This window comes from Acinonyx jubatus, chromosome B4 (assembly GCF_027475565.1).
Source record: "Acinonyx jubatus isolate Ajub_Pintada_27869175 chromosome B4, VMU_Ajub_asm_v1.0, whole genome shotgun sequence".
Lineage (NCBI taxonomy): Eukaryota > Metazoa > Chordata > Mammalia > Carnivora > Felidae > Acinonyx > Acinonyx jubatus.
In genome coordinates, this window is record NC_069387.1 from 48,728,530 (window position 1) to 48,872,708 (window position 144,179).

Sequence of the window (144,179 nt, forward strand, 5' to 3'; positions counted from 1 at the left end):
GGACACTTGTTCTCTCTCTTTCTCTCTCTCTCTCACATTCTCTTCTCTCTTTCAGAGCTAACATCAGTATCCTGAAAAGGTAAGGAAGAAGCAAGAGTCAGTGTACCTCCCACACCTTTTGGAGTGTTGCAGACTTGGAGAAATCTGGGACCCTCTACCCCAGGCATCCCATGAAACCATTTAGCTCCACTGCTGTCTTGCTTTAGTGGTGTGGGGAGGAAAAAGCCATATAAAGATGTGCCTGCCCCAAAACAAGGATCCCTATGAAACCACTGACTGAATGAATGCAGATGTTGTTTCCCAGAGTTCCAGAAGGGAAGTAGGGAATATGTTTTCTCTTCTTTTGGATTCCCCAAACTAAACACAGGTTCTATTCTTTTCTGCAATCTCTTTGTAACTATTTCTGAAATGGGAATAGAGGGAAGAGGATGAGGGCCCTTCTAAGAAACCTGGAAAGAATAATTCTAGATCTCCAAGGACTCTCTGGATCAATGTAGTCATTTGAGGAGGCTGCCAAGAGTCCCATCTTGTTTGCTTAAATGATACTTACCTTTTAAGGTCTAGATGAGGCCTATCCCTTAGTTCCCCTCTAGACTGTATGTTCCATGAGACTTTTCTGTTCTTATCACCTTTGTATTACCAGGTACTGTACTTGGCATATGAGCAGCCAATACATATCTTTGAAATAATTAAAATTTTTTCAACGTTTATTTATTTTTGGGACAGAGAGAGACAGAGCATGAACGGGGAAGGGGCAGAGAGAGAGAGGGAGACACAGAATCGGAAACAGGCTCCAGGCTCTGAGCCATCAGCCCAGAGCCTGACGCGGGGCTCGAACTCACGGACCGCGAGATCGTGACCTGGCTGAAGTCGGACGCTTAACCGACTGCGCCACCCAGGCGCCCCGAAAATAATTAATGTAAATATGAATAACTGAACTATTTGAACCAGTATATTTGGGCATTTCAGAGGTTGGTGGTATTTTCTAGATTTGGTAGTTCAGTTATATAAGAAGACTGGAATTATTGTCTTAGTCCTGGCTACATTTTGCAAATCTGGAGATAGTGGATTAAGAGGGAAATGTTACTATTCCCAAGTTAATACCCCTTATTGAGCTCAAAACTCAGGGACATGATCCGGTTTTAAGATGCCATTTATTTAACTTTTCAGGTAGTTAGTTAACAAATTTATTTTTACATACATTTAAGGTCTTATTAGAGTGCTCTGGGACAACTTGAGATCTGATAAAGTCAGTAATCATATGTAAATTTTTGGTTATATAACCAACAATCCATTTCTTACAGTCCAGATTCCTCAGTGACAATAAATGACTTTGAAAGGAAGAGTAATCCTCACCAACTAGTACAGGGAAATCTCCAATGGACACTTTGCACAGTGAAGATTAGGAATGGCTGGTAAATCTTTAATGGGCAATTGGCTGCACTCTTCATGGGTTTATGAAGAACAGCTGCACCACGCTTACTAAATTGAAATGTTCTGCATTTTGCTAAGAAGGGTCAACTTTTGTCTGTCTTCCTTCCTCGGTTTCTTCTTTTCTTTCTCCCTCCCTCCTTTCCTCCCTCTAGTTTTTCTTTCATTTGTTCCTTTCTTCTTTATTTTTATTTTCCCTATCATACTTGTAGCCACTGTGTCTTTAGCCTAGTTAACAAGATTTGCACAGAAGTAATTCTACGTGATTGGCATATGATGGGGAGAGAATAGTGCTTATTTCACTTGTTTAAACCACATCCATATTCAACTCAGCTATACATGGGAGCTAAATTTTTTTAAGGATAAAGATTATATTTCAAGGAAGATACCTGTTGTCTGGGAATTTCTTCCTTTTATCAGTTACCAAAGTCAGAGAGTTACTATGTATCCTCAGAGTAAAGACAAAAATTTATCATTGGCATGCAATATTCCATCTTGATTAATTTGGGTCAATCACAATGACACAGCACGGTCAACATGAAGGATGGGAATTAGATGTCAGTCCTTTATCTTAGATTTGGGAAAGATTATTGAACTATAGTTTTGAAATCTGGAGCTTCTTTCACTGGGGCAGACATGCATTCAATTTTTTTTTTTCTTATTTCTTTTCCCTTAGTTTTGACAGAGGATCTACCAAGGAGATGAAAAAAAAAACCTGGATTATCAAGAAGCACCTTTTAGGCTACTAATTGTACATGTCGCTGACATACTGATAGTATTTATAGCACACTTTAAACAAAAGTTTTAGTTTGGAATATTTTAAACATACACAAAAATAGCGAGGATGGTATAATGAACTCTTATGCACATAATCTCAGCTCCAATATATATCAACTGATAACCAAATTTGATCGATCTAAATTCTCACCATTTCCCCTCACCTTAAGTTATTTTGAAGCAAATACTAGACAATATGGCATTTCATCCATCTGTATTTCTATGTGGATATTTAAAAAGATAAGAATTATTTTTTAAAAATCACATCATGTCAATGTTATACCTAAAAATTAACAATATTTCTTATATTATCAAATATTGTCAGTGTTCAGTTTACCTCATTTCTTTATATTTGTGTATTGAATCGGGATCTAAGTAAGTGCAAACACTGGAATTGATTGATATGATTTTTAACTTTCTTTTTAAAACTTTTATTTTGTTGTAGTAAGAACACTAACATGGGACCTATCCTCTTAACAAATTAAGTGTACAATACATTATTGTTGATAATTGGTGCAGTGTTTGACAGCAGATCTCTAGAGAATATTCATCCGTTCAACTGAAATTTTATGCTGATTAATAACTCCCGGCTTCCACTTCCCTCCGTCCCTGGTAATTACCATTCCATTCTTTGTATTCTATGAGTTTGACTATTTTTAATACTCTATCCCATTCTGTAGGTTGCTTTTTCATTTTGTGTATAGTTTCCTTTGGTGTGTAGAAATTTAGTTTAATATGGTCCCATTTGTTTATTTTTGTTTTTGTTACCTGTGTTTTTGATGTAATTTCCATACAATTATTGCCAAAACAAATGTCATTAAACTGTTCCCATGTTTTTTCTTAGGATGTTTCACAGATAGAGGTCTTACATTTAAGTGTTTAATTCATTCTGAGTTGATTTTTGTGTTTACTGTAAGCTAAAAATCCAACTTCATTCTTTTGCATGTGGATACCCATTTGTTGAAGAGACTATCCTTTTCTCATTGTTTGCTATTGGCACCCTTGTCAAGGATCAGCTGACCCTAGATGTGTGGATTTATTTCTGGGCACTGTACTCAATTTCATGGGTGGGAATACTGTGGTTTTGTGACATATTTTGAAACCAGGAAGTGTGATGCCTCCAGGTTTGTTCTTTCTTTAGTTGGATTTGGCTATTGATGGTATTTTGTGTTCCAGTAAATTTTAGATTTTTTTTTTCTATTGCTGTAAAAATTGCTATTGGGATTTTGATAGGCATTACATTCAATAATATTAAGTTTTCCAATCCATGAATATGGTATTTCTTTCCATTTGTTTATTTTTTGTTTAATTTTTTCATCAATGTCTTGTTTTTAGTATACAAGTCTTTCCCTTCCTTAAGTTTATTACTAAAAGTATCTTATTCTTTTTTTGTTATTGTAAATGGGACTGTTTTTCAAATTTCCTTTTCAGATAGTTTGTTGTTAGCATATGGAAACAGAACTAATTTTTATTTGTTGATTTTGTATCCTGCAAATTTATTGAATTGGTTTATTCTAAAAGTTTTTTTGTGGAGTCTTTGGGATTTTCCATATATAAGAGCATTCCATCTGTAAACAAAAACAGTTTTACATCTTCTTTTTTGATTTAGATAATTTTATTACTCATTCTTTCCTATTTGGTCTGGCTACAATTTCTAATATTACATTGAATAGAAATGGTGAAAGTGAGCATCCTTGTCTCGTTCTTGATCTTAGAGGAAAAGCTTTCTGTGTTTCACCATGAATTGATGTTATCTGTGGACTTTTCATATATGGCTTTTATTTTGTTGAAGTAATTCCTTTCTATTCCTAGTTTGTTGAGAATTTTTATCATGAAAGGATGTTGAATTTTTTCAAATGCTTTTGCTGCTTCTTTTGAGACAATCATGTCATTTTCATCCTTTATTATGCTAATGTGATGTATCAAATTAATTCATTTTCATATGTTAAAGTATTCTTGTATCCCAGGGATAAATACCACTTTGTTATGGTGACCTTTTTAATGTTGCTCTTGGATTTGTCTTGCTAGTATTTTACTGAGGATTTTTGCATGTACATTTATTTGGAATATTGGCCTGTACATTTCTTTTTCTGTGCTCTTTGGTTTTGTTGACAGGGTAATTTGGCTCCATGAAATGAGTTTGACGTATTCTCTCCTCTGCAAGTATTTGAAAGTATAAGAAGCATTGGTGTTAATTCTTTAAATGTTTGGTGAAATTCACCAGTGAAACCATCTGGTCCTGAGCTTTTCTTTGTTGGGAAATTTTTGATTACTGATTCAACCTCCATACCAGTTATAGGTCTCTTCAGACTTTCTGTTTCTGTATGACTTAGTCTTGGTGGGTTGTATGTTTCTAGAAATGTATCCATTTCCTCTAGGTCATCCAGTTTGTCGGTGCATAATTATACATGATAATCTCTTATTTTGTCTTTATTTATGTGACCCCATTGGTAATGTGTCTTCATTATTTTCCCTGGCAGAGGCATCTGCCTTACTGTAGGCATTTGTTGCTATGAATTCCCCTTTGTGCTGCTTTTGTTGCATTCCCTAAGTTTGGGTATGTTGTGTTTTTACTTTCATTTGTCTCGATATAGTTTCTAATTAAAAATTTTTTTTCTTTGACCCAATGGTTGTTCAAGATTGTGTTGTTTGTATAACATGATGTATAAAATTGTCAAATCACTATGTTGCACACCTAAAATTAATGTAACATTGTGTGTCAACTATAGTTTAACAAAAAAAAGACCTTGTTTAATTTTTACATGTTTGTGAGTTTTCCAGTTTTCCTTTAGCTATTGATATCTAGTTTAATTCCTTGCAGTCAGAAAACGTATGGCAAAACTGTAATCATTTTTAAATTTGTTAAGACTTATTTTGTGACCTAAATGTGATCTATCCTGTAAAATCCACATATGCACTTGAGAAAAATGTGTATTTTGCTGCTTTTTGGTTCAATGTTCTGTATAGGTCCAGTTAGTCAATAGGGTTACTCAGCTACTTTGTTTCCTTATTGATCTTGTGTTTGGATATTCTATCCAGTATTGGAAGTAAGGTATTGAAGTATCCTACTATTATTTTATTGATGTCTGTTTTTCTTTTCAGTTCTGTCATTGTTTGTTTGATATATTTAAGTGCTTTGATGTTGGGTGCATATATATTTATAGTTGTTATATCTCTATGCTGAATTGACCCTTTTTTCACTATGAAATGTCATTCTTTGTTTCTTGCGACAGTTTTTGTCTTAAAATCTATTTTGACTGATATATGTATAGCCATCTCTGTTTTATTTTGCTTACCATTTGCATGTAATATCTTTTTCTAATAGACAGCATACAGTTGCATCTTGTTCTTTATCCATTCAGCTTCTCTATGTCTTCTGTTTGGGGAATTTAATCTATTTACATTTAAAGTAATTATTGAGTAGGAAGGATTTGTTACTGTCATTTTATTTTTTTTTTCTGTCAGTCTTTTAGTTCTTTGTCTCCTTGTTCTTCTCCTGCCATATTCTTTTGTGTCTTGTTGATTTTTTTATATTGATATCTGTCTTTTGCACAGGACAAATAAGATAGTTGAATGAGGATGGGTTGGTAATCACCACACTGTGTCTTTCAAGTTCTTGATTGTGGCTCTAATTTCTTCAGTTCCTCCAGGAATGTAGTATTGCTTTTGGTTTACTATTTTCCTCCATAGAGGCCATCCTAATGGTTTCCACTTGGCCTTTCTCACCATAATAACCTTTTCTCTCCAAATCATAGACCTAATGTGGGCCTTATGCCAGCTGGTAAGTATGTCTTTTCCAATTATGCATTCTGGTACTGGAGAAATACCACAGGATAGGCTTGGGGACTCACAGGACCCACTGTGAGATAGACCTGAATTAAAAGCTCCATTGATCATCTGGCATCTGTTAGTCCCTACTCTGTCTTGTGGGCCAAAGTGATATTTTGGGTCTCTTGGAGCAATCAATTCAAAGTCAGTATCCAGTAGTCCCCCTAGCGTGTGAGTATTTCCTTTTCCCCCATGTACAAGTACTCTGGTAAAAGGCAGTAGGTCCCTTTTTGGGAGAGCTGGAAGGGAGGAAAATTAACAGTGTTGCATTTCTGTAGTGTACTGTGGTTCTGTCTCAAGGGGACCTGGACTCCCCTTCATCCAAGTTCTTCTGAGTCCGTAAACTGGCTTAAGCCTGAAAACTGACTGAATGGCTGTGACTCTGTTTTACAATCCAGGTTAGATTTTTGTTCACTTGACCTAGAATTATAGAGGTTGAATATGTATTTGGTATTTAATGTATAAGAACATCATGAGATCAGTTACTCAGTGCCCCAATTGTTCAGGCTATTACGATTGTCACTTTGACTCTGATGTCCGTTATGGTAACTATGCCCCTCTTGTCTTTGGTGGCTGAGTGCTGCCAGTTGGCCCCTGACATGCTGAAACCCAATCACTCCTATCACATTTAGGTTTCCCAATGACAGTTCTCACTGTAGATTTTTACCTCCTGAGAAGAGTGATCACAGAGCCCTTCAAGGATATTGGAGCTCCCTCATAAACTTATTTCTCATAGTATTGGTGAAAAGTATGTATCCTGGATCCTTCCACTGTGTGTGAGTTGGTCTTAAATGACAAATCCACATTAATATTGCAGTCTCCCTAAGCCCTTGAATCCCTTCTTACACATTAAGCCAAAGCAGGCTGTACTTCTCCAGTTTGTTCACTATGGGCCATATTTGGTTTGTGTTTCAGCCAACTAACTGAAGAAACTGTTATAAAGCCTTTTCTAACTTTCTGAGATGCAACTTTCTGAGATGCAACTTTCTGAGATGCATGCAGAATCTTGGCTGAGTGAACCCACATCAATAAATTCTACCTAACCTGACTTTATATTCCTTCTATCATTGTCTCATATCCTTAGTGTCCATAGCCACAGATGTGTCCTGATTTTCTGTCTGTATAAATTAGAAAACTCATGTAGTCCTTCTGGAATGTAGTGCATCTCTTCATGGGATACATATTGTACCTCATCTTAAGGGGTCTACTGGTACTTGATATACTTATAGACTAGAAGTAGAGAGGGGCAGTAGGGCAGGTCTCGAGGATGCTCAGCATTAGCTTGCAAAGAAACTGCCTCAGGGGAGGCCATTGCAGTTTCTTCAGGCAATGCGGACTGAATGGGAAACGTCAATGCTCTTATGGCTGAAGAGGTTGATTCCACTGAGGGTGCGGAGAAGCCCTCTTCCACTGGCAAAGACTTCAGAATTTGTTTCAATGTCCCCAGTTTCATCAAAGTCTTCCCACATGTCCCCATTTCAATCTACAAGATCTCATTCTTTCCCAATAAATGCCCTCACATTAATAGTAGACACCCTGTGAGGCTCTGAGTTCCACTTGCTTTGTAACTCAATCATCAAAATCACAGGATGGTTCTGCATTTGATTTTCAGCAATTTCAGCTCTGCAGCTACAGAATATAGGGGACTCCTTTGGGGGACATAAAGAAGCTCTTAGGTCATTTATTGGATGCTTTAATTGGGAATTCGAACCTCTTAGCTCATCTTTTTCTTGTACTACTTTGTCCAGCAACATTAGGAGTAACCAAGCAACATCATTATATTCATTAGTTTTTCAAAAATACTAAAAAATATCATTACAGAGTTACCTCGCTTCTTGATTCTTATAAGTGGTTGATTAGGTGTATCCTGTGCAGATGTTTTGGGTAGGTCATGCTGTGGACTATCAGTGTTCTCTTTACTATTGGAAACAGAGTCATTTGCATCTTTAAATCTAGTCAGGTTAGAGAGCCAATTCCAGAAAACCTGGGATCAATTCAAGAAACTCATTCTTAAAATTCTGTTTCTCTAGAATCACTTTCAGTACTAAAATCTTTATTAGTCAGGGTTCTGTAGAGAAACAGAGCCAATAAGATATACATATGGAGATTTGTTATGAAGAACTGGCTCGCACAATTATGGAGGCTGAGAAATCCCACAACCTGTTGTCTATAAGTTGGAGACCCATGAAAGCCAGTGGTGTGATTCCAGTCCAAGTCCAAAGGCCCAAGAACCAGAGGTGCAATGGTGTATATCTCAGTCTGAAGGCAGGACCAATGTTCCAGCTCAGTAGGCAAGTAGGAAGGGAAGGAATCCTCCCCTTCTCCTTTTGTGTTTAATGTAGGCCCTCGATGAATTGAATGATGGCTATTCACATCAGGGAAGACAATCTACTTTACTAAGTCCACTGGTTTAAATGTTAATCTCATCTGAAAACATTCTCATAGACACGCCTAGAAATAATGTTCAATCTGGGCATTTTGTGACCCAGTCAAGTTGACACATAAAATTAACCATCACAGTTTCTTTCCATCTTATATACTGATTATCTGTATGACATTCCAACTTCATTTATAATTCAATTATGAGTACTGAGGAAGTGAAGACATGTTAATTGTGTATCTGGAGAAATTCCAAATTCCATGCAGTCTTGTTATGATGAATCAACAGGGCCTTTTTGTTCTGATAAATGAGATTTCTATTTCTCCATCTCTTCTAGCTCCCAAATTGGAAGAATTCAGGGTCTGGTATCAAGGTGATTGGTATTAATAATTTTATTTTCAATAAAATAAATAGGAAAGGTGGAATCCTTTTAATTTTCCTGAAATAATACTGAGGAATATCATATTAATTAATACATATCTGTGAATGGTTTGGGGAGTATAGGAGATGTCCAGTAAATAATTGCTGGTTAAAGAGGAGGAAAAAATAGTAGGTAACTAATTTTTATTGGTCATAGAAAGTATTGTGAAGTACTGTGAAGAATATGTTCTTACCCTATTATGCAGACGTAGAAACTAAGGCTCAGGGAGATTAAATGACTTGTCAAAGGCTGCCCAGCTACTTGCATATGGATACTTAGTTCAATTCCAGTCCTAATTTCAAAGTCTATGTATTTTTTACCCTACCAGCATTTCCAATGTATAGAAAAGATCAGTGCTGAGAAGAGTTCTCTGAGTAACAGATTGTGTGGCTACATGAATTTAGAAAACTCTGGGTAGAAAACTTGTTTCTTAGCAATTCCCAATGTGCATAATAACGCTTCTGAGAAGTCCTGAAGAAATCAAAGTAAATTGTTTGCTAAATCTAGCATTTGACAATGGACACTTTCGCTCTTTCATAATAATTCTTTGGGGATTCCATACTCACTGAGCTAGACTGAGAGAAGTCATGGAAGCTTTATATCTATATCTATATCTATATATCTATATCTATATCTATATCTATATCTATATCTATATCTATATCTATATCTATCTATATCTATATTCAATCTACATCATTTATATATATCTACATCTATATCTATCTATATGTACATATATCTAGATATAATCTAGATATTATATCTATATATATCATAATTATACCTAGATATAATGTCTATCATCTATCATTTATCTATCATCTATCTATCATCTGTCTATCTCTACAGAGAGAGAGAGAGAGAATGGGAGAGAAAGAGAGAGTGTTCCAGCTAGCAGTTGATGCTGGCTACTGGCTAGGAGCCTCTGTTCCTCTCTATGTGGACTGTTTCATGCTGTCTCTCTACATGGGCTACTTTGGGCTTCTTTGGAGCTTAGTAGCTGATATCCAAAGGCAAGTATCCTCCCGTCCCAAAAAACAAAGCCAAACATAAATCCTATTGCCTTTTATGACCTAGCCTCAGGGACTACACAGCATCACCTACACTGACTTTCTTTGTTGAGGATGTCAGAAAGTCCTGTCTATATTTAAAAAGAGAAGAAATAGGCTCCATCTCTTTATGAGAAGTAGCAAGATCCTAGAAATTCACCTGCAACCAAAAATGTTGTTGTGGACATTTTCGGTTTAAAGTTGAACAGATATGTTTTAGGCAAAGAGCGGTGGCAGGAGCATTTCTGGTAACATGAGAAAGTGGCACAAGAAAATTACTGAAATGTGAAACAGCACAGCTTATTCTGAAAACTACAAGTAGTTTGGACTTTTGACTGGCACAGTTGTTTGACTGGAGTGCAAGATGCAAGGGCAGAATAATATGACAGATTTGTGATTCAAAAAGAATACTCAGTCAGAAATATAGAGGATAAACTGGTGAGAACTAGACGAGTTAGCCCAGATTGGACTATCTATATGTATACCTATATCTATCTATATTTATCTATATCATCAATTATAGATATACAGAGATAAATGCATATATATAGAAAGAGAGAAAGAGAAATATGTATATGTATAGAGAAAGAGAGATATGCATATATATGTATATCATATATATGTCTGTCTGTATGTATGTATATATGTGGAGATAATATAGCTCCACAAAAATCTCTGCCTTCATGGACCATATATTCCCCATAGCCTTGTGGCCGTGTATAGGAAATAAGGATATTATAGTAAAAGAGATGTCCTCAATGAAGCAAGAAGAGAGGAAAGTATCCTTTCACATAGATTTACTCACTAATGTGAAAAATCATTTACAGTTTAGCATGAATTAGAAGAGAAAGCTGGAAGGAGAGAAGCCCTTGGATTTTTTCCACCTGCTCATCTAGCCAGTGAACTTCATGGACAGTTATGCATTCAAGCTTCTTTGTAATTTAAGCCTTCTCTCGTGTGCTGCATATGGCGATCTGGGCTAGCCGTATGGGATGTGACTCCTGCTTCAAGAGTAATGCTGAAGTTTGTAGCACTCACTGCCGTTGTGGGAAGCAGACTGTTGTTGAAGTGTTATTATTAATGAGGATTACTGCTGGACAGCTTGAACTAGAGGATAATTTATTCTCCGTGAACTTCTAATTGCAGTAAAATGGTTCATTCACTGCCACACTTGTCCATCTTGTTTGTTCCTGTCTTTCAGGCACGGTTGGCTGCAATGAAATAAGGCAGAGCTGCACAGGCTGCACAAGAAACAAAAGTCTGCATTTCTGGAGACACCGTGGAAACTGGTCAGAGAGGCTTAGCTCATTTAAGAGAGGCATGGGAAAATGATGAAAGGCATGCTGGCATTCTCAAGGGGGTGATAATCAATTCCTGTGAACCAAGGCACCTACTATGTGCAATACATTATGCTAAAATGGGAAATGAGTTTCCAGATGGCCTTCCTCTGATCTCACTGTTGAAGCTCACACTTTCCCTCTGGCATTTCCAATCGAGAGCTCTTTCTCTTATTTTAAAATTTAGCATACCCTTTCCGTTCTCTCATTTTCCTTCAAGAGATTGCTTTGGGAAAATGAAAACTGTCCATGATGATGACATGTGTACTTTCTTGGTAGTATCTTTGATGTTATGGTGACTTCCTCCTGATTTGTGCTGAATTTCTGCCTCTCACTGATTCCATTTTTTCTCCATCTTTTATCCCTGGTAGAACTATAGCCTTGCTCTTTGCATAAATGTTGTTAAATGTGCTCCTGGATTGCTGCTACCATGGTAATAGACACTTGTCGTAGACTCATTACTGTATTTATAAAAGATTTGGTCACTGGTGGTTTAGCATGCTTAAGAAACAACTGGATTCCCAGCCAGTAGAAGGAGTCAAACCTGTCTAAGACGGATGAAAGATTAGGGTTTGGGTGCTATTATTATTTTATAGTTAGCAAGCTCTCTGAGTGGACTAGTGACAGTGTATCACCTAGGGAAGTGATCTGGGCTGTCAAATAGCATCTATTCTACTGTAGGCAATATTACTGGGACACTCAGCTAGAAAGAGACAGAAAAAGACAGAGACAGAGATAGGTAGAGAAGGACAGAGAGATTGAGTCTTGCCATCACTATCCTTGATTATCTTTGACAATTTCACACTTACTGGATAACAAGCCTGGAGGAATCCTCAAAATCTATACAGATGCTAAGGAAGTAGAGAGTCTAGTTGACCTCAGGTTCCAATCTTGACCTAGCAAGGGATGTTTTATGTGAGGAACAGATGGCTCACATGTGATTTAAGGATCACTGGGAAAGTAGCCATACAATAGTTATTAGATAGATGTACCAATCCACTGCCACAGTGCATGAAGTTCTTTTTTTCTTTTTTCTTTTTAATGTTTATTTATTTTGAGAGAGAGAGAGAGAGAGAGAGAGAGAGCGAGCATGCGTGTGCGTGCACAAGCAGGGGAGGGGCAGAGAGAGAGAGAATCCCAAGCAGGCTCCACGCTGACAGCAGGGAGCCTGACTTGGGGCTCAACCTCACCAACCATGAGATCATGACCTGAGTCAAAATCGAGAGTCGAACACTTAACCGACTAAGCCACCCAGTCTCAGTCCCCTGAAATTCTGCCCATAGAATCATGCCTTTGGGTTTAAGCAGAAGGCAGTAATTATTCACAGAGGGGGAGGATGAGAGCACAACTTAGGGGTGTTAAAAATTTCTCCTTAAGAATCAATCTGGCAATTACCTATGGAAGAAGTCATATTCTTATGTGTTGGGACAGAAAAGACTGAGATCCATTAGGTTAAGGCATTGCCTTCCCTGGAATCCCCTTGAGATTATTTAAAAATCTACTACAGACAACAGCTATACTGAGAGGCAGTATACAGAGAAAGCTAGACCCTGGATTTTGTAGCCAGACTCTCCAGGTCCAAATTTTTACTCTGTCCACAGTATATGTATAACCTTTGCAAAGTCATCACCTTCTCTATGCTTCCTATTTCTTATCTGTAAAATGGAGTTAATAATTGTACTTACCTCATAGAGTTATTGTGATGATTAAATGAACTAATATACCCAAAACACCTAGAACAGTGCCTTACCCTTAGCAAGTACTACCGGAGTCTTCACAATTATTAATAATATTTTTGGAGGTAAATTTGTTTTCCTTGAATTGTTTTCTAAGGCAGTTTGGAATGGATTGTAGCACATCCAGAGCATTTTGATGAAAGAAGGAAAGGATGTTTTTGAGCCCAAACCCCTGCCCCCATGGTCACTCTGGGTCTTTTCAGTGGGGTGCTTCTGACACCCTAAGCTCCACATGAAGACAACACATTGCTCCACAGAAGCTGAGTGAGGGGGAAGAGATGTTAGAAAGATCCTTGTTTTTTGTTAACCATTTTGTCAGGGTCTCTAACCCCGCCATGGTCTTTCCTTTCATTCTTGTTTCCTTTTAGATGATGTAGAGAAGTGTTTCTCCTAAGCGGTTGGGGATGTGCCAGTGTTGGTGACATTATGAGTGCTGTTTGTAGAAGGAACTGGCACTTTAGAGACAGATAGACCCAGGTTCAAGTTCTGACTGTGACATCTACTATCTCTGTGAGTCTGGATAAATTACTTAATGTCTCAGAGCTGCAATTTCTCATTTATAAAACAGGCATGCCAAAATGTGCCCACCTCTCAAAGGGGTGGCGCTAAGCAAATGTGATGATGTGCGTGACACCAACCTATAAACTGTAAAGGGTGACATAGATGTGAGTTGTCATTAGTCGTCGTTCCTTTAATATCGCTGTTCTCTACAAGCAGACCTACATTTCACACCTGCATTTCAGGTGTGCTGTCATCGCTTGGCTGTTGCTTTTATTTGAGGCCTTCACTCAAATGAGTGAAGTGAGTCTGTGACTGGTAATTGTATGCGGCTTCTCTTGCAGTGGAGATGGTATATGCCCACTGCTGGACCGGTTCAGGGAACTAAGGCTGAAGTTCTGTTTCCATAAAACAATGAATCCTGACAGTGTTCAGAAGGGGTGCTTTTCTTTCCTCAATTTGTGAATCGCATGATATTAATAGGAAACTTTGGAATCATGAGCTGTTTTTTTTTTTTTTTGGTGGTACTGTTACTCTGATGGTCGATAAAACAAGTTCAGAAACCAAGAGAATCAGAGGTTGGCCGGGGTGGAATGAATGCTATAAATCAACATTACCTGAGGGGATATAAGAGATAAGGGATTAAGTGGAGTAAAGAGATAACAAGGGGGAAATATGCAAGGAGCTTGGAAAAATTTAACAACTTGCAAGAGCAGATTTTTGGGTATTATTAAAAAAAGTCATTTTGGTGGAAACACTTTCACTAGCAAATTCGTGAACTAAGGATATGGTTTTCTCAATGTTGAGTTCAGTGTAGTGGCTGCGTTGGACTCAAGTGCTACAAGAAAAAAATGGAAGAGGAAAGAGATGTCACTGTTGTGGACAGAATCAGATGGGGTCAGACCTGTGCTCTGTGGGCCACAGAAAACATTTTCAAATACCTTGCCTTTCAGGTCTCACTCATGGACAAAAATAGAGCACAGAAGGTGCTTTTTAGGGAAGACTTCATTTTCTCAATCTTTCACAACTGAAAAATGGAGCAAATGAGTGTCTGGGTACAGACCCTTGGCACCAAGTGACTGGGAGTAAATGGAACACTGCAGGGACCCAGAACTTTGCCCGCCACTGAGCATATTATGGGAGAAATACAGTACAGACCCAGCAGGCTTCTGCAAACAACACATCCCTTTAAGTTAATTGGTGTTATATAGAAGCTGAAATGCTCCGCTTATTTACAAAGCTACAGATTTATGTAAAGCAAAACCAATTACACTTAATGCCTAAACTATTCCAGGTGCTCAATGATAATGTTGCTAGGCTCTAGAGAAGAAACTGCCGTGTGAATGTATCCTGTTCCGAATGGAAGCATGTGTAGTTACTGCAATTTAGCTAATCGCAAGTGTCAACCCCAATGTGAGAATTCTAAGCTCTTTTGGTGTTTGCTTTGGGTCAACTTTATAAGTCTGTAGATCTCTTTTCATCTCTAAGGAGGAGTGAAAGCGTAATGAGCACTTTTTTCTATTACGTGTAGAAATTGGGGAAATGAAGGCAAATTTTTTTGGGGGGAAAAACACAACATAACAAAATAAAACAGACCTTTTTTTTCTAATAGTGGGAGAGACTGCCAGAGCTACTCACTTTGTACTAAGGTGAGGTGTTCAAAGGTTTCTTGATATTTTGGATGTTCATTAAACCCAGATTGCAAACGTGACATTTAACCTTTGCGGCAAAAAAAAAACCTGTAAGACGTATCCAGGGGTTGGCCTCACTATTTTTTCAGATCACACACACACACACACACACAAATAGAGAGAGAGAGAGAGAGAGGGATTTGGAAAAGTTACAAGGCAAGAATTTATGTCTGCAAGAGCTAGTCGTTTTATTTGTCCTCCAAACAAACAAGCAAACAAAAAATTGAGTATGAGAAACACCTGGTGCTTTACAGCTGTTTTTTTGCAATTAAAAATGCATATCATATCTAATCAAGATGAATAAATCTTTTATTCTACAGATCTCAAATATTTTAGGTATACACAAGGGAAGGTGCTTAATTGCAGAGTCGTTTGCAATCAGCTGATAAACCCAGCTATCCTATCTGCTGTGAACTGTCCTAGAAAGCAGTGGCACTTATACTTCAGGGAGAATGAGAATGATCGGGGTGTGTTTGTTAAACCCACTGATTCCTGGAAAAAGATTTGGGTTAAGGCAGTCTTTGGCAGGAGCCAGAAAGATTCTCCTAAAGCAGGTGATCCTCAAACAAACTTTGACAAGCATTGTTACAAAGGTAGGGGGCATTAGTTTTGTTTGATATTGGTTTATTATTTTTTATGAGTTTCCACATTTCTTTGTTTATTCAAAGGATAAATGTTATTTATGTCTTTTGGAAGACGATCTTCTGAATATATCTGAATTGGTAGCATTGAAGACCAAAATGTGTCATTTGAATTAGGGATCCTCTTTAAGCTTCTCTATTTGATTCATCAATTACTCTCTCAACACTCATTTAATCTTCCTCAATTTTCTTTTTTCCTTTAATCAGAATAATTCCATCACTTACCTTTATTTTATAATGTCTTCAGGATTGAATATTCTTTCTTTGTTAAGGGCCTCAGTTTTAGTTAACATTGCTTTTTAATTTCGAGAAAATTTCCTTCATATCTTGATAGGATAATATGAACATCAAATATAGTAAAATCATGTATAGATTTATTATTTAGTCAGATATAGACAGCATATGATCACAAGGTCTGGCATTGTAATAAGTGCTCAATAAATGTATAGAAAGGAGGAATGTTAACATACTATTATTTTGATTCTATTGGCACATTAAAACTAAAAATAGCATTTATATTGCTTTTAATGGCTGAACCACCATTGTAAAAAGTTGTAAAATATAGTAATGTTTAGGACCTAATCATTTTGTTGTCATGGAGGCAACACAGACTTTGAAATTACTTTATCAATTGTAATGTATAATGTGTTAATGCAAAAGCATAATAGTTCACCAGAAGAGTCATGATTAGTCTTTATAAATAAAGTACACCCATAATATTCCTAAAGTCACTGCCATGCATATTAATTCTTAAACTAAAATGCATAAGGTGTTCAGGTGAAGAAAACGTGAATATTTTGCTCATAGGATGGGTAGAGTCAAATGTAGTTTCATAGGGCTGTCTCCCAAAGACCAATACTTGAAGAAAATTCTTGTGTACTGCCATAAAATTTCTGAGACTTTTCATGGAGGAGAAGTGTTTCTTCAAGATTACTTCCACTGATGTTCTGGGCATTAAAATGATTTAGATTACAATACCTAAAAAAGAAAGAAAGAAAGCTTTTTTTAGGACCAGATGTAGATGACTTGATAAATCATTTGCTTTCTTCCTGTGCTGTCTACCTTTTATTACGGGTCCATAGATACTGGCACAACAGTGATGATTATTTAAGAGCACTGTGTACCAGAACAGTCTTTATAAAACGACAAAGGGAGTTTCAGGACATGTTAAGTTGTCTCATAAGGACCTTTAGATGGCGCTGTTTTACAACTTGCAATGACTGACAGAGCGAGATGGGGGAAAGTCTGAAACCCTATCAACTTTACAGTTTTCATGGAGACCAGGACTCATGAAATACTTCAGATGCACAGGAGATTTGTAAATTCAGTGTTGAACCCATGTAGAAAACACCGTTGTCAAACAATCCATGAATACATTTCTAGAATGCATACCCTATACTCCTGACCCAAGGAACATGTGGCTTTCCTGAGTGTCTGTCTTCTAAGTGCCAGGCACCATGCTAGGGCTCTATACCCACCCTCGCTTAGTGAATTCTCACTACAACCCTAGAAGGATGAAATCATCCCCATTTCACAGATAGGGAAACTAAAATTCTAAGAGGTTAAATGACTTCTTTGGGGTTCATATGAATAGTAGTTGGCAGACCCTAGACTGGGAACTCTCTTATTCAAAATTCTGGCCTTTTCTCCCTGTAGCACACTACTTTTAAAGACACATTATTCTCTTGGGGCACCTGGGTGGCTAAGTCAGTTAAGCGTACGACTCTTGATTTCGGCTCAGGTCACGCTCTCATGGTTTTTGAGTTCAAGCCCCACGTGAGGCTTTTTGCTGTCAGCACAGAGTCTGCTTTGGACCTTCTGTCCCCCCTCTGCTCCTCCCCTGCTCGTGCTCTCTCTCAAAAATAAATAAATAAACAAACATTAAGAAAAAAGACACAAACACTTCTGAGAAAGTTTTAGGAGGATAGGAATTTCAAACTGCTTTATTCACTGCTGTGTTCCTAGTGCCTGGTGGATAGCACATGCTCAAAAATATTTGTTGAATGAACAAGTGAATATGGGCTATAAGTTCAGTTTTATCAGATACATGTAGGCTTCTGAGGTCAAACATCTACTACTGATTTGTGAAAGTTTCCAAAGTGGATTTTACCTGCTTTTCCCTCTCAATATATTGCTAAAAGTAACTGTAAGAGAAGAATAATGCTTGAATAAGTGGTCTTTTGTCTCTGATTTATGTTGCTTTCAATAATTATGACAAGTTATGCACAGAAGACTACTGGTATTATTGACAAAGTTGGGGCAATGGTATTAACTTTAAGATGTGTTTTACAGAGGTGCCTTCGTGGCTCAGTTGGTTGAGTGTCTGACTTTGGCTCAGGTCATGATCTTGCAGTTTGTGAGTTCCAGCCCTGCATCAAGCTCTGTGCTAATAGCTCAGAGCCTGCACCCTGCTTTGGATTCTGTGTCTCCCTCTCTTTGCCCCTCTCCTGCTCGCTCTCTCTCTCTCTTTCTCTCTCTCTCTCAAAAATAAATAAACATTAAAATTTTTTTAAAAAGATATGTTTTACCATACTGGAAGGACAGTGGTGTTGAGATAAAAACAAACACCCTTTTACCCTCCCTCCCTAAAACATCTGTAATATCTTTTTATTTCAGCATCTAATGTGGGATATATATTTTTATCCAGCACTGTAGGGATGTTTATGTAATACTTTTCTGCTAGGGAAAGACATTTCATCTACCTACATCCTTCACTCCCAACCTGAAGAGCCTCAGGTATGACATGTTACCATTGCTACTTTTAGATTTGATTGAGGAGGACTCTAAGACAGACAGAGGCAGAGGGCTGTTTGTTTTGTTTTGTTTTGTTTTTGTACAAATGAAAAATAAATCTTGCCTGATATTCATATATAATTCCTAATGGTACTCAGGTGATATCTGAGAGACCCTGGCAAGATTCTTTTTGTTCTAGGACTTAAACTAGGATTGTATCACACTAATATAAAAATCATGGTGGGGGTACCCTCAGGTGCCAACAGAGACCTAAGGTCAGCTGTGTGTTGGTGAAGATGCTGTTTCATAATTAATATGCTGTTCTCAAAACTTTAAGAACAAGAATAACTTGGGACTGTCTTGTTCTTGATAGATTTGTCACTGTTATCTGGCTCTGAACACCATTGGGTTTGGTAAAAATTGAATTGTGATGAAATGTTTATTGCAATCAAACACTGACTCCTAAATAATATGTTTCAATAATACTGTCTCTAGAACACCTGTGTTTTCTCCTGTTTCTTCACATACTTACTGTTTGTTAGTGTTTGACAATCACACAATCAGTATAGAACTAAATCAAAATCATTCATTCCTTACTAGAGACACTGATCTCCTACCATAAGTTCCATATAGTTTCTTGCCTAACTTCTGGCTTGGACCGTCCCGCCCCAATGGGCAATAGATACCCAGGGTAATGTGTGACTTTGCACTAATGTAGTTGGTTTTAGCTGCTTGATCTCTGCTGGCAAATTTTCCACTCTCTTTTCTTCTGATATGTGACACCCATTCTTTCCCGGTGGAGTGGCTGATCGACAGGTGATGGTGGGTATGGTTACTTTAACTGAAGGGATGGGTTTCTTCCCTATCCATCAGAGTCAAGGGGTTGTTATAGAGTAGGTAGAGAGCTCTTCTGTGGCACTTAGAAACAGTATGCTGGTAGGAGAAAGTGTGTGAGCTTTATAAAGATACACACATGGGTTTGAATCCTAGGTGTGTGAACCTAGTCAATTTACTTACCTAGATTCTCACTTTAGTTTTCTTATTTATAAAAAGTGATAAGATTTATGTAACAGGGAGGTGGTAGAGATTACATGAGGTTATGTGTGTGTGTGTGTTGCATACTGCCCAAGATAGGAGTGCTTAACACTTGGAAAATTAATTTCCTCCCTTCTTGCTTTGTTTTATCCTGTCTCTATTTTTCCCCCTGTCCTCAAAAAGTAAACAGAAAAAAAGGAAAAGAAAATGTAGGGAAATAGAGGATTTGCTAAGAATCAGATTTATTTCTCAATAAATCTTCTATTATCACTTAGTCCCTTCCCACTTTTGGTTCCTCCAATATTTGGTGCTTTGTACCATTTTATTCTTGTCTCCTTCTCTGTACCCCACTCCACCATCTGTCACTTCTTTGTAGTAACTCACTTGTTCAACAATCACAGAGAAAGAATCACACTTAAATAATTGAATTTGAGTACTAAATAGTAGCTCATATAGACTGGTACTTTGCTGTCTTCAGTTTTTTGTTTTTTTTTTTTTTTCTAGTGCCTGGAACAATGCTTAGTATATTGAATGAATGAATGAATGAATGAATGAATGAGTAAATCCCCGAGCTAATAGAGTCTGGTTCCAGTGCTAGTTCTTCCATGAATTCAGCCCATAATCCTGGTCATTTTTGCCACACCTCTGCATGAGTCTAGAAGAAGAATTAAAAAGGAGGAAGAAGGAGGCATAAGGCAAAGCATGAGGTCATTATTATTACTATTGCTAACACTTTTGAGCATTTACTCATCCTCACAACAATTTTACGGCACAATTGCTATTCTTACTGTTTTCACTTTACAAATGAAAAAAATGGGCTTAACAAAGTTAAATAGCTTGCTGAAGTTTCTACAGCCAAGTAGTGGAAGTGGATTCAACTGGGCTGACTAAAAAAATTACCTTTCAAACTACTTTATGAAAAGACAAAGGTCAGATCTTACAGTGGGAGAAGATGTAAGAAGTGTAGGGTTTATGAGAACTGGAAGATGAGCACCACTTATGTGTTTGGAGGCAACGAATGGAGGGGAAAGAGGCTTTGCCTTCACCTTCGGTTTTCATCGATGACTCTATTTTGCTCCAAAACTGAGGATATTCCCCTTGGATCCTTCTGCAAGACTCTTTGATATTCTAATTTGGCTTTCAATCCAAGAATGAGATAGGTATTTATATTGTGGAGGATCAATTCAACAACTTATATACTTTGGAAGGTAAGAAATATAAAAATTCAGGGAGCCATTAAAACTTTTGATTTTGTCATTAATTCTGCCTTGCATGAAATTTAAGTGCCTCTCTTTTACACTGAACCATAAGCTCCGTGAGAGCAGGAACATAATGGCAGTAAACATTTATTGACTTACTGACTTTGTGTCCTTCTAGTTTACTATCGCATGTAGTACCTATCGCATGACTGGTGTTCCAACAGAGATTTATTCAATGAATGAAAGAATGATTTAGGCAAGGGAGAAGTGACAGTGATGAGATAAAATATGACTAAATAGATAAGTGAATAGAGGGAAGTGAGAAAAATAAAGATCTCTGTAGTTGACACAACATGACAGGTACTGTGCTCAGCCCTTTACCAAAATTCATATGCCTAAAGCCCACAAGATGTTGGTTTTCTTGATTTTATTTTACAAATATAAGAACAGAGGCTCAGAGAAGTTAGACAATTTGCTCAAAACTACACAGTCCTCCAAAAATACGTCAGTGAGAGAGAGAGGTGGGCTGGCAATGGATGGATGGTAGATGATACATAATAAGACACTGACTGGTCTCAGGTGACTGACTAAATGATTTTGCAGTTTGTTATTGACCTTGAAATGGTCACTGCTGATTGAAAGGCCTGAATGGAATCCAAATCTTAAGCATCATTAGATTTCTAGCTATTTGTTTAATGATATTTGCTTTTAATGATAATGACTCATTCATTCTTATTATCAATATGGTTATTTCTAATTCTAAAGTGGTGCTATATAGTGGAGAAAACATATCTTCTTTCAGAACATGTTTTAGAATCGAGTAAAGCACTATTTTATTATAAGGATCAATGGCAAAAGTGAAGTCTAAATTGAAATTTCTTGCTCTGAATAATCTGTTAAATTTCTCTAATATGCTAATTTGTCCAGTCATGGCATACAGGATTCCCGTTGGCTCAGTGATAGTTCCCAGATCAATATTTCATGGACTCAGAAATTGCTCATCTTACCACAAACTTACCTTTGTGAAACACTCCAGAATCCCAGGACGTTCAACAACGTTAATGATGCCAAAAAGAAGAAGAAGCTTTCTAAATTGCCTTTGTTTAATGTGTTTGGAAACCAATTGCCTGTTTGGAACAAAAGTAATTGTTATTCAACTGCAGAGTTGTAAGTTTCTGTGAATATTTTATCATTCCACTATTCATAGAGATTTATTCGCTTCAATAATATCTACAAAGCAAAAAAGCTCATCTGAAACTCATTGTCAAGACTCGTTTAATTCTGTAATTAATGGTAAAATAACAAGCAAAGTACCACAAATATTTTGAAGGTCAAAAAAACCTTAATTTGTATAACGCAATATAGGTTCAGAAGAACTGGGCTATAAAAGTAACCCTGATTATGCTAACTTAACTGGAACCGTGTACCTATCTTATTCATTCTTATATATCTAGTACCTAGAGTGCCTGACACATAGGAATTATTCAGTAAATATATATTGAATAAATGTAAAATATTTACCACAGCCAGTTCTAGCTGTAAGGTTAGTGACATAATAGACGTAGATGCCAGATGTTACATTATTTTGACATCTTAGATAAATCTAATATTACATTATTATAATATCACAGAACCTATTTATCAAACTACTTGAAATCTCTAGTTGACATGAAAGTACTTTTTGACCTGATAAGTAATTCCTTCAAATTAATACTTCTAAATCAGATATCCCCCTCTTTCTTAGGATGTCAAACTTCTATACACAAAACTATTACATCAGTACATATGAAACTATTTAGGATTCAAGGTAATTGCTCTTACTTTGCTCCTAAGTTTTAACTTTTGTTTTGGATCTTTGCTATAATTCTCTCTCTCTTTCTGTACCCAAATCCATATCTATATCTATATGCATTATCTCTATTTCTACACACACTCAATTTTCCTTCAGTGGGTTTTGATACATTATTATTTAATACATTATACGAAATAATGCATTATATATGCAGCACTTATTTGTTGCAGTACTTTTAAAACAACAATAGGATATTAGTATTAACAAATATGTTATAGATACATAGTATTACAGAATATTAAAAAGATTGCTCAAAAGGCATGGACAAAACTTAAATTCAGTGGGAGTTCTGAATGGGCAGAGTCTTCCCCCAAAAAGTCATACATTATGAGAACAGGAATTGATCTTCTTTGAGCAGTCAGATGCCAAGGTTTGGGCATTTTATTGCTTTTTTATAGAAGTTCCTACAGTGGGTTGTAAAGAGAGGTGTGGGACGAGAGCAATCAGTCCATGTGCCGATACACTCGATCTTCAGTAACATTTTTGGCACATGGGTTGTGAGTTGCTTCCTGAGCTAGAAAATGGTTCTTGGCCTCTCCCTTGACAGTGCATACTTTTAAATGAGATTTGAATTAAATGTTCTGTTCAGGGTTGATAGTCAGCAAGTACATAAGTATGACAGCTGTGATTAATTGTGCCACTTCCCATTTAAAGCTGTTTCTCTTCTGTCATTTAACAATGACTATTATTACGGACCAACCATGAAAATTAGCTTGTGTCTTGGACCTATAATTGAAATCTGGTATTGAGTTTAAAGCTGTTTGGCAAGTTCTACTTCCCCATTTTATTAATTTGTGTTCCATTACAATAGAAATGCATGGTGTTATTGCTATATTGACATAATGCCTTCATCTGATAGGAGTAGTTTCACATAACGTTTCCGTCTGTGTCTGTCTATTGGGTATTGTGTAGCCCTCTTGTGTGTGTGTGTGTGTGTGTGTGTGTGTGTGTGTGTGTGTGTAGAAACCAAGCATTTGATTGTACTTGAACGGGGGTAGTTCGGGTGGAAGTCAAGGTAAGGTGAGATAACATCACACATATTTTCAGGAAGAACTAAACCACCCTGCTAACCTTATTCAAACAGTCCTATTTCCTTATTTCTCCTGAATTAATATCCCAATCATATTTCTGTCCTTTTCATTTCACATCAGCACTTTGCATGTGATGCGTTTAGACCATTTTATCACTGTGTTTCTCTGGCTAGAATGAGAGGAGTTTGTACAGAGTATGCGAAGCCTCAGAATTAACATGACATTAATTCTGCTTGGAGCATGAATTTTGGTCCATAATAAGTAATTGAAAAGGCTATCTTTATATTATAACAAAGTAAGATGAGGGAGAAGAATATAAATTTTGTAAGATCTTTAAAGGTAAAACATAATATTTCTAAAAAATTATGCAATTACAGCAAATACCAGCCTATCAGGATAGGCTCCAGCCCATCAGGATAGCACCAGCTCCCCCTACATGTGCCATTGTATCTGTCACTGGGGATACTGTGGTGGGCACAAATGAGAAGCACCGTGACTGGGAATTATGGGCGTGTGGGGTGACAAGAGGATGTCATCCTAGAAAGGTTAGGGAAAGCTGCGGGAATTTATGAGTAACACAAAATATTTTGTGAGTGGAGTTATTTAAAAAAAATAAAATGGATGATTGCCATATCACCTATTCAAACTCCTGTTAACATTTCTATAGTCCTTCTTGAACATCATTTTTAGTGTTCAACTTCCTTCCTAATGCTGATCTTCATGCTAGCCCCATATTTTTGCCTTACTTAGCTATAATTTTACATTCCCTGTGTAGCTAATCTATATGGTGAGCTCCATGGTAAGGGGAACAATCACCTGAATTGATAGCATAGGACACACACTAGCATCAAGTTGGACAGAGGGATACTTCATGAAACCTAAAATTTGTTTTATTTATATAGAGATTATAAGTCTATGTAAAGAGATAGCTTTGGGTGTGAGTTTCACCCAAAGCTATCTCTTTACATAGACTGATAGAGAATGGGCTTGGAGGTGGAGAGATTTTGAAGTCAAATATTGTTTCTGTTATTTAATAGTTTTGTTTTTGGGCATTTGTCCAATTGAACCACTTCAGCCTCGGTTTCTCCTCTCTAAAATGACAGCAACACCTTTCTCACTGAGCTGTTATGAGAAGTAAGGATGTCAAGGGTTGGACACAGAGGAGGCGCTCCATAAACTTTAGATTATCACTCCCACCCACACACACTTTAGAAGTAGCTCATACAAAATCATGTAGCCTGAACTTGATCTCGGGCCCATTTCCTGTCAGATATTTCTTCATGTTCTGTGTGCCACTTTTTTTTTTTATCATTATCCCAGGACTGGTTGTAAAATGTTCCATTTAACATTGTCAGTTGACTCAGCTCTTAGGTACTATAACTTTATTTTAGTAGCTTATAAACTTTTATTGTCGTAATTCACATTTGTGCCATTTTTCACCTGACATTTCTAGTAGCTGATTGAAATCTGGGGCATCCTTGCCAAAGGAGACAAAGAGAAGACTTTAGGTCTAAAATGGAACAAACTAAACTTCTCCAGATCTTAGCTTGGGAAGGTAAGGAAGTTTAACAACATGAGAAAAGAATGTGCTACATAAACAGTGGTAAGTGCCATATGTTAATGCTCACAGTGAACCCAAGTTAAGTACTTTAGTAGAATAACCAGCTAGTTAGTAATGAAAGTTAGACCACTCGGTAATAGAACATTCACGAAATATTTAGCATTGCTCAGAAGTTCTCCACATATTTCTTGTTCAGTTAGATTTATTCATTCATTTGAAAATCATTTGTTAAGAAATTTTCATGTATCATAAAACGGGCATTTCAAGTTGCTTAAGAAAACGAGCTCATAGATTTGTAGAAGAGACATGCAAACAGGTAATTACTCTGGAGTATTAGACCTTATAGACACTAAGTAAAATGTTTCTATTTATCTTAAATTATCATGGCCATTTTAGAGACAAAAGGACTATAGAATTATCTAGACTAGTTCTTGTATTTTACAGATGAAAGAGTGAAGGTGCAGAGAGGTATGTTGAGGCATTGCTCAGTAGAATCCTCATCTTACAAACTGCACTACTAAAGCCCCAATGATGCTAATAGAATTATGTTACTATAAACAGTACAAAGTCACTAATATGAAAGAAGAAAATGCTTTATTCTTGTCCCATATTATGCCTTGTATTGTAAAGCCCCAAATTTCATATGCTGTCTTTATGTCTTTGAGCCTCACAGGGCCCCAAAGGCCTAACCACATAGTTCTTTGCCCTTTCAGACACACTCCTCACCCCAGGGGAAGGCCTCCCTCACCTGGTTAGTTCCCCTATTAGTCAGCCCAGCTGCCTGCTACTGGTATTCACCCTAAAGCTCTCACCTCCTTCTCAGACCTCAACATCAAGCAAACAGGAAGTCACATCCTCCTGTGGGATCCAGGAGTCACTCCCTGTTTTGTTACTACCAGGCTCGCCCTCCACAGACCTTTGTTGCTCTATTCTCAAGTTAGCCCCCATATGGCCCTGTGTGACTCGTTCTCCTCCCCTGACCTGTGAGTGTGTCTGACTAATAAGCTGCTGTCAGCCCATCTCTCCAGTGTCAGGTGTCATATTTTCAGCCACCTTATCCTATTTAGGTTAAGGACCCCTCCCACACTGACCAGGTGAAGAGGAGGTGATGAGAACATGCCCCTACACAGAAATCAAGGTCAGTTCTACACAGAATTCTAGTAGCTTCTGTGGCTCTGATGCATGATTACTGTTTTGGGGAGAAGAAGGAGCAGTTCCATATTCCATTCTAATCAGTACCCAGTACCAAGTAGCTCTGCTTCTAAACTACATCAGGCAATATGACTCCTTTAAAACAGAAGACAGGAAGTAGTGGGTGCATGGCAGTCAAGGCACATTGCTTTCAGGTAGTGTAGCTCCCAAAGAAAAGCATTAGAGGTGAATGTGGGCTCTAGGGAGCACTCAATAGTCATGTATGCTTGAGACCAGTTTACAATCACATTATTTGATCAGATTATTGGACAATAAGAAAATGGTGTCAAATTCTCACTCCAGCCCAGCAGTTTGCTTATCACGATTACTTGGGTTTTAATGGGGGCACTTTCACAGAAAACTTCATTAAAAATATGGAAAGGGACATAGGCTAAGGGAATCCATACACATTCTTAGTTGGTAAATACTGCCTGTCAGTAAATTTCTCCTACTGAGGATGACTAAATACAAAAAAGGTCAAAATGAAGAAGGAAAAGGGACTGTATACATATTACAACTTTTGCTTATGAAAAAACACCCCTAACACACAACGACAAAAGTTCAAATAACAATAATGATAATAATAATAATAATAATATAGGATATCATAAGGAAGAGACAAAAATTAAAAAATAAAAAATACTAATTTCAGGCAAAGTTGAATTCAGAGGAAAAATAGTGTCAAAGAGACACTGAGGATTTTTTTCTATTTATAAAAAGCACAGTCCAAATTGAAGACAGGTCAATGAACATCCTTTAAGTAATGAAAATATAACAAGTCTGTTGGAAACTTGGATAAAAACAGGTAGATCAATTTTTGTGAATGACTGTCACATTTTGGTCAAGTTTTGATAGAAAAAGCAACAAAGAAAATGATGTAGAGGATTAGAATAATGTGATTGATAAGAGTTTAATAAAGATTATACTATTGTTTAGTAAAAAAATACTCTCTTGGGGCGCCTGGGTGGCGCAGTCGGTTAAGCGTCTGACTTCAGCCAGGTCACAATCTCGCGGTCTGGGTCACGATCTCGGGGTCCGTGAGTTCGAGCCCCGCGTCAGGCTCTGGGCTGATGGCTCGGAGCCTGGAGCCTGTTTCCGATTCTGTGTCTCCCTCTCTCTCTGCCCCTCCCCCGTTCATGCTCTGTCTCTCTCTGTCCCAAAAATAAATAAAAAACGTTGAAAAAAAAATTTAAAAATACTCTCTTATAGAAGTTTAAATAACATCAATAGCAAACCAAATCTCCTAGAAATTAAGATACTGCCCCTACATAATCATTTGGTCAAAGAGAAAAATGAAACCCACAACCACAAAGTATTTGAAAATGAAGTGATGAGGAAATTGCATTTATAAATTTAGGGATACAGATTTAAATTCTATTCAGAGGTACATTTAAAGGCACATATTTTTTCAGTTTGAAGGAATGCAAATAAATGAACTAAACATTCAGCACAAAAGAACCCTAGAAAATAAATAAGAATTATAAGGAAAGTCAAAGAAAAAAATAAAGATGACAGTAGGAAATCAATATATTAAAGAATATTAGATTTAATAATTCTAAGGCCTGATTCATTGCAAGAAAAGGTAACAACAACAGAAACCCTGACAAATCCAAAGAGAATAGATAACAAAAGAGGGGCCATAACAATATTTATTTATAAGTGTGCTATATTAGTTTCAAAAATCTTATGGAAGAAGGAAGGTGTGGTGTATACATGTGTGTGTATCTCATTATGTATATGATGGAATATTACTCAGCCATAAAAAAAGAATGAGGAGCACTTGGGTGTCTCAGTGGGTTAAGCGTCCAACTTCGGCTCAGGTCATTATCTCACAGTTTGTGAATTTAATTAAGCCTCTGTGCTGACAGTGCGGAGCCTGGAGCCTGCTTTGAGTTCTGTGTCTCCCTTTCCCTCTGTTCCTCTCCCACTCACACTTGGTTTCTCTCTCTCTCTCTCTCTCTCTCTCTCTCTCTCTCAAAAATAAATAAACATTTTTTAAAAAATGAAATCTTGCCATCTGCCACAGCACAGGTCCATCTAGAGGGTCTAATGCTAAGTGAAATAAGTCAGCCAAAGAAAGACAAATAATATGATTTTACTCATATGTGGAATTTAAGAAACAAAACAAAGGAATAAGGAAAAAGAGAGACAAACTGAAAAACAGACTCCTAACTATAGAGAACAAATAGATGGTTCCCAGAAGGGAGGTCGGAGGGGGATTGGTGAAACAGGTGAAGGGGATTAAGACTACACTTGTCCTAATGAGCACTGAATAATGTATAGAATTGTTGAATCACTATATTGTATACCTAAAACTAATATAACACTGTATGTTAATATAATTGAATAAAAAAATAAAACTAAAAAAGTATATTATGGAAATGGGATGATTATCTAGGAAAACCTTAATTATCTAAATTGAACCAAGAAAAAAGAAAAAATCTTACTGGCAAGAAACAGTGGGGGAAAAGTTACCAGGAAGTATCTTCAAAAGAGATAATGCATCCTGAATGTACCTTTTAATTTTCATGGAAGAGATGACTCTTTCCCCTGGATCTTTCTAGAAAAGCAAAGAACCATCAAATATTGCTACTGCCAGCTGTTGTCTATCTCATGTATGTGAAGATGATTTAATATTGAAAAATCTATTAATTAAATATACTATAATATCAGGAATAGTAAGAAAATCAAGAGGTGATCTCAAGAGCTACTTAAGAAGCATTCAATAAAATTTACTCTGATTTGTTTAGATCTTAGAAAACAAGAAATAGAAATTTTCTTATGATAAAGAATATCCTTTAACATTATAGACCTACAAATATATTTAAAAAAATAGAGATTCAAATTAAGATTATGAACAGGGTAAAATGTGACTATCTTCTGGTATTAACACTGTTCTGGCGTTCTTTGTCCTGATAAAGGTATAAAGCATCAGAGTTAATATTGGAAATAAGGATTTTTAAAAATTATATTTAAGATTAGATAATTTTTCTGTAAACTGAAAAAGATAAATACTCTCATAAATTTACTAAGAAAGTTTAAGAAGTTGGATGTAAGATATAGACATATATATTAATACTCCCCCTATATGATACATAATTATTATCTCAGTGAATTTGGAAGGAGGGAAAGGAGTCAGTTCATAACAGCAAAATGAGAAAGAGCATAAAATGCCTACAATAAGTCCAACAGAAATGTTCAAGACATGGATGAAGAAAAGAAAATCTAACTGAACTGAATTTTTTAACATTGAATAAATAAAAAAGTTATGTTATCTACTTAGAGGGAACACTAAATATTATAAAAGCATTTATTTATGTATGTATGTATGTATTTATTTATTTATTTAATTTTTAAAAATCTTTTATTTCTTTTTGAGAGAGAGAGAGAGAGAGAGAGTGTGAGCAGGGGAGGAACAGAGAGAGAGGGAGACACAGAATCTGAAGCAGGCTCCAGGCTCTGAGCTGTTAGCACAGAGCCGGACACAGGGACCATGAGATCATGACCTGAGCCTAAATCAGAGGCTTAACCAACTGAGCCACTCAGGCACCCCGAAAAGCTTTATTGTTTTAATTAACTAACAAGTAGTACTTATTTCATTAACATAAACACGAGATTTGGGGAAAATTGATAAAATGATTCTAAAATTCACCTGGAAATGTACACTATAGGAAATAAGAGCTTTACAAATGAAGAGTAAACCATAAGGAGAAGTATGATTAGCAATAGTTGATATATATCATAAAGTCATAATAATTAAACAGAGGGTGATACTAAGCTAAAATCAAGAGGCAGCTGACAGGAACAAAATAGACAGCTCTAAAATAGCCCTACGATAGCCTAAGAACTAAGAATATATTAAAGTATATATTACTAACTGATTAGTTTCATTCCACTTATCCTATGGCTATGGGGTATTTATGGTTTAAGTAACTTTTCACAACAAATATCAAGTTATGCTGTGAAATTTGGTTATTTGAAGGAAATATGTATTTACCTAACATAAAAAAGTCCACATGGATAAAAATATGATTTTCAAAGTATTAAACTACTAAAATTTCCATAACCATAGATAAATGCAATGATATTGCATGTTCACAATGCATGAACATGTTATTCATGTTCACAATGAAAAAGGTTAATAGGTTTGATTACCTGTATCAGCAAAACTTGTGCAAACCAAACTCATCTATGAAACTAAAATGTTGAGTTAAAATAGGAAAATATTAGCAATATATTTGACTAAGTGATAATATCCTTAAAGTTTAAAAAACATATAAATCAATAGGAAAAAATGACAAATAGACCAAAAGAAAAATGGGCAAAGAATATGATCAAGCATGTCATGAATGAGTAAAGATAAAAGTGTTCATATATTAAAAATTTCAATTTTCCATTCTGAAAAATACAAATTAAAGTAATAATGGAATATAATTTTTGCCAATCATATTCACAAAGATCAAAATACTATTATGCTCAGGGTTGCAATTAACATCTTGAGACAAGTACTATTCTATCACAATGGTGGTATAATTGATGCAGCCTTTTAGAAAACAATAGTCTTTAAAATATTTATCCTTATTGAATGAGTAATTCCATTCCCAGGATTCTGGAAAAAAAAAGAGAGTCTTTTTGTTTGTTTGTTTTAGAAATTCAAATGACATGGAAAGATGCTCATGATATTTTCAAAGGAAAAAAAAGTGGGACTTGATATAATTTTTTATTGAGCATTCCTCAGGAGTTATTCAGACTACAATTTTGTTTAAAATATCTCTGTATATAATTTTTTTAAGTTTATTTCTTTTTGAGAGAGAAAGAGAGAGAGAGAGAGAGAGAGAGCAAGCAGAGGACGGGCAGCGAGAAGGGGACAGAGGATCTGAAGCGGGCTCTTGGTGGACAACAGTGAGCCTGATGTGGGGCTTAAACCCATGAACTGCAAGATCATGACCTGAGCTGAAGCAGGACGCTTGACAGATTGAGCCACCCAGGCGTCCCTCTCTATATAAATTTAATACCCTCTCCCCACATGCACACAAATAAAAAAAAATTGGAAAAAAATTTACCCCAATAATAATTGCCATCATCTTTTTGGCCTTTTCCCCTCCTTCTTTACAGTTTGGATTTATCTGGTCATACATTACCTTAGCAGCAAAAAATAATATCTTAAAATGATTTCCTCAAGCATACTTCGGGAAAACTCTGACTTCTAAAAATCATTTCTGGTTTATTATCAAACAACAGAAAAGGGTGGTTTTCTCTCACAACCTACTCTTCTTCAGCAATTGAAGTATTGAATAGCAGCCTGGATGTTGTAACTTGGAAGTTATGTGCTATTTATAAAACTGTCCTAAGATATCATTTTGGAAATCATAGTATCCCAAGTTACAATAACTAGTCTATTCTGAAACCTAAGATTCAGTCACTTCAGTGATATGTCACTATATTCCCTACTGAAATCCTAGATTTACCAACTATCTCAAATATACATGGCATTATTTTAAGGGCTACGGCATGTTGCTTTTGATGAGAGGCAGATTTCTGCTATGTCTTTTTGGAGAAAGATTCAATATTTCCCCTTTTTACTAACTACTGTTTTATTTTGAATGTAGTGGGCCTTTGAAAATATTAGATGGTGCCTTTTGGAATCTCTTCAAATTAGAGTTGAGCACAGTAAGCAATTATTTTCCCTGAGACTTTGGCAATATATTTTTAAAGTTATCTTTTGTAACACTGGTGATGTGGTAAACCTCCAAAATTGTTGAGACAAAACTGAAATGGCTTTTATACCTAACTTTATCTTAGGCACATCTATCACTTCACTATGTGCGAAGAAGTATGTAATTAAAGACATGTAACAGTCATTCTCCAGGGTGGATGTACTTCTGTGCCACGGGAAATAAACCCTGTGCAGCAAAAAGAGCTTGGGAATCAGGAATCCACCACTGTTGTAAGATTTGGACAACTTATATAACTTTCCGAGTTCATTTTCCTTTTACATGTGATGGGGCTACAAATATCCACCCCCAAAGAATTGTTGTGAAGATTTAATGAAATAATATCTTTGTGAAATACATATAGCAAGGTCTGCATATAACTGACACTTAATAAATGTTAATTTCTTTCCTTCCTCTATTCAGTAACCTGATTTAAATGCTTCATTTGAGATTCATAGCTCTCCTACCTGAGTTAATTTTTAAAACACATTAATTTTCATGATACCTGAAGGAAATAATATCTAACAACTATATTCTACTCTGGCTTTTCTACCACCTTTTCCTATTTGTCGAATAAGTACTCAAACTATTATTAGCCTCAATTTACAGACGAGGAAACAGAGGCATGGAGAGGCTAAAGTGTCTGCCTGAAGTCATGTAAAGGAGACAGAATAATTATTTGTTGATCGAATGGGTGAACTGAGGTTGGGCCCAAATCTGCACATACTCAGTTCCTGGCTCTCCTAACAAAGTCTGCATGGAGACTTTAATTTGCATTTGTTCTTCCTGGGAATTGTGAATAAAAATGAAGTTAGGTTGCTGTTTCCAGGAAGGGATGCCGTGTCTTTCAAAATTGTAGAGAAAGCGCTATGTGCATTGTTCACCTGATCTGCAAAAAGAATGAGCATGGGATGATATTTGGGAAAACACGCTTTCTTATAAGGGTGAGTTCATTCTCTTGAAGAGCACTGGGAGGTAAAAACCCATCAAGATAGTGTGTTCTCATGATGATTTCAATGAATTATCATGGAAATGAGTTTTAGAAGAGAGGTAATGCTTTGTGATAATAGCCCGATAATGCCATTAGCTATGAACTGTAATTGTAATAGCATTAGTCAAATGAATATATCTGATATTAATTTGAGTGTCAAATATTTCTATAAGATTCTTCTTGTTAATTAAACATCAGCCGTGGTATTATTAATTCACTATCTAGCCAGTGCTCGCACATAGTAGGAACCCAATACGTATTTGTGAACTGAATTTATAAGTCAACCTCGAAGTGGAACTGTTTAAAATAGTAAAATACTGAATTTAAATAATATCATGGATATAGCAGGAACTGATTTTTCCCAATATCTGCTTATTTGTACAGTCTGTTCTCTATTGTAACTTCAGTTAGCTAATGATGTAGACTTGTTTATTTCAGAATTTGAAAAGATATCCACCCCCCTCTTGCATATTTGGAGGGAAATCACATGTGAGGTTTACTTCAAATTGCTTTAATTCAAGAGTACGGTTTGTGCCTTTCTTCCTCTCTTGTGGTTTTCAGACCATTTTAAAATCTACCAGACAGCTTCATAACTGCATTGGATACCTGACTATCACTGGACAAAATCATGCTGTAGGTAGTTTGGTATTGCTCTTTGTAATGACCAGTATCAACTGGGCCTTCAACACTGATGGCAATCCTAATTCTCTTCTTCTAAATCATCTCGCTCCTGTGACAACACGTTCTTAGCTACCTGCTCTTCCTATTCCTCATTTTCATCCTAATCCCCCTTTGCTCTCATGATTGGCTTGCTGCATATGTCATAAAGAAAACTGAGAGCCTTGAACAGTAGGAGTCAGCATCTTTCCAATACCAGGACCACACCTCCCCATTCTCTCTTCTGTTTTAGTGGAGGAAAGAAGCATCCACCCTCCAGTAAGAAGTCAATCTCTCTTCTTTCTCTTGCATTTTTAGCTTCTCCATCTACACCAGATGTTCTTGTCGGTTAAATATGGCCAAGTATCTCTGGAAATAAAAAAGTATCTTGAACTCACACCTAATGTCCCAGATAAAATACAGGACCCATCATTAAATTTGAATCTCAGAACAACAACGAGTTATTTTCTAGGGTCAGCTCTGTCATAAATATCGTACAAATAATTTTTTGGTGTAAAGTATGCTCACAGTATTGCGTGAGACATGCTTATACTAAAAGCGAAGTATTCATTGTTTACCTGAAAGTTCAAAAGACTCTGTGCTTTTATTTATTAAATCTGGCAAATCTACCCACATGCCCATCTAGCCACCACTTTATCTTTTAAATCTTCTTTAGTGCCAAGTTCCTCAAAAAGGTTGTTAGAATGTGATACCTTTAATGTTTCACTTACTAGATATTCTTCACCCTATTCCAAACTTGTCTTCATTTCCTTCTTACCGCTGAAATGACTCTTATAAAGTTTTCAGTGATAATGATGTTGCCAAACCTGCAGATACTTTCCATTCTTCATTTTTATTTGATCTCACAGTAGGATTTTACCCAGTTTACCATTTCCTGTTTGAAACAATCCTCATATATATATATATATATATATATGCATATTTATTTATCTATGATTATGGAAATTTTAGTAGTTTAATATTTTGAAAATATTAGAAATATTGAAGATACAGAACTCAGGAAGGGAGTAAAGAATTTAGCTGTTTGATTCCCATCAAGATCATTTTAAGTTAAAAATGTGATCTTTTAAAATTCTCATTTAAATATCTGTGATTATTGAGACCACTGACAGCCGTGTTGCCATGAAACTCTGAGTCGCTCGTGAAACAGGAATTTGTAGTTGCAGTAAACTTGAAAGAAAATATTTATGCATCTGGAAACTATTTAACTGGATCCCATAAGTCCATGCCTATTTTCTTAAAGATATGTTTCTTCAAATTCATATCAGTGCCTCAGGTCCAGCTTCATCTGGGTTTTGAAATGAGATTTTTAGACCTAGGAAGGGAAAATGGCCTACCTCATAATTTATCTTTAGCCAGGCCATTCTCTACTTGTCTGTCAACTGGTCTAGTGCCAGCGCTCCCATAGCTTACTTGGTGGGCCCACAATTCTCACAGGCAAATCGTGCTCATGGTGTTCAGTCAGAATTAGATTCAGAATCCTCCTTGTACAATGGGGGTATGTATCTCAGATATAACTTGTTCTACATCCTCAACCTTTGGCTCCACAGAGACCTTTGAAGCTGCTCAGAGGCCTTAGAGTTCATAACAATATCAGGGCAGAGTTCAAAATATCTCTTAGACGATGGAAAGAACTATCCATTGTTATTGGTTCAAAAGAGATAGAAAGGGCAGATCTTTGAGTCAGACAAATCTGAAATTCAACTCAGTTCTTAATAAGCTGTGAGACCTTGAGCACAATACTTAACTTTTCTGAGTCTCAATTTCTCCTTCTCTAAAATGGTGTCACTAATAACTTAACTTCCAAGATTTCTATGAGAACTAGAGGAAATAAACGTAAAGCACCACATTGATAAAAGTGCCCAAAAGTAATGGTTTGTATTGTTATTGTACATCTACAATATACAATCAAACGGCTAAATCCTTACTCCCTTCCTGAATTCTAAGAGGAAGGACTAACAGGGACAAGAAGATGTATTCCTTGACTTCTTGATTCTGCCCAATTATCCTTTTTCCCTTAGACATTTTGCTTTGGATCTTTCAATCATCTTCACGTCCATAACTAAGATGTCACTTTTCACTGAATTCTATTTTGTTATTTTTTTTTCAAAAGGTAAGCTTAGACTCATGAGTATGAGAAAATTGATCTGACTGCTAATGGCATATGGTGGAAATAAGCAGTTTGACTGACTTCTTCACTCCCTTATATTAGCATTGCTACTTTTAGATAAACTATTCCTGAAATGATTAGTGTAGGAGGATGGGTTTAGTCTTGTATCTTCTCCTTTAAAGCACTCAGAGTTAGAGATCCCAGAAGGATCAGTTTTCTCACTTGTACTGAAAATGTCACTCTAACAGTTATCTGTCTGCACAGTCAAGTTTTGAGAAATCTTTTGAATTTACCACATTCACACCATTCTCCATCATGGTGCTAAAAATGACTAATGCAGCTTGGAGACTGGGAGACTGTGATAGCTGATCGTCTCTTCCAATCATACACCAACACTCACACACACTCACATGCACACATGCTCAGCTGACATGAATCCTTAAAGGTTTAAAATATCTTATATGCTAAATGGAACGTGGAGGCATGTGGGATGCTTAAACACATAGTTACACTGTTGGGGTCTTTATGGTCGGCTCTGTCATAAAAATTGGTCTGGCTGTTTGACTAAAAGACTAATCTTGTTTTAACCAAACAGGCCATGACAACGTACAACTTCCTTTATATTTAAAGTAAGCTCTGGCATTAAAATTATCATCATCTCTGAGAAAAGTGGAGTGCAGCATTCCCTTTTTTAAATAAAGGGAAAGTCTTAGAGAAGATAATGACCTACCCAATGTCATCCATATAGGATCATTCTTTTTTAGGGGCCTTAATTGGTCACATAAGCCAATTTAGGGTTACAAGACCTAATCCTCTAAATAAACTTCACTTCCTTTCTTGATGAATGCTATTCTGATGGCTAAAGGGAGTGTCACAAACACAGATATATCCTGCTCCCAGAAAAACATATGACAGTCTCCTGTGACATCATTCAGGGAATGATGAAATGCATGGGCTGAATGATAGTAATTAGATGAAGTGGGAGCTGATTACATCCAAAAGAGGAAGATTAGTTGATAACTTGCAGTGAGATCTTTAGGAACTTTCCATAAGGTTCTATTTTTGGTCCTGTCCAATTCAACAATTTTTTCAATTACCTGTAAGAAGTCTAGGAACTTGCTTACTAAATTTGCAGATGACACAAAGCTAGTAGAAGAGTAAAGATTAGTAACTCACTGGGTGACAGAATCAAGTTTTAAAAATGTCTGTTATTTAAGATGGTGAATTAACATTTATAAAGGATAAAGTCCTGAATTTAATTAGAAAAAAAAATTGTGATATGATGAGTGAAACTGAATTGAGAGCAACTGCTTAAAAAAACAAAACAAAACAAAACAAAACAAAAAACACCTCAGGTTTTAATTGACCGTAAGCACAATGCAGCTACTAAAAAAGTCAATGCAATCTCTGTTGGCATTCAAAAAGAGAGAGGGTGAGAGAGTCACCAGGTTGATAAAAGTAACAACTTGAGTATTGTGTTTAATCCTAGAAACCGTAATACTAGACTATAACCATCTTTACTGAGCACATATTGCGTGTATTACAAACTTAACCCTGATAACAACACAATGAGCTATGTATTGTTGTTATTGATATGGAAACTGAGGACACATACCTAGACTGCCTGGATTTGAACATTGTACAGCATTATTTCTCCAAATCTTTATCAGATGTTGGAAGAGTTGATATGTGGATAGAAAATCACCTTTATTCTGTGGAACATAGTTGTCAGCAGATGGGCAGACTCAGGTTACATCTCAAAGCAGAGAATTTTTCTGGGTGTTAGATGACGCTGGTCCATCTAGTCTGGGGTACAATGTTAGACTAGATGGGCTCTGACATAATATCCAATTGTAAAATTCTAATTTATTGGGATAAGACTTGATGCAAAACAATATTATTATGAACAACAACAACAAAAACCTTTAAAGAAAAAGTAAATTGAATTAGTGGTAATTTAAATGGTGTTCTTTTGACTATAAGTTAGAGAGCACCTCACTCACATTTATGTGGTGAAGACGTCCTCACCATTTGTCCTTGGTAAACCTCCTTTCATGGGCACCAAACTCTGATAAATTTATATCAACTTCTATTTATTCATCTTTTGCTATATCTAGAATATTATCAATGATATTCTACATGTAGACCTTATCCAAGGAGGTTGTATTGCAAAATAACAAATGTCTTTAAAAGGCTTTTACACTGGGTGACCCCTAATAGTTGTTTGGTGTATCAAAAGCAATGTTGATGTTGGTGTTAGAACTCTGAGACGGTCAGATCTCTGTCATACTAGTTATGACCACTGAACCATTTTGCTTTCGTTTTTCTGTTTCAATTATTACATTTCAAAAATAAGGATAATAATATTGCCTTTATAAAATTCTTGCATTAAATACAATAATATACCATTCTATTCATATTCTCAACAGAAATTTAGGTTTTCGGTGAAATAGATTGCAAGAATAATGGTGTGTAATAAAGAGTTTGCCTGGCCTTTGTCCTGGATTCCTGGTTGGTAAACACCAAACCCTTTGAGTTTTCTGAGTAACTGGAATGTCTTTGTTATTCATGGTGGTTCCCCAGGAGCCCCACCTGAGACCTTATGCTAATGAGCTGACACCTAAGGGCCCTGGCCAGCCAGGAAGACCCAGCACTGATTAGACGGTTGGGGCTTTGAGCCAAGTGAAGCCCAACCTCTGGAGGGAAGAGAGGCGGGAGACTGTGTTTAATCATATGGCCAAAGGCTCAATCAATCTTGCCTACATAAATAATAAAACTTCAATGAAAATTCTGCATACTGAAGTTTAAGTAAGCTTCCCTGGTTGGCTATATTCTGTATATTGTCACACTGGTGAGCCAGTTGGCCACTGCATCGCTGAGGATGAAGGTCCTTTCACTTTTGGAACCCTCTTAGACCCTGTCCTGATTTGTATTTTTTTTTTTCTATAATAAAGCTGTAATCATAAGTGTTGTGCTTTCCTGAGTTCTGTGAGTCTCTCTAGCAAACTGTCAAACTGGAGGGGATCTTGGGGACCTTGACATTTATTATAGCCAGCTTATCAGAAGGAATGGCAGTCCTGGGGACCTCTGAACTTGTGGCTGATGACTGAAGTTAGCACAGTCTTGTGAAGTTTGGCCTAACTGGGTACCTTCCTCAAACATGCATATGAAAAATGTAGATTTATGTAAAAGATAAACTGATAATAATATTTGACTTTGTAATTCTTCTAGAATATGTCAAATGTGGTTTGATTATAGACCTTTTTTTAAACGTTTATTTGTTTATTTTGAGAGAGAGAGAGAAAGAGCTCAAGGAGGGGAGGGGCAGAGGGAGAGGAAGAGAGAGAAAGAATCCCAAGCAGGCTCTGTGTTGTCAGCACAGAACCCATGGTGGGGCTTGAACTCACAAACTGAGATAATGACCTGAGAGCCAAAATCAAGAGCTGGACGCTCCACTGACTGCGCCACCCAGGTGCCCCTGATTATAGACATTTTTTAAGCAAATTTTCAGAGACATCTTCAATGAGTAATGCTGAAGAAAATAAATATATGCTGAACACATGTGTACGTAAAGATATAGGTAAGACTTTCTCAGGTTATCCTCTAAAACTCTAATACCAGTGCTTTGTTCTGTGTTTATATGTATAAAGAACCTAACCACCAGAGAGGTTAACAACTTGCTGCTGTGTACACGTGTTGTTATGACTGGCTGGATTTTTGTCCTTTGAGAAATGGAACCAAATCTTAAATAACTCCATATAGCACAGAGCCTAACACACAGTAAGCATTCAATACACACTTGTTGAACTTTCTCAGTTAACTAAGAAAAAGGCAGGGTTTGATCTTATTAAGAACCAATCAAGGGTTGTACATTTGCTCCCTAGAACTCTACTATACCTATCATCAAATTTATCACTCTTCATTTTATTGCCTCGCTATACCCGTGGAAACACTGAGAATGTGGAAGTGTGTATTTCTTTGCCATGGTGTCCCCAGTGTTCAATATGATGTCTAGAACAGAGTGGGTCACCTATAAATATTTTTGAATGAAAATAGTGTTAAAAGGAGTTTTTCACTCATAGAGATTAATTTTTCCCTAGTTTGAAAGCAAGTAAATTAAATTTGTTTGTTGCAAGAGAACACAAGCCAATGCTTTCTTTTAAGTGCACAACTATATTTTTCAAAGTAGAGAAGAATAAGCTTGTAAGATTTTCATAAAATAAGCAAAATTAATTTCAAAAAAAATGTGAAGCCGTATTAACATCTTAGAACAAATAAAGGAAAAAGTCTGTGGATTTAAAATACAGCCAAAGGTATTTCACCATGATATCTAGTTACTGTTGTCATCCTGTTGATTTTTCTACCAGCACATGTGAGTTGTACTTTTTTGTTGCACGTGAATTTTTCAGAGGGGTTGTTTTTCCTAATCAATTTGTATGGGAAAAATTTTCCAAGACCATTTGCTATTCAATTTACAATTTCTCTTTGGTTGCGTAGACATGATTTCTGGGCAATCACAAGGAAAAAAGATCATCCAGATACCCCCTCCTCCTACATTTACATAGGACTCACCTTTTCTGAGGATTATGTATGCCAGCTGTGAGACATTATTGAATATGCCCTCATTGAGAGATCTAATAAGAATATAATGACCGATTTGTTTTAAAATACGCTAAAGAGAGACAGCAGAAAGGGTCTCATGAGAAGTGACATTCTGTAATTACCTCCTCCTATCAAAAGAAAAACAATTCCCAGAAATTAATGAATACAGCAAGAGTCTATTTCCTATCTTAATTCTATCTTAATTGCAAAAGTGGATCAATTAAAAAAAAGACTACCCTGGCAAAGCCCTTCTCTTAAGGTTTTGTCTCCCAATTCTCTAGTCATCAAATCAATATATATATATATATATATATATATATATATATATATATAAGCATACCGTGAATCTATTTTTACCTTCTGAGATGAGATATACCAACTCCACCAGCAGTGCCCCCATGAAACAACCAAATCCATTGAACAGTGTCAAAAGATTCATACAGGTTCCTCTGATGGTACTTGGAACAAATCTGTGTATTACAGAGACTGAGAGGAAAAGAGGTCAAAATTTAGAACATTCACTATAAAATACTTTCATAGATATTATTCAAATTCGTGTTGATCATACCTCAGAAAAAGTTTACTGATAAAGACAAAATTTGAGTTAGACTTTGTTAAAGTTATTATAGTGAGGCATTGTGATGTTAGAATTTACGTATGTCTAAAAGGAATAAAATATAGCAAAATATACTCTTGTACAGGTACATGGAAAATTTGATTACTTGGTGGTTTCAGTGTCCCAATATATTCACCCAAATTTTACTCCTTTTTGAATATTTCTTACTAATTTTAGATTGAGGTGAGGATTATACTAGGTAATATGACAATGTAATAATGAGGTCTACCACTCTGTGAGTGTATATACATCATTAGTTTCCGTGTAGAAAACTTGAATTTATCATATAAAATTAGCACGGAGATTAAGAGGATGGGTTCTGGAGTTAAACAAGATTATGCTAAAATCCTAGGTCAACTATTTACTACTTCTGTGATTTTAAGTATGTTACTCAAACTTTCCAAGCCTCAGTGTTCTTCTCTATAAAATGGGAATAATATCATCACCCACTTGCAGAGGTCCTGTGGCTCTTACTTGCTGTACTGTATGTATAATACTATATTAGTAGGAATGGAATCAGATTGGCTATTTTTTAACAGTATTAATCTTACCAAGTCAAATGTCCCGTACTTCCACAAAGCCCCTTACATGCATTTAAATTATCCTATTTAAGGAGAGGTTACCTAAAGAGAGACAATAGCTTAAACTTTGGGTCTCCAAAATGGTTATCTTTTTTCCCCACGTCATTGTTGGGGTAATGGTGGCGAGAGGTTTGGAAACAATCATGGAGAATTTTTTTTATTTCAATTACAAATAATATATTTTAACAGACTCTAATTCTAGAGAACACACTGATGGTTACAGAGGGGAGGAGGTGGGAGGTGGGTGAAATAGGTGATGGGGATTAAGAAGGGCACTTGCCATCATGAGCACAGGGTGATGTATGGAAGTGCTGAATCACTATATTGTACACCTGAAACTAATATAACACTGTATGTTAACTAACTGGAATTAAAGTAAAAATTTAAAAAGCCCCCCAATTTTTTTCTGATATCAGAAAGAGATGAAAATGAGTATATCTGATTTTGTACATTAACTATCTTAAAATATGCATCGCAACCTTAGGGATACATGCTAAAATATTTACAACATTTATCATAATAGGGTATCTGGGATTTGCGTCAAAATTATACAAAGAGGAGGAAGAGAGTGTGCAAGTGAGAGTAGAGATGAGACAGGTTTGGCTAGGAGTTGAAAATTATTAAAGCTGGAATGTGAATACAGCAGGAGTTCATTACACTAATCTCTCTCTTTTGCATATGTGTGGCAAAAAATTGGAAGGGAATACATTAAATAACGTAAGCAATGTTAGCTCTGAGTGGTTGAATTATCAGATTTTTAATTTTCCTTCTTCTTACTTTTTCTGTACTTTGCAAATTTTTCTACAGTGAGAGATCATAAATAAACATTAAAAGGAAAGTGGTTATAGAAAACCTATATACTGTAAAGGCTAAACCTTTAGTTTCCTTTTCTATAAAAAGAGATCTTATCATCTCTTCCCTTCTCTCTCAGGAAAATTTCACCCCTGATTTACTTGTACTTTAGCCCAGAAAAACTGTGCATTTGTTCAGCACTTTAAAAAAAATACTTATTTTTGAGAGAGAGAGAGAGAGAGAGAAGGGGAGGGGCAGAGAGACAGGGACAGAGGACCCCAAGCAGACTTTGTGCAGACAGCAGACAGCCAGATGCGGGGCTCGAACACAGGAACCACAAGATCATGACCAGGTCCAAAGTTCAACTGAGCCACCAACTGAGGCTGAGCCACCCAGGCAGTCCTTCCTGTTCAGCACTTTGAAATAAACTTACTAATACATAATGTAAATGTATTCATGCTCCTTCCTGACATTCATTTAACATTTCTCTTTTGTTTTCTGCATGTTTTTATTTATCATCCAATAAACATTTAAACGAATCCCTATCTGTGGTCCAGGAAATGTGCTGAGTGTCGAAGGCATGAGTGGAAAAGGCGCCGGTGCATCTTTCCTAGATTTCCAACTCCAGGCAGGCAGAGAGCAGAGATGTGCACAACAGGAAGGGGAGTGCTAAACAGGCACTTAATACCAAAATACTTATTGGAGGTGAAGATAATGATGGTGATAAATAAAATACTGTGGAGAAGGGCTTCAAATGTTGGCTGCAAGGGGCCGTATAGGTACCCTAGCTCTCTTGTGTAGTGCAAATCACCAGCAGGAGCCTGAGGCCAACCTCACAAGTTTCTTTCAGGACGATCCAGAGGAGAGTGGGAGCGAAATGCTGAAGAGGCTTTGGGAAGAAATGATTCACAGTTATAAAAAGGATTTGGCTTATGAACTTTCCTTTCTATAAATATGAGGAGACAAACAATGGGCAGAAAGACTAAGTAGGCCGATTTCTTTCACTGAGAAAAAGCAGAACGTACAAGCCCATTATTACTCTGCTAGTTAATTATTAATCCTATGCTTTTCTCTTGCTAGAACTTCTGGTGCGGTATATAATTCATGAGCACACTTTGCCAGCTCTCTGCCTGCTGGTTAATCTCTCTTTGGTGTCATTTTAGTCGTTTTGAAAGCCTCCGGTTCCCTTTTAGAGGACTTAGCTTTTCAAGCCCTCGGATCTCCATTTTCAGGCATCTTACTTGCATGTTCCGATCTCTTTCGACTTTAGTGATAATCAACCTGATTTTTTAGACTCTGTGGTACTTGTTTTAGCACATAATAGTATAGATAGTAGCAACAAGTCTGCCTCTATTCCAAAATTCTCATTTTACTATGAAGACACAGTAAAAAATATTCAGTGTATGTGAAAGCTGGTCTTGCCAAGGAGAGCTGAAACGTGCCTCCAGGTGGAGGCTGGTTAGTGTTTGCAAAGATGCCCCATCACAGCATCTGCAGAATCTACAAACCGTAGCGTTGTAATCCCCTTCCCGAGGCACCTGGTATTGGGGACTCATTGCTGGAAATTTCTTTTACTCCAATTGTTCTTAAACTGTTAAAGGTGCTTGTTATGTCTGGGGAGAAGTTATTTTGTATATGTGCAGCGGAAGCTAGCACAGGGGAGAAGTTATTTTGAACATGTGTAAGAGAAGTACCGTAGTCCTAGAAAATGAACTTTATTCTATTACTGCTTTCAGATCATCATTCCTTCCACATACTGAAAAGCTTCAGCTTATTGTTTCTGATTATATCAAAGTTATCTGATTGTATCATCTAATACTTCTCTTTTGTGATGTCGTCTATCAATCTCTAGGACATTTTCCTCTGTTATTCAAAGTCATCAACTCCTCTCTCCTGGTCCTCTGTCCACTTCTATTCCTGCCTTAGTTCCTGGCAATTTTACCATATACATAGATCATCCTTCCAACCTCCCTTCTTCCCAAATCTTGGTTTTTCAGTTCCTTTCTAATATCTAATGTCTCCTAACTCTACATTAGCCACTCATACCCGTGGTCACACCCTGAACCTTGTCCCCCAGACCAGGAGTTGGTGAACTACCATTAGGTAAGGTTCAGCTTCCACCCATTTATAAATAAAGTTTTATTGGAACACAGCCACATCCATTCATTATATATACCTATGACTGCTCATACACCACAATGACAGAGTAGTTGTAAGAGAGACGGTATGAAAATCCTAACTATTTACTGTCTACCACTTTTTGGAAAAAGTTAACCCATACCTTAGACCAGTAATGGTAACCACTCCATAATCTCAACTTTGTGCATCCTCTGACTACCACCTTCTGTCTTCCCAGTTTACTGTGTGCTACTCAACCACAAAATGCTTATACTCCTTCAGGACCTCCACTCCATTGCTTTTTTCATTATTCTCACCTCTTTGATGCCCTTTATGTTCTTACTTCTCTTTTAGCCAAGTTCCATGGTCAATTGGTATGATCATATTCTTTTCTATACCCTCATCCCCTTGTCTTTCTCTTGCTTTTCTGGAAGTTCATTGGCCAAATAATTCACTCTCTGCCATCTCTGCTCTTAGATCCATGCAGCCTAGTGTTTCTGGAAGAAAACTGCAACCATGTGACCAACTCCTTTGAAATTCCTGACCACAAACCTCAAATGGTCTCCTAATACTCCCTGCCAATATTCTATATCTCCTTAGCTCATTCACTCTCTCATCGTTTAGATAACGATTTCATACCTCTCCCCTCTCCTCAAACCCCCAAATATCCTGCTTCACCCTCACTCAGAGTCATGGCCTGGAACCCTACTTTGCTGAAAAAAATCAATTACCAGAAGAGAATTTCCACAGAAATCTCCACATCATATATATGCACCTATGAATTTCTGTACCCACATACTCAGATCTCTAAACTGTTACCATTGATGAATTATTCTTGCCACATTCTCAACTTGTAAATTAGATCTCAACCTCACTCCCTCCAGTATTTCCCACTCCCAAATACCATCAATTTTCCCTCTTTCGAGTCATTCCCACCAACATGCTATATGATGCCATTATCTTTCCCTCCTTAAATATATATAAACAACTCTTTCTTAGCCCCAGTCTTTTGTCAGCTACCGTCGTTCCATTTGTTTTATCTCTTTTGCAGCAAAATTCTTCAAGTGAATTATCTACAGTTCTCTTCCTATTATCCTTTATTCATTTTTTTTAGTTTCTTTATTTAAATTCAAGTTAGTTAACATACAGCGTAGTATTGATTTTAGTAGAGCCCAGTGATTTTCACTTAGATATAGCACCCTGTGCTCATCCCAACAAGTGCCCTCCTTAATGCCCATCACCCATTTAGCCCATCCCCCCTGAACTTTCCTCCAGCAACCCTCAGTTTGTTCTCTGTATTTAAGAGTCTCTTATGGTTTGCCTCCCTCTCTGTTTTTATCTTACTTTTGCTTTCCTTCCCCTATGTTCCTTTGTTGTGTCTCCTAAATTCCATATATGAGTGAAATCATATCATATTTCTTTGACTGACTTATTTGGCTTAGCATAATACACTCTAGTTCCATCCACGTTGTTGCAAATGGCAAGATTTCATTCTTTTTGGTCACCTAGTAGCATTCCATTGCATGTATATACCACTCCTTTTTTTTTTTAATTTCATTTTTTTAAAATTTACATCCAAATTAGTTAGCATATAGTGCAACGATGATTTCAGTAGATTCCTTAATACCCCTTACCCATTTAGCCCATCCCCTCCAGTAACCCTCTGTTCTCCATATTTAAGAGCCTCTTATGTTTTGTCCCCCTCCCTGTTTTTATATTATTTTTGTTTCCTTTCCCTTCTGTTCATCTGTTTTCTCTCTTGAAGTCCTCATATGAGTGAAGTCATATGATATTTGTCTTTCTCTGACTAATTTCACTTAGCATAATACCCCTAGTTCCATCCATGTAGTTGCGAATGGCAAGATTTCAATCTTTTCGATTGCTGAGTAATACTCCATTGTATATGTATATACCCCATCTTCTTTATCCATTCATCCATCAATGGACATTTGGGCTCTTTCCATACTTTGGCTATTGTTGATAGTGCTGCTATACATATGGGGGTGCACGTGTCCCTTCAAAACAGCACACCTGTATCCCATGGATGAATGCCTAGTAGTGCAATTACTGGGTCGTAGGGTAGTTCTATTTTTAGTTTTTTGAGGAACCTCCATACTGTTTTCCAGAGTGGCTGCACCAGCTTGCATTCCCACCAGCAATGCAAAAGAGATGCTCTTTCTCCGCATCCTCGCCAACATCTGTTGTTGCCTGAGTCCTTAATGTTAGCCATTCTGACAGGTGTGAGGTGGCATCTCATTGTGATTTGATTTGTATTTCTTTGATGATAAGTGACATCGAGCATATTTTCATGTGTCAGTTGGCCATCTGGATGTCTTCTTTGGGGAAGTGTCTATTCATGTCTTTTGCCCATTTCTTCACTGGATTATTTGTGCAGGGGTGCCGAAGCGTCCAACTCTTGATCTCAGCTCAGGTCTTGATCTCAGGGTCATGAGTTCAAGCGCCACATTAGGCTCCATGCTGGGTGTGGAGCCTACTTAAAAAAAAAAAAAAGAAACTACACGGACAGAAATTTTCATCTTTTTTTTTTTTAATTGATGCATCTTAAGGTTCTAGAGTAGTGTCAGGCATATTGTAGGCATCCATGCAGTATTTTTTGAATAAATAAAACAAACACAGATTATGAGATAGCTGGCATATACATTGGTATAATCAAAATATAATTTGAAAAGTTTTCTATGTGTTTTTTCTTTCTTGTAGATCATCTCTAAGATATAACATGACTTAGTATGGGAAACAATGTCCACTGAAATTTGGAATGTAATCCACTGTGTTTCCTTGCTCAATGTCATCAATGTAAGACACTGACAGTAATTTGAATAATATGTTTTATTGTGCTCACATAGAAATAGCTATAGATTTTATTAATTCATTTGTTTATTCAAAATGTAATTACTAATCATCTGCTCTGTACATGCACTTTTAAGGAAGGAAGAACATTAGAACATAAGGATGGATAATGAGGATAAGAATCTTAACTTAAAGACTGCACATTCTTATGGTAAGAGGCAGGCAATAAAGATACACATATAAATAAGATACTTTAGATCCTGACAAGTGCTATTAGAAAAAATGGAACACAGTAATGGTATAAAAGTGATAGCATCACCAGAGAAGCCTCTCTGAAGAGATAATCTTTGAGAAAACTTGATGATGAAGTGAAGCCAGACACTTAAAAACAGAGGAAAGGGGATTCTAGGCAGAGAGAAGAGCAAATACAAAGGCCTTGGGACAAAAATAAGTTTGACACTTTAGAAACACAGAATGAAGGTCATCACATTTCTAGTGAAGTGGTCAAAGAGAAGAATGTTATAATATGTAGATGGAGCAGTACAAGAGGCCCAATCATGGGCAGTCTCATTCACCATTTAAGGAATTTGTCTTCAAAATCCTACTGTGAAATGGTAGAGGAATGGTAGGACTTCTTCTGGAAAGAGTATGATAGCTGTTTTGAAGAGAATGGACTCACGAGGCAAGAGAAGAAATAGCAAGACAAGTTAGAAAGCTCTGAAAGAAATGGCAGTAGAGACAATGGTGACAATGTAGACCAAGTGGGTAGCAAAGAAGATAATGAGACATGGCCAGATTTAGATTCTATTTCAGAGTAAAGACTAAATCTTGCTGTTGGATTAAAAGTGAGAAGTAAGGGCAAAAAAGGGATCTAGGATGATTCACGTGAGAAAGACACAATTTCATTCACACTACCAGATCCCTTGGTGTTCAAGTTGTGGTAGGTTTGGTAGAAAGAGATATGAGCAGGACATTGGTGCATGAGTCCTGTCTTGCCCTATTAATTCATGTGAAATATTAGAATAATAATAATAGCAGCACACATTATAGCTGCTAATTTTTGAGTGCTGTCTTATACCAGATACCTTGCTTTTTCCTCTACATAAAATATTTCACTTAGTCCTTACAACAACCTTTCCCCAGCTTATAGATGATGAGAAAGGCTCAGAAATGCAGACTAATTGAGAGTCACACATTTAGTCAATGGAAGAACTGGGGTTTAAACTCAGATTTGTTTGATTTTAAGGCCATAGATATTAACCCCTATGCTGTACTGCCTCCTAAAAGAGTAGTTTTTTTTTAAGTAATTATTGAATTTACAGTTCAAAATACCCTTTCACATGTTGCCATTTAATTCTCAAGGAGTAGTCCCCATTCCCATTGATTCTTACGCTGATGTTGTGATATAAAGAAGACTTATAATTATTTCCATTTTAAAGTTCAGGAAGGTGCTTCAAGTTTACTTGAATTATCAAGGTCACAAATATAAATGACAAAGCTGGAAATCAAAACGAAATCTTCTTGTCCCTACCTTATGATCTATGTAACAGATCAGACCATTGACTTATTGGTTGTCAGTTTCGTTATCAATAAATCAGGGAAGGGTAGATTGAGTGGTTTATATTACATGATCCACCTTTTTAATAGTCTGTTGTTTTAAGTAACTTTCTGGCTTTTACATAATGAACCACTATTGTTAAGTTGGCTGGGAATTTCCTGACTGCATTCACTCATCATCCACATTCATTAACTTTTTTCACTTCTAACCTACAACATTTTGGCTACCTCCAACAATTTTCTGCCAACAACATCAGGGAAGTCACAAACGTTTGTGTAGTGGCATTTTTCTTCATGGTTCTTTTGTGTTTCTTATAGTGTCAAACAGTGATATCCACATCTTAGACTCTCATAAAGTAATTTGTTTATATAAAATGTATTGAATGTAATGATTTAAAATTATAAGAAGAAGTGTAATACACATATATGATTATAATTCCACTAACTTACTTACTTTCTTTCTTCTTTCTTTCTTTCTTTCTTTCTTTCTTTCTTTCTTTCTTTCAGGCAGATTACCACATGCAGTGCCTCATTTGGGTGTGTCTGGGGTCTTGGAAGCTTGACTACCCTAAATTCTCCTACAAATGGACCCTGAGACCTTGTTTGGAGGTTCTAGCAGGGGAATGCAGCTACTCATATACCCTTGACCAAAGAATGTTCCTCCTCTATGGGGAAAGTCATCTTCCTTGACCGAGTGTGCAGCTCTGAGAGAGAAGTACATGGAGCAGTGAGGGAGGAAGGGGACATATGCCTAGCCAGCCAGATCAGCTGAATGAACCCTGATGATCAATGGGGTGACACATGTCACAGCCAGATTATTTTCACATCCTACACAAACTTTATTAATTGACTTTATTTTTATTACCTTTTTCAGTGAATTGCTTTGGTATCACATATATATGTGTATGTGTGCATACATATGTATATCTTTATTAAATATGTATATTTAATGAATTTTGAATAACTGAAGATAATAGAATAATTAAAGACTTTAGACAGTGAAATTATCAGAGATATCATTTAAGATGATTAACCTAAAGGTCATGTGTTGGTTGACTGAATGGGAGAGATAGCGGAGGTAGGAAAGTAGGAAGTTAAAAAAAATAATCTTTGTAAAGTATAATGGGTGTTTGAGTTATAATCATGGCTCCCACTGCAGGGAAATAAAAAGAAGGTAAAAAATAATTGCAATAGATTACACTGATAAATACATACACACACACACACACACACACACACACACACACACACACTGCTGTATTGCAAGAAGTTACTGAAATACCTTGATGAATTTTAAAGTGGCTAGTTTAATTAATATCAGCAATCTAGATAATCCAGAAAACCCTTGATATTTAATAAAGTTACTCTGAACTCATCTTATGAAACACTAGTGATCACACTTAATTTAGTGAAACTTAATTTAAAGACATTGAGTTATCTGGAAAATTGGCTCAAATTTTCATTTCATTTGCATGTTTATACACTCTCAAAGTACATTATAAGTGTCATTTTTGGAAGGAGTGTATATATGTGAGTTTTCTATGAGTGAAAAGGGAGGAGGTGGGAAGAAGAAGAGGAGAGTTTTCATCTGAATATATTGGACTTCTAGGTTTTAGCAGTTTTTTTTACTCTTGTTGTGTATCTGACCAAATAGTTACTGCCTTTAACAAATTCATAAATCTTTTATTCCATATACATTCAGGAAGAACTAATACTTGTTCTGTATCTGGCAGAGGAATGAAATGAAATTAAACACTTTTTAAAAACATGATAATAAAGGGTATGTGGTGGCTCAGTCAGTTAAATGTAGACTCTTGATTTTGACTCAGGTTACGATCTCCCAGGTCATGAGTTTGAGCCCCTTGTTGGGCTGTGCACTGACAGCCTGGAGCCTGCTTGGGATTCTCTCCTCTCTCTCTCTCTCTCTCTCTCTCTCTCTCTCTGTCCTTCCCCAGCTTGTGCTCTCTCTCTCTCTCTCTCAAAATAAATAAATTAACATTTAAAAAAAAAAGTTTGTTAAAAAAATGAGTGTAATTAATAGACTTGTCCTCAAGCATTATGGGAAATCTCCATGGAGTGAATAGGTTGCCAACCCCTTGAGGTGATGTGTTCTGTGTAAATACTCAGGGTATTCTTACATGAGGTGATGCAGTCTTTACTCACAGGCTGGGTTGACCAGTGTTTCAGCCACTCCAAGTAAAATGTACTGAAGAACCAGGTGGAAACAGGGCATGGAAGAAACGGTGAGAACTTTGCCTGAAAGAGGCTGCTCCATGGGAGGGAAGTGTTTTCTGTGTATTTCAAAGAAGCCAGCTACCATCACAGACAATGCAGCAGAAAGATTTCCAGTGACTGAAGGAAAATCAGGCAGGCAAAAAAAAAAAAAAAAAAAAAAAAGAACGAGTGAGCCCCCAAATCAGTGTATAGGCCATAGTATTTCTTACACATTGACACTAGGAGATGTTTCCTCAACATTTTTTGCCCTGGGAATATCCAGATGCCCACTAACTGTGTTGACTGTACTGTGACTATACTCCAGTCTGTCAAAAATAGCTGCTCTGACTCGCTATTTCCTGACTTACTGCTTAGATGGCCTCTGGAAAGTTATTTAACCTCATTATCACTTTCCTCAGCTCTAATATGGGGTTAGTGATGCTGACTTTGTAGGGTGACAATGAGATTTAAAGCAGAGACTATATTGGTATTATTATAACAGTTCCTGGTAGCAATAGGAACCAATTATTAAAAATAAAGCAATAGTTTTGAATTTTTGTCCTCAGATAAGATAGATTGGTTTTGATGATTTTTAAAATTTATATGAATCAAAAATAGTTTGGAGAAAATTTAAAATAAAATTATCTCTTCGTAAGGGTTGAATCATTTAAAAAATGGTTTTGAAATAATCTATAAGTATTTTCAGTCCTCAGTTTTCTGACATTTCTGTAATCTTTTCAGACAAAGTAAAGCAGCCATTAGAGAATTAAAATCTAGAAACTTTTGTTTAGAAAAAGAGATAGTAAAGGTGAATTAGCTAGTAAAGAGTGTAAATGGAAGCAATTATTCAAAAAGTAGCCTACCTCTTCTTTTCCTTTTACTCTTGAGGAATTAGCTACAGAAGTTTGGTTGAAAATGAGTAGGGATTCTGTTACAATTTTGTTACAGGTTATATCCACTGCAACCATTCCATTTCTCAATTTATCATTCATATTACTGGACTTAATCCCATCGTTAGAGCAGAGGCAGACTTTAGCTTGATGGAGTTTACTTGAAATTTAGAGATAGTCACATTTTGCTAACTTGCATAAAATTTCAGATAAGGCAAAGCTTTCAATTCAAAAAAATCAATCTAATGTTTAAATAGCTTAGTGTTTGTTTTGGTTGATAGAGAAACTGGTAGGTAAATTTTTTGATTATATCTCAGCATTTAAATGTATCCATAAAGTCTGCTCTTTACTGAGACCCTGAGAAATAGAAGGTGTAGAAGGGGGGGGGGGATCTGAATAACAAAGTATTTGAGGAATTTTTAATTCATTTTTATTTTAAATTAGTTCCATAAAGGCCCATTCATAGTGAAGTAGAGATTTTAAACAGCTCATATGAAAAGTTTGAATTTCAGATCTACTTTTATACTTTTCAGATTATCTACTTTTCAGATCACATTCACCACACAATTGCATTTATTTAGGTTACTTGGCACATTACAGACTCATCAGAAAAAGAGCTAATATGTCAATTCAATTTAATATTTACTCTCTTCTTGCTATATGCAAGGCAGTATATTAGGCACAGCTGAGGATACAGGATGAGAAAATATCTGTTCTTAGCCATTTCAGATTCAAATTCGATTGGGGAATGTAGGAAAAACTTATTTCTAGTTGGGAAGGTGAGAGAAATAATTTTATGCTTTGAAGAAAGAAAGGCATCCATATGAAGAGGTGATGGCAGCATCATTGGCATGAGCAAAAGCACAGAGTTGTGAAGAGTCAGATTTTCAGAATAGTGAGAAACAAGTTATTTGGGAATCAAGGGACAAGATAGATTGAGGTCAGATCGTAAGAGGCATTAAATATATTTTAAAGGAATTTCTAAATTACTCTGAAGATAATGGAATCATTGAAGATATGAGACACAAGTGAAATGATTATAACTGTCATTTGGGATGATTACTCTAAAGGCTACATGCTAGTTCATAGGATGGGAGACAGAGGGGAGGCAGAAGATAGTTAGGAAGTTTAAAAAATAATCTTGATAAAGTATAGTATGGGCTTGAGTTATAATCAGGGCTCCCAATTCCAGGAAACATTGTGAATAGAAACGTAAGAATCAGTAGATTCCACTGATAAAACCATAGCAAGAGCAAGAAAGAAGCAGATGTCAACGTTGAATACGAATCCAGTTGACTAGAAAGATGATAGTGCCAATAATATAAATAAGATCCATGATAGATAGGCATAACATGAATTTGATTTTGAGTTGAGTTGGAGATACAAAGAAATAATTTAAAGAGGAGTGCTCAGAAAACAATTGAAAATGTGAATCATAGGTCAGAAGCCTGGTTGAGTCAAAAGATAAAGATTAATGAATCATCTACATGGAATTGAAATTTAAGGTCAGGTGAAATTAAAAAATGACTGGGGAGAGAAGAGAACATCTAAGCAATGCCTTCAGACATATTTGTATTTGGGGGCAAGAAAAAGAGCTAAAACCACTGAAAGAAAGGTCAGAAAGATGGGTAATCTCTAAAGGAAGTTTTCAAAGAAGAGGTTACACAAAACAGAACTTTTGATCTTTCCTTACTTCTTCATTCTTCCCCATCTCTTCCAGTACCTTCATGCACTCAAGGCAGAAATTTGGGATCCTCTGTCTTTCCCAAATATATTATTAAGTTATCCAGATTCTATTTGAAAATATACTGTGAATGAACCTGCTTCTCTTCATAGCTACTGTCATCATTGTAGTCCAAGTCATTATTATTTTGAAACCAGACTATGTGCAATAGCATGATTAATGGTCTTCCTATTTTCACTCTTGCCCACCTGTAATCTATTAAGCACCTAACATTCAGGGTGATCTTATATAAATGCAAATTCAATGTTACTCTTCTGCTTCAATTCCTTCTCTAGGTTTCCATACAGTTAAGATGAAATCCCAAATCTTTCACATGGTCTTTATGATCTTTCTTGTACTTATCGCTTCACTCTCATTGCTTGCTACTTTCTCCTCTCGGACCATTTTTCAGTCAATTTTTTTGTTCTTGACTATCTTAAACTCTTTCCCATCTTAGAGATTTTGCTTTGCTCTTCACTCTATCTGAAACATTTTTTCCTACTGTTTACTTGCCCAGTCTCACCATTGATATTCAGTATATTACTGAAAATCCTAGCGAAAACAATTAGGCAAAAAGAAGAAATAAGAGCCATTCAAAGCAGGAAAAAAGTAAACAATTTGTTTGATTTCATACGTAGAAAACACTAAAGAATACATACACACAAATTGTTAGAATTAATCAACAAGTTCAGTAAAGTTTCATGATACAAAATCAACATAAAAAAATCACTTGTGTTTCTACACACTAACAATGAACTATTTGAAAAAGAAATTAAGTGGGGTGCTGGGTGGCTCAGTAGGTTGAACATCTAACTCTTGATTTGGGTTCAGATCATGAACCCAGGGTCGTGGAATTGAGCCTCATGTCAGGCTCTGTGCTGAGCATGGAACCTACTTGGGTCTCTCTCTCTCTCTCTCTCTCTCTCTCTCTCTCTCTCTCTCCCCCCTCTCCCTCTGCCCTTCTCCCCCACTCACACATTCTCTTCTCTAAAATAAAAAAAAAGAAAGAAAGAAAAGAAATTAAGAGAATGATCCCATTTACAATAACAACAAAAAGAATAAAATACTTTGGAATAAATTTAACCAAAGTGACAAAAGACTTATACACTGAAAGCTCTAAAACATGGATCAAAAAAATTAGAGTTGGTATAAATAAATAGAAAGACATCATATGTTCATGGATTGGAAGAATTAATATTGTTAAAATATCCATATTACCTAAAGTGATCTACAAATTCAATTCAATCTTCATTAAAATCCCAATGACATTTTTTTATAGACACCAAAGTCAACAATTCTAAAATTCATATGTAACCACAAAAGACCCCAAATAGCCAAAGTAATTTTAAGCAAGAACTACCCTGGTGCCCTCACACTTCCTGATTTTGAAATATATTACAAATGTACAAAAACCAAAGCAATATGGTAGTGGTATAAAAACAGACATATAGACCAATGGAACAGAATAGAGAACCCAGAAATAAACCCATGCGTATGTGGTTATCTGATCTTTGACAAAGGTGCCAGAAATATACAATGGGGATAAGATAGTCTCATGTGGTATTGGGAAAACAGAATATCCACCTGCAGAAAAAATGAAATTTGACCTTTATCTTATATCACACAAAAAATTAAATGAAAATGGATTAGACTTAAACATAAGACCTGCAACTGTAAAACTCCTAGAAGAAAATATAGAGGAAAAGCAATGGCCTTGGTGATTTCTTTGACATGATACCAAAAGCACAAGCCACAAAAAAAAAAAAAAAAAAAGCAAAATTGACAAATGGGACTACATCAAAGTAAAAAGCTTTTTCATAACAAAGGAAACAAAATGAAAAGGAAATCTATGAAAAGGGTGAAAGTATTTGCAAACCGCATATCTGATAAAGAGTTAAAACCCAAAATATGTAGAGAACTTCTACAACTCAATGTCAAAAAACTCAAATAATCTGATTTAAAAATGGGCAAAGGAACTGATCACACACTTCTCCAAAGACAGAAAAAGTCAACAGGTATATGAAAAGGTACTCAACATCACTAATCATCAGACAAATGCAAACCAAAACTACAATGAGATATCAGCTTACACCAGTCAAGACAGCTATTATGAAAAACAGAAGATAACAAGTGTTGGTAAGGGTGTGGAGAATAAACTGGTATAGCCACTACGGAAAACAATATGGAGATTCACAAAAATTAAAAAAGGAATACCGTATGATCTAGCAATCCCAACTCTGGGTATATATCCAAAGGAATTGAAATCAGAATCTTGAGATATCTCCATTTTCATGTTCACTGCAGCATTATTCACAATAGTCAAGACACAGATGCAAACTAAATGTCCATGAATGGGCAAATGGATAAAGAAAATGTGTCATAGACATGCAACAAAATATTATTCAATCTTAAAAAAGAGAGAAATCCCACCATTTGTGTAATGTGAATGAACCTGGAGATCATTACACTATGTGAAATAAACCAGACACAGAAACACAAATACTACATAATATCACATATATGTGCAATATAAAATAATCATGCTATGAGCTTAAAGAGGCAGAGAGTAGAATGAAGTTGCCATGGTCTGGAATGAGGAAGATATGGGAAAGTATTTGTCAAAGGGCACAAAGTTTCAGTTATTCTAGGTGAGGAAGCCCTGGAGATCTATCATACAGCATAGTGCCTATAGTTTATAATACTCTGTTGCATACTTAAAATTTACTAAGAAAACAGAGCTTGTGTTCTTATCACACACACAAAATTATAATTAGTATCTATATATTTTATTTTATAAATATAATTATATTTTATCACCTATAATAAATATTATACATAATAAATAATATATTTTAGAAGTCTAATATATGCTTTATATTATTATTACAAATTAATAAATAAAGAAGGCAGAAGGAAACTTTTAGAGATGATCTACATGTGTATGGCATAGATTATGTGATGGATTCATAGACGTATACTTATCTCCAAACTCATCAAACTGTAACCATTATATATGTACAGCTTCTGTGGGTCAATCGTACCTCAATAAAGTTTTTTTTTAAAAAGAGACTTATTGGATTATTTTAGGAGGATCCAACAATATTGTAATTAATAGGAGTTGAAAACAAAAATACAGAGAAAATGAAGGAGAGGAAATTCTATTTTAAAAATAAAAGAAAATTTCTCTGATTGAGAGAACAATGAGAATACCTGGTGAATAGTGTGATGGTTGAAAAGACCTTTACCAGGGCACAATAACATGGCAACTTAGAATATCACTTATAGAACACTCCACTTAGGAAAAGAGGTCATAAACACAGGAAAGAGCATCGGAAGGGCACGAGGCCTTTCAACAGTCCTTCAGGTGTGTGGATCACAATAGAGCAATAGCTTTAAAATTCTGAAGAAGGGTGCCTGGGTGGCTCAGTCGGTTGAGCAGTCGACTCTTGATTTCAGCTCAGGTCATGGTCTCATAGTTTGCAGGTTCCAACCCCACATCTGGCTCCGTGCTGAGAGTGTGGAGCCTGCTTGGATTCTCTCTCTGTTGCTCTCTCTCTCCTCTCCCTGCCTTTATTTCTCTCTCTGTCTCAAAATAAATAAGTAAACTTAAAAAAATTAAAAATAAATAAATAAAATTTTGAAGAAAAATTCTTTTCAACCTACAATTCTATGTATAGTGAATTAATCAAGGGTAAGGGTAAAAAGAAGGCTTTTCAAGCCATATAAATTCTTGGAAAACTTGCTTCCCATATACCTTTCATAGGAAGTTGCTCAAAGATAAATGGTAATGAAAAAGGAAGTAAGTCAAGAAAGAGGAAGAGGTAATTAGAAATCTAACAAGAAAGAGCACCATGCTGCTGTTCCTAAGGGCCACAGTCAAGACAGAATGAGGACATAGAAGTCTGTGAGAAGATTACCAGAGGAAAAAGAGCCTTTAGTATATTATATGTTTTAGCACTGGGACAAAGCTGGTGATGGGATGATGAAATTGGTAGAGAAGTTTGAGAATTAACAAAACAATTTTGGGGGCACCTGGGTGGCTTACTCGGTTATGTGTCTGACTTTAGCTCAGGTCATGATCTCGCGGTTTGTGAGTTTGAGCCCCATGTTGGGTTCTGTGCTGACAGCTAGGAGCCCAGAGCCTGTCCAGGCAGTTTAAAAAAAAAATAATTAAAAATTTTTTTTGATGTGTTTTATTTTATTTTTAAGAGAGAGAGAGAGAGAGGGAGAGAGAGCATGAGCGGGGAAAGGGCAGAGAGAGAGGGAGACACAGGATCTGAAGCAGGTGCTTGACTCTGAACTGTCAGCACAGAGCCCCATGCAGGGCTTGACTCACAAACTGTGAGATCATGACCTGAGCTGAAGTTGGACGCTTAACCAACTGAGCCACCCAGGTGCCCCTCATATACTTTTTAAATATAGAAAATAAATGTTTATATGAGACAATTTAATTCTTTGATTTTGCCATGAGTGTGTGTGTGTGTGTGTGTGTAAAACTGATTGCTGATTTAAATAAAAATATTCTATAATCATATTATTTAGCAATATTAACTTATACAAACAACACCTAAAGATCTGCCTCTGGGAACCTAAAGCCAGAGCTAGAGACCGGTACTTACTATCATAAGGCTTTCAGTATTATTTGTTTACTAACCTACACGTTTCCCTGAATCAAAGATAAATTCAATTATAAGAAGAAACACTTTTTTATGTATCATTGAGATAGGAAGAAATGCTTATGTAACACAATTTCAGAGATGACTTTATACATATATATGGTATTGCCGTGGACTGAATTATGTTCCTTCAAAATTCATTTATTGATGTCCTAACCTCCAATGTGACTATTTGAATACAGGTTTTTAGAGAGCTAATTAAGGTTAAAAGAAGTCAGAAGGGTGGGGCCCTAATCCAATAAAACTAGTGTCCTTAGAAGAAGAGGAAAAGACATGATGTCTGTGCATGAGTAGAGGAAAGGCCATATGAAGACATATCGAGAACAGGGCCATCTGCAAGCCAAGAATAGAGGCCTCAGGAAAAACCAAATCTTCCTACACCTTGATCTTGGACTTTTACCATCCAGAACTGTGAGAAAAAAATTTCTGTTATTTAAGCCACCTTAATAAGCCACCTGTGGTATTTTGTTATGGCAGCTATAGCAAACTAATGCAGGTATGTTCAGGCATTACATAAAAATTCAGTTGTTCAAATTGCACGAATTATATTGTCCATGATAATCATGTCAACTGTGAAGAAAGTGTTGAGGTAGGTAAGAATAAGTTTTCAAACTTTCTTGTTTTAGAATTTGAATTCTATGAGAATCTTCTATGATACCCTTCATCCTCACTAATTTAGGATCATCCAGAGAAAAAAACATCATGTCCGCCCCCTCACTACTCTTTTTTTGGTTATCTCCTTGTACTATGTAAAAAAGGTTATATTTTATTCAGAAAAGTTTATAACATTAGAGGCAATAGCTTAGACAAGATATTAGCAATTTTTTTTCTCTAAAGGCCCAGTAATAAACATTTTAGATTTTGTAAGGCAAAGGGCAAAATTTTGGAGATACGTCTGCAACAAGAGATAGAATATGTTTCTACAAATTTTCTATTGATGAAATTCAAAATAATAATTCTTTTGGGGAGGTGATGGAATTTCACTTAATTGGTGTTTAGTTATCATTTCTTAGGGCACCTGGTGGCTTAGTCAGTTAAGCGTCTGACTCTTGATTTCAGCTCAGGTCACGATTTCATGGTTTGTGAGTTTGAGCCCTGCTTTGGGCTCTGTGTTGACAGCGTGAAGCCTGCTTGGGATCCTCTCTCTCTCTCTCTCTCTCTCTCTCTCTCTCTCTCTCTTTCTGCCCCTCCCCTGCTCTCTGTCTCTCTCTCACACAAAATAAATAAATAAACATTACAATTTTTTTAAATGTTATTGTTTCTTATCATGAGATGAATAGCAAATGTTCATCTGTGAAAATAATTCTTAGTTTGCAGGCAGTGTAAAAACAAATGGTGGGCCAGATTTGGCCCTGGATTAGTCATCAGCTTTTATTGTCTACTCTGGCCTGACGAGAAATTGGGGCAGTTTTCCCTGGGCTCCTGCTCCCTGTACACAGGCATGAAGCACGACAGAGTGGTCTTTTGGTCTCTTTCTCTGTCCTTGATACTCAGAGTAGTCTCTGGCCAGCAGCACTTGGTATTACTTGGGAACTTGCTAGACACACAGAATCTCCAGCTCCACCCTAGAAAGACTGAATCATATCTGTGTTTAAATAAGAACCTCAGAGATGCCAGTACACATTAAATTTTGAGAAGTATGACTCTAGCATAAAGCACTATGAGACCTAATGTAGCAAAATCCAATGAAAGACGGTTCTCCAGACAATTTTGAGCAAAACACAAATATTTAACTCATTTACCCAGATATTTTAGGGCAAAGCATATTTTTACCTGAAGGATCTAGATAACTACATTTGCTTTTTATTTGCCACTGCTCTCTGATGCTAGTGAAAAATGACTTTCTTAAAATTCAAAACAAAGTTTGATTCTAACCTAAATTTAATCCATTCCATTTTATTCTTAACTTGTATGAGATCATAACTCGTCTGAAGCACAGTGCAGTTTATCAGAATGTACACATTTAAAACTTCTAGCAGATCTGTATTTACAAGATAAAGCACATGGTTCCAAAGGAGATATTATATTCAGATAAATAATATATGTTTTAATATTGGCTGTGTGGTTGTAGACAAGTCCATAAGAGTCTTGAAGCTCTTATAGTTTATTCTATTATCCTGCCATGTAATAATTTTCCAAATTAGACAACAATGAAATAAAGGAAAGTCAGAATTTATTCAAACATTGCTATTTCACACTGAAGCAAAATCTAATACTAAAAAACAGATATGTTAAGTTTCTTCAGTTATTGGTTAAATTTACTGACTGAGGAAACTATGGGTGTTTTTTTATGGGTAGTCTGATATATGAGTCTCTGATATTTAACACAACTGTGTGTATGACATTCTATTGAGACTTGATCCATGATTTTGGCAAATTTCCAGAATAAGAAATTTGCTCATGTGAGGACATACTGGTGTCCATAAACCACTCTCACAGAGACAACTATAATTTTATTGTCATATGTATCTTTTGCCTTTGCAGAAGATATTACTTACCCACTGTAAGAATGGCATGTTTTTTACATTTATTGTTCCTATTACTGGTATGTTCCTATATTTGAATTGAGCTACTCATATTGTGTCTTTTGTTGCTCTGTAGACCACTGGAACTCAATTCAGGAGATTCAGCTTCAGTTTGGGTTTTAATTTCTAAGTATGGAGCAGGTAACTCATTATATAGAGATCAGATATACACATGTATCTATTAAGATATCAATTATCACTTCAGATGGTGTATTAGATGGTCTATGTTACCTCAAATATAATCCATTGTTGATGTCCACTCTAAAGGTAAGAACGTGAGAACATTAATGTGTGTTATTTTTTTTTTTAGAGAGAGAAAGAGAACATGAGTGGGGAAGAGGGACAGAGAATCTTAAGCAGGCTCCATACCTGATGTGGAGCTTGATCCCATGACCCTGGGTTATTTTAAAAAAAATTTTTTTTCTAATGTTTATTCATTTTTTGAGAGAGAGAGAGAGAGACAGAGCATGAGTGGGGGAGGGTCAGAGAGAGAGGGAGACACAGAATCTGAAGCAGGCTCCAGGCTCTGAGCTGTCAGCAGAGAGCCCGATGTGGAGCTCAAACTCATGAACCCTGAGATCATGACCTGGCCAAAGTCGGATGCTCAACTGACTGAGCCACCCATTTATGAAACAAATGAACAATCGAATGAATGAATTATTCAGGCTAGATATTTATACATTACTTCTTTTAGTATTTACAGTTCCTCTCATTAGGTATTTTCAATGAGTATGTACTGTGATTGTTTTGAAAAACATGCATCAATTCTAAAACTACAACAACAAAAATGTGGTTTTGCTAAAATAATCCTACTTTCAATGAAGGTGATTGGACCCCTGACTCAATTTTTAATTTATCAAGCGCTTTGGCTCCAGTCAGAAAAGGAGTCTTTTATCACTGCTAATTATTAGAACAAGTAGAGTCACTGGTTATGTAAAAAGTGACCAAAACCTTGGCTGTCCCTACATCGTAAAGGACTTGGAGTTAATTTGAATTTTCAAGTTTTTATTTTAAGGAGGAAGGTCTGGGAGATATTTGAATATACTTCATCCACATTTCAAATGAAATGTTATTTAAAAGCCAAGATAATTGCTACCTACTGTGTTGCACACTTCTGCTTTATGTAAGACTTAATAACAATCTTAATTAGGCTAATTTTAGTCAGATTAATACTTGTGTATGTCAGCACTAACTACTAAATACCACATACTGCAGGATTTTAATTAATGCTAAGGAAAGGAAATACAGTGTAAACATTTTTGAACTGAAAAAGGCTAAAATGAAGTACGTCCAATTATGACGAGGATAAATCACAATATCCCTGATTTTAGATTTTAGGTAAATTAAGGTTGACTTTTAAACAGATACATCTGCTCACATGTCGTGTTAGGAAGATACAGGGGAAGATATTAGGAAGATAAAACTCAGAGCATATCAAGCCTTTGCCTTTCACAGTTCCGGAAGGGTTGGCAATTTTTTTTATTGTTAGTACTGTGATATACTTTTTGATGGCTGTAGGTGATAAACTCAAGACTGTCGTATCTTGAATCAGAAGCCCTTCTTTCGTTGCATTGTTTATGAGCTAGATAGAGAAAGTAAGTTTTTTTCCTTTATTAAATTTCTAGCTTGACCAACTGAGATTTCCCCATCCCTCACCCTTGTCCTGGGCTGTGATGATCCACCTCAAACATGAGGCATCTGCACTGTCTGTACCATCTGCCTCCTTCAGTAGGACAGTCCCTTTAAGGGGAATGACTGGATGTGGAAGAGAGTGGGGTGTCTAAGCAGTAACTGCCCGTTGTAGTGATGAAAGGATTTTTTTCATTCATATCACAGCCTTAATTAGAAATAGCAGTAAGGATTCCAAATTAACAATGGTAATGTAACTACTATAATCTAGCAGTCATTTATAGTTTGTAAGTAGAATAATAATAATAATAATAATAATAATGCAATGGCCTTAGAATTAGAAGACTTGAATTCAAATGGAACTTACTCTCTTTGAGACTCTTGATTTATTAAATGACGGTTTATCATGAGGCTAAATGGGATATGTATAGGAAGTGCCTAGGTTCAAATTAGGAATTCATACATATTTGTTCACAATGGATGTACTTATATATTTCACTCACATTTTCAAGGAACTTGGGTTTAAAGTGAAAGGAAACTTTAATATTAGACTAACTCAATTATGTACATTACCACAAAAAAATGTACCCAAGACTTGTGCTTGTATGTCCTGATAAAACTTGTTAATCTTCCATAATCATAAGCAGAAATATGGAGAACTTCAGCAAACATCTAGTTTTAAAAATGCATATCATCACACTTTTTTTATACTCCCATAGCAAAATATTATGCAAATAAATGAACAAGTATGTAAATGAACAAATGAATGGAGCCTGGCTTAGAAACAACTGAATTCAGTATGCTGTACTCAAAGGAACATATCTTAGTTGTTTTTTTTTTTTTTTAATGAGTCTAGTTTTTCCTTTTTTCCCATCCAACAAGTCTGCTACCAATCTTGAAGGGGAATATTTAGTTCATATACATGAGATATGTTAGATAACTCTGCTTAACTGTCCTCCATCCATAAAAAACATACCCCTTTTAAAGAATAGACATGATTAAATATGCAAGAGTGGAGAATTGTCCAAGAGAAATTTGCTCATATTTAAAATGAATTTAAGATATCTTATTTTCAGGAAGGACTTCTAACGTAGTTCTTTCAGCCATGTTGCATAGCATATTTTCCTAAAATGGCCCAATTTTTTTTAATTAGTAATTAAGCATAATTTGGGAGCCCAGACTGATTTTACGTTATACTAGACAAGACTGCCAAAGTTTTTGGCATTTTGCAATATAAATTTATCCCCATTTTGTCCTGTATTCATTCTGTTTTAATAGTGTACTTGCTGACAATCTCTTGTACAATCTCTTGTTTCTTGTTTTATCTTGAAATAGTGTTGGGCATTCACTAAATATTGGTTTTGGAATTTCTACATTGGCAAACCAAAAAGCACTTTTTAAGATTTAAGGATTGTCAAAACCTATTAAGATGTATAGTTTGCCTAAACCTATTACAATAAATAATGTTGGGGTTAGCCTCTTAAGAACTAAATCAAAAAAAGGTTATTTGCTAAAGGCCTCTATAACTGGAGATAACAAAATAAACCAAGGTAAATTACAAATCTACCTTGACATGTGATCTGAAGTGATCTTGTCGATGGCTTTGGTAAATAACAGGAAGCGTGCTCCCTAAAAGTAACTTCTACAAACAGAGAAACAGCCGAAAAATATAGTAACGGATTACTAAAAGGCTGCATGGTCTCCACCGATCTCTAAAGAGGAAGAATTATTAATAAAAATAGGTTAACCAAGAGAAGAGAATCTTCTAGATGCCTGACCCTGAATAGTTCAATGGAGTTATTTCTTAAGTAGACACTAAAACATTAGGTTACCATCATATGATATTTCTTAAGAGTTTAAAGTGCCTTTGCTTTCTGTTTATGCCCACCAATTAGGCCTGTCCCCTACACATGATGATTCAATACTAGTTAACATTTATAGAACTTTCACTATGTGTCAGGATATGCTTCAGGCACTGATGTCATTCAGAGTGATTCTGAAAGTCTTCCAGAACAAAGGGACCCCAAATTTATGGAGGATATGCCCCTCAGTGAACGAAAGAAGTAAACTAGAGGACAAGAAAGGTTAAGTGGATTTTCAAGGTCGCCCATGTCTAGCTTAGCCACAGAGCACAGGCTGAGACCCAGATCTCCTGTTCTGGGGTTCAGCCTGGTTTTGCTGTACCAATGCCTCTTCCTGTTTCATGGCTGTGCTTGAGGGACACGAGCAAGGCAGAGGAGAGTGTGATCCCAACGGTCTTCATCTCCTTCTCTCCCACTGCAGTCGGAAAAATTTTGTTTTATGGTTCTACTGATTGCGTTCTGGGTAAGATAACCTAATTTTTTTTCACTTTAAAAAATGAGAGTAGAACTTTAGTGTTCTCACCATAACAACAAGAAAGCAGCAGTAATGTGAGGTAAAGGATGAGTTAACTAACCTTATTGCGGTAAACGCTTTGCAATATATCGATGTATCAAATCATTACATTGCGCACCTCAAATTTACACAATCTTATATGTCAAGTGAGCTGGAAGATCAATAAAACTGGAAAAAATGTTTGAAAATTATTGCTATATGCCTTACTATTTGAATAAGTGTTATGAGAAGCTGTGAGTCACAGTACTAATCTTTAGGAAATTTTGCTACTGGTTCACAGGCTAATGCCTCCCAAGTTCAGCCAGACATTATTTTTGGGTTTCATTGCCTGTGTTAATTTTTTAAAGCTTGTTTGTTAATTAATTAAATAATTTTAACTATTTAGTTTTGAGAGAGAGATTGAGAGAGAGACAGCATGAAGGAGCATGAGGCGGGGAGGGGAATGAGAGAGGGAGACAGAAGACCCAAAGCAGGCTCTGTGCTGACAGCAGAGAGCCCAGTGCAGGGCTTGAACTCACAAACTGTGAGATCATGACGTGACCCAAAGTCAAGAGTTGCACACTTAACTGACTGAGCCACCCAGGCACCCCTTCCTGTGTTAAGTTTTAAAAACATAGTCAGCACTGATTTAGAAATAAAGACCGCCTCAATTGAGGAAAGATTGGCCATTCGGTGGTCTTGGAAGTTTCATCATGCCTTTATATCAGCTGTGTCCTCTGAGGAGGTATAAAAGGATGGGAAGAAAATGGGGCACTGATGTCCGCAGAGAGACTTGAGAAGCTGCATGTTATGACTCTTGCATTCACTTTCCTCCCAATTTGTCAAAATCAGTCTCTACTCCACAACATATAGCTAGCTTAGACCTTAGCAGAGTGTTGTTTATTTTACAAAGTTGCAAACAATTCACTGAGATGGTCAGTTGTACTTACTAATGCATGCCAACAGAAATGATCCATCTCTCTTAGACGGAAAGAGGTAGGTACTGAAATACTCCATAAAAGGAGCCAGAATTAGTAGTGGGAGAATGCTGACGACATTCATTGCTGCAATTGGCAGGAGAAATCCATCCAAATTCAGGTTAGAATTCATGGTCTGCACATAATATCCTGAAGGAATCTGTATTTGAGGGGGAAAGGAACTGGCATCAAGATAGTGATTTAACTTTGCAGACAGCATCCTGCAGATGATGTCCTTGCCCCTTGCACATACTCTGGGGCAGATGAGCTGGATGTTCCCCAGATCTTCAACGTCCCAACTATGAGCTGAGAAAAGGCAGTATGAGTTCTATTTAGTCTTTGGCAATACTACTGATTCTTTATGGAGGAAGCTTTTGTCCTTCAGTCTAACTTCTTACTTCTCCTATGGAAAGTGCTTAGGATGACACATAAGAAATCAAATGACGTATAAAAATATATAATTTTGCATATAAACAAATAGACTTTTTTTCCCAAACAACAAACTAAAAACCAGTAGAAAGTATTAAGGATGTTTCTTTTTAACCTGATGGAAAAAATTGGGGGCTAGAAAAAAAATCCTTCAAATAGCATGTAGTTTGGTGACAAAATAGATAGGAATGATTTTTACTAAGAAGAGGGGCCCAGGGTAGAAACACAGCACTCGTAGCAGGTTGTCTTTGTGGGTTCCTTGGATTGGTTTCACTTCTACAATGAGAAGAGAACACAAAACAAGAGAAAAAATATATACTTGTGTTTACACTCTCGTTTTAAACTAAGTATGTGACACTGGAGGACCACAAAGGGAGCTGCATGAAAAAGATCTGCATAATAAACTAGCAGATAAGAAATGAAAACACAAACAAAAACCCCCCAAAACCAAAAAGCAAAAAAACAAAGAAAACTTCTACCCCATCCCAAACACTCAGTGTAGTGTCCGAATTTCTTCATTTTTAAAATAACCCTGGGACACCTGGGTGGCTCAGTTGGTTAAGTGTCCGATTTCAGCTGGGATCATGATCTCACGGTTCATGAGTTCGAGCCCCGCATCGGACTCTGTGCTGGCAGCTCGGAGCCTGGAGCCTGCTTAGGATTCTGTGTCTCCCTCTCTCTCTGCCCCTCCCCTGCTCATGCTCTGTCTCTGTCTCTCTGAAAAATAAATAAACACTAAAAAAAAATTTAAATAACCCTAATAATTTTCACTGAAAGCCTAACCCTAACTTGGAGCCTGTTCACATGTTCCAAACCTCTTGTTAATAAGCACACTGTCACAGGAAAGAGGGAGTCTCTTCACTTTTCTAGTTTGTGAACTTTGCTGCAATCACTCACTATTATCATTCATAGTGCATAGTATTTCTTTAATTCCCACTGGAACACAAAGCTGCTAAGTGGCTTGGAGAGGAAGTCACCCCAAATCTTGTCCTTAAGAAATGGATTCTCCAAACCATTTTTCTGGCCGTGCATTCACTGCAGTAAGAGTTCTGCCTTATCGCTGTATTGGGAGAACAGCACTACTCAAATACCCGAATGATAACTTCCTGTTTGAAACTTTCACTGACTCCTTCTCTGTTATCAATTGCACTATTTCAGAGGGCAGAAGAGTCAGAGTCATAAGTGCAGCTGTTAACGAGCCCACCGCTTGTAAAATGAGCCTATTGCAACGTTAACTGCCTAAACCCAGGAATGGACCGTATTTTCAGGGACATTCTTTCTATCTCTATAAAATTTGTCCTGGTGATAATTTATCTTCCAATCTTTAATTTGACCTTTAGGATTATAAACAAAGATTGCTTTGGTTGAATTCAGATGGCAAGACTGAAGGGAAAAATTAGCTAGCTCTGCCCTAGTTTAATAAAATTATTAAGCACGTATCCCCCAATCAGAAGAAAATGAAAGATGTTTTTTAAAAAAAATGCTGGCAGCAGATCGGCTCTAAGACTGAAAGGCTCCCAGCATAACTTGGAAGTTTCTGTTACTGATTTCAAATGAGAATTATTGTTAATAGGAATAAAGTTATTATCGGCATGAATCACAGACACAGAAACCTGTTAACTTAATAATGTGGTGAATGTACTATTAATCTTTAGTGAAGCAATATTAATATATTGCCTAATTTAAGAAAAGGCTCCAGTGTCTTGAAAGCTTGAAATCATTTCTGCTTCTGCCTCAAGTTCTGAAATCATCCCCTTTTAAAATTTTAAATACTTTTATTTCATACAAGCCTCTGAGTATTCAGAAATAATTGCTGTCAATAGAGATTCATTTTCACCTTTGAGTGGCCAGTAATGTCAAATGGCAACATCATGAGCCTTAATATCAACATATTTTAAATGTATGTCTTGGAACTGAAGGTCAATAATGGCTACTAAATTTAAAATATGGAATTTGAGGACGTTTTATTCTTGGTGCTTTGATCGCCTTTATGCTGGTGATTATTTCATCTGAAGGTAAAAGTCTAATTTCAGCCTGTCCCATTGGAAGTTTCCTCTGCCTCCCTTGAGAAATACATTCTAAACTTTTTTGAAAAAACTTTCTGGCATAATATTACTGTGTATAATTTTGGCACCTGTACGTCTGTGTCAGGGATTTTTAACCCGGCTGCAAGGGAGGCATTGTGGGGAACAGCAAAGCGTGGTTGTTGATCCCAGCCCTGAGATCAACAGGGCTAAAAATGAAATGCCATTTTTAGTAGGGTGACTGTAAGCAAGGTGCAAGTTACTTAATGACTCTGAGCCTCAGATTTAACATCATAATATCAGCCATCGTAAACTTGCTGTGGGAATTAAATGAGATACTATGATGTCATCTTTTAGGAGCTGTGACACATACAGGTGATGAATAACTGGGCCTCTAGATTTAGTGAGATAGTTAAAAGTTGGTTTATTGAAATATATGGTAATTTTTGTCAGATTAAAAAATTATGTCAGTTTGCAAAAAAGGCTTGAATTTAATAAAAAAAAATCAAGTGTCGCTGCGTTATGAAGATAAATTTGTGCTGATTGCATAAAGGTTTGAGGCTAGCTATGGACCACTTAGTAATTTTGTACTTATTATTAATTTTATCATTTTAAGATGTATATAATATTAACGATCATTTATATTGGTAATATTTTTGTCTTTTTGTGCTAGTTCCTACTGTGGAGTCAGGAGGGAGGCTGAATCTACTAAATCAACTAGCTTTCATGTATTGTTTACAGCAAGGGTTCTTTGGAAACTTTTTGCAAAGGGCCAGACAGAAAAAATTTCCACATACTGATTCTATTGCAACCGCTGGACCCTGCTGCTTCATACATAAGGAGACATAGAATGGCTGTGTTCAAATAAAACTTTATTTATTGACCCTGAATCTTGAATTTGATAGAATTTTCATGAGTCATAAAATAGTTTTTTCTTTTTATTTTTTTCAAGCATATGAAAATATAAAAAGCATTTTATCTTGCATATAAAAAATTTTATCTTAAAAAAAAAAACGGTGGGCTGGATTTGGCCTGCAGGCAGTAGTTTGCTGACCCCTAGTCTATTAGAGCAAGCATTATACTAAGAGCCAGCAGGTAGATTTGTTTTTCCTTTCATAATTGTGTGACTTAGCCATCCCTTCCAAAAATCGCTTAATTTTACTGAGCGTCAGTTTCTTCTTCAACAAACGAAGTAGTTGAGTAAATTAGTCTCTAAGTTTCTTTTCAGCTCTATTGCTCTAGGATTTATGAATATAACTCAGATCATTAGCCATTTAAATTTCAAGTTGTGGGCTGACAGCAAATATAGTCCTGAATTTCTTCAAAGACTTTATAATCATTTATATTTCTTCCTAAGAAAGTTAGTCTTTGACCATTATCACATTGGAATTATTTTTTATCACATATATTTATAAAAGGTACTTTGGCCTTGCTGTTTTTCCCTTTCATTTCTCCACCGCATAGGGACTGAATCACCAAGGAACTAAGGGTGGGTGGGGAAAGAATCACTTGTTCATTAGCACACGTACTTAAGAGTACAGTGGAGGTGGTACTTCAATCAGTCAAGTTAGCTACATGTGAGTACTGGCTTTTAAAGGTTTAATGAAGGAGGAAGGCAAAACCTTTGGTTAAAAAAAGGTGGGGGAATTGCCCATAGATTTCATTTTTTCATGCATTGCTCTTATGCCTTGTGACTATGCACTCCGAAATATCGTCCACAATTTCTGGAAGACATTTCTAGTTTTACATACTAGGTTCTCCTCAGGTATACCTCTGCCTGACCCCACTTGTCTCTTCAAATTAGAGCCTGTAATGATGAGAAGCATTTATGGGATACCTGCCTGACAAAGTATATGAGAAGAGCTTGTTGGGATGAAAATAGTTACTGGTAAGGTTCACATGCAATCATTTTATTGTTTTGGGGGTAATATTAATTACCCCTCCTTACCTGCATGATGCATATTCTGTAAAGGAGCTGAAAAATGAGGAGAGGGAGACAGGTGAAGAAAAATTTTGTATCTTCCACGTGAAGCTCACTGTAGCAACCACCATTTTTTTTCTTGGCGTGGTCTAACCAGCTGGTCACATCTTTGGCAAGACGGCAATATTGCAGACAGCATGTTTTCAGTGCATTAACAAACACCCCAAAGGTTGTCAGGAGGGAGTAGCCTGCAATGCATTTGAAATGTTATGTATTAGTAAAGGAATTGTTCTTCAATTTTCCAAGATGTCAATCAGAAAGATGACAATTGCAAGGATGAAGGGCAGTCAAGTGAGCGAGAAGGTTTTAGCACTCAAGGGGCTGAATTCAAAGGAACAAGCTTCTGACAAGGGTTCTGGCATCCTGGTGACCAGCCCAAGGTGGTGCTTGACAGCTGATGTAAAAAATGAAAAAGGTAAGATCAATGGGAACATACTAAAAAGGGAAGAAAGGTGACAAAATAAAACACCAAAGTAAGAAATTCCACAATCTCTTAGAAGTCTAACTCATTAATGAATAAGACAACCAGAACTTTCTTTTACAGCCTTAACACAAAGAACTATTACTATTTTTTTAATATAAACTCTTATATAAATAATCCTCACTTGTCAGGTAGAGGGTGGTTTCTTATTTTGACATGGAAATGAAGCAAAATGTATTCTCTGCTTTGACTTTATCCTTGAATTTCAGATGTAAGGTTAAACTTTGAACCCTTCAAATGACTTTATACATGTTGATAGTGTCACTAAAAGTTCAGATTGGATTAGCTGGCTTTTGACTTTTCCAGTAGTTTCCTCTGGGTTTATATGGCTGTCACTTTGGCATCAGAAGCATTTTATTGCTTCAGATGTTAGCAGTCACTTACTGCTCGTGATTTGCAACCTTATTGTTGCTTTTTTTTTTTTATGATCTTTCAGATTCCACCTTTTCTTTGACTCCATTAGGACTTCCTGATACAAAACAGATAAGAGACTACTCCCCCTCCCCTCCGTTTAGTTAGCAATTCAGTGCACCATCATAATTGTTACAATTTTTCATAGTACTCCCTTGACCAAATAAACCCTTCCACAAATTACATAGACACCAAACCATGGTTGAGGGATAAATGATATAATAAATGTAAAAATGTTTGAGTTTCTCCCAAGAAGGCCGCTATAAAAACTCAGAGTATAGTTTGATTGTCATTTTGTTTATGTTCAAGTTTCCCACAATAAAATGCTAGATGAAATACATTCTAACCAAATTCATTTAAATGCCATAGAGTATTGGTTTTTATATTTAAATAAAGAATATTTATTAATATTTCTTTTTATGGTTATAGAGTGATTATATTGATTTGATCTCTTTTAAGAGTTGTAATAGACCTATTATGTCAGGCTTTGATTAATTGAGGAAGCTGGGGGCCTGGTAATTGAATATGGAACCTTTAACCTCTAAGTCACTGAATCAAATCCAGCCCAAATTGGTAGTGACCAAGAATGATTACAGCAGTGGCTCTTTGGTGGCCTCTGTGAAGTGTGTTGAGGTCAAGTGGAAGTATGTCGGAATAATTGCATCTCCTATGAGCTCATATCTGTAGTCACTATTGCCAGACACAGATGAAAGCCCAGGGACTGAGAGGGCCAAGGGGACAGAAGCACCTGTGAGTGGTTGTGTCTCTTAGGAAAGAACAGTGACATCTTTTTATTATTGCAGGAAGAACTGTTCTATTATGAGACTTTCCTAGCTATTTCAATTAGTTGAGTTAAGATTTTAGTAAGACGAGAGCTGAGAATGTCTTGATGAACAGCCTGGAGACTGAATTTGAACAGTTCTGGGTGAGGAGGCTTAACTCCCTGACATTCCCTTGTGATCTCGCCTCTGTTGCTCATCAACCTGTTCTCTGCTCACCTTTTACAAAACAGTGCTGTGCAGATAGTAGGGTTATTACTGGCATTAATCCAACATGTTCTATGCTTTCAAATAGGCTTTATGATGAAATGATAACTGTTCACAAGAAGAAAGAGTATTTCCAAAAATATTCTCCCTAATTTTCTATTTTTTAAATTCAGGAAATTATATTAAATACGTTTTGAACTCATTATTCCTTTTTTGTTTAAGTAAGTCACTATCTGTTGCAAGATAAGCTTGCATTTGCTCTTAATGCATGGTAAGTTGATACCTGCAGTATTATTAAACAGTTAAATATCTTTATCATTTCTATTTTTTTTTTCATTTTTAAGAGTTAGAGGGTGCAAGTGAGGGAAAGGCAGAAAGTGAGGGGAGCAAAGCATCTGAAGCAGGTTCTGTGCTGACAGCAGCCCTCCCGATGTGGGGCTTGAACTCATGAACTACAAGATCATGACCTGAGCTGAGGTCAAATGGTCAACCGATTGAGCCACCCAGGTGCCCCGCATATTATTTCTAAGGAGAAGTAGTTTAGATTATTGCTTCTTAAACTAGTTGTGTTAAAAAAGGTTTTTAAAAAAAATCTCAACTATTATGGTCAATACATTTTTAAAATATAATAAAATGGAATACCTAAAGAATAAAACAAAGACATATAAAATATAAATCCTGATATTTTTATTATTACATTCAACAGACATAAAATCTAACTTTCTGTAAATATTACTACATGTTTTCTCTCTGTGTCTATATTTATTTTGTTGCACTCCAGTAACAAACAGTTCATTGATTAGTACTTCTCTGCGGGCAAGGCTTTGAGTAGCACTGGCTTCAACTGAATACACACTTTGAAAAATGAATTTATTTAAACAAGTAAAATTATATCTGATAGGGTGATATGAAACAACAAAAACAAAATGGTTAAGAACAAGAAATGACTGGGGCCCCCGGGTGGCTCATTTGGTTAAGATCCAACTTTGGCTCCAGTCATGATCTCACAGTTTGTGGGTTCGAGCCCCGCGTCGGCTTCTGTGCTGACAGCTCAGAGCCTGGAGCCCCCTTCGGATTCTGTGTCTCCCTCTCTCTCTGCCCCTCCCCTGCTCATGCTCTGTCTCTGTCTCAAAAATAAATAAAACATTAAAAAATTAAAAAAAAAAAAGAACAAGAAATGATCGATAATGAATGAGGTCTAAAATTTTAGCTAGGCCAGCACGGGCACATAATTGATTCCAAACAAATGTGAATGCAATAATTCATTCATTCAACATATTAAGTACCTACTATGTGCCCAGGGCTTTCATTCTTGAGAATATAGTGGTGAACAAGACTCACAAATCCCTCAGTTATCTTTCTGGTGGGGGAGACACTAACCAAGCAGAAAAATATCAGGTGAGTTCAATGATGAAACCAAAATGGACTGATAAGACAGACACTCATTATGAGATACACAGACAACCAAAAGAATGGAAATTTGAACTGAGGATTGAATGACTGGAAGTAGGGAAAAGACATGGAGGAAGCATGTGCCAGGCATGTCATAGGGTAGAAATGAGCTGAGAGAGATTCAGGAATGGTACAGGTCGATGAGGCAATAGCTCAGTTAGTAAGAAGATTGGAAGGAAGTGAGGCCCAAGAGTTGGTCAGAGATCAGACTTTACAGGCTAAAGTATGGAGCTTGGAGTTTCCCCGCCTCAGTGTTATGGGAAACCATTAAAAAATTTTATGCAGAGGAGAGATATTATAGGATGTGTACTTGGATAATACATTTTGGAAAACAAGAAGGGAAGCTGAGAGAGGGCGAGGTGTAGTGGTGACTTGGATGTAGTGATAGCAAAGAAGAGAAGCAGACAGAATAGGATGCATGTTTGAACAACTGGCAGTATTTTCTGATGTGGGGGAGTTTGAACAAAAGAGAAAATTTGAGGATGACTACTTATTTTTCTCCTAAAAAACTGGGTGTGGGTGACTTACACTGAGACAGAGAACACAAGAAAGGGGCTCGGTTGCAGTTGAATGAATCAGGAGTTGAATTTTGGTCAGGTTAAGTTTGAGAGGACCATTAAAAAACCAAGTTAAAATGTTGAGCCTTGTCTTCAAGAAATGTACGAAAATCTCTTATCTTCTAATGACTTATTTTCTATTCATTTTTGAGAGCTCATATCTTTTTGTTTCTGTATTTGATTTTATTATTAAATATTTTTATTTTTTTTAAGTAAGCTTCATGCCCAGAGTGGAGCCCAACACAGGGCTTGAACTCACAACCCTGAGATCAAAACCTGAGCTGAGATCAACAGTCGGATGCTTAACCGACTGAGCCACCCAGGAGCCCCCTTTGTATTTTTATTTTGATGAGGTTTTGAAAGAGAGCAATAAATGCATGGTCAATCTACAATTTGATTAGAAGTCTTATTTCTGAACTTCACAATACATATATATGAATGGAAAAGGGAGAGAAACTGTGTAGGAATGTATTAAATTGAAAAATAAAAGTTTTCCACCATAAAAAAAGGTCAAATAGAAGTTGGATATGTGAGTTTCAAGGTGAGGTCAATATGAACTTGAGTGTTTTGGTGTATAGTTGGCATTACAAGCTGTGGCATTAGCGATCACTTAAGAAAAGAGTGTGGGAAGACATGGGGTCCCTGGAAATGCATCCTAGGGCTCCACATCAGTTAGAAGACTATCATGGGAGAAAAGTTAGCCAAGGCAATCGAGAAGGAGTAGATAAGGTACTATACAGGTTTTAAGTCAGAGGGAAAGAAGGCAGGGATGTAGCAAGCCTAAATTGATCAGCTGGACTGGGAGGGAGTCACAAGGTAGCTAGAGAAGGCAAGGGAAGGAATTGTACAGCAATCTGTCTGCCCAAGGAGAGCAGCCGTTGTCCCATCAAACCATGGAGTTATCCCTGAATGTTAGGGATATCCTGTTGAAAACATCTACGTCTAGATATCACACCATCTTCTTGGATTCATCCATTAGACTTAATAGAAAATTCAAGCCGTCTGTACAAATAATTTTGGGTGTCGTGTAGACTCAGCTTTTTAAAAAGATCCATTGTCATTATAATTTTCAAATTGCTTTTCTGCACCAGGAGCAGAAATGGGAAGTTGAAAAAAAAAACTGGAATGAAAATACAATGGAGACTTCAAGCTCTGGTTCAAATGTGCATGGCAAACACACCAGGCGTGCACATTTAAAATAAAACAGATGAGCTATTTTAAATGTTTTATTGCAAAACTTAAAGATTGTAGCTATTACTACTTAAAAAAAACTTTAGAAAGCAATTTTTCTATTCTTTGTACCTTTAAGTCCTTGGCTCTGATGTTCTGCTCCTCTGACCTTGATCTAATCATGAATATCTATGCTACTTAATTATAATAAAAAAAGCCTACATTGCACTCTGATCGTAGATGCACATTTTTTCTTCTTTGGTCACCTGCCAGTTCTCAAAATTATAGCAGTGGGAAGAAATGCAAATGAAGGCCGTGCTTGACAGCTAAACATAATGGAATGCATGGTCCACATTTGAAAAGTTACCTTAAAATAAAAGGTAGCATATAAAAAATCATTTCTTTAAGGTCACCTATGGCTTTGAATTACAGCTTTGAGGAATTTCCGATTTAGTCATCAGAGAAGAAGAAGCCAAAATAAGGATTATATACTTTTCTAAGAGGGAAGACAGAGTTTTACCACATCATAGTTGGGTGATCTTATAACTCGAAAATAGAAAGCAAAACTAAAAACAACAAGGTATTCACTTTATGGAGTATTGTGTAAAGTAAACTACCCGCGAACATTTTCTATTATACTTTTGGTTGCTGGTAATAAAATTTTTCCTTGTAAATTTCCAAAGAAGGGTTACTTTATCATATGTTAAAATATGTAACATATGGACTACAAATAGATTGGCGGTGAACAGTTGATTATAAGTATCTGTTCTTACTTGAAGAATTGCATGTCTTAATTCAAATAAGTATATTCTCAAATAAGAAATCAGGAAGCAAATGGATGGATGGTGTATCGTTATTTAGAAAATTTTGAATCTAAAAATGTTATGTATATATAAAGTTTTAAAAATTGTAAAGATATATATTCACAAAAATCCAGAAGTATTTGATAATTTACACACTCCAAAAACGGCTAACATTGTCTTTCAATAAAACTCTATACTTTCCATTTTTCTGTTTTTTGCTATCTGGGGCTGACAAAGACTGTCTCTCAGACACCTTTTTTGCACATTGAACCCATTCCACAGACCATCAGGAGGATGTGCGCTGCTTAGCTGTGATCCACAGACCATAGGACTCTGGCAAACAGGGGCAGGGGCTTCTGTGTATGATATTTTCCATGCTCCCATATGTAGTATAGTAAAGTGGGCTCCGGTCTGAGAAAAATAAGGCTTGGGTTCTGGTTCCACTTCAGCTATTTTCCACGAGGTCCTTGGTAAGTCATTTTATTTAATTATGCCTCAGTTTCTGCACTCAGTTTAACGATAACAGACACTGAACATTTACCATACTCCAAGCATTTATCAGACACAGGAATACCCAATTATAATTATAAGTAGATAGTTTCAAAATAATATGGTAGATAGGGGCGCCTGGGTGGCTCAGTCGTTATCCAACTTCGGCTCACGTCGTGATCTCACCGCCTGTGAGTTTGAGCCCCACGTTGGGCTCTGTGTTGACAGCTCAGAGCCTGGAGCCTGCTTCGGATTCTGTGTGTGTCTCTCTCTGACCCTCCGCCCACTCATGCTCTGTCTCTCTCTCGGTGTCAAAAATAAATAAACATTAGAAAAAATTTAAAAACAAAATAATATGGTAGATAAAATGGTAAAGATACGAAGAGGTGCCGCTTCATATATTGCAGAGCAAAGCAGATGGAGTCTGAGCTATGAAAGGATACATGGTACCCACACTGCCCACGTCACAGGTATGGGGGAGGGGAGGATGAAGTAACATTGGTGAATGTATTTAATTTTTAAAAATACAACTCACTGCATCATTCTTAGTGATAGCAGCTGTATAGACAACTATACAGTAAAAAAAAATGTTAGAAATTAAGGCCACAGTTAGACAAGATAGATAAATAAATTGTCAGACTGACCAAAGGAACAGAATAGAAACTCCAGCAATGCAAGTGGCTGTATACAATGAAGGTGACATCTCAAATTAGTGGGGAAAATGTAGACTTTTAAATAAGCGAGGCTGGATAAATTGAGAGTTACAAAGAAAAGTGACAAAGTTGAGTTCACTCTTAAAACCTATTTTAATATACTTTGAAATGGGTCAGAGATACAAAGGTAAAAAAAAAAGAATATGAAAACTGAAATAAAACATGAGAGCATTTCTTTATAATCTGAAAGTAAGGAAAACTTTTCCAACATGATTCAAAATATAGAAGCAATTAGGGAGAAGATTGATAAATTTTGTTATAAACATAACCACTCCCCCCGAAGAAAAGACAAAACAGACTTAAAAATCTTGTGCATGGAAAATAACACAAGAATGAAAGTTAAAAGATATTTGACAAATGGGGAATAATATTTATAACTTTTATCATATACAAAGAGTTAACATCTCCACTATAGAAAAATCTTCTAAAAAATCAAAAGTGCACAATCCTATAGGAAAAAAAAATGGACTAGATGTATGAAAAGATAGTTGACTGAAAGAAATACAAATTATTCTAAGCATTGAAAAGACGTTGGTTCAACTTTTCTCATAATAAAGGAAATGTCAATTAAGACTTCAGTGAGATACCATTTTCCACACTCAAATTGGAAAAAATTCAAGAGTTTGACATTACTCTGTTGTAGAGACTGTGGGGAAATGGGCATTCTCATGCATTTTGGTGGAAACACATATGGTACAACCACTATGGAAGGGAATTTGCCAAAATATAGCAAAATTGTATGTAAATTTACTTTTTTGGCTTAACAGTCCTACTTCTAAGTTAAGCTAGGGAAAAAATGCAAAGAGAGGATTGCATCAAGCTATTCATTAGATTCTACTTAACAGCAAAAGAAAAAAAAAAAAAGAAACCAAAAACAACCCAATGTCCGTCAACATGAGATTGGTAAAATAAACAATGGCTTACTACACCATGGAGTGCCAGGCAGCTATAAAAAGGAATGGGGCATATTTTCATATACAATTATGACATGATCCCTAGGTCATATTAACTAAGAAATCAGGTGAGAAAAGTGAGTAGTAATACACTACTGCTTATATAAAGAGGGGAAAATACATACATGGAGACATACACACACATATAAAATTTTAATATTTTCCCTTATTGCAAAAATGGGGGATAATTATTTAAAAATGTATAAACAGGGGCACCTGGGTGGCTCAGTTGGTTAAGCGTGAGACTTTGGCTTAGGTCATTATCTCATGGCTCATGGGTTTGAGCCCCGTGTTGGGCTCCGTGCTGACAGCTCAGAGCCTGGAGCCTGCTTCAGATTCTGTGTCTTCCTCTCTCTCTGCCCCTCCCCTGCTCCTGCTCTGTCTCTGTCTCTCAAAAATAAATACAAAAACATTAAAAAAATTTTTTTAAATGTAAACAAACACCTAAGGGAATAGGAAGGGATATAGGAATATAAATAGACCTTGTTTTGTACATGAATTTAAGATACATGAAACTATTTGCATGACTTAAAACAAAATTAAATTTTAAAAATATGTCTAAGTATGAAGAAAAATGGAACAAATACAGTTAATTGTGTATAAAGTTAGTGACATAACCAGATGGAGAGAAACTGTAATAAGTAACTTTAAAAATAATAATTTTGGTGTACATTCCTAGGGTTTATAACAAAGAAAAAAGCCTGCAAGAGTATTGAAACTGTTCTCAACAACCATACTGGTCGTGGTAGTGTCAGTCTAAGATTACTAAGGGGGCACCTGGGTGGCTCAGTTGGTTGAGCATCTGACTTCAGCTCAGGTCATGATCTCACCATTTGTCAGTCTGAACCCTGTGTCAGGCTCTGCGCTGACAGCTTGGAGCCTGGAGCCTGCTTTGGATTCTCCCTTTCCCTCTCTCTGTCCTTTGGATTCTCCCTTTCCCTCTCTCTGTCCTTCCCCCCTCTCTCTCTCCCTCTCTCTCTCTCTGTCTCTCTGTCTCTCTCTCAAAATAAATAAATAAACTTAAAAATAAAAACAACTAACAGATCACCTATGGAAGATATTGAAGCTCAACTCATTAATTTGAAAGTCTAAAAATAGAGGAAAAAATTGAACATTTGCTTTCTTTTTCTTATATAAACTGTACTTATGCATAATTAGTTAATGAGGAGACATTTCTCTTTATAGAATTATTTCAGCTAATAAAGGAGGAAACAGAATATCACCACCTTGCAACCTACAGTGGAGTATGGACTTGAGCAGAAATTTTCAGTATGGACTGTTACTGCAAAAGCAGAGATAGACATCACGCCTCTTGGCCAAAGTACATAACACCATCTATGAAGGAATTTTGCCCCCACTTCCAAATCTTAATGTGATCAAGCATCTAGGTCTTTCAGACAATTTACAGGAAATAAGAAGGAGAAACGTCTGTGACATGTGGATGTAATGAGAGAAATCGAGACTATGAGAAATGCTCCGTGGAATGTTTAGATTTCTTTAATAAATTGAAAAGAGACAAAAATGAAAGAGGAAGAGACAAATGAAAGGTGATATAGTAGATTTAAGGAACGTATTTGCCATTTGGAATGTACAAACCTTATTTCGATTTGATTTGAACAAAACAAAATATAAACAAATTTTTAAAATGGAAACAGAGGGGTTCCTGGGGCTCAGTTGGTTAAGCGTCCAACTTCGGCTCAGCTCATGATCTCAAAGTTATCAAGTTCAAGTCCCGCATAGGCTCTGTGCTGACAGCTCAGAGCCTGGAGTCTGCTTCTGATTCTCTCTCTCTCTCTCTCTCTCTCACTGTCTCTCTCTCTCTGCTCTTCCCCTGCTGTGTTCTGATTCTCTCTCTATCAAAAATAATTAAAAACATTTTAAAAAATGAAAAATAAATAAAAATTTAAAAATGACAACAGAGATTTTTAACAGTGACCAGATATTCAATCGTGTTAAATTCTCTCTGTGTGTCTTTCATTGTGTGTGTATGTAATAATGACATCGTGAATATTTTTTAAAGTATGTAATTTACACACATATGCACAAATGAAATGCCATAATGTTTCATTATTGCTTCAAAATTACCAGGAGGGATGGGGAAAAGAGTGAGTGGAGTTGATATAATTGAAGCTGAAAGCTCAATAGAGTGGTTACGTGATTTTTTCTACTTTTGTTTATGTTTAAAAATAACCCATTAGTAAACCTTTTTTAACAAGGGAAAAGTAAAAGAAATTAGAGATTGTTGATATTCTTGGAGACTTTGTTGCTCTCAAGTGTAGTAATTGGTAGAATCTACAAATTCTGTGGTTGAAAGAGAAGTTACCGGGGATCAAAGAGGAAGAAATGAGTCGAGAAAACCATGAAAACCAAAAAATTAATGTAGAATGTGGTTTACTTACATTTTTCTGGCTGATGAATCAGGTTACAGTGCATCATATGAAGAGTTATCATAGCCATAAGTGTAGACATAGAAGGAATGAGTAAAACCAGGGTCCAGGCCCCTGAGTGCTGAATGTAAGATATTCCCAGAAAGACAATGGTTGCTTTCAGGTTCATGATCCAACAAAACCTGGGGTGCACAGATGGAATTAAGAATACCATTCAGTTACCTCAGACAACAATCACAAATTTTAATGCTTTTATATATATTTCTTTTTAATTTAATTTTTTATTTTTCTTAAATTTACTTCCAAATTAGTTAGCATACAGTGTAACAATGATTTCAGGAGTAGATTCCTTAGTGCCCCTTACCCATTTAGCCCATCCACCCTCCCACAACCCCTTCCGTAACCCTCAGTTTGTTCTCCATATTTATGAGTCTCTTCTGTTTTGTCCCCCTCCCTGTTTTTATATTATTTTTATTTCCCTTCCCTTATGTTCATCTGTTTTCTCCCTTAAAGTCCTCGTATGAGTGAAGTCATATGATTTTTGTCTTTCTTTGACTGACTAATTTCACTTAGCAAAAAACCCTCCAGATCCATCAACGTAGTTGCAAATGGCAAGACTTCATTCTTTTTGCTTGCCGAGTAACACTCCATTGTATATATATACCACATCTTCTTTGTCCATTCATCCATCGATGGACATTTGGGCTCTTCCCATACTTTGACTATTGTTGATAGTGCTGCTATATACATGGGGGTTCATGTGTCCCTTTGAAACAGCACACCTGTATCCCGTGGATAAATGCCTAGTAGTGCAATTGCTGGGTCATAGGGTAGTTCTACTTTTAGTTTTTTGAGGAAACTCCATATTGTTTTCCAGAGTGGCTGCACAAGCTTGCATTGCCACCAACAATGCAAAAGAGATGCTCTTTCTCCGCATCCTCACCAACATCTGTTGTTCCCTGAATTGTTAATGTTAGCCATTCTGACGGGTGTAAGGTGGTATCTCATTGTGGTTTTGATTTGTATTTCCCTGATGATGAGGGATGTTGAACATTTTTTCATGTGTCAGTTGACCATCTGGATGTCTTCTTTGGAGAAGTGTCTATTCATGTCTTTCACCCATTTCTTCACTGGATTATTTGTTTTTTGGGTTCTGAGTTTGAGAAGTTCTTGATAGATTTTGGATACTAACCCTTTATCTGATATGTCATTTGCAAATATCTTGTCCCATTCCTTTGGTTGCCTTTTAGTTTTGCTGATTGTTTCTTCTGCTGTGCAGAAGCTTTTTATTTTGATGAGGTCCCAGTAGTTCATTTTTGCTTTTGTTTTCCTTGCCTCTGGAAACATGTTGAGTAAGAAGTTGCTGAGGCCAAGATCAAAGAGGTTTTTGCCTGCTTTCTCCTCGAGGATTTTGATGGCTTCCTGTCTTACATTGAGGTCTTTCATTCATTTTGAGTTTATTTTTGTGTATGGTGTAAGAAAGTGGTCCAGGTTCATTCTTCTGCATGTCTCTGTCCAGTTTTCCCAGCACCACTTACTGAAGAGACTGTCTTTATTCCATTGAATATTCGTTCCTGCTATGTCAAAGATTAGTTGGCCATATGTTTGTGGGTCCGTTTGTGTGTTCTCTATTCTGTTCCATTAATCTGAGTGTCTGTTCTTGTGGCAGTACCATACTGTCTTGATGATTACAGCTTTGTAGTATAGCTTGAAGTCTGGGATTGTGATGCCTCCTGCTTTGGTATTCTTTTTCAAGATTGCTTTGGCTATTTGGGGTCTTTTCTGGTTTCATACAGATTTTAGGATTATTTGTTCTAGCTCTGTGAAGAATGCTGGTGTTAGTTTGATAGGGATTACATTGAATATGTAGATTGCTTTGGGTAATATCGACATTTTAACAATATTTGTTCTTCCTAACCAGGAGCATGGAATCTTTTTTCATTTTTTTTTGTGTGTGTGTCTTCTTCAATTTCTTTCATAAGCTTTCTATAGTTTTCAGTGTATAGATTTTTTACCTCTTTTGTTCGATTTATTCCTAGTTATTTTATGTTTTTTTGTGCAACTGTAAATGGGATCAATTGCTTGGTTTCTCTTTCTGTTGCTTCATTGTTGGTGTATAGGAATGCAATGGATTTCTGTGTGTTGATTTTACATCCTACAACTTTGCTGAATTCATGAATTAATTCTAGCAGTTTTTTGGTGGAATCTTTTGGGTTTTCCATATAGACTATCATGTCATCTGTGAAGAGTGAAAGCTTGACCTCCTCCAGCCGATTTGGATGCCTTTTATTTCTTTGTGTTGTCTGATTGCAGAGGCTAAGACTTCCAATACTGTGTTGAATAACAGTGGTGAGAGTGGACATCCCTGTCTTGTTCCTGACCATAGGGGGAAAGGTCTCAGTTTTTTCCCATTGAGGATGATATTAGCGTTGAGTCATTCATATATGGCTTTTATGATCTCAAGGTATGCTCCTTCTATCCCTACTTCTTGAGGGTTTTTTCAAGAAAGGATGCAGTATTTTGTCAAATGTTTTCTCTGCATCTATTGAGAGGATCATATGGTTCTTGTCCTTTCTTTTATCGATGTGATGAATCACGTTAATTGTTTTGTGGGTATTGAACCAGCCCTGCATCCCAGGTATAAATCCCACTTGATCGTGGTGAATAATTTTCTTTCTCCAACAATACATTTATTGTTGGAGCCGGTTGGCTAATATCTTGTTAAGGATTTTTGCATCCATGTTCATCAGGGAAATTGGTCTATAGTTTTCCTTTTTAGTGGGGTCTCTGTCTGGTTTTGGAATCAAGGTAATGCTGGCTTCATAGAAAGAGTTTGGAAGTTTTCCTTCCGTTTCTATTTTTTGGAGTAGCTTCAAGACAATAGGTGTTAACTCTTCCTTAAATGTTTGGTAGAATTCTCCTGGAAAGCCATCTGGCCCTGGACTCTTGTTTTTTGGCAGATTTTTGATTACTAAGTCGATTTCCTTACTGGTTATGGGTCTGTTCAAATTTTCTATTTCTTCCTGTTTCAGTGTTGGTAGTGTATATGTCTCTAGGAACTTGTCCATTTCTTCCAGATTGCCCATTGGCAATATAATCATTGGCATATAATTGCTCATAATATTCTGTTGTTCTTGTTTTTATTTCTGCTGTGTTGTTTGTGATCTCTCCTCTTTCATTCTTGAATTTATTTATTTGGGTCCTTTCCTTTTTCTTTTTGATCAGACTGGCTAGTGCTTTATCAATTTTGTTAATTCTTTCAAAGAACAAGCTTCTGGTTTCATTGATCTGTTCTACTGTGGTTTTTTTTGGGTTTTTTTTTTTTTTTGGTTTTGATAGCATTAATTTCTGCTCTAATCTTTATTATTTCCTATCTTCTGCTGGTTTGGGGTTTAATTTGCTGTTCTTTTTATGCCATCTCCTTAAGGCATAAGGTTAGGTTGTGTATCTGAGATCTTTCTTCCTTCTTTAGGAAGGCCTGGATTGCTATATACTTTCCTTTTATGACTGCCTTTGCTGCGTCCCAGAGGTTTTGGGTTGTGGTGTTATCATTTTCATTGGCTTCCATATACTTTTTAACTTCCTCTTTAACTGCTTGCTTAGTCCATTCATTCTTTAGTAGGATGTTCTTCAGTCTGCAAGTATTTGTTACCTTTCTAAATTTTTTCTTGTGGTTGATTTCGAGTTTCATAGCATTGTGGTCTGAAAATATGCACGGTATGATCTCGATCTTTTTGTACTTACTTAGGGCTGATTTGTGTCCCAGTATATGGTCTATTCTGGAGAATGTTCCATGTGCACTGGAGAAGAATGTATATTGTGCTGCTTTAGGATGACATGTTCCGAATATATCTGTTAAGTTCATCTGGTCCAGTGTGTCATTCAAAGCCATTGTTTCCTTGTTGCTTTTTGATTATGATCTGTCCATTGCTGTGAGTGGGGTGTTGAAGTCTCCTACTATTATGGTATTACTATCAATGAGTTTCTTTATGTTTGTGATTAATTGATTTATATATTTGGGTGCTTTCACATTTGGCACAAAAATGTCTACAATTGTTAGGTCTTCTTGGTGGATAGACTCCTCGATTATGATATAATGCCTTTCTGCATCTCTTAATATGGTTTTTATTTTAAAGTCTAGATTGTCTGATATAAGTATGGCTACTCCAGCTTTCTTTTCTGGCCATTAGCATGATAGATGGTTTTCCATCCCCTTATTTTCAATCTGTAGGTGTTTTTAGGTCTAATGTGGGTCTCTTGTAAACAGCATATAGATGGATCTTGTTTTCTTATCCATTCTATTACCCTATGTGTTTTGATTGGAGCATTGAGTCTGTTGACATTTAGAGTGAATACTGAAAGATATGAATTTATTGCCATTATAATGCTTATAGAGTTGGAGTTTCTGATGGTGTTCTCTGGTCCTTTCTGATCTTTGTTGCTTTTGAGATATGTATATATATTATATACATATATATGTATATATATTATATATTATATATATTCATATATATAATATATAATATATATAATATATACTATAATATATATTTATATAAATATGTATGTAAATTTTTTTTCATCTTTTCTCCCCTCATTGAGTCCCCCTTAAAATTTCTTGCAGGGCTGGTTTAGTGGCCACAAACTCCTTTAATTTTTGTTTGTCTGGGAAACTTTTATCTCTCGTTCATATTTTGAATGACAGCCTTGTTGGATAAAGAATTGTCGGCTGCATATTTTTCTGATTCAGCACATTGAATATATCCTGTCACTCCTTTCTGGCCTGCCAATATTCTGTGCATAGGTCTGCTGCAAACCTGATCTGTCTTCCCTTGTAGGTTAGGGACTTTTTTTTCCTTGCTGCTTTCATGATTCTCTCCTTGCCTTAATATTTTGTGAATTTGACTATGATATGCCTTGTTGATGGTCTGTTTTTTTGAATCTAATCAGGGTCCTCTGTGCTTCCTGGATTTTGATATCTGTGTCTTTCCCCAGGTTAGGAAACTTTTCTGCTATGATTTGCTCACATAACCCTTCTACCCCTATTTCTGTCTTTTCCTCTTCTGGGACCCCTATGATTCTGATGTTGTTCCCTTTTAATGAGTCACTGATTTCTCTAATTCTTAAATCGTGCTCTTTTGCCTTAATATCCCTCTGTTTTTCTGCTTCATTATTATCTGTAAGTTTGTCCTTATATCACTGATTCTCTGTTCTGCTCATCCATCCTTGCTGCCGTTGCATCCATCCGTAATTGCAGCTTAGTTATAGCATTTTTAATTTCATTCTTACTATTTTTTACTTCTTTTATCTCTGCAGAAATGGTTTCTGATCTATTTTCAACTCCAGCTACTATTCTTATTATCGTGATTCTAAATTCTGGTTCAGACATCTTGCTTGTATCTGTGTTGGTTAAATCCCTGGCTGTCGTTTCTTTGTGCTCTTTCTTTTGGGGTGAATGCCTTCATTTTGTCATTTTGAAGGGAGAAAAGGAATTAATGAGGTAGAAAAATTAAAATTAAAAAATTAAAATTAAAAAATATTAAAATTAAGTAATTAAACGCACACACACAAATCGAATAAATGATGCTAGATCTTAGTTGTTTTTTTGTCTGGGTGTTGAAAGTGGTTTGACAGATTAGAGAAAAAAAGTGGGGCGGGGGGGAAGAAAGAGAAAAAAAAAAGGAAACCATTTGAGAATTTGAAAAAATGAATACACTGAAGTAGACTAAAATGAGAGAATGGAGGTAAAATAGCATTTGAAAAAATATGCACAGAAGTAGAGAATACATAGAAAAAAATTAAAGAAAAATATTTTTATCAAAAATTAAACATAAAAATAAATTTTTCTTTTTCTAATTCAAGAAAAAGAAAAGAAAAAAGAGAAAAAAGAAAAAAGAAAAAAAAAGGAAAAAAAGAAATCGTTTGAAAATTTGAAAAAGTGAATACACTGTAGTAGACCAAAATAAAATGATGGAAGTAAAATAGAATTTAAAAAAAATTCACATAAAAGCAAAAAATATAGTAAAAAATTAAAAAATATTTTTAGTAGAAATTGAAGGTAAAAATGAAGTTTTTCTCTTTCTGCATTCAAGAAAAAGAAAAGAAAAGAAAAAGAGAAAAAAAGAAAAAAAGGCGACTGTTTGAAAATTTGAAAAGGTGAATAAGTGAAGTAGACTAAAATAAAATGATGGATTTAAAATAGAATTAAAAAAATTTATACAAAAGTAAAAAATATAGTAATGAAAATTAAAGAAAAATATCTTTAATAAAAATTGAAAATAAAAATGAATTTTTTCTCTTTCTGTTTTCAAGAAAAATAAGTGTAAAAGAGAAAAAAAAAAAGAAAGAAAATTGAATAGATGGACCTGCTAACAGATTGAAGTAGGACTGAAATTACTTATTTTTCCCCTAAAAGTCAGTCTAGGTATCGCTTGATAGTCCATATACTAAGTAGATGGTGAGACTTGTGTTCTTGAAGAGCAAGGTTGGCCCAGTTGGGCAGGGCTCAGTGTAACGGCTCTGCTTTCCGCTAGATGGCGCTGCTAGCCTACTGAGGTGGATTATTGAAGTGCCTGTAGGTGCGTATGCGCATGTGCCAGAGGGGTGAAAATGGTGCCACCCAGCTACCCAGTCTGTTCTCCCAGATCAGCAATCACGCACCTGTCATCTGTCTTCAGCTTTCGTCCACTCCCTGCTTTTTCACTCTCTGTGACCAGGCCCCAGGCAGTACCTCTCTCCCGAGTTTTGTCTCATATGTGGCTACTTTCCCAAGCCCCTTACTTCTGAAGGACTGCAGCTTTGACCCGTTCTGCCCCTCTGTGGAGGGTGTTACTGAGCAATGGCCAAATGAGCAATGGCCGAGTGTCGGCTGCACCCTGGAATGCTTACTGGACCCGTAGCAGCAGCTTTTCAGGGATTATGGAAGATCACAACACACATCTGGCACCAGGCTTCACCCTTAATGCCATTGTTCCAGCACCAGAGAATGTGGCCGCCCTCTGGGGTCTGCTGGGACCAGGTGGCTTCAACAGTCTCTACCAAATGTCCTTCCAGCAGTGAACCGTTTTTCCCCATGTGGCCCGAGATCCTCCTGGGTCCCACTCTGTTCCTGGTGATTCTCCCTTCCCACCAGAGCACCGCCACGTATGGAGCTGTGGAGTTGCAGACTCTGCACTCCCCTTGTTTACAGTCTTAATGGAATTTAAACCTTCTCCTTTCTCCTTTTTTTAGTTTAGTCCCTGCAGCTGTTTCCAATTTTCTACTTTCTCTCCAGCTGCTTTGGGGAGGGGTGCTTTTCCCATATTCTCGCCCCCCCCCCAGTCTCCGTCCTCTCTCCACTGGCAAAAGCACCTCCCTTCCTGTGCCTCTCGCTCCCCGTGTTCACTTCTTCGCACCGTGTACCTACTGAATTCTGTGGTTCAGGTTGTGCAGATCGTTGTGTTCATCCTCCAGTCAGTTTTCTAGGTGTGTAGGATGGTTTAGTGTTAGTCTGGCTGTATTTCATGGATGCGAGACACACAAAAAACTTCCATGCTGTTCTGCCATCTTTGTTCCTCCCGCTTGTATATACATTTAAGCTATAAAATTGTGGCATGTTGGCTAAACTAGAATTTTCTTTTTTTTTTTAATTTTTTTAACGTTTATTTACTTTTGAGACAGAGAGAGACAGAGGATGAATGGGGGAGGGTCAGAGAGAGAGAGGGAGACACAGAATCTGAAACAGGCTCCAGGCTCTGAGCTGTCAGCACAGAGCCCGACGCGGGGCTCGAACTCACGGACCGCGAGATCATGACCTGAGCCGAAGTCGGACGCTTAACCGACTGAGCCACCCAGGCGTCTGTGAACTAGAATTTTCAAATATTGTTTATTAGATTTCTTAGTAAGTGTATACATATCAGCTATGGAGTCTTAACCAATTTTGTCATCTGTGTTTCATTCCTTTTGAGATTACATGTGGAAAGAATGTGTTCTCTTATCTAAAGTAGAAGTTGACAAACTTTTTCTACAAAGGCCTCATAGTAAATATTTTAGCCTTTGCAGGCCATATAGTCTCTACAGCAACCACTCATCTATGTGTTGTGGTGTTAGAGAAGCCATATACAATACTTCACTGAATATGCCTAATGAATCCAGAAAAGGCTGCATGGTTAAAGAGTTGAATCTTCCTATTTATTCCACTTTTCAAAGTATGGGCAAACTCAGGTTTATCTGGACAATACATTAAACCAAAGACACAACTGTCATTTGAATAAAACTTTCAGTATTTCTTCCCAATGAATAGTATTACAAATAAGTACCTAAACTGGCAGTCTGGTTTGCTAGTTCTGGGGAAATAATCTCTGCCTGTCAACCTTCCACTGGGTCTAATGAATTATGAGAATACATTGTTAGAGTCACATTGCAGAGGGGGTCTTAACATTAAATTAAAACATTTACTGAGGTAGAATTAAATACAGTAAAATACCTGTTTAAATATATAGTTTTATGAGTTTGGGTAAATGTTTCAATTGGGCAAGCACTAATAGATCTAAGTTTTAGAACACTTAACATTATCATTAAGATTTAAAGGGCCTCCCTGATTAGATCAGGCCTATGCAGGATTCCGGGATAATCTCTTCTTTGATTAATTTAAAATCAAATGATTAGAAACTTTAATTACACCACACAATCCCTTCACTTTTGCCATATAGCAATATAATCAAGGATTTATACCCTGTCATCTCTGCCATATTCTGTTGGGTGGAGTCAGGTCACAGGTTGTGCCCAAACTCTGGGGGATGGGTCTGTCAAGAGTATGACCACTATGGGTCATCCTTTGGCATTTCCTCTACTTGTTCTAATTGATCCACTCTTCCTTCCTTTTCCCTCCCTCCCTGTCTCCCTCCTGTTTTCCTCCCCTCCCCCCACTCTTCCCTCACCTCTCCTCTACTTCCTTTGTATCCCCTCTAAGTGAAAAGAGAGTCACCAGGCAGGACTGGCTACGGGAAAGGGATATTAAAGGTCTGAGGAGAAAGGAAAATGTTAGAACTAATCTAAAGGAGGAGGAGAGAGAGAAGACTGGATACTGGATACTTGCTATAGGTAATGCCAAGGGGGCCACACAGCTCTAGGCCCACAATAAAAGACTAGTAAATAAGTATTTGATGAATAACACAGCATGTCATAAAAAAATCAACTGATCAAACAACAACATAGAACAATAAACTGAATAATTGACCTGGGAAAGTAACCGAACATGAAACATGGCCATGCTGAGGAAACTGGTTCACTATCGTCCACTAATAGAAACTTGTCACGATGCAGGTGAGACACACAGAGTTTTGTAGGACAACTGGGGAGAGTCCCTAGGCTCAGCCTCCGGTCATCCTTTCATGCTGCACACTTGAGCTGTGGCTGTCAGCAACCGAGAGAAGCTGGAGCTGCAAGCAGTGTTATATTTCTTTCAATCTTTAGGAACCCCCCCCCTTTTTTAAATGTTAAATGTTGCTGAGAAAATCCAAGAAGACATCGTGTGGCTCTTCTAAACACCACATGGTGATGTAAACGAAATTACTCTAAAGAAGGTCAAAGAAAATTACAATTATTCCAAGACTTAAATCTCGTGAAAGGTAGTTAGAAACAAAAGAATTATAGTGCTGAATATCTAGGCATAGGAAGAGATTTCACATAAAGTACTCCATGTATTTTAACAGATGCCATCCGATCTATTTGATTGTGTAATTTTCTGAAAGAATTACCTAGTACAGGCATGTTTTATATATGTCTTTATTGATCCATGGACAGGATAAGCCATAGATAATTAAGGGGGAAATTGTATATGTATCAACTGTAAAAAAAATAAGAGAAATAAAAATCTACCATCTTCAAACTCACCATTAAGACTCCTTTCATCTCATAGCTCACTAGCAAATTGAGTATATAAAGCACCTCTCACACAGAAAGTCAGAGAGCAAAGCACTAAAGCAAAATAAATACCAGTGATTAAGGAAAATTGAAAGCAGCAGTAAAAATATGTTTCTTTAGTCTACTTTTAAATACAGACTGGGAACTGCAAATAATGGGGAGTACATAGAAATCTGATTTTTTTTTTGTCTTCATGATCCTATGGTATTGAATACAAATAAGGGGGGAAAAACTTGTTGCTAAAACCTCAGCAATCCTTTTGAGATTATTTCTTTTAAATATTTGCCTTACCTTATTTAGTAATCATTATTAGAGTCGCTCGAATATTTTGTCATGTCTTAGACGGACCAAGTTTCACCTACTTCAGAGTTATTGTAAGTGATTTTAGGGGAAATGGTTTGAAATGTTTTTTCTTAACCTGAGAATATACCAAGAGGGGAGGAAAGCTTTCAGGTGTTCATGGTGGTAGTGGACAATTTACGGAGTTCAGGGAGAACATTTTATTCTGTACTGAACAATATTGAGATAATTCACCAGGGGATTGGTGGCTCTTCAATGGGATAGAATTGAACTGTTCGAAAGCGTCAAGGAAACACTTGGGCGCTGAAACCCTGGTGGATGGCTGTTGTCAAAGGTTGCTTCTTTTAGTAGAAACATTGGCCCATTGACGTACTTCAGAGAACACTCTGGTAGCCATGAATTTGGGGAAAGAAGGATCAAATGGAATTTTTACAGGTCTTACTGTTTATCCATACTTTTTTTTTCAATGCTGCAGTTAAAGAAGAGGAAATTTAATAAAGGAAGATATTGATTTTGGTGAAGAGATAGTATGACTAAAGTAAAAGGTATATTTTTAAATAAGAAATTTAGGAGAATATTTCACTCTTTCTCTCCCTGCCTCTCCTTCTTTTAATTTACTCTCATTCACAGTTGCTCCTGTGTATCATTTTCTTATTTCCTTAAGAACTTTAGACTATCGCATATTTACTGATGGAAATAAGTCCCTAGTCATGTACCTACTGATTTTAAATGCGACCACTCAGGCTTTAAGAAAAAGCAGGGGTAGTAAGTCATGTAAGAAATTTGTCTTTCTTTTCCTCAATATTCTTTGGTTTCCACAATTGTATGTTGGAGAGGAATTCTGAGTGTATTTCCTGAAAGCTTACAACTTTGGCAAAGTTAAAGGCGGTGCCTATTGTTATAAGAGTAGGTGGGTAGCATTTGTTAAACTTGAGTAGGACCCGTGCAAATAGACGTTTGGAAGATTTCTTTTGTATATTTTTTAAAAACTTTATTTATTTATTTTGAGAGAGAGAGCATGCAAGTGTGCAGGGAAGGGTCAGAGAGAGAGAGAGAGAGAGAGAGAGAGAGAGAGAATCCCAAGCAGGCTCCACTCCGTCAGCGTGAAGCCTGATGCAGGGCTCAAACACAGGAGAACTGTGAGATCATGACTTGATCCAAAGCTGGATGCCTAACCAACTGAGCCATCCAGGCACCCAGTGATTCTCTTAAAGCTATTTACAGGCTATTTCTCAGTATGTAACTCACATGATATTTTGAATATTAATACAGTTATTCCACAAACTGCTTTGATTTTGATGGCTGAAATGTACTTCGTAAATTATGATTTTACTACTGCCGAATTCAGTAGATTCATATTTTGTGTCTCTTCTCAAGGATCATGTAGATTTTCTCACTCAGATAGATTTTTAGGTGTGGTGAAAAATTGCTATGAATCATCAAAACTTTCCAAAGCCGCGTGGCATCCAGTGTGTGTGCTCAATGTTTAGTTTCATATCTTTGCAAGGTATCCCTAGACCACATTGGTATTCCTTTCCCTCAAACTTCTGGAATTGTTTTCACAATTCCGAACCACTTGATAAGTGTGTACATTCCCTAGCGATGCTTTCAGGAAATTCTGATCTGAGTGGTTGTGGGTGGGGTCTGGAAAACATTTTTAAATAAAGCCCTTAAGTGATTCTTAAAAGTAGGCAATTGCTTGAGAGCAGTTGTTTTTAAACCTGACTACTTAGGCAGCTTAAAAAAAAAATTCTGGTCTCTCAGTCTCACCTCAAACCAATATATTTGGAACCTTTGATGTCAAGGCCCAGGAATCAGTATTTCTTTTTTTTTAAGTTTATTTTTGAGAGAGAGAGAGACAGAGAGAGACAGAGTATGAGTGGGAGAGGGGCAGAGAGAGAGAGGGAGACACAGACTCCAGGCTCTGAGCTGATAGCACAGAACCCAATGTGGGGCTCAAACTGGTAACGGTGAGATCATGACCTAGGCTAACGTCAGAGACTTAACCAATTGAGCCACCCAGGCGCCCCAGGAATCAGTATTTTTAAGATTCCTCAGGTGACTTTTATGTACATCTAGGATTGAGAATCACCGCTTTCAAACAACACTCAAGTAAATATTAAACAGCTTCCGAAAAAACATTCCGTGGGATAACAAATTTTTACCTCTGGTGTTTCCCTGAGATAAAAGTTATTAAATTCAAGTAAGTATTAACATCAGAATATTTTAGTGGGAAACAAATATTATATAGAATCAATTTGAGTACTAGATATTCAAAATTTCTGGGATGGAATAAGTCAGTCTCTAGACTTTTTGAAGAACTCCACCAATATTCTATTTGGACTTTCAAATCATGTATAATTCACTCTGGTAACTGGTTAGCAACAGACTATGATATGCAGATAGGATGCAAATTATCAGGTGAAGTAACTAGAGAAATGTGGAAGCAAGATTTGAAGTTAATTGCAGTAGAATTTAAAATTATGGTTATAGACAGACTTAATTATCCACCTTTCTTTTTGCTTCCAGAAAAGATTCTGCACAGGTGTATTTACCTAGATGATCTCCAGTGTGGTAACTCTTAATTGCACACCCCAGATTTTGGAAAATGCTGGAAGAGCCAGGTTCTAATCTAGATAACAGCACAAGAATGTTGGCAGATTAGTATGCCTCTTGATTTCAGGGAGTTTAGCTATATTCTTTCAATAAGGTACATAGTTGAGGAAGATCCAGTACCAGATGGTGATGTTGGCTGGGAGTGGTTTTCTCACCTACACTTGGCAGCTCCACTCGGAAGTGGGGCTTTCAGTGCTCGAGACTTCCAGTCTATACTATTTAACATGATCATTGGGAAGCTTTAGGTGGTATAGATGCAATGACACATCTCATTAAAGGTCCTGTAACTAGGAACATCTGACATCTGTGCTGAAAATAGAACTGGATGCAGCCTTCAAGTGGTTACAGATTCAAGTGGTATGCTGGTTTTTAAAGATACTACTGAAATTCATTATATTAACCAAGCTTGTAATTTCTCGACACACTTTTGACTTGGAGAAATAGATTTTAAATTAATGTGCTGCCCATTTAAAGATGGCCTCCTCTTAAACAGGTTCCCTCTTACCCAGAATTTAGACAACGATTTTAGCTGAGGACTTACTCGTCATTTAATTATAGTAACAGCTACCCTAATTTGAATACCTGTGATGTGCTAGGGTACTTTATATCAAATAAGCTATAAAACAGCCCTCCAAGGCAACCCCATTTTGTGGATGAGGGACCGGTGCTCTGAGAGGTTAAGGGACCCACTGAAAAGCATAAAACTCCTCTGACAGAGCCAGGATCCCATCAGTTTGCTGGCTGCCCAGTTGGATCCCTGTCCATCTTGCCACCAGCCCCCGCAGTATATACAGCAATAGAGTTAACATTCTTTTCTATAAATTACAAAAAGCAGTTGCTCATAGTTTTCCCGTAGCTTGGTTTTAGGAACTTAAAACCAAAAAAAACAAAAATCAAAAAACTGAAACAACCAGATTCAGCCTTCAAGAAGCTTACCTTCCAGGGGGGTCCTTTATAACATGAAAGAGTAACACCTTGATTCCTCATGCACATTTCTAGGTGCTTTAACTTTAGTTTTTAAAGATTCTGCATGATTCTTTCTATTAGAGATTTTAGTGAAATTAGGAAATAATAAGAAGCCAAATTGAAATGTGTTCATCCTAAATTTGGCCTTGCTCCTCCCGGCTGCAGAAATTCATTTTCACCCTGCTCCCCATCCCCCTTTTAAAGGCCTAAAGTACAAACCCATTGGGAGTCCCCCCTTTCCCAAAGGAAATATTTCATTCATATAATGTCTCCTTTGTAATCAACACTGAGAAATGTCACTTTGATTAAACACAACTCTGAATGACTAAGACCACAGTACAATAAATTCTCCAGAGCTATCTTTCAGAACAACTGATTGCTCTCCAGTCTTAATCCTCCAGAGTCTTATTTAATCAAAATGATGTTGCTAATTAAGGATTAAAACCTCCGAATAGAATAAAAAAGAAGGATTTTTCTTTCTCCTTTGGGCAGGTCAAGGAGGCAGAATTTGCTATAAGGAAGTAAAGAGTCCCTTCCACCCTTGGTAAAACTGCATTTTTTTCTGACGTTTGGACTGAATCCAAAACAGGCCTGAGTGCTTTGTAATATTAATATAACTGGGAAGAAAGAAAGAAAGAAAGAAAGAAAGAAAGAGGGAGGGAAGGAGGAAAGGAGGGAGGAGAAAGAGAGAAAGAAAAAGAGAGGGAGGAAGGAAGGAAGAAACTGCCTTGGATAGTTACATGGTTATATATACCTAGATTATTGATTCTAAATTTTTTCATGTAATGATTTTAATATGAATTTTCTTTAAATGTTTTGTCTGATTCTGTCTGTACATTGCTTTTTCCCCTTGCTAACATTGATGGAAAGACAGAATATTTAGAAAAAATGTTGGCAAATCATTTCACAGAAACAGGGGAACAAAAGAATGTATCTCAGATCTACTTGACATTCCACTGATGAGTAATAATAACAACAAAATTTGCTAGTAAACGCTGAAATGCTCTACTTTAAGATCCAAATTTTATTTTTTTGAATCTGTATTTGATAACAAAAATTGATTCTAAAACCACATAAAGCTGTGTAAGAACTCACTGAAAGAGGAAAAGATTTACAGAAAGTAGTTAGATTTTCATGGAATCCAAACTCTTTTAGGTGTTAGGGGTGAAGTGGATGCAAGACAGAGGTACTGGTTGATGTTTCAACAAGTTGTAAAATCTAATTCAACAAATTGTATTCAAATTGTGTTCAACACATTTAAAAAATTTACAATTTGTAAAATACAAAAATTGTAAACTGCAATTCAACAAATTGTAAAATACTTTTTATCTTCTCTGCACTAACCTGTGCATTTATAACCTCTGCCACATTAGTCTGCTACAGTGTAGACATAACTAACAACAGCTACCATTTATTGACCACCTACGATGTGCCAGGTTCTCTGTCCACAATGCACACATTATTACCTCTAATAAAACCCAAGAAGAGGTATCATTATAACCCTCCATAAATGATTAAACTGAAACTTATAAAGAATAAATGACTTGACCAAGGTCAGATAGCTTGTGTTAAGTAGAGTTGAGACTTCTACCCAGGCCTGTTTGGCTCCAAAGCCACCTTGTATTTAATATGATAAGCCACTTGTTTATTTGGAAGATTAATTTATCATTGCATTTCAGGAAGGTGCTGGTAAGCTGTGGTGGTCTGTACCTGACTCATAGGCTCCCACAGTTCCTGGCTGAATCATTGTCACAGGCATTGTCACGTCCTCACTTACCCAACCCAGTCAATGACAAAAACTGAATTACTACCATCAACAGGGTACCAGAGAGCAAACAATGAGAAATCCCAGGAGGGAGAGGAACATCATAAACCTTGTTTCTCTTCTAGCCAGTGCTACTTACCAGTTAAAAAAAGACATTTGTTTCTGGGATCCATACTCCTGAAGGCTATAAGCATCCGGTGGACAAATGATGGCTCGCATTCCTCCTGTGCCAAGGCAGATGAACAATAGTGCCATGTAAAACAGCCTGTTCTGCTCCTTTGTTGGTATATTGTTAATCATATGGTGTGTGCCTATATAGAAATCTTCCAAGGGAAAAGCAACCACAGATAATAAAACAGTGCCTGTAGAGAGAGAAAAAAGGAGAATAAATATGGCACAGACCAACTGAATCACCAGACCATGCTATAAATAAGGCTTTAACTCTGAAAGTAGCATCATTGTGTGATTGTCTTATCAAAATATTTGTTAGTCACTGCGATTCTGGAGATAGCATGATTTTTCTAAATGTGAAAACTCCCTTCAATATGTCTTTTAATGAATCCAGAGGCCTAGTTCTTTCCCCTCTCAAATTTGACGTATCTTTTCTCTCAGATGTATAAGCAAATCATGTCCATTTTAACAGAATTTGGAAATATGTCATATGAGAAGCTAGAGATGGCTGTAATCTCACGCCCCAGAGCCAACCACTGTTAGTAAGGGTTATTTGTTCTCGGTCACTAGAGTGATAGAAAACTCGAAGATCTCAGACATGTCAAAAGCCTGCTAAAGAAAATGTTTTAAGGAGAACATTATCAGAATTGTAAGAAGAGCAGAGTCTCTTTTCCTTTTCTACTCTCTTTCTCCTTTTAATGCCCTTTGATTTCTCTCACTTAGGCAGCTGGGCAGAGCCATCTCGGCACACACAGAGGTAAGAAGGTGAGGTGGGTGAAGCAGTGCAAGCCTAGAGGAGGGAAAGACAGGAAGTGACAGGGCTGGGGGCCAGTCAAGCCTTCTCACTTCCATCTCGCAGGGACCACACTTGAGCACTTTCCTTGTTTGATAGAAATTTCATACTTTTGCTAAGCTCTTTAAATTCTGCAAAGCAATTATATGTATTATATTGTTTCATCCTGGAAAAGCTTTGTGATGTCAGAGGTAGATTTTCTCTTATTCCAATTTTTCAAAAAAAAATAGATCAGATTTAGTGAGGTTAAGTGACTTGCCCAATGTTACAGAGTAACCGTGATGTTATCTGCCTCTTTTTGTAATTCCCATCAAGTGGTCAAATCATCTTATTTATTTATTTATTTATTTATTTATTTACTTATCAATTTGATTAGTGAAAAATGCTTCTCCCTGTTACTTTCGTCTTCCATTTTTTAGATTAATTTGGCTTTCGTATTTTTGGTATAAATTTTTACATGGTGGTTTTGTGTGGTTAATTTTCTCAATTAGACTATAAGCTCCTAAAGGCAAAACTTAGGTCTAATATTTTGTCTCCCTCTTACAATGGCTTTTATAATGTGAAGAATATATGCACTCAATAGCTGCTTGGTAACAAATTGATTTATCATGAGAGTGGGCCCTTTAGATTACTGAGGTTGAGCTGTTTCCTGTCAAGTTTGGCCAGATGTGATACCAACTGCTTTTTCTCTGCCACTCAGTCCACTTGTCTCTGGAAGGGTGATGTGAGGCCTGGCTAGGCTAAGGGCACCCAAAGGGGATGGGCAGAGAAGTTACTTCTTGCAGCAACCATATATTTAAAGACAAACACTTTTAAAAATATACATTTGTTTACTTATTTTGAGAGAGAGAGAGAGAGAGAGAGAGAGAGAGAGAGAGCGCACACTCACAAGCAGGGGAGGGGCAGAGAAAAAGGAGAGAGAGAATCCTATGCTGTCAGTGCAGAGCCTGACCCGGGGCTCAAGCTCACAAAGCATGAAATCATCGCCTGAACTGAAATCAAGAGTTGGATGCTTAGCCAACTGAGCCACCCAGGCGTCCCTAAAGACAAAACACTTTTACCTTTGTGTACATTAGAAAGATGCTTTGCTTCCATCTTTTGAGAAAATGTAATATGTTTATTTCATTGGATCAAAACTTTATTTTTATCTGTGGTAAAATTGATGTAATAAAAACACAGGTCTATTACACGTATGATAGAAAGTCTCCTCTTTGATGTGTGCTATTGTGCACTACATAATCAGCACACATACTTCACAGGTCTTTGTAAAACACCAAGATGTGCTATCTTCTCTGCTAGGTCGTGGGGCCCCACTGGATTTCCTCTCCAGAAGCTAATGAGTCCATCAGAGAAGACAGACATACAGGTGGAAATTATATTATAATGTGCTAAATGAAATTATAGAGGTTTGATTAGAGTATGGGTGAGCACAGAGAAGTGAACCACATGGGTCTTGAAGGAAGGACAGGATTTTTCAAGTCTTGGATATGGGGCAGAAACATAAAGGAAGGTTGAAAATTTCAGACATACAAAAAAGCATATATAAAATTTTTAAAGAAGGGTAGTAGACAAGAAGTTCAGCATGGTTGAGGTCACATATTGACACAAAAGTCTGGAGAGGTAAATTTGGGACAGATTGTAAAGGTTCTTTTGTACTAAGTTGGATTTTGTTTTTTTAGATAATACAGCCAATATATAGATTTATTGGCTGAGGAAGTCAATGTTGTTAGTAGAAAGGTATATGGATTGGAGTCATACTGATAGACCAGTAAGTAGGCCATTGTAATGATCAAGAAAAAGTAATCTGCAGTTTTGAGCTAAGGTTTAACATTGGAAATAAAAGACACATTTTTGATAGAACCTCTGATACTCAGTGACTGGTTGGAATTTGATGGCAGCTGTGAGTGGGGGCCAAGGAAATAGCTTTTAGTAAGAAAATGAATGGTTATGGAGTTGACGTAGGTCTTTTGTTGGTCAAATTCTAAAATTGGGACTTCAGTCCTAGTCTGATGGCTTACAAAAGAATTTAGACTGATAGGAATTACCATGTTAAATAAGAAGTTACCAAAATCTATGGGTGTGGTCTCTTACCAAATTCAGAAGAGAAACCATTCAGATGCTTGCCTAAATGTCTCCTTATCAGAAAACATTCCCAGATACAGAAGAATAACCATGTCACTGTTTAGTCTCCCCTGTCCCCTTACTGAGCCATATTTTTCATCATAACAGTACTGAGCACCTGGCATAATGTCATTTGCTTGTTTACGTTTCTCTTTCTTTGGAAAGTCAACTCCAACAGAGAAGAGACTGCATTCCTCCTCTGTTGCATTCCCAGATCCTGGGACAATGCCTGGCACAAAGTGGTCACTGAGGAATGTTTGTTGAATGTTGACTGAATATTTGCCATGCAGTGGCTTTGTTTTTATTTAACAAAACTGGAGCAGTGAAGAAGTTATGTTTAAATCACACTCTATTGGATGAATGGTGAAGGTAATTGATCACCTGCTGGAAATTGGGTGATATGTTGGATACCTGATAGCCACACCTTCCTCATTTATCTCCTCCCCTGTTCCCCCAAACCTGCATTTCTGCTACACTTCTCAGTAATGGTGAATTGCATACTACCTTCCTAAGTTCCTCAGCTCAGAAACTTGGAGTTAATGTTTGTTTTTCCATCATATTTGTTCTCTTATTTAGTAGCCAAGTTTTAATGTTTTTTTTCCATGTTCTCTCCTGGATTGACACTTCTCCTAGACTGTCCTCTGAGGTGTTCTGGTCTCCCTGTATAAAACCTGTCACTGTGGTTGTCTATCCTTTTTATTGAAGAAAAACATTTCCCAACTGTTTTATTATATTTCCAGTGACTCTGTTGTCCAGAAGAACAACATAACTTTTCAGCCCCAAGTTCCAGACTGTTCATCAACTTATTCTTTATACCGTATCAAACAATCTTGATATCTCCCCAACATTTCTCACAATCTCTTGACTCCCAAACTTGTGTAGATTATTTATTTTTCTCTATATAAAGAAGCACAGTGTAGTGCTTGAATTCATTCATTTGTTTAGCATATAGCCATAGTTCATAATATAGAAATCATGCCTGCATATGCAATCTTAATTACTATATGGCTAATTAAAAACCACCTTTTGATGAAAACATCCTCAATTATTCTACGTGAACTTCAAAACCCTTCTTAGCACATTTCATTGCAGTTGTGAAGCAAGTGAACTTCAGGTTTCACATAGAATTTGTCACAAATTTGGGCTTGGGGCAGGAAGGGGGAAAGGAGCACATTTGAAGCACAGAAGACAGACACATAAAGAGGTAATTATTATAAATGATAATCAGTGCAACGATGTAGGTATCAAAGCATCCACACATCCACACTCACACATATGCACAGGTGTTTACTAGCATCCCTCAAATAATACAAAGAATAGTATAAATTGAAACAATACTCTTCATTTATCACATTTTAGGCTAACAGCAAGATAAGGATAATAGAAAGTGAAAACTCTACCAAAAAGCTATTCAATTAAGTTGCAAAACAATCCAGTCAGAAGAGGACACTCACCTAGAAAATGTAGACATAAGCAAACATATACCAGTTTGTTTCTTCTTAGACGGACATCAGCAAGCCATCCCACAAACACAGGGGTAAGTATTGAAGTTCCAATAAAACACAAGTTCAAAATGGCTGCCTGGTAATTGAGGTAGCCAAGCTTGACAGTGCAAAAGGGGATCATATTGCAGACGACTTCAAAGAAAATGAACCTCTCACACAGCTCCACCAGAAACAAACAGATTCTAACCCGAATTTTTTTCCCAGAGTATGATGAAGAGAAATAACCAATATGTCTTATAGTTTTCTCCTTCTCAGTGTGGTGATTTAAGGATATTTCTTCATCTGTTATTTCAAAGTCTGTAACAGACATGACTACCCTCCTTGAATACAACTTTTGTTAGTGTTTTGAACTTGGTGATTTTTTTTTACTCCCGACCCTCTAATGAAAAAATAAATAAGAGCTTTGCTTTGAATTTCACAACTCCACGCTGAAGTTTCATACTCTTTTTGCACATTAATGTTGTTCATTTTGATGATCCGGGAGCATGGGAGAGGAGACACAAGTATTTAAATGTTCATGGTAGACCAGCGTAGCCAAATCTGATTTGTTTGTCTAATTATTTAGAGGCTAATTAGGCTTTTCCTCCAAACTTATATTGTATGACATGAATCCTGTTGCATACATGTAGAAACTCATCTGCCTCACACTGATAAAGGTTTAAATACTGAGGCAAAAGAAGCAGTTTTTCAGGAGAATTTGAGTACTAGATCAAGAAATTTGAGTCTAATAATTTCTGATACTTTAATTAAACAAGCCAGAACAGCACCAAGAGATAAAGCGTGAAAGGAAATCTATTTTTGAGGGGGCAGAATACCTTATCATTATTACATTTCTTGTTATTTTTGGTTGAAATTCTGATAAGAAAGCTAATTAGGTACCAAAAGTGCTGGTACATTTAGGTAACAAGCAGAGTTTGCAAGAAAGTAATTTAAGTGCTCTAATGAAAGGAGAAAATATTAAACAAAAACCCTTTTCCTTTAAGTTGACCCCATGCTTGTAGAACAGCCTCTCGGAGGAAATCAGAATCAAAAGGTGCTTTTTGACTCCTTATTATTAGTCAGCAGCAGGGATACAGCAACCATCCTACACATGCTTTGGGGAATATTGGATCTGGTATCACCCTGACCCTCCTCCAGCTGGGTGAATGGATGTTAGCATTCTATGTTGGAAAGCAGGAGGGCACCAATTAAGCGAAAAAAGCAGCAGTAAAATAGAACACTTGAACATGTAGGGATTTAGCTGCAAGGACATAGGAAGACAAGGAGATGGAACTATTGGGTTAAAGTCATAATAATTCAACACATAGGCAATGAGTATAAGAATGTTAATTTTATGGTGGAGTCAGAAGCAAAAGACTGATAAGGGCTTTTGACTCTGATTCTTATCTTCCGACCTGAGATATTGGGAGCAAACACTTTGCTTCAGCTCTTTCTAATAGTTTCATTCTAATGGTAGCTATTTTAATCTGTTCAGCATCGCTTCGTCTTCTTTGGTAACAATGCCCTACTTTTCCTTTGTGTAGGGTGATCATGCAATTTATTATCCAAACTTGGCCTCTTCGGTGAGTGAAAATGAAGCTATTTATAGTTATTCCCCAAAACAGATATAAACTAGACCATCTAGGGCAAGGCCCAACATACATCTTACCTTTGGGAAATAGCTCCCATCTATTATGTGAGATCCTGGTGGAGTTTTCTTCTGGCTAAAGGAATCAGCGCATGGTCTCGGGCAGCCCTTTCATGTTTTCCCCCCAAGAATTGTAATCACGAGTGAAATGACTGAAATTTGGACATGGAAGCTGAGTCATTCAGATGGCAGTTCTCAAAAAAAGGGATTGTTCAAGAGGTTCTGATGGAAAATTCAGGGCCATCCTGGTTGTTATCCTTCAGGAGGCATGATTAGCTTTTCTTCTGTAAAGGACTCACTTTTCAATCAATTTTGGTTGTTTGGTTCCTGTGGTTTACAAAGAACCCTGAGTGATCTTTATCTTTTTGTTTACCCCAGATGCAAGGGAAGAGTCTTTCCCCAGCCACTGGGTGTATATTTAACCAGCACCTGACAAAGGACTCCTGCAGGATTATATCATAAGAAGTGCATAAGCACTAATGATAATCATGTTTGAATTCTTTGGCTAAAATGTGTATCCTTGCCCCAAAACAGGCTACAGGTATTAGAAACCTGTGTTGGAGATGGTTGACTCAGGGAGAGCAACAGCATTTGCTGACGAGAGTTAGAGCAATAGGAAAACACCTCTTTTTCGTTATTATTTCTCGATACCAAGCTCAGAGGGAACTTAAAGGACAAGTACAAATTCCACTTGAGAATAACACTTGGCAGGGAATATTGAATGCCATCCTCTCTGTCAACAGACTTGAGCCCTTGAGTGGGGGCCGATGCATACTTGAGCTTCATTCAAATTTCCCCCCACCCAAACCTTGGGCTTGTTCTCTTTCTTCCCCCACCTCCCTTAATAAAATGATATTTTCCCTCCATTTTAAGAGCAATGTGTGTACAGTGGATGCAATGTGGAAAATATCTAGAAATAGAAAAAAGTGAAAATTGATGTAGAATTTATTTTGCTGTTTTCCCTCATGACTATTTTTTATTAATAGGCTTTAAATATTTAAATTACATAATTATATACAACTACTGTATAATGCATTTTCCATTCCTTTTTTAGGTAATTTCACATTCCATTATGAAGTCTTTGTGAACATAAATTTTTATGGTTGTATTCATAGATACATCATTCCTTTAACTATTCCTCCATTTTTGGTTAGTTACTTTTGTCTCAGATCAGTTATAAGCCAAATTTTCTTTAACTTTTGATTACAAATCCACATCTAAAAGAAAAGAACACCTTTATAAATAATGCTGGAATGATTATATATAAAAATTCCCTCAGTCCCACATTATATTATTTTTTAAGTTTTTATTTAAGGGACAACTGGGTGGCTCAGTTGGTCAAGCGTCCAACTCTTGATTTCAGCTCAGGTCATGATCTCGTGGTCATGACATGGAGCCCTCGGTTGGGCTCAGCACTGACAAGGTGGAGACTGCTTGCGATTTTCTCTCCTCTCTCTTTGCCCCTCTCCCGCTGATGCACGCATGCACACACTCTCTTTCTCAAAATAAATAAGTAAACTTAAAAAGAAAGTTTTTATTTAAATTCCAGTTAGCATACAGTTAATATTCATTTCAGGTGTACAATTTAGTGTTTCAACACTTACATACAACACCCGGTGCTCATCACAAGTGCCCTCCTTTATCCCCATCCCCTATATAACCCCTACCCATGCCCACCTCCCCTCTGGTAACCCTTAGTTTGTTCTCTATAGTTAAGAGCCTTTTCTTGGTTTTCATTTCCCGCCCCCCCCCCCCGATGATTGTTTCGTGAACAAAAGCCAAGTTATAGAAAGAGCCCAAATGTCCATCGACAGATGAATGTATAAAGAAGATATGCTGTATATATTACACACACACACACACACACACACACACACACACACTCACGCACACACACACAATGGAATATTAGTCAGAAAAAAGAATGAAATCTTGCCATTTGCAACTATGTGGATGGAGCTAGAGAGTATTATGCTAAATGAAATAAGCCCATCAAAGAAAGACAAATACCATATGATTTCACTCATATGTGCAATTTAAGAAACCCATGATATATTCTTAGACCAGTATTTAACAGTATTACTGAGTTAAAATGTGGGAAAATTTTCAGACATGTTGACATATGTCAAATTGCAGTACAAACTTCAGGCATTTTTTTTTAATTGAAAAGCCCATGTTGTTTTTGGAATGCAAAGACTATACTTAACACTAGAATTCTTCACTGGAAAAACAGAAGTCATAAGTCATTGTGTGGGGTAACAGTGTTGACCATACTTACAGGTATTGGAAAATGTATCTTACGTAAGATAGAATTAGTCAGAAGCTCATTTGAGGAACCAATGATCCTTCATGGTTGTTTTTTTTTTTTTTTCGTTTTTTATTTATTTTCCCTTCATGGTTTTTACTAAGCATCCAGAACCTTAATGCATCAGATCTCATGAGGACTGCATTGGGAATGTACCAGAAACAGAAGCCCTGCTTTAGGGAGACTATTTTTAGCAATGCAAGATTATAAAGTATTTTTATAATCTCCAAGTTGATTATAAATTTTGAGAAAACTAGTATTTTCTAAAGTGGTTTTACAATGTGTTACTGTAACACTTTCAAATTTTATGTGCATTTGCGGAATGAGTTTTCATAGGTCTTCTACACTCTTAATAAGCATTTTTTAATGGAAGAGCTTTTCTAGCTCAATAATTGTCTGTATGTGGTAAGGACAAAGGCCATTTGAAGATATTTATTCTTTTAGGTCTATCAATTCTGCTTTATTTCATTGACTATGAAGTTTGGTATAAAACCTGGTTTGACTGTTATCAAGAACATAGAAGATTGGTCTTAACTATAATTTAATTACTAAAAATTGTGCACCAAAGACTTGTTGGAGTGAAATTTCTGCTCCATTGTTCAAGCTGTAAAGTGGAAATGGAAAGGGACGTATTGGGCTGTAGTTTTGTTTTGGGAAAGACATTCTCTGTATTAATCCTTACTACTCCATTATACAGAGGCTTTGGCAATTGTATGTATATCTATCCTGATCCTTCTGTCTAGTGTGAAGGAGAATTACTTCCAACTCCAGCAGGTAATAGCTCAAGTAGTCCCAAGAACACAGAAAATGTTCCATTCTTCTTTTTCTGAGGACAACTAAGAATGAAGGCCATTGCACTCCTAAGGGGATTTTCTTCCATACCACTAATGACTATTATGAATTTTGCTACTACATTGAGCTCTACATGCAAGATATATTTGTATAAAGTAAGACAAGAGTACGCACACACATACACTATAATAATTTTGTGTGTCAACTTGGCTGGGCCACAGTGCCCAGATATTTGGCAAAACAATATTCTGGAATGTTTCTGTGAAGGCATTTTTGGATGAGATTTACATTTCAATCACTGACTTTGAGCAAAGCAGATTGCTTCATCCAATCAATTGAAAGCTAGAATAGAACAAAAAGCTCACTCCCCTGAGCAAAGGGGATCCTCTAACAGATTGCCTTTGGACCTACATCATCAGCTCTTCCTGGTTTTCCAGCAGACTGCCTTTGATCCAGAACTGTAACTCTTTCCTGAATCTTGAGCCTCCCAGCCTCCTTGATGAGATTTTGGACTCACAAAGCCTCCACAGTCAGGTGAGCCAATTCCTTAAAATAAATCTCTTACTGTATAAATCCATACCTTGTTGATTGTTTCTTTGGAGAATTCTGACTGATAGAGACACTATCTAAACCATCCCTATTTTTCTTTCTTTGCTTCCTGTTTCGTTCATGAAGGAAAAACAGACATGCTTAAGAACATGGAATTGAGACGTGCCTGGATGCCTCAGTTGGTTAAGTGCATGACTTCAGCTCATGTCATGATCTTGGAGTCCCTGAGTTTGAGCCCCATGTTGGGCTCTGTGCTGACAGCTCAGAGCCTGGAGCCTGTTTCAGATTCTATGTTTCCCTCTCTCTCTGCCCCTTCCCCACTCATGTTCTGTCTCTCTCAAAAAAATAAATAAAACTTTTAAAAAATTAAAAAAATAATAAAAACATTAAGAAATTTTTTTTAATTTAAAAAAGGAACATGGAATTAAAGATTGATAGCTTCCAAATCTCTATGTGTACCCAAGACATTTGTCCTGAGTTGCTGGTAAGTTAATAGACATGTCCGTCTAGATTTTTACTGAAAAATTCAAACTCCTCACATCCTATGCTAACTCATTATCATCTTTCTGGGTCCTACTTCTCTTGCTCTACTTTCTTTAACATCACCATCTACCCAAATATTCAAACTAGAAAACTATGAGATATCTTAGACTTTTTCTTTATTGTTTCCTTACCTATTTTATTTTCCTTTTCACAGAAAATATTTGTTGAGTTCTTACCACATGCCAGGTGCTATCCTAGATTTGGGGATCAAGGAAGTATTGTCAATTCAACCTTCTAAATATTTCATAAATCCTTTTCCTTCTTCACCTTTTCTACTCTGATCTTAATTTGAACTCTTAACCTTTCTCCCTTTCTCAATGCCTGCATCTAGTATCGCTTCTTTTTATCTCAATCCTTCATATATATATTATTTTCACCGATTTGCCATACCTGTGTATTCTCTGAATTTTTTGAAGTTTTCATGTTATATTATTTCCTTAGGAGTATTGTTTAGAATAATTTGCTCTTTAAAATCAAGTAAGTCTATTTAACAGGCAGTTTTATTTTTTTTTTTAATGTTTATTTATTATTGAGAGACAGAGCCTGAGCAGGAGAGGGGCAGAGAGAGGGGGAGACACAGCTCAGGCTCTGAACTGTCAGCAGAGGGCCCGACACGGGGCTCGAACTCAGTAACTGTGAGATCATGACCTGAGCCGAAGTCGGAGGCTTAACTGACTGAGCCACCCAGATGCCCTTTAACAGGAAGTTTTAAATTATTACTATACGTGGTTTCATTTGCCATAATAGAAGGTAAAAAAAAAGGGGGGGGGCACCTGGGTGGCTTAGTCATTAAAGTGTCTGACTTTTGATTTATGCTCAGGTCATGATTTCACCATTCATGGGATAAAGCCCCTCATTGGGCTCTGCACTGACAGTACAGAGCCTGCTTGAGTTTCTCTCTCTTCCTCTCTCTCTGCTTCTCCTCTGCTCATGCACACTCTTTCTTTCTCTCAAAATAAGCAAATCAACTTAAAAAAAATCAGTATAATAATATTAGTTAAAAATAATAGCTAACATTTATTAAATGCTTTTCTGGTCAGGTTCTGTTCTAAAATTTGATTCATTTATCTTTGTAACCATCTGATGAGGTAGATACTATTTTTATGAACCTCATCTTACAGTTATGGAAACTGAGGCACAGACTACAAATAACTTATTCAAGATAATTAATAATAGAGCAAAGACTTAAACCTAGGTGCTCTGACTCCAGAACCTACACTTAACAGATGCTTTTTCTTTTATTAATAAAAACATGGAAAGAGAATATGTAAAAAACAAACAAAGCAAAAACATCTCCCCCCCGCCCCAGAATTCTACATCATTCAATGCCCAAACTACATATCACTTGAAATAATTTCCAATTCCAAGACATTGGGAAACACTCTTCTATTTAAGTCTCCTTAAACCTTCCAGAGACTTTTTTTTTTTTAATTTGAATTTGATTAATTTACTCCCATGTTTAAAGTCTGTGAAAAACTCCTTTAGACTAAGAGATTAAATTAAAAATTCCTTGCTGGCACATAAGGCCTCTGATGATCAAGTTGCTGCCTTGTGACAAGAATCTTCCCTTGCCAGTCTGCCATGGAGCTGGTTAACACACTCACAGTTTCATGACTACACTATGCTCTTTTATCTTTTCATGCTTTTCACATGCTATTGCTTCTGCCTGGAACCCTTTTGCACTCAGGGAGTCTTTTCTCATTCCTTAAAACTCCGCACAAGTATCACATCCTCATTGAAGGCTCCTCTGATTCTCACATAGTCTTTTCTATGCTCTTAAAACACTATGTTTCTCTCTCTTTCTTTTAATACATATGCTATGTTATATTAATTAGTTTGCCTAACTGTTTTCCTCACGAACTATGAGATCTTGGAGAACAGGAGCAGTTTCCTACTTATCTTTATCCCCACACTGCCTAGCACCCTGCCTGGAGTGTATTAGTTGTTTTGGTCTGTGTCTAGTAACTGAGGGTGGCTGTGCCACGTGCTATACTCAGTCACAAATAACATTTATTCAAAGTTCTGCAAGAAGTGCTATTTGTGTAGTTTTCCCCAATATGTTACCAGGATCTTGACTCTAATAACTGGGTAAAATCTACTTGATATCTATATATTAAAACATTTTAAATGGATAAATGGGTAGTTGACTTCCTGAATGAATAAATGAAAAAGATATGGTTTAAGATTAGATGTTCTCAGGACATTATGAAGGAAACAAAAGCATTCATATGCACCAGTGGACTTTATCTGACTATGACCAAATATTTATTAAACACCTAGTAGGAGCCAGGCTCTGAGGATCCCGTAATGACAAAATACCAGCCTTGGCTTTCTGGGGCTTACAATGTGGTAAGGAATATCAACAATCAAGCAAGAGCTAAGGTCCAGTGAGCTATGCGCCATGATGGAAGAAGAAGAAAGTCCCTCAGAGCATACAGCAGTGCTTGTATCACAACCTCAGCAAGTTCACAAAAAGGTTTCCATTGAGGCAATAGCTATGCTTGGGTGTCCTTTACAGGGATAGAATTCAGCTTGGGGAGAATATGTAAGGGTGAGCGGTGTTCCTAACAGAGAGCATATTCTCTGTCATATAGAACATTTACTCTTGAAGGACCGAAGACGTTGTTTTTAATGGTTCTATGCAGGAGCAGATTCAGCAGGTCTGGATCAGGGAGTGACAAGGATCTGGGGAGAAATGAACACTGGCGGTGAAAAGATAAGAAAAAAACAGATCATAAATGACTTTATGAGACAGAATTTTGACCGTTTCTCAAAGTCATTTTTCTTCTATATGCCAGACTTATCTAAGTAGAATGAATTTCTACCATAAAGCAAAGTATAAAGGACTAAGTATTTTCATACCAAATCATTTTTTGTTCCTACTCAAGATCAGAGGTATGGGCATCAGTTAAGAGGTGCTGGCAAGACTCAGTAATTTCTAGCTACTTTTTTTCTCCATCACCACCGCCATCAAGGATGATGTGTAGGTTTCTAGTGTAGACATCTCAGTGGATAATGGTGTTATTCGGCACAAAGGAACAGCTCTGGGGTAAAGGAAGATAACTTTACAATGTGACAGACTGAGTTCGAGACACCAATGGCATATTCAATAGGTGAGGAAACAGGGGAGTCAAATTCCCTCTTTTGGGGGGTGTGGAAAGAGTCACTTCTTACTCTGAACTGAGGTGAAACATATCTTCCAATGAAACTTAGTGTAACAATATTAAACATTCCAGAAGCAAAGAAAGCTTAGAACATTGCTTACTATTTAAACCACCTCTACTGAATACCATTCAAATTTCATGAGAATTTATGGGGCACTATGCCATTCCTATGGAAAGTGCCTAGAGAAGGTGTAGGAGACTGCAGCCAATGCTAAATATAAACTGTAGAACAATCATCTTTTTTGAGAAAAAGTTTTTATTAAAATAGGAAAATGGGTATGCTTGTTTTAAAATTAATTACAAAATACAAATCTAATTTACTTTTAATACTTTGAGTGACTTCCTTTTATTTCTTGAGGTAATCTAAACAATGTGGATGTTATTTTAACACTAGATTATATTTCATTAAAAGAAAAATGCAAGCAGTTGGATCACGTACTATGTTAATCAATAAGGAGGTAAAACTAATTCCCCGTCCTTGATCTCAGATTTGGGTTTTGCCTGCACCAATTTGGGGGAAAATATACAGGAAGAAATAATTAACCTCTATAGCACTGGTCTTGAAAACTTAAAATAATGATGAATGTTAAAGCCATCTATGCCCTTTTAAGCCAATCATTTGCTTAGGGACTCCTGGGTGGCTTAGTCAGTTAAACATACAACTTCGGCTCAGGTCATGATCTTGCGGTTCCTGAGTTCCAGCCCCACGTTGGGGTCTGTGCTGACAGCTTGGAGCCTGGAGCCTGCTTCAGATTCTGTCTCCCTCACTCTCTGCCCCTCCCCCACTCGACTTCTGTCTCTCTCTGTCTCTCTCAAAAATAAATAAACATTAAAAAAAGTGCTTTAAAAAACCAATCATTTGCTTAGAATATGAGCTTGGCCATAAGTTAACAGACATGTAAAGGAATGATGGCTCCTTTAAGGAAGATAACTTGCTATAGGGAGGGGGGAGGATTAGAGATTGTGGATACGCAGATAGGACTGGTGGTATATCATTTTAGGAACCCACAATTTTAGGGGTGCCTGTGTGGCTCAGTCAGTTAAGCATCTGACTCTTGATTTCAGCTCAGGTTATGATCTCATGAACCGTGAGATCAAGTCCTTTGTTGGTCTCTGTGCTGACAGCAGGAAGTCTGCTTGGGATTCTCTGTCTCCCTCTCTCCCTGCCCCTCCCCTGCTTATGTGTGCCCCTTCTCTCTCTGAAAATTAAATAAATAAACTAAAATATAAAAAGAAAAGAAACCCCATAATTTTAGACTATTCCGTAATTTCAAAATTGTATAATTTTAGATTTGGAAGAGGGTATTTTGGCTAAGCTCCTTGTTTTACAGTGTTTTACAACTGAAGGTCTGAGGGGTGAAATGACTGGTCTAAGCTATTTTAACTAATTAATAGCCTGTCCTGCCATAAATTCATGTCCTTTTGCTGCCAGTCTAATTGTATTTTTATAACATTGTATTTGGGTAAAGTTTTCCCTTAGAGCTTTGAAGTTTGAGTACTTTGAAAATTAGAAATTGACCTGGAACAATCAATAGAGCTTATGCTTAATCAAATCTATAATATTGTAGAAATGCTTTTAGACTCAGTTCTTCCACTATCTACACAAATTTGTACAATAAAATTTTTAGGGCCCCAGTTTTCTTAAACAGTGACTAAGGGCCTTGGATTAGATATTTAAGATCCTTTCTGGTTCTCTGATTCTCATTTCCCTTGTTAAAGACCTTGAAAATTTACAAGAAATATATCCCTTTCAGAATGGTAATAGAATTGTCTTCCTATAAATTTTTCTTTTTGTATATGTAAACTATGCAGAGGGCATAAGTAAGATTTAACAATTTTAAAAGATGCAATTACCTTGGTTATGGCTAGATTTCTATCTTTGTAGTACTGTCCCTGTGGATCCAATTTGACAGGTGGGGAAGATGGAAAGCAAAGGAAGAGCTACTCCATCGCTCTCTTTCTCTGGACCCCAGAGTTAAAAATTATTATCCCTGCCCTTTCAAAATTTATACAGGAGAGAAAAAACCCAGAAAATTTAAAAATATATAGCTATAAATAGCACTTGGGTCCTGATTTTATTGTTTTTTCAAACTCTGCAAATTTTATTCTGGGAACTTTATTTGAACACATGTAATTACCTAAGCTAAGCAGTTTTTCATACTTTGAAAGCTCTTGCATTATTGCACCTGTACGACGGCTTTATAATTCAGTAGTAATTGAACAGCAATTATTTTTCATGATGCATGTACATTTTTATATCAGATTGTTGGCAGATATTCTTTATGATGATGTCGTTTTCACTAATGAGGAAATTAGAGCGAGTTATCTCATAGAGTGAAATGTCTTTCTCTGACTCATTTCCTAGCTCTTGATACGGATTTCAGAAAAGTTTTTGTATTGTAAAGCAGCATCCACAAATGGGAACAATGTTATCTTTGAATGCATGGAGGGTAGAGGGAGTGTTGAACTATTTTATAGGACTCGTGAGATCTTACCTGTCTTGTTCATGTGATGGACTCTGATACTGAACTTATATATGCAGCTATGTGTATATTTAGATTATAAAGTTCCAAAAGAACAAAGACCAAACCTTTTAAGGTTTTCACGGTATCTTGCCCAATTTTGGTCCTCAAATGACAGACTGACAGACGAACTTACTGATAGTTTGGCATAGAACAAAAGAGCAGAGGGCTGGCATGGTTTTCTAATGAATTCAGGCACCAAATCAACTCAATCTAGAGCATTTAGGACCAACAAAAAATTAACATTTGTTGAATACTTTTTGTTATGTCAGGCATTTTTCTTGATGTTAGGCATTCAAAGGTGAATATGGTCTGACGGTTAACTTTCAATTTCTTCCAATGAGTATATATTTTAGATATGACATATATACATATAACTATGACAAAATTACTTCATTCAACCAAGATATATTTACTTAATATTTGTCGTGTGCTAGAAAACTATAATAAGTAGAAAGGACCCAGGGGGGAAAAACATAGATCTGGCCTTCAAGGAATTCATAGTCTGATGGTACAGACTGAAATAAAAATAAAATTAGAAAACAGTGGCAATTGTTCTCAAAGAAGTGTGCACAGGACACTATGGGATAACAGATAAAATACACCTTAACGAGACTATATAGAAAAAACTTTGTGGAAGAGGTAGGCTTGAATGAAATCTCAGTGAGGGGCAATGGGATATCCAGGCTAAGAAGGAAGGGAAGTGTATTCTGGGAAGAGGGAGGAGTGAGCCACAGAAAATGAATAGTATGTGAAACCAGAGTGTTTGAGAACTGCAGGAATTTTGATAGTACGAGAGCACAATGTAAAGAGAAGGGGTGGTGAGAGATGAGTTAGATGAGGTGAAATTGTGGAAAGTCTTTTGTCATGATAAAGAGTATAGATTTTATTCAGAACTGTGTAAAATGCCATCAAAAGTGTCCACCTGTGGATTGAATGTAGTCAGAACTACATTCTAGGGAACAATGAGGATCACTTTTCTAGCAGCAACGGGGAGAATGGACAGGAGGCCGTAGAAACTGGCTAGCATAGAAACAATCCAGGTGATAAGTAATGGGAGTCTGTTTAAGGGTTTTAAAAAAAATCTTTTTATACCAAGATGCCTTTTATTTCAGCAAAGCGGTTTTATTCATCTGATATTAATATGTATAGTAATAGAAGTGGCTGGGTAGGGTTGGTGCATCCTGCGCTGCCCTTGACAGATGGCAGGGGGTGCGTGTCCAATCAAACACTGAATCCTGAGCTCCCTGGTGCTGAGAGCCCAAAAGCCAACAGGTGACTGGCAAACTCACCATTACCGAGCTATATAGAGCACATGTGCATTCATGCAGGGGACTCCAGGGTGTGCTCAGTACAGAAAGAGCTTCATGTCCTCAGGACCTACCAGGGGGGTGCCGCAGTGGCTACTGGACAAGGTGAAGAAGCATCCAGTGTGGGAAATTCTCCCTGTCCCCATCCTAACCGATGGGAATGCTTCCTCCTCGTTGTTTTGAGGTTTCTAGGACTTTTTTGTTGTATTGAAGTATAATTGATGTACAGGTTTATATCGGTTTCAAGTGTACAGTATAATGATCCCACATTTCTGTACATTACTTGGGGCTCATCACCAGTGTACTCTTAATCTCCTTTATCTATTTCACCCATCCCCCCCCACTCACCTCCCCTTTGATAACTACCAGTTTGTTCTCTGCATTTAAGAGTCTGGGGTTTTTTTGTTTCTTTTTTCTTTCTTTCTTTCTTTTTTAAACACATGAGTGAAATCATATGGCATTTGTCTTTCTCTGTCTGACTTCTTTCACTTAACATTATACTCTTCAGGATCATCCATATTGTTACAAATGGCAAGGTCTCATTTTTTTTTTATGGCTAAGTAATAGTCCATTTCATATATGTGTGGTGTCTGTATCGTATAGTAATAGTCCATGATACATCTTCTTTATTCATTCAACTATGGATGGACAGTTGGGTTGCTTCCATATCTTGGCTGTTGCAAATAATGTTGCACTAACTATAGGGCGGCATATATCTTTTTAAATTAGTATTTTTGTTTTCTTTGGGTAAATAGTAGTAGAATTACAGATCATATGGTAATTCTATTTTTAATTTTTAAAGAAATCTTTATCTGTTTTCCAGAGTGGCTGCACCAATTTGCATTTCTACCAATGGTGCACCAGAGTTCCATTTTCTCCACATCCTTGACAATACTTGTTATTTGTCTTTTTTGATTTTAGCCATTCTGACAAGTGTAAGGTGATATCTCATTGTAGTTTTTATTTACATTTCCCTGATGATTGACGATGTTGAGCATCTTATCATGTGTCTATTTAAGAGTGGTTTTTTTTTAATTTTTTTTTAATGTTTATTTTTGAGAGAGAGAGAGGCAGAGCATGAGCGGGGGAGGGGCAGAGAAAGAGGGAGACACAGAATCTGAAGCAGGCTCCAGGCTCTGAGCTGTCAGCACAGAGCCCGACACGGGGCTCGAACTCACAAACCGTGAGATCATGACCCAAGCCGAAGCCGGACGCTTAACCAACTGAGCCATCCAGGCGCCCCTATTAAGAGTGTTTTAATGAGAATAGAAAATGGGTTATAGATTAGTGAGTCATTAAAGAGGGAAAAGTTACAAATATTTTTGGCTGATTTAAATATTCGTACTAGGGGAGGAGAATTTGACTTCCAGGCTTCTGGCTGGAGAAATTTCACACTGATACTCCCTGAGACACAGGTTGGTGGAGGCAATTTGTGGTGGGAAACTTGATGGGATTGAGAAAGGTAGTGAACTAAATTTGTTATGATGCCTTTGGGAAGCCCATGGATCAGGCAGAAAGAGATATCCAGAATATTCTTATCTGAAGTTAAGAAGGCAAACAAGGACCAAAGATACAGATTGAGTCATCTACTTACTGATGCTAGATGGAAACATAAAAGTAGTTGAAGCCATTCAAGATGGGTGGGGAGAGAAAAACAAAGGCAACACAAAGCACCTTGGAGAATTCTAATATTTAAGACAGAAAAGGAGTTGTGTACGTGGAAATGTAGAAAGAAAATGGGAATAGCAGCAGGGGTGGAATTGCCCAGCAGATTTAGAAAGACATATGTCTTTTGAACGTCTCTTTGAATGGCAAATGTCAAGTTAGATAAGAAATAAAATGTACCTATGTGACTTAATAATATCTTTGATAAGGGACAATTTCATGGTTACCATAAGTGCTATACTGCAGTTGTTTTCAAAATGCTCAAAGTATGTTGTTGATGCCTATATTAGGTGCTTCCATAAGGGGTGAGGTGAGGAGACGATTTGATGGTATTTGAGCTGGGCCTGAAGAAAGTGGGAACTTGCTTTGTGGGAAAAAAAATGGAAAAGAATTCTATTCAGAGTATGAGCAAAACCCTGAAGTCTGATAAACATGGAGTATTTGGGTCCCCGTGTTTCTGGGAATAACCTTATCCTCCCTCTTCTCCAGGCTTCCAATTTTCTACATGTGACACTTACCTTGATCAGATTGAAGCAGAAGACAATTGGTAAGGAAGCTTCAGAAACAGACATTTCAGAGGGCAGTCCCCAGTGATGCAGAGCAAAGTAGACGAAAAGTTAGGAATGAGCGAGGAATAATAGAGATGGACAGAAAGAGAAACTCAAAAGGTATGTCTTAGGTATTGATGCCTAAATATGCTGACTGGTTGGGTTGGGCCAGGGATACTGGTCCCAGAGGGATGCATAAAAAGTGACTTCATTCCCCCTGTCCTGGGTCCCCACATGCATTTGGGTGAATGATGTTTAACTGGAGTGGAAATACAGAAGAAACAGCAGATTGGAGCTAGATATTTAGTTTGAGTATAGGCATATTGTTGAAGTTACTGGGAAACATTCAGATACTGATAGAAGAAATACAGGCCTGGGGCACAAAAATATGAGCCATAATGATGTTGATTTGGGAATCATCAATGTATAGATTATCTTTAGAGCCAACAGAATAGACAAGGTCATCCAGGAAAGGTGTGTTTAGGAAGAAAAGAAGATTACCAAGGACACTTCCTTGGGGGGCTTGACAATTCCGGATTAGATATTTGTAATATCTGTTTCCATCCATCATCCTTTTAGATACTGATGTCTTTGTTGCCAAGGGTAGCCACTGTAAGTGGGTTAGTGAAGTGTAAAGCTGAGGTTATTATAATATTGCTAAGTATTCTAATATTTCTTTTAAAAAAGAACTTCTAGTCCTGAGAGAAAGAAAATTTGGGCTGTTGAATTCTTTATTTGTTTGTGTTTTTATCATTTTTAACATTAATAACCACATAGATGATTTGGGTTGACTCACTTGATTTCATCCTCCAATTTCCAAATACCTCCTTTTTTTGGCTTGTGTATTTAGAGTCATACCCAGTTAATCGGCTTTAAAAAAAAAAATCTAGTTTGGGCCTTACTCTGGCCACCTCTACTGAGAAAAATCAATGACTATTTCCTGAATCTCTTTGTGCTGTGCTGACAGTCTCCATTTAACACCCAGAGAGCACAGAACATTTAGTTGTTGCATTCCCTTACATTTGCAATTCATTTTCTGTGTCAATTCATGTGGCTGATATTATAAAAATCATTTTAAACCTAGTTTAACTTTTCTTTTTTAACGTTTGGCTTATTCATAATTTTATGAGCTATAAATTTTATTGCATTGTGAATTGCCTTTCCCATCTGCAGATAACTCTGAGAAAGTCCTTGGAGGAATTGCTTAGGATGTGGTAAAAGATGAAAAGAAAGAGACTTCTGTTGTGATTTGGTTCATGTTAGGCCAAAATGTATCCTTGAGTAGAAAATGACCAAGAAGGAAAGATTTGGGCTCTGTAAATCTAGTTTTATTTGAAGTATTCACTCTAGCTGAACAGGTAAATGCTGTCCACAACATGCAAAATGAATATGAAATTTAATACAATTGCATGGTTTACTGAAAACAATAGCTCTAACTAATTCATATAAAGTCCTTCTCAGTGAAAGATTTTCTTCAGTGTGAATTATCCAGATAGGCTGTCAACCAGAAGTAAAATGATGATAAAACGCAAATTTTTAGGATTTGTGTGTGTGTACGTGTGTGTGAAATACTGACCTAGGCTTGGTATGGGTTAAGCTGGGGTTATAATGATCATACCAAATATTTGTGGAACATTTTGGGACTTCCACACCTATATTTTAGTATTAAGGTAAAGGCAGAAATATGTAGGAGGAAAATTATATTGATTGGGTCAATGTTCAGTTTATGTTGGGTTTATTTATACTGACGGGTTAAGCGACTCAAAAGATATTAAAAAAACAGCTACAATGAATTTGGGGTCCAAGTTCTTTTGGTTTGTTGATTCGGCACAAATGTAATTTTATATGATCACTAACTATTTAAACCTATTGTTTTTATATTTCCAATAATTTATAACTGTTCCTCTAGAGAGTCTGGAGAGGTCCAATATCAGAGTACTAAGAAGTAGCAGATTCTGGAGTCGCCTGGGTGACTCAGTGGTTTAAGCGTCTGACTTTGGCTCAGGTCATGATCTCACAGGTTGTGGGTTTGAGCCCTGTATCAGCTCTGTGCTGACAACTCAGAGCCTGGAGCCTGTTTTGGATTGTGTGTGTGTGTATGTTTCTGTCCCTCCCCTGCTGGTGCTCTGTCTCTCTCCTTCTCAAAAATAAATAAACTTAAAAATAAATAAACAAACAAACAAACAAACAAATAAATAAATAAATAAATAAAAGTAGTAGATGCCGGATTTGAATATTGCTCTTTTGGCTCAGTCCTCAGTCTTATAATTTTGTTGCCTTGTCGACATTGTCTGCCCATAATATATATTTTCACTATGTCAATAAACGCTAAACATGTCACCACTGTAGGACCTTTTCAGTTTTTTCCTCTGTCTAGAATGCTTTTCCCTTAGATGTCTACATGTCTAACTTCCTCGCTTCCATCAAGACTTTGCTCAGATACCATCTTTTCAATTAGGCATATACTAAGCTTGCTCATTAAAATTGCTTTCTGTTTCTCCACTCCCACATTAGGGTGATCAACTTGTCCTGGTATGCCTGGGATTTTTCTGGTTTTAACACTGCAAGTCCCACATCCCAGGAAACCCCTTCAGCCCAATATGCCTTACTCTGCCTAAGTTTTTAACCTATCATCCATCCATCCATCCATCCATCCATTTATCTATCTATACACACAGATAGGACACACACACACTCACACACATATTTAATTGAATATTTCCCTATTGTAACATAACAGCAGGATGTTTTGCTGTTTTCCTCCACTACAGAAACATCCAGTGGCCTCAAAGTAGTGCTCAAAATACTTGTTCAATGAATGAAAAAATTTATATGTCAGGGCAGATTAGTAAAAATTAGAATAGAAAGGCCATGTTGATATTCCATCTGTCCAAATAGCTACCAGAATTATGTTTTGATTTTTATCATTTTCCTAGCTCACACTTACAGGTAAACTCTGAATGAGTCAGAATTTCCAAATGGCAGGAAATGTAATGCCTTAAATACTGGTAGTTTGAACTGAAAATTGAGATTTATATAATGAAAATGCTGATTCATATCAGAATTGTGCTACAGGATAATCAGATTGGATAGAAACTTTCAGTGTGTCTCAGTCTGTTGGAGACACTGATAGAAAAATAAAGAAAAGAGAAGGAAATAATGGGCCTAAAAGAGCATTATAGAACTAGCTTGGCATCTGACTTTAAAGAAGGCACGCAACAGTAAGTATGAGCAGATTTAGATTCAAATTCAATCAACCAAAATGTGCTTAGGCATTTTTATATGTAGCATACAGATATATGTTATCTTGTAAAAATACAAAACAAAAAACCAGAAAACAAATATAATAAACCCAGATGTGTTATTAGATGGTGTTGAGGAGAAGAACTTTCATTTACCCTTCAAAGACTCTTCCCACTTGTCTAAGAGTTAAGTTGAGCCAGACTAACAGAAAAAAAAAATCAAATTTAATTTCATGTGTGGGAATCCCACATACATTAAAGGTTCAAAAACAGAAAGGCAAAATGAGGTATATATGCTATCCTGACCTAAGGAATGGGACAGGGGACTGGGGCTTCAAAGGGGAGAAGGGCAATTCACAGGGCAATAAGAAGACCAGATGTTCGGTAATTAGATGTTCACTCTGCCTTACAGATGGCTTGCTCAGATAAAATTTATTTCTGGTAATAACTCTAATTCTGAAAAAGATGTCCAATTTATATTATTTTAGGTAGTGAAGGGAGGGGCAAAAATTTCTCTTGAGACTGCAAAGTCTCCATATTTGAGCCTTCAGGTCAAAATAATCCACATTTTTGGATATTTTTGCTCAGAATCCCTTCAATGGCATCAATGCAAATACTAAAAGTAAAAACGAAGGCATCAGCCCAGGAAAATGGCATGATTTACCAGGATTAATCAGAGAGTCTCACTCTATATGTCTTTATCTTGTTTTCTTTTTAGCTTATGTTCCTGGCTCTGTGGCTAAGCATTGTTACTTTTCATTATTCCCCTTCCCCTTATTTAAACTTCTGTGGTTTGGGGTATTTCTCCTCTTTCACTATCTTTCATATCAAATCAATCATCAGGCTGTATCCATATTACCTTCAGATATTTCTCAAATTGCTCTTTTTTATCCTTAATTGTTCCTTAATCAGGTCTTTATTATCCCTTGCCATAATTATTGTAAGAGATTTCCTATTGATTACCTTGTCTCTACTTTGATGACGTTGCAATCCTTTCTCTATTCAGTTGCCATGGTCCTCTCTTTACCATGTCACTAAGATAATGACCTTTCTCCTTAAGAAGACTCACATTGCTCACCATAATCTGGCCTCTCTCCGTTTTTCATCCTTCAAGACTCTCTCTGCTTCAACCTTGAACTACTCATAGTTCCCAGCACAACTATGGCCTTACCTTCTTTCCTTTGGCTTAAGCCATTTCCTATTTTGTGAATACTATCCTCTCGAGCTGGCTAAGTTTTCTTCATATTTCAAGATTTATTTCAGCCTTCCTGTCCTCTAGGAAGATGTCCCTATGCTTCAGCCCATGGCAGGTGACATGTTCTTTCTCCATGCTTCTGTATCACTGTACTTCAAGATATTACATTTATTATTATCTATTTATATCTCTTCCCCCCTCCCCCGCACTTTGTCCTTCTGTCTTGAAGGCATGGATGGAGTCCTATTCCTCTTCAAATTGGAGTCCTAGCAAAGTACTTGGTGATAAGACAACTGTTTATTGACCTATTGAATAAATGAATGAATGAATGTTTATATGACTTCATTGTTATCAGCATGACATCTATGGGCACACCTGAGTCATTCATCGATCAGCAAAGGACTTCCTTTTAACTCTCTTTTCAAAAGAATCTCTTTTGTTTCTCTTATGGAGAATCCTCTTTTACTTCGACACCTGACAAATGTGTCACACCTCAGCTGTAATGAAATTTTCCTTCTACTGCCAATTCTCTGTTCCTCATGGAAGGATCCATGTTAAAACTTTTTACTTTATTCCCTTCAGACTGTTGTAATAGTTTTTTGGCTGGTGTCCCAGCACACATAATTAACAGACTTCAGTCGGTATGAAATGTTGCTGCTAAAATCCAATCCAACACTGGATCAAATAAGCACATAACTCTGGTTTTTGTGTCATCAGAATTAGAGATGGAAAATTATTATTAGTTCCACATAGACCCATTCCTCTGGGGAATTAAGGCAAAATTATTCCCCTCTGGTGTTTTGTCCACTGAATTTAAGCGAAGCAAGCAACAGGTCCTCTACTATTTCCCTTGGGAGACTCTTTCGCTGTCAAATAGAAGTGATTAAAAAGAAGAAGAAGAAAAAGCAGGAAAAAAACCCTTTAACTTATATTAGATTTTCTTAACTTTTTTCTTTCTAGCCACTGCTCAGTTGAATTGTGAAGCATCTGTACAGGATAGAGTATATCTTTTGGCCAAAAGGTTTATTTTCCTTTGTGACGCTCATTGAAGGCATTGCCTTTATAATGACCCATTTAATCCCAGTCACTTGGAAATGAGTTAAATACTGCCTCCTTCACACAATCTAAATTGGTTTAACATCTTTCAATGCAAGTTATTTGTGTAATTCTCTGCACATGCTAATGTGTATACCTCCATCTCACTACATAGACATCAGGTCCAAACAAATGATTTCAGGGGCCCAGGAGTGAATTACTGTATTGATCTATTAAATAGACCTAAAATGCTTGTTTGGATTTGGAAGTCACTTGCAATCAGCAGCATTTTATTGAAAGGCTTAGGCTGGGAATGACTTAGTAGTAGGATGCAAAGCCATGTTGCCTAACTAGCTATAGGGATTAGTATTGCAGAAGTTTCCCTAAAGGTTTTCACTAGTAGCAAGCATTGCTATGAGATTTGATGTCAATTTTATGCATTAAAATAATGCTTGAAATTAGGTTACGGTAACATGGGAGAATTTTCCCATTCTATCTCTTCAGAGCTATGTACTACATTCATTAGGGAGGATTTTAACACAGGGGAAAGGAAGCTTGCTAGAATTTGAAGCCAGATGGACTTCCATTCAAATACCAATTCTTCCACGTCCTAGTGAAACATTAAAAATGTTATTTGCCTTTCTAAATCTCTGATTTCTCATTTAAAAATTGGGAATGGCAATATAATACTCCTATGATTGTTGTGGGGATTAAATGAAATAATATATGTAGTATATCTTGGCACACGGTAGACATTCAATAAAATTTTTATTTCTTCCTCCTCTTCCATTTTGTTAAGAAGACTATTCTACTACACAAATCAATGAGGATGTGTTGGAAAATGTAGATAAACATCTGGGATAAATTTAATATGTATTTTATAGAACTAGGAAATCAAAGTACAGTTCATGTTTAATTATTAATAAACTACCACAAATGACATTAAATAGAAAGTTCCAGGTAGGTTCAAGATACTACTGCTACTACTACTATTATCCACTTAGTGATTTGTCACATCCCTTACTAGCTTCCTCTTCACCAACAGAGGCCTTTAAACTTTTTTTCCAATGTATCTTTCTGTATCCTCAAATATTATTTGGGGCACCTCAGACTTGTCTGTTGTCAATAGCATGTAAGTGTGTTGTACTAAAAAGTCATCTCGTGTTCTGGAGGCCTTTTTTTCCCCTCTTGTTTATGATCAATTGGTCAATAATATTAATTCAGTTCTTGGAGCAAGCAAAGCACGTGTGTGTGTGTGTGTGTGTGTGTGTGTGTGTGTGTGTGTGTTTGTGTGTGTGTATTGTTTTGAGGAGGGTTGAGCAAAAAGTGAAAGAAATATTATGCCATTTAACTGGATCCTGTTTCCAAAGCTTCCATCATCCTCCAGGCTGATTTTTGGGGCCCTTGAAGCTTTATTATTTGCTTTGTATTACTGTATATCTTACTTTGTTGCTTAAATAAAAGGCAGTGGATTCTTTGGATTTAGGATGTCAGTGCGATATGGAGATCCAGCATGAGTGTCCCAGCCTCAAACTACCGGATGGATTTCTTGTTAGTCTGGGCCAAGACTGCAGGAAGCCAATTTGGTGGAGGTCCTATAGAACCTGTGTGGATTGTGGTCTTGAGTGCATTAGCTGTGAAAAAGCTAGTGGTGTCAAGGATTTCTAGATTGTGTTTCAAGCTAAGTTATGATTCATTAAAGAGAATCCATCTTTTATTTTGCTCTCTGATTTGTTTTCCCAAAATCAACCCTGGTTGATTTTGAAGAAAGATAATTCCTAAAAACAGATGTTTACTTTACTTGTTTTTATCTAGAAACCAGCTCTGATCCCATTAAGAGAAGTGCCACAGCAGTATTAATTTGGTTATTTTTACATAAACCTGCATTAATATCCAAGACCCTACTCCAGGTGTGCAAAATAAAGTAGCATTAATTAATTAACGTTACTTCTATCAACTATATTCAAGCCCAATATTCAAAGCATGAAAGTGGCTGAAACACACAACAGGTATATAAACAAACCAATTAGAGCTTACTCATGCTTAGAGGAGACACACAAAGAAAGTTTGTACACACACACACACACACACACACACACACAAAAGGAGGATGTCACGAATAGATACCCTCATATGTGTAATTGGAAACATGGCCACTCCCTTTCAACTCCTCTCTGCCTCCCCTGCCCCAAAAGGACATGTCACAAATAACAATAAACACCCACAAGCTGGAGGGACAAAGAGCCTTAGTCAAGAACTTGATAAAGCCTCCATATACAGGTTTTCAAATTCTCTTATTATTTCAGCATATCTAAAAAGATATGACCTGCTCTCAAAAAAATCGGTGCAGAATTAAATGAGGTCGGGGTAGGGAGATGAGCTTCTCTCCATTAGCATATTGTGGGTGCGGGGGAGTGGTTTGAGAGGGAGGTAGAGGGAAGAGAAGGGCATGGAGGGAAGGAGAGAGTAACGAGCAGGTCTAAACAATAAGAGAGACTGAAGTTGCTGCAATGGCTGACTATGTACTTTGATTCACTGGAGTAGAGAATATTACACAGGGAGAGATTATGGAAGAAGAAGAGGGTAAAACTTTTGGGAGACATGGTAATGTATGAAAAAGAGGAAGAAAAAAAACCCATGGGAGAGATTAAAAGCAAGTTTTCTTTTTCCCAAATAAGCTCCATCTTCTTAACTTTCATAGTACAGACATAGCACATAGCTCATAGTGTGGTTACCTCCATCCTGGACTATCACTAACATCTTTTCTCTGGACTTTGGAGAAAAATTGAAAGCAGCCTAATTTTTATCAATTTTTGTATTACATTCACATATGAACATCATGCAGCAAGTAAACCGAGTGAACTAGAGCCACATGCATTAACAAGGAAAAATCTCAAAAACACGAGGCTGAATGGGAAAAATATGCGAAATGATATATCCAGTGTGACATCATGTATATAAAGGTTAAAAACTAAAAAAAAAACAATAATTGTCATGGATACACACATATGAACGGGAATGATAAACAGCAAATTCAGTAGAGGTTATGTTCAGAGAGAAGGTAAAGTGAATGGGATTGGGCAGATGTTGATACAGGGGCAACATCTCTATCTGCAATATCATATTACACCCTTTCCTTTCTATAGGAATACAACTTCCCCCCGAGTTTAAAAGGCCACATGGCTGCCTGGCTAGAGATTACATTTTCCAGTTGTATGCTGTTGTATGCTCATATGACTAAATTTTTGGTAGTGTGATTAGAAGTGATGTGTGTGATTTCGCAGTCACTTCCTTAGAGGAAATTGCTTGTTTCTTCTCCTTTCCCAAGTATAGGAATATGGGCGTCATGCTGGCAATCTAGTCTTACCCCTGAGGACGTGGACAGTACTCTGTGGCAGGTGTCCTTGGGCCAATGGCCTCATTTGATTCCTATAGTAGTAATTCATTAGCCTTCACTCCTGTCTTATTTTAGTGTGTGAATACACCATGGTTTATCCTGTTGATTGACATTTAGATCATTTCCTGTTTGGGGCTTTTAAGAATATCTTTCTAGGGGTGCCTGGTTGGCTCAGTCGGTTGAGGGTCCGACTTCAGCTCAGGTCATGATCTCACTGTCTGTGAGTTCGAGCCCCGCGTCGGGATCTGTGCAGACAGCTCAGAGCCTGGAGCCTGCTTCAGATTCTGTGTCTCCCTCTCTCTCTGACCCTCCCCCGTTCATGTTCTGTCTCTCTGTCTCAAAAATAAATAAACATTAAAAAAAATTAAAAAAAAAAAGAATATCCTTCTATAAGTCTCCTTCCTGATAGATTAGAGTTTCTCTGTGATATTTTCTGTCTTTGTCTGCTTGGGCTACTATAACAAAAATAGAATAATCTGGGTGGCTTTTAGACATATATTTATTTCTCACAGTTCTGGAGGCTGGGAAGTCCAAGATCAAGGTATCAGCAGAGTCAGTATCTGATGAGCACCCAGCTTCTAGATGACCACCTTTTCTCTGTGTCCTCACATGGCAGAAGGGGCAAGGGAGCTTTTTCTAGTAGCTTTCAAAAGGGTATTAATCACTGATAGCTCCAGCCTCATGACCTAAATCACATCTCAAAGGCCCTGCCTCCTAATGTTATCACCTTGGGAATTAGGTTTCAACATATGAATTTGCAGGAGGCACAAACATTCAGACCATAGCATATATATTTAGGAATGGAATTGATGAATCCTAGGATAGGTCTATGGTCAATTTTCCTTAGTACCATCAGAATAAACTTTTTTCCAAGTGGCTGTAAATCTATCATCTATCTATCTATCTATCTATCTATCTATCATCTATCTATCTATTAAAAAAATTTTAAGTTTATTTATTTTGAGAGAGACAGAGATAGCATGAGTAGGGGAGTGGTAGAGAGAGAGTGGGAGAGAGAGAATCCCAAGCAGGCTCTGCACCATCAGCACAGAGCCCAACACAGGGCCCAAACCCACAAAACGGTGAGATCGTGACCTGAGCTGAAACCGAGAGTCACACACTTAACTGACTTAGTCACCCAGGCACCCCAAAGTGGCTATAATAATTTAAATCATCACCAGCAATGTGTTAGAGACTCTCACCTTGTTTTTGGCTGAATTTAAAATTTTTAATTTATCATCATTATAATTTTCACAAAATTATTCATTTTTTTCCCTGTGTTTTTAATTTACTAATAAGGATAGGCATCTTGCATACGCTTTGGGCTCTTTGCCTTTGCTGTGAAATGCCCATTCACATTTTTGCCCATTTTGCTATTGCATTGTCTTTTTCTTATTTGTTCTGCATATAAATGCTTTGTTACAAATATGTGTAGCAAAAGTCTCCTGCTCTGTGATTTGTCTTTTTAACTCCTTATGTCTTTTCATCAATGCAAGTTTTTAGATTCAATTTAACAATATAACTATCTTTTATATTGGTTTTTTTTTAATTTTTTAGCATTGATTTATTATTGAGAGACAGAGTGTGAGTTGGGGAGGGGCAGGGAGAGAGGGAGACACAGAATCCGAAGCAGGCTCCAGGCTCTGAGCTGTCAGCACAGAGCCTGATGCGGAGCTCAAACCCACAAATGCGAGATTGTGACCTGAGCCGAAGTCCAACGCTTAACCCACTGAGTCACCCAGGTACCCCATCAGTTTTATAATTGTTTAAGAAATGCTCACACTCTGAGGTTGCAAAGATATTCTATATTTTATTCTATAATTTCTATAGTTTTACCTTTCATATTTGCCTTAAATCTACAACTAGTAATTTTTTGGGTATGGGTTAAGAATCAAATTTAATTAATTTCCATATAGATAACCAATTGTCCTAGACCCACTGATTTAATAACTATTATTTCCCCCACTGATCTCTTCCTGCTCCATGTTATTTGTGTGGGATTATTTTAGGACTCTATCTTCTCCATTATTCCACTTATCTAACACCATGCAAATGTTACATGTTCTTATTATAACTTTAATAGAAGTAAGTGTTGGTGGCAGATAGGCCAAATCTCCCTCTCCTCTTCTAATGGAAGATTATCTTGAAAAGTCTTGTTTCTCTGCTATTCTATCTTACCTCAGAGTCAGATTGTCAGCTTCTTCCACTGTATCTGTAGATTCCATTGTTCCTATAGATTAACCTGGGGGATAATTTTGCCTTCTGTTTTGTTTTTTTTTTTTTTAATTTTTTTTAACGTTTATTTATTTTTGAGACAGAGAGAGACAGAGCATGAACCGGGGAGGGTCAGAGAGAGGGAGACACAGAATCTGAAACAGGCTCCAGGCTCTGAGCTGTCAGCACAGAGCCCGACGCAGGGCTCGAACTCACGGACCGCGAGACCATGACCTGAGCCGAAGTCGGCCGCCCAACCGACTGAGCCACCCCAGCGCCCCTGCCTTCTGTTTTTAATTTGTTTTTAAGTTTACTTAAACATACTTCTTTTGCATAACTTTATCATAAGCATGACTTTTATACTTTTTTGTTTTATATAGGTTTTATGTAGGTTGATTCAAAATTAGAGAAAGTAAAGAGGTAGTTGGGAAAGAATTGTTTAAAAAAGAAGAAGAAAGCAAAAGAGTTTTGGTTATTGCTTAAAGGAAAAATTTATACATTCAAGGGAAAAAACACCTTAGATGGAAACAATGGAAGTGCGGGTCGTAAAGGATAAACATGAGGCGCAAAGCATGTGCTTGATCTTGAAGCATGAGATAAGGAAGTAGGGGCCATGCTGGCTACCAGCTGGCCGAGATTGGTGTAGGATGGCTCAGCTGCATTTTGGAGCGCTCCCTGAGGGAGAGAGCAGAGGATCCTGAGGTAAATAGTGAGGGTGGGAAAGAATGAGTTCATTATGTAAATAATAGTTGCAAGCCAGATGTTCATAGCTTGGGTATACCTTACTTGCCTAAGGCAGTTGTACAATGCATTTTGAGCAAGTTTTCATATCCTCAGGGGTCGTGCTATCAAATTCCAAAATTACTCCCTCTCCTCAGACAGCTTTCCTCACAACTGCTGAAAAAAGAAACTGTTAGGAGGGCTTCACATTGAGGAGATGTTGGTAAAGTGTGTTGCATGCAAACAGGAACATAGTGGGAATTAAACAATTCAGATAATTATTGTCATGAATGCTGGACTGTGTGAAAAGAAAAAGACTTTGCTTTTCAGTGTTTATATACTGAAGTACATAAAATGAAAAAAGAATGCCACGAACCTAATTTTTTAAAAAAACTGAGTAGGCTTTTAGCTGTTCAGATCCCCTAAAAATCAAAAGGACGAATGTGACTTAAACTTGCTTTACTGAAGCAAATTTTCACAACCTGGCATTTAAATTGAGCTTTGGGGCCCTCAAATAATCCCACAGCCATGTAAAATCTGATACTATATCTGCATCTAACTATTCTGCTCTGGGATTTGGAATCCCAATTGGCAACCTGGGAAAACCATATTACTTACACTTGCTCAAATAGTCTCTAATTAGTTCTTCTGACCCTCTTGTATACTAATAAATGGCCCATTACGGAACATTAAAACTGAATTCTTTCCATTAAAAATGATTTCCTTGCTAGTGAACATGATCTAGGTTTAATGTACAATGTTGGGTAACATTAGATTGTTCTAATGTACAGTGAATGCTTTCTAGTATGAAGTGATTGTAGTAGTAATTAGGCTTTCTGGTTCAGTCAATTAGCTGAGAGGGGGATGAGTCTTCCTACAGTGGTCTAAATATTGCTTATATTCTTAGTTTGTTTTTGGTCTATTACGTTTTGATCTAAAGAGCTGAAAACTCTAATGTGAAATTGTATAATGAGCCTTGGAAAATTATGAGCCTAAAGAGACTTTTAGATCACCTCATCAGGTCAATTTTCAAGTTTTATTTGGTTAGTGGTACAAACAGGCTGATGTAATAAGAACTCCTTATTCTGGCACATTCCTCAGACCATCCAAGGCCCTGTTGGCGCCTAGTGCAGTGTCCAATGACTACATGTTAGGTTAATGTCGTAAAATGCTTCTAAGTACTATTAATTAATATTTCTGACATTATTATCTAATCAAGCAATATACAAATATTAATTGAGCACCTATATGTGGCAAGAATTGTGCCAGACAAGCCCTAAGGAAAATTTGAAAGATGCGTTAAATTTGGCTCTGTGAAACAATATCATAGGGATTATATCATATTTTATTCTTTTAAATAATTATAATGATCTTAGATTAGGAGTATTCCCCCAAAAAACTGGGCCATAGGCTTAAGTTAGAATGTTGAGTAGGAGGTCAGGGAAGATTTTAATGCAACAAGCCCATTTTTTTTTCTGAGTTAATACATTGGGAGTTTCCCTCACTGAACTAATATTTATTGAGCACCTGGCCTGTGCCTGGTGCCCTGCTAGGTTCTAGGTACTTAGATGAAGTGTTATATCTGCCTTTCAGGAGAGAACGGTCAAATGGAAAAGAGGGAGACATGCAAACAAATATTACAGTTAAATGGAGTGAGCATGGCGATAGTTGTGATGGCAGTTTTGGACCGACGGACGCTACCTCCGTGCTGAGCTGGTCTTTGCTTATCCAGATGGAGAGGCAAGAATCCTGACTGGATAGGGATAGCAGGTGGAGCCAAAGGAATTGCTCAAGGGTGTTAGATAACTAGGACTGTACAGGAAATAGGAAGTTGATGAGGAAGGAGGAGATACTTGTTGAATGGCATGGAGTCGGCTAGAGCTTTGGGGACTTAGCTGGCACCCAGCATTGCAAGTGCTTCCTGACTGCTCTTCCTGTTTTCAGCCCGAGCTCATAATTAGCAAGTGCATTTTTCTCAGTATATAGCACATTTATGACCCCCTTCAAAGGTCTCCCTATGTTTAAAAAAATTTTTAATGTTTATTTATTTTTAAGAGAGAGAGAGAGAGAGAGAGAGGAGAGAGAGAGAGAGAGAATGAGTGGGGGAGGGGCAGAAAGAGAGGGAGACATAGAATCCAAAGCAGACTCCAGGCTCTGAGCTGTCAGCACAGAGCTCGATGTGGGGCTTGAACTCACAGACCTCGAGATCATGACCTGAGTTCCAGTTGGACACTTAATCGACTGAGCCACCCAAGTGCCCCGAAAGTCTCCCAATTTTTTAAGAAAATAAGCCCAATCTGCTTATTTTGGCTTTTGAGGTTATCTGCAGTTTGACTGCAACATGCAATTTTGACCTACAAAAATAGTATGTTTATACATTTCAACCACATACCTTTGTCTCTACCTTCTCAAAAACATGCTTAACTTTAGTCAACCTTGACTCCTTTATTGTCTCTGTGCCTTTTAAAAAATTTTGCTCATTGCTAACAGCCCTTTGCTAATACTGCTCTTCGATGGTGCTCTTCCTGGTCCTCCTTCACTGCCATCCGCAGGGAGATTCTTCTTCACTTGAATACATACTGTGATTGATTTCTCTCTGTGGTATCTTCTGTTTCGTATTACAATTATTTATGTACATGTATGTTTTCAATCTGTTTGATTATAAGAGAATCTTATTGTACTCAACTTCTGGTCTTTCTTCTCACTCTGCTTATGAAGCCAATGTTCACCTCGTCATTTCAGATGAAAGAATAAACACTAGAGATCATATCACCCCAGGCACAGCTGGACCAACCAAGAAACCTATAGGAACGCAGCTCCACCAGCTTACAAGTTGTTAATCAGTCCCTAAAGATGTAGTCACCAGATATACCTAATGAAATCTCTAATGTAGTGAATAAAGGTCTTTTTCAGATTCCAAGTCTCCTGAGATGCAAAACACTTCTGGGGACCAGATGAAGTAGCACCAGAGCATCTGCTGACATGACCTTATGGGCCTCCAATCAGTGGTGTCCACCTTCTCAGAAGACTCCTGCCCCAAATTTTGCCCTTAAAAACCCTCATTTCCAAGTCATTAGAGAGTTCGGGACTTTTGGGCATTAGCTCCCTGCTCTCCCGGGTGGCGCCACGCCAGTAAATAGCCTATCTTTCTTCATTGCAAAAGATCGGCATCAGTTTCTATTGGCTTGCTGTGCAAGGGGTAGAGGAACTCTCGTTTGATTCAGTTACACTCACGGCAATGTGCATAATGTAAGACCGTGCATAACAGTTACAAAAGAAAAAATTGAGTGCCAGACAGAGTTGATAGTGAGAGACTTCAAAATCCCTGGCAGAAGATAGGAGAGATGGGAGAAATGTTGTGTTGTGCTCTGCCAGAGGACTGGTGGAAGAATCTTTCTTGTTCTTGCTCTCTCATTCTCTCTGTCACACGTGTGTGTGTGTGTGTGTGTGTGTGTGTGTGTGTGTGTGTTTGAGGGTCTTCTAAATATTTAAATCAAGATTAGGAAATCTCTACTAAAAGCATTAATAGCTGCAACTATGCAAAACCATTATAACCTCCTTATTTATTGTGTAATGAGATTGACAGCCTCATTTAAACGTTGTGAATAATGCAAAATGCCTTTGTTGAGGATTCTAATGTACAATTTTCCAACAGTTTCAATTAATGAATACAAATTATTTTCAGTGCCAGCAATTTCTGAGAATGATTTGACCCTAAAGATTTTTTTTGTCCCTTACTTGCATAATAATTTTATAAAGACATATTATATATATACATATACATATGTATATATATATATAAAGAAAATTATTTAGAAGTGCAGCAGAATATTTGTGGATACAGACAGAAAATCTGGATTCAGTACTTGTATGATGAAATATATGTATGAAAAAAGTAAAAGGAAACATAAGGGAGAAATAGAACAGCATATTCAAATAAATAGTGCTAATCTATATCTGCTAACATTATTTCCAGATATAACTAGCTTACAACTTATGGTGCTCTTTTCATACCTGAAGGAGATAAGCATTTTTTCAGATTTGGAAATAGTCCTAGAAAGATCAGGTGATATGTTTTTTGTTATTAAAATTTTTTTCTAAACTTACATCCAAGTAAGTGCATATAGTGCAATAATATATATAGTGCATATAGTGCAATATAGTGCAATATGCACTATAATATATATAATAGTGCAATAATAATTTAAGGAGTAGAATCCAGTGATTCATCCCCTACATATAACAGCCAGTGCTCATCCCAGCGAGCATCCTCCTTAATGTCCCTTGCCCATTTAGCCCATTCCTCAACCCACAACCCATTCAACAACCCTCAGTTTGTTCTCTATATTTAAGAGTCTCTTATGTTTTGTCCCCCTACTTGTTTTTATATGGTTTTTGCTTCACTTCACTTATGTTTCTCTGTTTTGTATCTTAAATTACACATATGAGTGAAGTCATGATATTTGTCTTTCTCTGACTAATTTTGCTTAGCATAATACCCCCTAGTTCCATCCACATTGTTGCAAATGACAAGATTTCATTCTTTCTGACTGCTGAGTAATACTCCATTGTATATATATATAGCACATCTTGTTTATCATGTAATGCGTTCTAATTTCCTTTCTTTCTTGCTCTAGCTTTTGCTCTTGATTTCCTCACCATTTAAAGAAAAAACTCATCATGACTGAAGAACTCATTACTCTATGCTCATACTCTATACTCTTGCTCTATTCTATTTGCTGGCCAACATTTTAACCCCAGATTCTATTCTAAAATAGCAAATTGTTCATGAGTGACCGGGTGGCTCAGTTTGTTAAGCATGTGACTCTTGATCTCAGATCTTGTCTCGGGGTCATGAGTTCAAACCCCACATTGGGCTCTGCTGGGTGTTAAGCCTACTTAAAAAAAAATAGCAAATTGTTCAGATGAGGACACTGTTACTGAAGTTAGGCAAAATTTCTTTGGTTTTAATCCCTTCCCTTTCTCTGCCATTCCACCTAGCAGCTCTAAAATACAGTTTTTATCTTCATTTAATCTAGGCTTTATATCTGTATTATTATTCCTGTTTTTCTGATAAGTAGAATGAGGCCAGAAAATTTATGAGTCTTCCCCAAAGTCACAGGGATTCTGGGATTATAGGTTGAATTGTATCTCCCACCTCCTGCCCCTACACCCTTGCCTCCATCCATATGCTTCAGTCCTAACTAACTACTAATACTTCAGAACGTGACTTTATTTGGAAATAAGGTTGTTGCAGATGTAGTTGATTAAATTGAGATGTGGTCATACTGGAGTAGGATGTGACTATGACTGGTATCCTTATAAAGGAGGACGCAGACACACGTACAGGGAAATCACTATGTGAAGATGAAGAGAGATTAGGGTGATACTTGTATTAGCCAAGGAATTCCAAAGATTGACAGCAAACCTCCAAAAGTGAGGGGAGGCACAGATTCTTCCCCATAGTTCTCAGAAGGAACCAACCATGCCAACACCTAGAATTTGGACTTGAAGCTTCTGGAGCTATGAGACAGTACGTTTCTGCTGTTGAAGATGCCCAGTTGGTGGTACTTTGTTATGAGAGCCCTGCAAATGAGTACAGACTCCAACCCAGACCACTCAGGCCCTGTGACCTTTCTACTACATCACAATTCCATTTTCTGAAGGGATGTCTCTGACATGGGCCTTAAGATTAGGTTAAATTACGGGGAAACACAGAAGAGGAAGTGACTTCTTTTGTCTGGATGTTCTACAATGTTTTACTGAAAAGCTATCATTTGATGCCGGCTTTGATCACAGCATTACAGTCTATCATATACAGGCAGATTGGGGTGAGGTTCGGGTAGCAGAAACAACAGATTTCACATTCAAAGATAGGAAAAGGGAAGGACAGTAGATTAGAAAAAGATTAGGGAGGGTAGATCAATTAGGAAAATGTCCTAAAGACTTCTAGGCATGTAGAGTTTTAATATTTTAAGAAAATTTGTAGGGGATTGATGTGTTTCAGTAAAAACAGTTCTGACCATGAGGATGGACTTAAAAGGAGGTCAGGGGAGGCTGCTCTCCCAGTTACTGCAGTAGACCCAAGGTTATGCATCAGCCCACATCCACCTAGCTCTACCAGTCCCCAAACCCTGCCACTCCTAACTGCCTTTCTCCCTGGCCTAGAAGTCTCAGCTATGTCCCTGAGCAGTCTCATGAGCCTGTAGAACAGCCACAATCATTTCATCTCCTAATACCACCAATTGGCTCAACCTCGTCTAGAGCAAGGACATCCTCTGGCACAACCTTCATAACTGCGTGAGATACAAATCTCTTTTAAAGCTGTGACTTGAGGGGCTCCTGGGTGGCTCAGTCGGTTAAGTGTCCGACTTTGGCTCAGGTCATATCTCACAGTTCATGAGGTCAAACCCAGCCTCTGTGCTGACAGCTCAAAGCCTGGAGCCTGCTTCGGATTCTGTGTCCCCCCTTCTCTCTGCCCCTCCCCTGCTCTCTCTCTCTCTCTCTCTCTCAAAAATAAATATTTTAAAAATTGTAAAAAAGAATAAAGCTGTCTGTGACTTTAATAGTGTGTTTTAACTTGGTAAGGAGGTGCCCAAGCCTATCATTTTCTTTTATTAAGGCCTCCTATGCCCTCACAAATCCCTATCTTACACAACAGTCTTCATAACTGTCAATACCCCAAAGTATAACAGATACTTCCTTTCCTGGTAATACCTTGCTTTGTGTATGTATTCTTTCACCAATTAACCATAGGAGTAAAGTTTAAGAACTGAGATCCTTATCCATTCTTATACCATCAGACCAGTGGGTAATTCAATGTCAAAATTCCATTCTGAGTCTGCTGCCTAACATTCCCCCTTATATAGATGTGCTAACCTATCTCAGAAACTGAGGCAAAATAGGCATGCTGGTGTTTTATTTTGGGGGTGGGAGAGGGAAATGAGTCATGATAGTCTGAGAAAGAAGAAGTGAAGGAAAAAGAAAGTGAAGTAGGAAATGAAACAAAGCAAATGTAAAGTGAACTGGTTACGGTATCTAACAAAAAAACCAAAAACCCACAGCTGACTGGCAAGCCTGAATGGCAACTCCACTCAGAACTTGTCAAAAATAGAAAGCAGTTCATTTGCCAATTCTTCCCTGTCTTCTGTCTTTAATTGGCCAAAACCTGTGGGCGTTGATTCCCATTTACCTCTGGGTTGTGTTACCTGGCCCCTCTGGGCAGCTGAGGGCAAAGCCAAAGTCACCATGTAAGGTTGGTTCCCACTATAATAGGAGAGGATGTAAATACAAGGTGGGGTTAGTTGTGCTGTTCTGTGACTTTCACCCAGCATTGTCCTCGATACTCCAGTACTTCCCTAATGGGTTTATAAACAGAGTGACCATGGTGGCAGCAATGGAGTCTTAAGATGAGTTCAACGATAGGGTCTTTCATTTACTAAGGCAATCTCACAACTAGCCTTGTGGAATGTAAAATTCGCCAGCAGCTATGATTAACACCCTTTGTAAGCCACCAATTTTTTGGAGCCAGCCATATGATCAGAGACCAATTACACTGAACACCTTCCATCTTGGTGAAGACAGTAGCTCATCCTTACCAGAACCGATAATAGATTGAAGCATACAAATTTGTTAATATAGGACAATTTTTGTGCTACATAAATGACAATTTTATGTGGTTCAACAAAATGCATTATTCTGGATGTGGGTGTGGCAGGCAGAACAATGCTACCCTCTCCCCAAACACATCTATGTCCTTATTCCTGAAACCTATGAGTATGTTAGTTTACATGACAGACAAATGGGAATCAGAGTTGCAGATGGAATTAAAATTCCTCATTAGCTGCCCTTAAGATAGAGAGATTATCCTGGATTTTATAGATAGACCCAACATTATAAGAGTTCTTAGAAGTGGAAAAAGAACCAGAAAGATGGCAGTGTGAGAAGGACTCAGCTCAACATTGATGGCTTGGAAGATAAAGGAAGAAGACCGTGAGCTAAGGAATGTGGGTGACTTCTAGAAACTGAAAAGGCAAGGAAACAGATTCCTCCCTAAAGCCCTCAGAAGAGAATTCATCTTGCCAAGACCTTGATTTTAGACCAGTGAAATCCATGTTGATTTTCTGATCTATAGAACTGTAAGTTAATTAATTTGTGTTGTTGTAAGCCACTAATTGTGGTGATTCATTATAGCTGCAATAGGAAGCTAATATAGTGGGTTTCTTCTCCACCCCAGCGAAGTGCCCATGCCAGCATTACATTTCAGTCCTTTACAGAAAGGGTTATCCATTCACATGGTGTCTGACACAACGTTGCCTTGGTGTAAGAGAGCCATTGTTTGGCAAGGAAGGTACAACATTTGGCTCATGCCCAAGATATTAATGTGTGTTTCTCATAACCCACAAGTAGAAAGCTTGACAAAATGTGGAAGAGCCTATTTGAGGGCTCAGGGCAACAGCTTCGGGGCAATCTTTGAGGGGGGTGGCCAGTATATTGATTATACCTGCAACAAGTATGTGGAGCCATGTCCCTCCTTGGTAGTAAAAATATTTAGAATAAAGAATGAAAGGATAGGAATAGGATTTGTCTATTACATATGTGTGTGTGTGTGTGTGTGTGTGTGTGTGATATATACATAACACATAATAAAGTTTGTTTATTTTGAGACAGAGACATCAAGAGTGGAGGAGGGGCAGAGAGAAAGAGAGAGAGAGATAGAGAGAACCCCAAGCAGGCTCCATGCTTCCAGTGCAGAGCCCAATGGAGGGCTCAAACCCATGAAACCAAGAGATCATAATGGGAGCCAAAACCAAGAGTTGGACACTTAACCAACTGAGCCACTCAGGTACCCTGTCCATTTTTATGACACTTTCATTCTCCCACTTACCTCTTATCCTAGAAAATTTAAGCTCTGTGAGGTTAGAACTGGAAGCTATAACTACTGCTTGGCCCCTATGGGGCTTTGTGCAGTAGACCACCAGGCAAAAAAGGAGTTACTCTATAGGCCAGGGTAATTGACCCTGACTACTCTCAGGATCTAAGGATTCTACTACACATGGAAGCAAGAAGGAACGTTCATGGAACTGAGGCGATTCGTTGGGTCTTTCCTTGATGCTTCTGTGCCCTATAATAATTGTGAACAGGTGACTGTAGCAATCACAACCTGACAAGGACAAGGAAACCAGAGCTCAGACTCTTCCAGAAGGAAGATGTAGGTTACCCACCGGGTAATAAATACAGACCAGCTAGAGTTCTGGCCAAGGATGAAGAAAATTGAAATGGATGAGAGAAGAGAGATAGGATACATGTCGATATGACTATAGGATTGGCTAAAGCAGCTGGGAATGTAGCTTGGGTTGCTAACCTCTTCAAGTTGTTTTAGGAGATGTCAACAGACACAATCTTAGATACCTGGATTTGTATGTCCAGGAAGTGAGGGCATCTTTTTTACATATAAGATCATATATTAGTAGAGGGTGAAAACAGAACTGAATTGCTCTGAGTGAGCTTTATCGGACTGGGTCAGTTGTGTCCCGACATTGGCTTGCCTCTTTACTCAACCTCAGTAAGTTGCCTTACTTTCCATCCAGATTCGTCCCAGCAATGGCTCACACCATGCCGTGCTGCAGTCTTACTCACCTTATTTCCTAATACCACCAATTGCTCACACCTTCCCCAGGAGATGAGGACTGGGCTTCTGCACAAACATCATGCCACCCACTGCAATGGGGGAGCCATAGTAGTTGTACTGTTAGGTCCTACTTGCTTGAATATATGGGGGCTCTGACTCCTCCAGTGGCTGTCCAGACAGATCCAGTAACCAAGATGGAAGCGTGGGGAAGTTAAAGTCGCAAGAGGTAGACTTTGACCAGTGAAAGATGGAAGATAATCTGCTTGCCCTTCCTTTCCCATAGAGCTTTCTTAGCAATGCTTTTATTCTGCCTTGTGTAACTGAAAAATTCCTTGGATTTCTTTGAGAAGCTGGGCCAGTTCCATAACAGATCATCTTGTATTTGCTTTTCCTTTTTCCCAGCCTCAACCTCTCCTTGTTCTTTATCCTTCCCCTCAATAAAATGTTGGTTAGCATTTGTGTTTTGCCTTAAACTCTGATTTTTAGAAAACCTGAGCTAAGGTATTGCACTTTTGAGACATGTTGAAGACTTGGACTACATGAGTCACAATGCAGATGGCAAAGAGGAGTAGATGTGTGAGATAATTAGGGAGAATAAATTCCTGCATTTGCTGTTGCATTGGATTGGACTTGGAGAGCTGAGTGAGGGTAAGGGAGGCAATTATGAAAACTTTGAAGTTTATAGCATTGGCAACTGCTGAAATGATACATTAACTGAGATTTCAAATATTAAACGTTTGGGGAGAAGGTAATGAGCTGAATTTTGAATCCATTCTGCTTGAGATAGCTGTGGGACAGCCAAGTGTTGAAGTCTAGGAGGAAGTTGGAAATGTGTTCTTGGAGCAAAGGCAGTGGCTTTGGTAATGAAAGGTTGAGGTCAGCTCACTACAGTGTAAATTTTTTATACACATAGATTTTTTATGGCCACATTTCTGGCAGACACGTAGGTGTGTTTCAGCAGTGAATATAACACCTTTTGGAAAATAAATCATCCAATAGCATTTATTTGAATGTCCCATGCCCTAAAACATTTTAACACTCCTGTCATTTATTTCTTCCAAATCATCTATCATTTATCCTTTCCTGGCTAAGGTTACATTTTTCCACAGGGCTGGCTACGATGTGCTATCACAGGAACCAGTAAGGCTGCTCTCTCAGGAAGCATCTCTCTACTGCCTTGCTCAAGCTTGATATTCACAATTAGTGGCTCTACTACTGAAATGAAAGATGTAATTCATCAAAACTCTGTAGGTCATTAGTGGGTTGGAGAGACTGAGAGTACTAGATTTTTCCTGGGGGGAAGATTTTTATTATAAAGAGAGATGTATGTGTGTCCATGTGTGTGTTAGGATTGGGGGAGCAGGAGGTGGGGAGCGAGAAAGAGAGAGAGAGTTAGGGGTGTCATGAACGGTGTAAAATAGTGGTTCTATTTAGTGGTTAAGAGCTCAGGCTGCCTGGGTTCAATTCTAGCTATGGTGACCTTGGTTCTATCATCTTGGAAAAGTTATTTTACTGAGATTTAATTTTGCCACACCTATAAAATTAAGCGTAATCACTGTAAATGCCCGTAGGACTGTTGTGTGAATTACATGAGAAAATGGATGAAAGGTACTTAGGTTATAGAAAGCTCTCAAAAATTATTAATAGTATTTTTGAAGTATAGATTGTGGGGCCAAGGACAAATATTACCTACTTTATAATTCTATGTGGAAAAGGCCTTTTGGTCATGTATCTTCATTTATTAGTGACTTTAGATTCGGGATCCAATTTCTTTTCTCTCAATTCACTTACTGTAGAGTTTAAATAAATAAATTTATTCCAGGCACCCCTTACTCCACCCCAGTAGAAGTCTCATCCACCTGCCTCACTTCTTGGTTCGCTGAGAATGCAGCCTCAAGGGTTACAATGTTCACTCACTTACTTGGAAGGTGTACTATCCGCTTTACCTCCAAAATACACCGTAAATTTTCTCCTCTCATCATCTACACAGCCTTGACGATGTAAGTGACCTCCTGATGGCACCCTAATTTTCGTTTTTTTGCCCCTACCATCTGTTTTCCTCTCAAAACAGAGACCATGTTGAGAGTCATTCAGTTGATTCCTATTTTGATTAGAGTGAAAGCCAGACTTTTAAACATGGCCTCCAAGCTCTTCCATCAGTAGATTCCTGCCACACCTCCCACCTCATAATGTGTCACAAACGTGTCTTCACAAGTGATGTTCCTACTGTGATTGTTACCACAATATATCCTTCATTTTCTTCATAGCTCTTATATCACAGTTTTTTGTAATTATCTTGTTTATTTATTATTCCATTTGTATAAACCTCTCTCTCTGAGGCTAGATGCTTTATTCCTACCTTGTTTATCTTTGAATCTCTACTGTCAAAAGAGCCTGGCATGGAGAAGTTCCTCAATAAAGATTTGTTTAGTAAATGAATGAATGAATGAATGAATGAACGAACACAGGGACAAATACCACCCATCCACGTCTCCATAAATAATGGTGTCAGAAAATGAAGTGACAAAGAAGACCACCCACATGACAGCAAATACAAAGTGGCTTTATGCCTATGGGTAGTTGAAAAGAAGTAAACGTGAAGGTTTTAACAGCTAAGAAAGCAGAGCATAATAATAGCAGACACATGGTTTTCGTTTGTTTACCAGGGATTATTCCAAGGAATTTAACCATATTAACTCATTTAGCTCTCACTATAACCTCACAGAGTAGAAACTGTTATTAGCATCCTTCCTTTATAGATGAGGAAGAGTCACAAGGGAGTTGAGTAAACTGAGGCTCAAGATCACGCAGTTAACAAGTGTCAGGGCAGGCTGTGAACCCAAGCAGTCCGTTCCAGAACCCACACTCATGCGCACACTACTCTCTGACTCTCTAAAGTAGTCTAACAGACTCATCAGTGTGACACTGACGTGACGTGAAGAAAACAAGAAGCATATCTCATAAATGTTTATATCTACCCAGCACTTAATCCATTGCCTTACCTGTGATGATTGTGTATCAAATAGAATCTGATATTAAAGTCCCTGAAAATGTCAGCAGGGCTGGTGAAGAAGTAAAGGCCCTAAGATAGACCTTAAAGATCAACAACTTAGTTGGAAAAACGTTCTAGAGATTGGCAAAAAAGTATGATTAAATAAAATTGGGAAGCATGGTGATAATAAATTCAAATAATAGAGTGTTCATGGAATCCCGAAAAAAAAAGTAGGGTGAGAATGAATGTGTTTCTGGGGAAAGAATGGCATTCAAAAGAAAAAGGGTAACTTTACTAGAGAATACAAATATATGATTAAATTGGCAAACATAACCCTTCAGTGGAGAGGAATGACTCACCAGACTGCAGTTTGATGAAAATATCATCTCTTGAGGCTACACGATTTCCATTTCTCTGATTCCATATTTACCAAGCAACCTTTGAATTTAAATTCAGTTTCTCAATGTTTCCTAGCATGGATGAGAAACAAAAAACCAAACACGCAAGCAACCTGTCTGCTTTAAAGTAAAAATTTTCATGGGAAATTATTAGACTTTCTCTGGATTATCAATTCCAGCCATGCTGTTTGAGCACTTTGGAAAGACCTCTTTGAGTTGTGGTGTCGTGTGGAGATGATTGGAACATCCTGCTCTCAGCTTACCTACGGTGGTTGTGAGGATGCTTGTTTTTAGTATAAATGTGGGCCTTATTATCATCTGGAGGAGGTGACCATTAAATTCCTTGATCTGTAGCTGTGAGGATCATATACTGGATCCACATTGTCTTGTAGTAGTGTATCTCCACCTTAAATGCTCATTTTTCTAGGAAGGAATGTCCCTTTGAGACAGTTTGCTTATTTGGCTCTGTTCGACCTTGATCCCTCCTCCTTCTCTATCCTGTGAACTAGTACTGATCTGGTGAACCAGCAATGGACATGTCCCCAACTGCAGACTAAAATAATAACTGGCCTTCCATGATAATGGCATCCTGTAATATTGGTGCTGTGATCCCCTTTTTAGTTGTGGCCTTGGGAAAACCTAAGAGATAGAGGTTGTGTGATCTTGGCAATAACTTGGAAGATTTTTTTTATTATTCACTTGCATCAAAAAGCCACAGAAGAATGAAGCATTTAAGCCTGTTGTAAAAGTAATCACTTTCAGGGCACCTGAGTGGCTCAGTCAGCTGAGCGTGTCTGACTCTTGGTTTCAGCTCAGGTCATGATCTCACAGTTCATGAGTTCGAGCCCTGCGTTGGGCTCTGTGCTGACAGCACTGTCTCTGCCCCTCCCCTGCGCTCTCCCTCTGTCAAAATAAATAAATAAATAAATAAATAAATAAATAAATAAATAAACAAACAAACAAACTTAAAAATAATTTAAAAAATAAATAAAAATCATTTTCAATGAAGAATTATGTAGCATAATCTCTCTCTCTCTCTCTCTCTCTCACACACACACACACACACACACACATACTGAATATCATTACACAGTCTTTCAATTTTATCATCCCCCCAACACAGACAAGAACCACACATACCGTGTGGGGTGAACATTTTGGAAAGAGGCATGGAAATAACATTAGCTTGAAAGACTTAAGTGAACTTGTTAACCACTGTGACCTTCACCTTTTGTCCTACTTCTAAGCTCCTAACATCTTCTGATTTTCAGCATCACTGCACAAGCTTTGTGCATGGGTCCCTCCCAAGGCTAATGTTAATAAGTAGATATAAAAATACTCACAATTATGTAGATCTTAAATATGAACACACTCTAAGACAAAGGGAGTGGAGTTTATCACAGAATGGGTGTTTGATAGGTAAGGAATATGGGCTGGATGGCTAGAACACTGCTTTGTACTCTTGCATCTGTGACCTTCAACCCCATGCTTACATACCTAGGCCTCACCTCCACCTCCAGGCTTGACTGAAATCATCTATACTACATATGAGGCTTTTTTCTTCCCACCCCCTTTTCTCCTCTGTTCCATTACTTTTTCATACTTAATGTCTATGTGGAACTAACTCAATGCACTGTTTTTCAATTCGTACTCCCCAAAGCCTCCTCTGGAGTCATAAAACCATGAATAAGAGGAATTAGCAAACAGAAAGCCTATGATTTTAGAGTATCTGGGGTAAATGGGAATATAATTAGGCTGGTGCTGGTTTACAATTAGGAGAGGGATTATATCTGCTTTTACTCACTATCTCTGAAGGTAACCTGGAGAAATATGACTAATTTGGGGGAGAATTATCACGTTCGCCCATAGCTCTAGGTCAGGCTCTCTCTCCCCCAGCTGTGGTAACCCTACAGGCCCCTTCTTACAGAGAAAGCACCAGCTAGCACCCCTGCTGCTTTATAAATGCTCTCTCCAACCTGAAGGGATTGTGCTCACAGCACAGTGCAATTTTCATTTAGAAATGGGCTTCCAATTGTGTTGACACACCTCATTAGCTAAGCCCTACCTCTTAAGTCAGGGACTTTTGTGCAGGTGTTAAGTACTGGGGGAAAAAATAACAAGGAAAGGAAGAAAAGCATCATTCTTCACCTAAATAAATAAAGGACGACAGCATTCTTTGTCCCAAGTCCCTTGTACCATGTAATTCTAAACTTTATTATTGTTGTTGTTATTGTTTTGTTCTTGCTCACTTTTCTTCACCCCAGGGCAAGAAGCCACATTATCTGTATAGGATGAGGGTGAGATTAGATATGGGTTTAGCTTTTTAGAATTATAGAAAAATTGCTCAATATAGTTTTTCTCTAAAGGGCTTCCACCGCTGTGCATTCTCTTCATTGTCAGGTGTGCCATTTGGAAGTATTCAGTTAAATTTATTTAAATGTTTCATTTTATCAGCCTCTGCTGAGGGCATATTTGGCACTTTATTTTACTTATTGGTTTATTCGATGAGTTGTTTCTCAGTTGTCTACGGGAATATGTGTACTGATAACTGCAGCAGGTGTTTAAGCGTTTGGAAGAGAACCAAGCCAGCTTGGGCCACGTCCTGTGGTAGTAAATTTCAGCTCCACTGTAGGTTTCTCTTGCTCGTCGATGATTTACACGTCAGGAAGAGCATCAAGGAGGTTCTATTGAGTTAGATGACTCTGCCATCCTCAGAAATATTTAATGAATCAATTCTCGTTATAAGACCAGGCTAGAGACAATTGCTCGTTCACTTCACTCTTTTTCTTCCTGTTTCTTTCCAAACGCCTTCCCGAGAAAGGGAATTGCAGCATAAACCTGCTGTGTGCAATTAATATGCAATGCTTGCTTTTTTCTGGACCCTTTTGTATGTTTCCTGATTAGCTTTTGTGAACAGCAGAAATAGGAGACAGAATGTCAAGAGAGAGAAGGGACTGAAAAGGCTTTTGTAACAAACCATATTGTCAAACATTACCAGGAAACACACGGCGGAACAGTGGCAACGTGCAGGGAGGAAATGCACCAATGGCCACCACAGACAACAGAGTACATTTAATTTCCTTTAAGCTCTTTATTTACAGGTTATGGTTCTGCAAAACATATTCTGGAATGCTGTTTGGGCAAATTGATAGTTTTTGGAGCCACAACATTCATCTTCGTGAACTCAGCGCCCCCTTTCCAGGTTTCCTGGAATTATTTTTGTTTTGGCTCTCATTCTATGTCCTTTTCGTTTGACCTATTTTTAAACTGTACTCTTCCTTCATTCTAATTATTGGCTGCCTCTAATGATGTTTCCAGAGACGCCAAAGCATGATTCTAGTTTTGAATTGTGCCACTCCACCAAAAACAATCAGCAAAGTAGCCCACCACTTGAAACACAGATC

At 37.1% G+C, this 144,179-nt stretch overlaps 1 protein-coding gene across 1 annotated transcript; it reads right to left on the reverse strand.

Moving 5' to 3' along the window:
- Positions 1-15,349: 15,349 nt before the first annotated feature.
- SLC15A5 (solute carrier family 15 member 5) lies at positions 15,350-101,236 on the reverse strand. The gene is made up of 9 exons (XM_027035635.2): positions 100,876-101,236; positions 96,476-96,698; positions 80,799-80,968; positions 70,352-70,572; positions 65,924-66,110; positions 51,125-51,313; positions 40,847-40,975; positions 21,778-21,886; positions 15,350-16,770 (listed from the first exon to the last, which is right to left on the reverse strand). The coding sequence occupies exons 1-9, from the start codon at positions 101,234-101,236 to the stop codon at positions 16,623-16,625; spliced, it is 1,737 nt and encodes a 578-aa protein (XP_026891436.1). The 3' UTR covers positions 15,350-16,622.
- Positions 101,237-144,179: the final 42,943 nt, after the last annotated feature.

What these genes read in the sequence shown, in the direction of transcription:
- SLC15A5 (XM_027035635.2), bottom strand. Translation starts at nt 101,236, where the DNA reads ATGTCTGTTACAGACTTTGAAATAACAGATGAAGAAATATCCTTAAAT. An exon ending in CTTATGTCTACATTTTCTAG is followed by an intron (nt 96,699 to 100,875) that starts GTGAGTGTCCTC and finishes CTCTCTCTACAG; the next exon opens with GCACTGTTTTATTATCTGTG. An exon ending in CAAATGTCTTTTTTTAACTG is followed by an intron (nt 80,969 to 96,475) that starts GTAAGTAGCACT and finishes TGTGCACCCCAG; the next exon opens with GTTTTGTTGGATCATGAACC.